The 142,646-nt window shown below is 44.8% G+C and overlaps 7 protein-coding genes and 1 pseudogene across 16 annotated transcripts; 6 read left to right on the forward strand and 2 right to left on the reverse strand.

The window, feature by feature from the left end:
* Positions 1-30,331: 30,331 nt before the first annotated feature.
* Positions 30,332-36,767, reverse strand: LOC123046744 (uncharacterized). The gene is made up of 4 exons (XM_044470168.1): positions 36,631-36,767; positions 31,870-33,802; positions 31,072-31,762; positions 30,332-30,963 (listed from the first exon to the last, which is right to left on the reverse strand). Exons 2-4 carry the CDS (start codon positions 33,786-33,788, stop codon positions 30,337-30,339), a joined length of 3,237 nt encoding a protein of 1,078 aa, XP_044326103.1. The 5' UTR covers positions 33,789-33,802; positions 36,631-36,767; the 3' UTR covers positions 30,332-30,336.
* Positions 35,599-38,821, forward strand: LOC123046745 (uncharacterized). Of its 2 annotated transcripts, none has more exons than XM_044470170.1 (6): positions 35,599-35,815; positions 36,654-36,809; positions 36,900-37,556; positions 37,635-38,079; positions 38,219-38,300; positions 38,436-38,821. In XM_044470170.1, the coding sequence occupies exons 2-6, from the start codon at positions 36,680-36,682 to the stop codon at positions 38,646-38,648; spliced, it is 1,527 nt and encodes a 508-aa protein (XP_044326105.1). In that variant the 5' UTR covers positions 35,599-35,815; positions 36,654-36,679; the 3' UTR covers positions 38,649-38,821. The 2 variants fall into 2 exon arrangements, with proteins under 2 accessions (XP_044326105.1, XP_044326104.1); XM_044470169.1 differs by having other exon boundaries at positions 35,600-35,815; positions 36,650-36,809.
* Positions 38,822-53,902: 15,081 nt separating this feature from the next.
* LOC123046746 (serine/threonine-protein phosphatase 6 regulatory subunit 3) lies at positions 53,903-63,259 on the forward strand. The gene is made up of 20 exons (XM_044470171.1): positions 53,903-54,212; positions 55,088-55,243; positions 55,328-55,431; positions 55,901-55,987; positions 56,072-56,147; positions 56,252-56,326; positions 56,450-56,503; positions 56,932-56,991; positions 57,158-57,274; positions 57,975-58,069; positions 58,199-58,401; positions 59,238-59,335; positions 59,554-59,657; positions 59,725-59,890; positions 59,989-60,111; positions 60,331-60,413; positions 61,160-61,301; positions 61,677-61,706; positions 61,897-61,967; positions 62,066-63,259. Exons 2-20 carry the CDS (start codon positions 55,205-55,207, stop codon positions 62,688-62,690), a joined length of 2,352 nt encoding a protein of 783 aa, XP_044326106.1. The 5' UTR covers positions 53,903-54,212; positions 55,088-55,204; the 3' UTR covers positions 62,691-63,259.
* Positions 63,260-63,413: 154 nt separating this feature from the next.
* On the reverse strand, positions 63,414-64,301 carry LOC123046747 (protein NOI4). The gene is made up of 3 exons (XM_044470172.1): positions 64,130-64,301; positions 63,784-64,035; positions 63,414-63,701 (listed from the first exon to the last, which is right to left on the reverse strand). The coding sequence occupies exons 1-3, from the start codon at positions 64,151-64,153 to the stop codon at positions 63,663-63,665; spliced, it is 315 nt and encodes a 104-aa protein (XP_044326107.1). The 5' UTR covers positions 64,154-64,301; the 3' UTR covers positions 63,414-63,662.
* A 3,447-nt stretch (positions 64,302-67,748) lies between these two features.
* LOC123046749 (nucleolin 2) lies at positions 67,749-73,574 on the forward strand. 2 transcript variants are annotated; one of them, XM_044470174.1, is made up of 20 exons: positions 67,750-67,946; positions 68,696-68,796; positions 68,882-69,051; positions 69,255-69,452; positions 69,561-69,731; positions 70,395-70,481; positions 70,587-70,682; positions 70,820-70,897; positions 70,984-71,076; positions 71,206-71,289; positions 71,368-71,427; positions 71,525-71,593; positions 71,665-71,808; positions 71,895-71,986; positions 72,063-72,180; positions 72,292-72,380; positions 72,464-72,548; positions 72,655-72,746; positions 72,857-73,206; positions 73,306-73,574. In XM_044470174.1, exons 2-20 carry the CDS (start codon positions 68,715-68,717, stop codon positions 73,332-73,334), a joined length of 2,187 nt encoding a protein of 728 aa, XP_044326109.1. In that variant the 5' UTR covers positions 67,750-67,946; positions 68,696-68,714; the 3' UTR covers positions 73,335-73,574. The 2 variants fall into 2 exon arrangements, with proteins under 2 accessions (XP_044326108.1, XP_044326109.1); XM_044470173.1 differs by having other exon boundaries at positions 67,749-67,946; positions 71,206-71,427.
* A 2,294-nt stretch (positions 73,575-75,868) lies between these two features.
* Positions 75,869-83,052, forward strand: LOC123046748 (disease resistance protein RGA2-like; annotated as a pseudogene).
* Positions 83,053-86,188: 3,136 nt separating this feature from the next.
* On the forward strand, positions 86,189-96,030 carry LOC123046750 (disease resistance protein RGA2). Of its 3 annotated transcripts, none has more exons than XM_044470176.1 (6): positions 86,189-87,447; positions 87,702-90,297; positions 90,376-92,362; positions 92,444-92,712; positions 92,874-92,972; positions 95,341-96,030. In XM_044470176.1, exons 1-3 carry the CDS (start codon positions 86,967-86,969, stop codon positions 92,339-92,341), a joined length of 5,043 nt encoding a protein of 1,680 aa, XP_044326111.1. In that variant the 5' UTR covers positions 86,189-86,966; the 3' UTR covers positions 92,342-92,362; positions 92,444-92,712; positions 92,874-92,972; positions 95,341-96,030. The 3 variants fall into 3 exon arrangements, with proteins under 3 accessions (XP_044326111.1, XP_044326112.1, XP_044326110.1); XM_044470177.1 differs by lacking the exon at positions 92,874-92,972 and having other exon boundaries at positions 86,189-87,292; positions 87,394-87,447; XM_044470175.1 differs by lacking the exon at positions 92,874-92,972.
* A 3,238-nt stretch (positions 96,031-99,268) lies between these two features.
* On the forward strand, positions 99,269-109,112 carry LOC123046751 (disease resistance protein RGA2). 6 transcript variants are annotated; one of them, XM_044470183.1, is made up of 9 exons: positions 99,269-99,661; positions 100,678-101,036; positions 101,299-103,843; positions 103,924-105,964; positions 106,046-106,293; positions 106,827-106,990; positions 107,415-107,526; positions 107,780-107,931; positions 108,353-109,112. In XM_044470183.1, the coding sequence occupies exons 1-4, from the start codon at positions 99,600-99,602 to the stop codon at positions 105,941-105,943; spliced, it is 4,986 nt and encodes a 1,661-aa protein (XP_044326118.1). In that variant the 5' UTR covers positions 99,269-99,599; the 3' UTR covers positions 105,944-105,964; positions 106,046-106,293; positions 106,827-106,990; positions 107,415-107,526; positions 107,780-107,931; positions 108,353-109,112. The 6 variants fall into 6 exon arrangements, with proteins under 6 accessions (XP_044326118.1, XP_044326116.1, XP_044326115.1 ...); XM_044470181.1 differs by having other exon boundaries at positions 107,415-107,458; XM_044470180.1 differs by having other exon boundaries at positions 107,415-107,931.
* The last annotated feature ends 33,534 nt before the right edge of the window (positions 109,113-142,646 follow it).

The raw sequence follows: 142,646 nt of genomic DNA on the forward strand, positions 1-142,646 counted from the left end.
TATTGACCGAGAATAGTTCTAGGTCATGTCTACATAGTTCTCGAACCCGTAGGGTCCGCACGCTTAATGTTACGATGACAGTTTTATTATGAGTTTATAAGTTTTGATGTACCGAAGTTTGTTCGGAGTCCCGGATGTGATCACGGACATGACAAGGAGTCTCGAAATGGTCAAGACATAAAGATTGATATATTGGAAGCCTATGTTTGGACATCGGAAGTGTTCCGGGTGAAATCGGCATTTTACCGGAGTACCGGGGGGTTACCGGAACCCTCCCGGGGGTTATTTGGCCTTCATGGGCCCTAAGGGAGAAGAGGAGAGGAGGCAAGAGGTGGGTTGCACCCCCTCCCCTCCCTAGTCTGAATAGGACAAGGAGAGGGGGGCGCCGCCCCCCCCTTTCCTTCCCCTCTTCCTCCTCCTTCCCCCTTCTCCTACTCCAACTAGGAAAGAAGGGAGTCCTACTCCCGGTGGGAGTAGGACTCCCCCTTGGCGCGCCCTCCTTGGCCGGCCGCCCCGTCCCCCTTGGCTCCTTTATATACGGGGGCAGGGGGCACCCTAGAACACACAAGTTGATCTACGGATCGTTCCTTAGCCGTGTGCGGTGCCCCCCTCCACCATATTCCACCTTGGTCATATCGTCGCGGAGTTTAGGCAAAGCCCTGCGCCGGTAGAACATCATCATCGTCACCACGCCGTCGTGCTGACGGAACTCATCCCCGAAGCTTTGCTGGATCGGAGCCCGGGGATCGTCATCGAGCTGAACGTGTGCTGAACTCGGAGGTGCTGTACGTTCGGTACTCGGATCGGTCGGATCGTGAAGACGTACGACTACATCAACCGCGTTGTCATAACGCTTTCGCTTACGGTCTACGAGGGTACGTGGACAACACTCTCCCCTCTCGTTGCTATGTCATCACCATGATCTTGCGTGTGCGTAGGAATTTTTTTGAAATTACTACGTTCCCCAACAATGTGTTCGATATTTTGGTGATATGTATGTTGTCATTCTCTTAGTGGTGTCATGTGAACGTCGACTACATGACACTTAACCATATTTGGGCCTAAGGGAATGCATTGTGGAGTAGTTATTAGATGGTGGGTTGCGAGAGTGACAAAGCTTAAACCCCAGTTTATGCGCTATTCTGTAAGGGACCGATTGGATCCAAAAGGTTAATGCTATGGTTAGAATTTATTCTTTATACTTGTCTCGTAGTTGCGGATGCTTGCGATAGGGTTAATCATAAGTAGGAGGTTTGTTCAATTAAGAACAACACCTAAGCACCGGTCCACCCACATATCAAATTATCAAAGTAGTGAACACGAATTAAGCCAACATGATGAAAGTGACTAGATGAAATTCCCGTGTACCCTCAAGAACACTTTGCTTATCATAAGAGACCATTTTGGCCTGTCCTTTTCCTCAAAAGGATTGGGATACCTTGCTGCACTTTTGTTACTACTATCGTTACTTGCCCGTTACAAATTATCTTGCTATCAAACTACTTCGCTACTTACAATTTTAGCACTTGCAGACATTACCTTGCTGAAAACCACCTGTCATTTCCTTCTACTCCTCGTTGGGTTCGACACTCTTACTTATCGAAAAGGCTACAATTGACCCCATATACTTGTGGGTCATCAAGGCTATTTTCTGGTGCCGTTGCCGGGGAGTGAAGCGCTCTTGGTAAGTGGAAATAGGTAAGGAAACATTATTACTACGTGCTGAAATTTATAGTCGCTTGCTACTATGGAAAACAATCCTTTGAGGGGTTTGTTCGGGGTATGTTCACCTCAACCGGAACCACAATTAGTTGCCCTCAACCTACTGCACCTACTGAAATTATTGAATATGAAATTCCTTCGGGTATGTTAGAACAATTGCTAGCTAATCCTTATGCAGGAGATGGAACCGAACATCCTGATATGCACTTGATATATGTGGATTGTTTAAGCTTGCAGGTTTGCCCATAGATGAAGCTAAGAAGAAGGTTTTCCCTTTATCTTTGAAGGGAAAAGCATTGACATGGTATGGGCTATGCGATGATATTGGATCTTGGATCAGGAATCGGTTGAAATTGGAATTTCATCAAAAAAGTTATCCTATGCATCTAGTTCATCGTGATCGGAATTATTATATATAATTTTTGGCCTCGTGAAGGATAAAGTATCGCTCTAGCTTGGGGGAGGCTTAAGTCAATGTTATATTCATGCCCCAATCATGAGCTCTCAAGAGAAATTATTATTCAGAATTTTTATGCTGGGCTTTCTCGTAATGATCAATCCATGCTCGATACTTGTTGTACTGGTTATCTTATGAAGACGACTATTGAATTTTGGTGGGATCTTTTAGAAATAATTAAACACAACTCTGAAGATTGGGAACTCGAAGAAGGTAAAGAGTCAGGTATTGAACCTAAGTTTGATTGTGTTAAATCTTTTATGAATACCGATGCTTTTCAAAAGTTTAGCACTAAATATGGACTTGACTCTGAGATAGTAGCTTCCTTTTGCGAATCTTTTGCTACTCATGTTGATCTCCCTAAGGAGAAGTGGTTTAAGTATCACCCACCTATTAAAGAAGAAGTTAAAGAACTGGTAAAAGATAAAGAAGAAACTATCATTAACAATATTGATCCAGTTATTCCTACTGCTTATATTGAAAAACCACCTTTCCCTGTTAGGATGAAGGAACATGCTAAAGCTTCAACTGTGGTTAACAAAAGTTATGTTAGAACACCCAAACCATCTGAACAAATCAGGGTTGAACCTAGTGTTGCTATTGTTAAATATCTCTTGGTCGATAATATTGATGGGCATGTTATTTACTTCTGTGATGAAGCTTCTAGAATTGCCAAACCTGAAGGAAAAGATAAACATAGACCAATTGTTGGCATGCCTGTTGTCTCAGTTAAGATAGGAGGTCATTGTTATCATGGGTTATGTAACCTAGGTGCTAGTGTGAGTGCTATTCCTTTTTCCTTATATAAAGAAATTAAGGATGAAATAGCACCTGCTGAAATAGAAGGCATAGATGTCACTATTAAACTTGCTAATAGAGATACTATATCACCAATTGAGATTCTTAGAGATGTTGAAATCTTGTGTGGGAAAATAAAATACCTTACTGATTTTCTTGTTCTTAGCTCCCCACAAGGTGACTTTTGCCCCATTATTTTTGGTAGACCTTTCTTGAACACCGTCAATGCTAAAATAGATTGTGAGAAACAAACTGTCGGTGTTAGCTTTGGTGATGAATCTCATGAATTTAATTTTTCCAAGTTTAGTAGACAACCTCATATGAAAGATTTGCCTAGTAAGGATGAAATTATTGGTCTTACTTCTATTGTTGTGCCTCCTACTGATCCTTTGGAACAATATTTGCTAGACCATGAAAATGATTTGCATATGTGTGAAAGAAATGAAATAGATAGAATCTTTTTCGAACAACAACCTCTGCTTAAACACAATTTGCCTACTGAAACTCTAGGAGGTCCTCCTCCACGTAAAGGTGATCATGTGTTTGAATTAAAACAATTCCTAGACACTTTGAAATATGCTTATCTTGATGAGAAAAAGATATATCTTGTTATTATTAGTGCTAACCTTTCAGAACATGAAGAAGAAAGATTATTGAAAGTTCTAAGGAAGTACAGAGCTGCTATTGGATATACTCTTGATGATCTTAAGGGCATTAGTCCCACTCTATGTCAGCACAAGATTAATATGGAACCTGATGCTAAACCATTGTTGATCACCAACGTCGGTTGAATCCGAAGATGAAAGAAGTGGTAAGAACGGAAATATTGAAACTTCTGGAAGCAGGTATAATCTATCCTATAGCTAATAGTAGATGGGTAAGTCATGTTCATTGTGTCCCTAAGAAGGTAGGTAGTGTTGTTGTTCCTAATGATAAGAATGAGCTCATTCCACAAAGAATTGTCACAGGCTATAGGATGGTATTTGATTATAGAAAATTAAACAAAGCAACTAGAAAAGATCATTACCCTGTGCCTTTTATTGATCAAATGTTAGAAAGATTATCTGAGCACACACATTTTTGCTTCCTTGATGGATATTGTGGTTTTTCACAAATACCTGTTCTACAACCTGATCAAGAAAAGACCACTTTTACTTGTCCTTTTGGAACTTTTGCCTATAGACGTATGCCTTTTGGTCTATGTAATGCACCTGCTACCTTTCAAAGATGTATGACTGCTATATTCTCTGATTTTTGTGAAAAGATTGTTGAGGTTTTCATGGATGAATTTTCCGTTTATGGGAAGTCTTTTGATGATCATTTAAGCAATCTTGATCGAGTTTTGCAGAGATGTGAACAAACAAATCTTCTCTTGAATTGGGAGAAGTGCCACTTTATGGTTAATGAAGGTATTGTTTTGGGCCATAAATTTTTTGAAAGAGGCATTGAGGTGGACAAAGCCAAGGTTGCTGCAATTGAAAAAATGCCACGTGCTAAAGATATCAAAGGTATTCATAGTTTCCTTGGTCATGTTGGTTTCTATAGGAGGTTTATCAAAGACTTTTCTAAAATTTCTAGGCCTCTTACGAATCTTTTGCAAAAGGATATTCCCTTTGTGTTTGATGATGATTGTTTGGAAGCCTTTGAAACACTAAAGAAAGCCTTAATTACTTCACCTGTTGTTCAACCACCTGATTGGAACTTGCCTTTTGAGATTATTGTGATGCTAGTGATTATGTTGTTGGTGTTGTCCTAGGATAAAGAGTTGATAAGAAACTGAATGTTATTCATTATGCTAGTAAAACTCTAGACAGTGCGCAACGAAATTATGCTACTACTAAAAAATTATTCTTAGCGGTGGTGTTTGCTTGTGATAAATTCAAATATTACATCGTTGATTCTAAAGTAATTGTTCACACCGATCATGCTGCTATAAAATATCTTATGGAAAAGAAAGATGCTAAACCTAGACTCATTAGGTTGGTTCTTCTGCTACAAGAATTTGATTTGCATATCACTGATAGGAAAGGAGCAGAGAACCCCGTATCTGATAACTTGTCTAGGCTTGAAAATATTCTTGATGACCCACAACCTATTAATAATAGCTTTCCTGGTGAACAACTAGCTGCAATAAATGTTTCTAATAGTACACCTTGGTATGCTGACTATGCTAATTATATTGTTGCTAAATACATACCACCTAGTTTTGGGATGACCCACATCTATGATTTAAGACATTACTTTCGGGATGACCCACATCTTTATAAAGAAGGAGTAGATGGTATTATTAGACGTTGTGTACCTGAGCATGAACAGGAATAAATCCTACAGAAATGTCACTCTGAAGCTTATGGAGGAGATCACGTGGGAGACAGAACCGCTCATAAGGTATTGCAATCTGGTTTTTATTGGCCTACTCTCTTCAAAGATGCCCGTAAGTTTGTCTCGTCTTGTGATGAATGCCAAAGTATAGGTAATATCGGTAAGCGTCAAGAAATGCCAGTGAATTATTCACTTGTTGTTGAACCATTTGATGTTTGGGGGTTTGATTTCATGGGACCTTTTCCTTCCTCTAATGGGTATACACATATTTTGGTTGCTGTTGATTATGTTACTAAGTGGGTAGAAGCTATTCCAACCAGTAGTGTTGATCACAACACCTCTATTAAAATGCTTAAGGAAGTTATTTTCCCAAGGTTTGGAGTCCCTAGATATTTAATGACTGATGGTGGTTCACACTTTATTCATGGTGCTTTCCGTAAAATGCTTGCCAAGTATGATGTTAACCATAGAATTGCATCACCTTATCATCCTCAGTCTAGTGGTCAAGTTGAACTTAGCAATATAGAAATAAAACTAATCTTACAAAAGACTATCAATAGGTCCCAGAAGAATTGGTCTAAGAAATTAGATGATGCACTTTGGGCTTATAGAACAGCTTATAAAAATCCTATGGGTGTGTCTCAATATAAAATGGTTTATGGAAAAGCTTGTCACTTGCCTCTTGAGTTAGAACATAAAGCTTATTGGGCCATTAAAGAACTCAATTATGATTTCAAACTTGCTGGTGAAAAGAGGTTATTTGATATTAGCTCATTAGATGAATGGAGAACCCAGGCTTATGAAAATGCAAAGTTATTCAAAGAAAAAGTTAAAAGATGGCATGACAAAAGAATCCCAAAGCGTACGTTCAAAGTTGGAGAATATGTTCTTTTGTACAACTCTTGTTTCAAATTGTTTGCAGGAAAACTCCTCTCCGAATGGGAAGGACCTTATGTCATCGAGGAGGTCTATCGATCCGGAGGTATCAAAATAAATAATGCTGAAGGTACTAACACGAAGGTTCTCAATGGGCAACGAATAAAACACTATATCTTACGTACACCCATTAATGTTGAAAGCAATATTATCCAAACTTTGACACTAGAAGAACACATAAAGGAAACCTTCCGAAACACTCCAGAATCATGAAAAAAGGGAGGTACATGATACGGTAAGTAAACGAACTCCGAAAAATCCGCATTTTTTTGCCAGTTTTGGAATATTTAAAAAAAGGAAAAATAAGAAACTTTCAGGAAAGTGACCCTGGTGGGCACGATACACCAGGGCGCGCCTGGCATGCCAGGCGTGCCCAGGTGGGTTGTGCCTACCTCGGGTACTTTTTGGACTCCGTTTTTCTTCCGTTCTGCTTGTTCCCCAAGATAAAAAATCTTTATATACCTCCCGAACCTATTGACCTCTGTATCGCAGAGAAATCTCCTGTTTTCTTTTCTTGCTGTCTTCTGTCAGATATGTTGAGCCAGGCATCATATCTTCTTCTCCCTCTGATCATATGGAAGAGGATGCTTGGTTGATGAAGATCGAGCTGAAGAGAGAAGACCCCGTTGGAGCAGCTAAGGAGGACAAGAGCAAGGAGGCCATCGGAGATCAAGTGTCGATGGTCTAGCAAGCCTTGCCCACCGATGAGGAAGAGGAAGATATCCTTAAACCCTACTATGCTCATCTTACCCCCACTGAGACTGCAGCCTTTAGGATCATTGAAACGGTTCCTATACAATATAAGTATCTGACTCGTGAAAATATTCTGCATCTGGAGCACATCACCTCCCTTCGGAGCGTCATCCAAAGATTGGAGAGTCTCTTGGTCCTTAAGGACCGGATCACTTCTACTTCATCACCACCACTGCCTTCTTCTTCACCACCAAAAGAGCACTCCCCTTGTCTTTCTGTAAGTGCATCTAGTGCCACCCCTAGATGGTTTTGGAGTATTGACGACAAACGTGGTTCAGCGACTAATGTGTTCGTGAGAATTGCAGGATAACATAGGTAGTAATCTCTCATTGATTTGGTTTACCTACCAGAGATGACCCCTAAAAATGTGTGAAGACATTGAAGACAATGGTGGTTTGTGAAGACATTCTCGACGAAGATTATGACATCTGAAGATATTCACTTGAAGACTATGGAGTGCGAAGACATAGCTGTTTCGTAGTTTCCTTTATTCTTTATTGAGTCATAGGAACCACCGTACTGTTAAGTGGGGTCCAAGTGAACAAAGTTAGAGTGACTGAAGTGATGCTCAACCAAATCATATGTCTTCGAGCGAAGACAATGAGAGCAAACCTTCTCTAGAGCTGGATGAGTCATCTTTGCTTGTAACCCAAGCCAAGCTGCCGCGTGTATTTGAAATCTGACCGTTGGACACGTGTCAGTTCCTTAGTGACCCAGGGTCATTTCAGACATATCACGTCAGGTTGCCTCCTGGATATAAATAGCCCACCCCCTACACCATAAATTGGTGGCTGCTCAGAGTTAGTGCACGACTTTTGTCATTTGAGAGCAACCCACCTCCGAAGCATTTGAGAAAGAGATCCTTGCGAGTACTAAGCCCAAAACACCCAGAGCCAAAGAGTGTTAGGCATCACTGAAGTCTTTCTGTCCGAGTGATCTGAAGACTTGTTACACTTGAGCACTGTGAATCCTCCAGCCGGTTAGGCATCACGTTCTGAGCATCCAAGAGTTATTGTGGATTGCCGATGAACAAAGTCTATGAAGGTTTGGAAGTCTACCTCGAAGACTTACCAGAGTGATTGGGCGAGGATTAGCTGTCCTTAGCCCAAGGGGAATAAGGTGAAGACACGGTCTTCTGATTTTAGTCTCAGCCTCCCTAACCAGACGTACAGTTGTCACATCAACTGGAACTGGTCTACCAAATCCTTGTCTTCGCCAAGCAACTGGTTCTATCCCTTACTCTCATTGCTTTACAGTTTGTCTTCCTGAAGTCATTGCTGGCCTGCCTGATTCATTTGACTTCATTGTGTGAACACTTATATCTGTTTGGCTTCATCCCATCTTCCATTCTGATCCTGTCTACCTAGTTGTAGTTAGTCTTCGTGCTTTCACTGTATTGTATGCTTGACTAATGCTTGCCTAGTGTAATCTTCATTCCGCTACTTACTATATAGGTTTAGTTTACTTGTTTGTCTTCAAAGCCGCCGTGTTTTGAAGACTTTCATAAAAATCTCCTATTCACCCCCCCCCCTAGTCGATAACTAGCACTTTCAATTGGTATGAGAGCAAGGTACTCCCTTGTTCTGTGTAATTCAGTTTAACCACCTGGAGTTTTAGCTATGTCGACTACAGGGATAATCAAGGTCTCCGCTACATGCCTCGTCTTTGATGGCACTGACTACCCCTACTGGAAGAACAAGATGCGCATGCATCTTGAAGCCATTGATGTTGATCTCTCGTATGTTGTCAAGACTGGCGTTCCCAAAGTCGGTGAAGGTGTCACCACTGTTGATGTCAAGAGATTTGCACAATTGACTCAACTGCCAAAGAACATCATCTGTGGTCATCTGACCAAAGGGAAGTATGGCCGTGTGAGTGCACTGGAAACTGCGAAGCTGGTCTGGGACTAGCTGTCCAAGGTCAACGAAGGCATCTCAACTCAGAGAGACTCAAGAATCGATGTTTTTCGCAATCTTTTCAACCGCTTCAAGAGAAATGACAATGAGAATGTCCAACTCACGTTCGATCGCTTGACTGATATCACCAATGAGCTTCGTGATCTTGGTGCCACTGAGATCACCAAGCATGAGATCGTGAAGAAGCTTCTGAGATCACTTGACAGCTCATTTGACACCTTAGCCCTGATGATACAAGAACATCCTGACTTCAAGGATCTCGATCTATCTGATATACTTGAGAGGCTCAACACACATGAGTTCCAGCTATCTGAGAAGTGTGATATCTATGGTCCCAACTATGGCCGAACCCGTGCCCTGAAGGCAAAAGTTGTTTCCTCATCTGAAGAAGAATCTAACTGTAGCTCTGGTGATCCTAAAGAGCTTGGCAAAGAGCTTTCAATGCTTGTGAGGAAGTTCCAGAAGTTCTCCAAGAAGAATCGGTTCAGCAAGTCTTCAAGATATAGCTCAAAGAACGACGAGGCGTCATCATGTGACTACAAGAAGAGAACTTGCCACAAATGCAAGAAGACACGCCACTACATCTCTGAGTGTCCTTAGTGGGATAAGGAATCGAAGAAGAAGAATAAGAGCAAGAAATATGATTCTAATGACAAGACGAAGAAGAAATCATCAAAATCTTCTTCAAAGTCTTCATCAAAATCTTCATCTCGCAAGAAGACCTCATCAAGCAAGGCTCGAGCATTTATTGGCAACGAGATGGATTCAGAGGAGTCTGCTTCTGAGGAGGCGGAGGTGGAGTCTCAGGAGGAGTCTGATTCAGGAGTGGCAAGCGTGGCTCTGGCATCAGCGTTCGTCGCCAAGTCAATCTTCAACACTGAAGACAACGGTCACAACGTTGAAGCCAAAGCTGATGATGATGATGATGACGACTCTGCTCCAACCTACTGCTTCATGGCACGTGGTGCCAAGGTAACTTCACGCGATGCCTATTTCCAAACCTCTAGTGAAGATGACTCTGAATGTGAATCCAAACCTAGCTATAAGACACTTGCTGAAATTGCAACTGAGCAACAAAATGCAATGGAACATATTCAAAAGCTGCTAGAGAAAAGCGATGACATGTTGGACGCGGAAATGAATTGAACTCAGTCCTTAATTGAAGATATTAAAAGTATTCACGTTAAGTATGAAGAACTTGAAAGTCATCATGAAACTCTCTCAGCCTCTCATGAGAAGCTTTACTACGATTATCTTCAAAGGAAGCAGGATCTTGAGAAACTGAGAGTGTCTCATGAAGATCTTCAAAAGGAGAACGATTCACTACTCGCCCAACAGATCAATTCCGCTCAGGTAGAATTTGTTCCACCATGCTTAAAGTGTCTTGAGCGTGATAATGTTGTCTCTATTGCTGGATGTTCTACTGCTTCTGATGTTGCAATATCTTCAACTACTGATGTGGTAACTAACCCCTCTATTGAGGATGCCACTACTATTGCTGATGAGAATGCTAGTTGAAGACATTGCTTGAGACTGGCATGTACAAAAGCCTAAAAGTCCATCAAACCTTGTGTGATGTCCTCAAGAAACAGATTATGAACTGAAACCCTAGGAAAGAGGGTGTTGGGTTCGAGAGGAAAGTGAACGTTGATGGTTCATATTGGACGCCTAAGCAGTACCCCAAAACCACCTGGGTTGCTGCTAAGGATCCGTCATTGGACCCATCCACTTTATCTGGCTTCACTTGTGCTAACCCAATTGTCATTGATGAATCTTTTGATGCTAATTATAAACTGTTTAAGAATCAGAATGGTGAAGTGTTTGCCAGGTACATTGGTACTAACTGCAGGAACGGGTCACCCCAGAAGATCTGGGTGCCCAAAAGCTGTCTTGAGAAGCTTCCCGTGAATGTCATCATGACACCACCTGGGAATAAGACAAACCCTAGACCTAAGGCGTCATATGGCCGAAAGGCTTCATACAGACAGAGGACCACTCATGGTCACCCTCCCGCCAATGTTTTGCAGGAGAACCGTTATGAGACTCGTGAATATGAACGTGTTTCCTCTAACCGCTATGTTCACAAAACTAAGAACTTTTCTGCATATTGATATGAGTACTATTCTCCTCCTGCGAAGCTATTTGCTAGGGCTTCCAAGCCAAAGTTCTCAGATGCTACACTTAGACTCATTGCTTCTAAGCCACCCCTGAAGATGTGGGTGGTTAAGAAGAATTAACTTCTCTTGCCGGGAAAGGTCTCCAGCCAGAAAGCAAAATCTTCTGACGACAATGCTGGAGACCTAAAACATCTTGTGGGACGCAAGATAAAATGCTCCAATGGTCCTATCATGTATTTCGTCCCAGGTGTAGGACCTTGAAGTATGTCTAGAGGGGGGGTGATTAGACTACTTGACCAATTAAAACTTAACCTTTTCCCAATTTTAGAGTTTGGCAGATTTTAGCTATCTTTGGACAAGTCAAGCAATCTTCACACAATTCAAGCAAGCATGCAAAGAGTATATGAGCAGCGGAAATTAAAGCATGCAACTTGCAAGAATGTAAAGGAAAGGGTTTGGAGGATTCAAACACAAGTGGAGACACAGATGTTTTTGTCGTGGTTCCGATAGGTGGTGCTATCATACATCCACGTTGATGGAGACTTCAACCCACGAAGGGTAACGGTTACGCGAGTCCACGGAGGGCTCCACCCACGAAGGGTCCACGAAGAAGCAACCTTGTCTATCCCACCATGGTTGTCGCCCACGAAGGACTTGCCTCACTAGCGGTAGATCTTCACGAAGTAGGCGATCTCCTTGCCCTTACAAACTCCTTGGTTCAACTCCACAATCTTGTCGGAGGCTCCCAAGTGACACCTAGCCAATCTAGGAGACACCACTCTCCAAGAAGTAACAAATGGTGCGTTGATGATGAACTCCTTGCTCTTATGCTTCAAATGATAGTCTCCCCAACACTCAACTCCCTCTCATGGGATTTGGATCTGGTGGAAAGAAGATTTGAGTGGAAAGCAACTTGGGGAAGGCTAGAGATCAAGATTCATATGGTAGGAATGGAATATCTTGGCCTCAACACATGAGTAGGTGGTTCTCTCTCAGAAATGGTAAGTTGGAAGTGTAGGTTTGTTTTGATAGCTCTCTCCACGAATGAAGAGGAGGTGGAGGGGTATATATAGCCTCCACACAAAATCTAACCGTTACACACAATTTACCAAACTCGGTCGGACCGATTTAGTAAACCTAGTGACCGTTAGGATTTTCGGTGGGACCGACATGCAACTCGGTAGGACCGATATGGTTAGGGTTAGGGCATAACGTAATCTCGGCGAGACCGATTACACAAACTCGGTGAGACCGATTTTGGTAATAAGCATTCCAAAGAGTTGGTCAGGTAAACTCGGTGGGACCGATTCGCTCATTTCGGAGAGACCGAAATATTACGGAAGGGAAATAGGGAGTTTACATTGCAATCTCGGTGGGACCGATCGCTCACTTCGATTAGACCGAAACGTTACGAAGGGAAACAGAGAGATTACAATCCCATCTCAGTGAGACCGAGATCCCTATCGGTGAGACCGATTTGCCTAGGGTTTGTGGTAGTGGCTATGACATTTGAACTCGGTGGCGCCGGATAGAAAGAATCGGTGGGACCGATTTTGACTTTGGGTTTAGGTCATATGTGGATGTGAGAAAGTAGTTGAGGGTTTTTGCAGCATATCACTAAGCACTTTGAAGCAAGAGGCTCATTAAGCAACACCTCATCCCTCCTTGATAGTATTGGCTTTTCCTATAGACTCAATGTGATCTTGGATCACTAAAATGTAAAATGAAGAGTCTTGAGCTTTTGAGCTTGAGCCAATCCTTTGTCCTTGATATTTTGAGGGATCCACTTTCATCATCCATGTCATGCCATTCATTGAGCTTTCCTGAAATATTTGTCTTGGAATAGCATTACCTCAATGAGCTATATGTTGTTATGAATTACCAAAACCACCTAGGGATAGTTGCACTTTCACCAGGGTTCCTTGACGAGCATCCTATCATGCCTAACCAGAATTTAAACTTTGATAAAATGCTTGTTCGCTACATGTTTCTGCTTCACAACACCCTTGGTGAAGCCTATCCCGCTAATTGCACTGTAGGGTACAACTCCGAAAGCCACTAAATGGATCATGGATAGCGGCTGCACCAACCACATGACTGGTGATCAAAGTCTTCTTATGGATTCAACCCTACGTCCATCTACTAAGAGCCACATCACATTCACTGACACTGGTAAAAGCAAGGTACTGGGTCTTGGTAGAGTTGCTATCTCAAAGGATCAGCACATGGATAAAGTGATGCTTGTTGAATCCCTTGGATACAACTTAATGTTTGTGTCAATGCTCTGTGGTCTGAACATGATTGTGATATTTGGAAAATATCGTTGTCTTGTGCTAATGGAATCTGACAAATCTCTAGTCTTCCAAGGCTATTGAAGAGGTGATCTGTATATGGTAGATTTCTCAGCAGGACCACGGCTTGTCGTATGTCTTCTAGCAAAGGTTTTAGAATGCTGGCTATGGCATCGACGGCTAGGACATGCGGGCATGAGGAAACTGTACACTCTCGCGAAGAAGAAGCACATCATTGGCATAGAGGGCATCAAGTTCAAGAAGGATCATCTGTGTGGTGCATGTGAAGCTGGAAAGATGACGAGAGCCAAGCATCCCTTGAAGACAATCATGACTACCTCACGCCCCTTCGAGCTGCTTCACATGGACCTATTTGGACCTACTCACTACTCTATGCTTACTACTACTACACATCTCTATGGCTTCGTTATTGTTGATGATTACTCGAGATACACCTGGGTGCACATAATTCTCTATAAGACTAAAGTGTGGGATGTCTTCAGATGCTTCGCAAATCAGGCCATGACGAATTATGGCATCAAGATCAAGCACATCCGGAGTGACAATGGCACTGAGTTCAAGAACGTTGGCCCCGACACTTATCTTGATACTTTGGGCATCACACATGAGTTCTCTGCTCCTTACACACCTCAGCAGAATGGTGTCGTGGAGCGCAAGAACAGGACGCTCATTGAGATGGCACGGACGATGCTCGATGAATACAAGACTCCAAGAAAATTCTGGCCCGAAGCCATTGATACTGCATGCCAAATCATCAACAGAGTATATCTTCACAAGTTCTTCAAGAAGACATCTTATGAACTTCTGACTAATAAGAAGCGAAACATCAATTACTTCAAAGTCTTTGGTGCTAGGTGCTAGATCAAGGATCCACATCACACATCTAAATTTGCACCGAAAGCGCATGAAGGTTTTATGCTTGGTTACAGAAAGGACTCTCACAACCACAGAGTCTTCAACCTCTTTCAATACAAAGTGGTTGAAACTATAGATGTGCGGTTCGATGAAACTAATGGCTCGCAAAGAGAGCACCTGCCAAATGTGCTAGATGAAGCTACACGAGGTGAAGCTATCAAGCTGATGGGTACTGGAGAAGTCATACCCACCGAGGAATAGGCTGAGGATGAGATCATCATTTCTACACCTAATCAACATGAAGACAATGCTCAGTCTGAAGCCAATGCTGAAGATGAAGACAATAGTCAGTCTGATCAAAATCTTCGTCCAACTCATCCTCGAGTCGCAAATGAAGTCCAGATTGAGAAGATCATTGATAACATCAATGCTCCTGGTCCTCTCACTCGATCAAGAGCTACACAACTAGCAAACTTCTGCGTCCACTTTGCTTTTGTCTCTATATTTGAACCCAAGAAAGTCGAAGAAGCCTTCATGGAACCTGAATGGATTCAAGCTATGCAAGAAGAGCTTCAACAGTTTGAGCTGAATAATGTCTGGGAGTTTATCAAACGCCCTGATCCTCGCAAGCACAACATCATTTGTACGAAATGGATCTATCGCAACAAGCAAGATGAACTTGGACAAGTTGTCAGAAACAAGGATCGCCTCGTAGCTCAAGGTTATACACAAGTGGAAGGAATCGACTTTGATGAAACCTTTGCTCCCGTGTCTAGGCTTGAAGCCATTCGCATACTGCTGGCCTATGCTAACCATCACAACATTCTTCTATACCAAATGGATGTGAAGAGTGCCTTTCTCAATGACAAAATCGAAGAAGAAGTGTATGTCGCTCAACCGCCTGGTTTTGAAGACCCTAAGCATCTTGATATGGTGTACAAGCTCAACAAGGCGTTGTATGGCTTCAAACAAGCACCTCGCGCTTGGTATGACACACTCAAAGAATTCCTGAAGAGCAAAGGCTTCAAACCTGGTTCTCTAGATCCCACTCTCTTCACGAAGACATATGATGGTGAACTGTTTGTGTGTCAAATATATGTGGATGACATTATCTTCGGTTGCATGGATAAGATATACAGTGCTGAGTTTGGATACATGATGCAAGAGCAATATCAGATGTCTGTGATGGGGGAGCTAAAATTCTTCCCTGGTCTTCAAATCCGTCAACAGCGCAATGGCATCTTCATATCGCAAGAAAAAACCTCAAAGATTGCCTGAAAAAGTTTGGAATGCAAGACTACAAAGGCTACACGACACCAATGCCAACCAAAAGTCATCTTGGCCCTGACGACAATGGTAAAGAGTTTGATCAAAAGGTATACCGCTCCATGATTGGTTCTTTGCCATACTTATGTGCATCTAGGCCTGATACTATGCTTAGCATTTGCATGTTGATGACTTAGATGTGCAACACATGAAGTAACGTATTTCTTCAATCAATGAAGACTTACCCTCTAAGCATGAATACATTAATGTGGAATTTGACTTCAGAGCGCCACGATAATTGTGCGTCGTGTCTGGGTCTAATACTTCCTACGAATTCCTATAGCGTCATATTGAATCTCCTGAAGCCAACTCTTGTTTGACAAGCAGATGGAAGCCTTTCACTGTTTTGAAGCCTATCTGTCTGAACATTATGGCTTCTGAGAAGTCTGCACGGAAAGGTGGCAGGCAACACCGAGGCAATACAGCACTGGACCTTCCCACAGATCTGTATGAGCTCTACAAGTCTGACCCTGAAGAGAGCTATACACAGCACAAGAACAGGATCTAGTGGATCCGAAGATATTGGGCAGAGCAATGGTTTAATTAAAACTTCGTGACACCTGAGTATGCTGAGAAGAATGCCATCAAGCGCCCATGGGGCAATTGTCTTTACAGAAATTTGGTACTGAAGACAAAGGTTGAAGCTATTGCTCAGGAGTTCTATCCTTGCATGGTCGACCATAGCCTGAGAATGCTGACCCATCATCACTTTTATGGTGTCGTGACAACAACCTCTTCAAGCGCAACCTCCAGTTCGCAAAGGATTCAGCTATCAAGAACAAGAAGGAGTTTGGCCTCGACTTCAACCCTGGCCCATCTGCTCCTAAATTAGATGGTACTCGTGAAGCCAATGAGAACAGAATTGGCCCCTTCACCAACTTCGATGGGCTTCTGTCCCACATTGCTGCCCAGAGGGCCGCAGTGGGGCAATCTGCTGAAGATGCTCCCTCACCAACGAAGCAAAAGAAAAAGGCAAAAGCTTCAAAGCCCTCTGCTGCTGCTCCAAAAGCTTCACCGAAGAAGCCTCTGAAAACTGCACCTCCTGAATCCAGTGTGCAATTTGAAGATCAGTCTCGTGTGTCCAAGAGGACCAAGAAGCCATTGCCCAAAAAGGTCTTTGGGCAACCCCTCACTCATGCTACCGTTCTGTGCAATGAGGAAGACACCATTGATCTGTCAAGTGATGAAGATCTTGGTGATGAAGTGCTAGAGATGCTGATCAAGAGCAAGCAAGAGGCGGAGATCTTCAGTGATCTGCCCCTCTTTGATGTTGACATATTGAACAACTTCATCGATGAATGGTTTGACGACCAAAGCATCAGTATTGATAGCCTGCAGCTGCCAGTGGGCATAAGCGTCACATTTCACGGAGCCATTGCTAATGAATTGGCCTTAGCTCAGAAAATTGTCGAGCTCAAAAACAAGATTGATTATGAGAAGGCGCATTTCAAGAAGCATATGCACAAGCTTAGCGTGGCTGGCGTGCAAATTTTCAAGAAGATGTTGCATGATCTCAAGGCTGAATTTCACAAGAAGCATGAAGAAGCCAAAGGTTGAAGAGAGCGCATGAAGACTTATGCACAGAAATGTGTGCAAGCACACACTGAAGCTAAAAAGAGTAAGGCCCTTGGGTGTCCTGGCATCGACCCCAGAATGGCTGCCAAGAAATGCAAGAAGCTGCAGAAGCCAATCCTAATGCTCCAAGGCATGGACAAGCAAGCATTGTCTTCCCTGCTAGCATGACTGGCTCGAAGCCAAAAGTCCCCTTTGTTGCTTCTAAACTCAAGAAGACAAGGCTAGTTGAAGCCGAAGCCAGGAAGAGGAAGCACAAAGATACATCTGATGATGTTGCCTCCAAGAAAAAGCTGAAGACAAAGGACTCTAAGTCTTCAAGAAAAGAGTGTGCTGCTGCCCAAGAGCCCCTCATTGTCGAACCCATTTCTGTTGCTCTACCTGCCTCTGAAAATTGCAAGCGCCACCTCGTAGTTCATGAGCCTGCTCCCACAGAGGCTCCTGAAAATGAACAAGTTCTAGTTGCTGACCCCAACGCAGCTGAAGACATTGGTCATGAAGACAATGTGCATGATGATGAAGTCCTTCCTCAGCTCGAGCCCTAGTTGGTATCATCGCCTGCTCCAGCGAGCAGTGAACTCATTAGCATTGGTCGTCCACTGACGCCAATTGCTCAAGATAACTCATGGCTTGAGCGCCAACAAGAAGACACCCCAGTACAAGATGAAACACCCTGTACTCCACCTGCTCAAGTCACCTCTTCGGTGCTTAATGATGACAACTACATGGAGACCACTCCATCTCCAAAGGCGTCGCTAGTGTTTCGCAGGCTTCACAAAGGCCTCACGCCACCAGTCTCCATGTCGAGCATTCTAGAAGAAGAAGTGCAACAATCTAGCTCAGTGGCACGTCAAGTGTTCCCTGATGCCAATCCCTCTGCGACTGCTCACGAGTCTGAAGCTAAAGCTGCTAAAGACATTCCGGTTGCATCAGTCAAAGAAGAAAGAGAAGAATAAAGAGAAGCCACACCCCTGCTAATGATCAAGTCATTCTTGAAGAGAATGTGATCGTGCCCGATCCTCCAGTTGTTGAACAGATGGAGGTTGAAAACACCGACGCTGCCACCAACAACGCTACTGAAGCCAATGACCTTGTCATGGCTGAAGACAATGTGGAGCCTGAAGGAAATGTGAATGTTGAAGCCACTGTGACGCCAATCACGTCAGATGGCGATGTTCCTCCACCACAGCCTCATACCATAGAAAGGGCATTCAATCGTGAAGGTCAGCTTGTCACTGTCAGATGGCTAATTATGGTTCCACCTATTGCTCTAGGGCCCCAGTATGATTATCATGTGGAGCAGAGGCCTCAAGTTCAGAAGCCAAAGCCACGTCTGCCAAGGCTTCCAAGTGTTGTCATTACACAAGGCTCATTCAGCGTGCTCAGCTTCACAGAGCACAATACTTTCTTCGACAGCTCCAAGAACCCCTACACAAATCCCAAGATCACCTCTGACTGATTTTGGAGCCATCAACAATGAAACTATTACTCTTGCATCCTGTACAACCAAGACCGGATCTTTCCGCACAAACGTCTGGATTGCGATGTTATGGCTAGGCTGCCATGTCTTGAAGAGGCCCATGACTGCTTTCGGGATGTTGGTCTTTTGGCTTTTGTGACTGATAAGGAACACTGGAATGAAGAGCTTCTGCAGCAGTTTTATGCCACTCTACACATTCGAGGATACAATAGGGATCCGAAGAGTTGGATCCTTGAGTGGATGACAGGTGATGTACATCACGAAGCCAAAGCTCGGGATATCATCGAGCTTACTTCCCTTCCCACTCGAGGTGAGTTATACGAACCTGGTTGTCAGCTTCATCAGAATGAGCTGCAGAGCATCTTTCAAAATCCAGAGCCAAATATGAACCAAATGCTTAGTATGATGAAGCCATTGTCGCACAATGCTGAATACCCAAAGGAGTTCTTTGTTAAGGACCTTGAGTATTTGCCGCTTACAGTGTACCATATTTTGAGGCGTACTCTCTGGCCCATTAAAGTAAATTCCTCTGAAGCCAAACTTGAAGGCGCCATGAAGACCTGGTATTCTATATCATCAATGGCATCAGATTCAACACTTGGGATTTCTTCATCAGACAACTTGCTGCTTCTGGGATTGATCTATTTGGTTTGAAATTCTATGCTCCATGGGTGATGTGCTTGATTCGTTCAACAATTGACTATCAGCCTTCAGCGCGCAACCATATTGTCTTTCTACCTGAAGTTGATATGTCTATTGAAGCCATCTACCCCGAGCCTGCCAAGAAGCCCATCCACCTTCAGAATGCTCGGCAACCTGCGCATACCGCACCGTCCCAATACTGAAGCCACTGCAAGCACCATAGCTCAAAAGCCTCAGAAGCGTCCTCGTGTTCTCAATGACCGTGAGCTTCTGGTGGCTTTACATCAAAAGCAGGACAGGCATCATGACTGGCTGAAGCGTCAGATGCAAAGTATATTGGTGGATGTCAATCGAATTTGCAACTTAGCCACCAAGAACTCATTTGTTGCCCATGAAGCCTGTCGGCGGTCCTGGAAGAGCCTCACCTTGCTCTATGATGAAGATGATTTTCGCGAGGATGGCTTCACCGAGAACTTCAAGTTTGACTCCCGGCCTCCTCAAAATGAAAGTTGGTGTCGCACACCCTCCATTGAAGATTCGAGTGCTCGTCTTCGGCTGCAACTGTTGTTGCGAGAGTCGTCGATGAAGAAGATGAGGCCACTTCCACAACATTAGCTTCACTACATCACGATGCTGCGCCAGGCCCATCTGCACCACCAAACTCCAATGTCAACCCTGCTCCATCCTCTACTCCAGCTGGGAACGAGTAGATACTCTATGTCTTCAAACCTTTTTGGTCATTACTGACAAAAGGGGGAGAAGCATATGAGTTGATAGTCTTCAAGCAGGTCCATATGGGTGGTTGCTTTATTTTTGCTAAGTTCTTACAACTCTCGTTTTGAAACTTTTGGCTTTTGAGTTGTAACACTTAAACCTGATGGTCATCTGCTACTCTTGCTGCCACTTTGTGATGCGATGATAAATTCTGCATGAAGTCATTTTGCAGACGTCCATTTTCCATTATGCATATCATTATCTTCATTACCTTCATATATGAATGATGAGTTGTCTTCACACTTTGAAGATGGCCTCCACAAAGCAAAACCTGACATGTGCATTTGCATTCAAAAGCAAACTACTTATATGCACATCTTCAGGGGGAGCCTCTTTTTATGTATGAAGACAATGCTCACAAAACTGAACTTTCACATACTTTTATCCCCCTTGAAAACTTCACCCAGTTTGTCATCAATCACAAAAAGGGGGGAGATTGTAAGTGCATCTAGTGCTACCCCAGTTGGTTTTGGAGTATTGACGACAAACGTGGTTGAGGGGCTAATGTGTTTGTGAGAATTGCAGGATAAGACAAGTAGTAGTCCCTCATTGATTCGGTTTACCTACCAGAGATGACCACCAAAACCGTGTGAAGACATTGAAGACAATGGTGGTTCGTGAAGACATTCTCGACAAAGATTATGACATGTGAAGATATTCACTTGAAAACTATGGAGTGCGAAGACATAGTTGTTTCGTAGTTTCCTTTCTTATTTATTGAGTCATAGGAACCACTGTACTATTAAGTGGGGGTCCAAGTGAACAAAGTCAGAGTGACTGAAGTGATGCTCAACCAAATCTTATGTCTTCAAGGGAAGACAGTGAGAGCAAACCTTATTCAGAGCTGGATGAGTCAGCTTTGCTTGTAGCCCAAGCCAAGCTGTCGTGTGTGTTTGAAATCTGACCGTTGGACACATGTCGGTTCCTTAGTGACCCAGGGTCATTTTGGACATATCAGGTCAAGTTGCCTCCTGGCTATAAATAGCCCACCCCGTACACCATAAATTGGTGGTTGCTCAAAGTTAGTACACGGCTTTTGTAGTTTGAGAGCAACTCACCTCTGAAGCATTTGAGAGAGAGATCCTCGCGAGGACTAAGCCCAAAACACCTAGAGCCAAAGAGTGTTAGGCATCATTGAAGTCTTTCTGTCCGAGTGATCTGAAGACTTGTTACACTTGAGGACTGTGAATCCTCCAGCCGGTTAGGCGTCGCGTTCTGAGCATCCAAGAGTCATTGTGGATTGCCGGTGAATGAAGTCCGTGAAGGTTTGGAAGTCTACCTTGAAGACTTACCAGAGTGATTCGGCGAGTGAAAGCGCATTAAGTCGACTAGAGGGGGGGTGAATAGGCGATTTTTACAAATTCGTCATTGAGGAATTTCAGGGTGAGGAAATTCCTAAGTCACGAACAACTAGCAGCGGAATAAGTACTCAAGTATAAGCATAACAAAGCAATAGCATAGTCATCATGATGAAATGAAAGACAGACAAAGAGTACAGAAAGCGTAAACACGGGATAAGCAGGCTGAAGACTATGTGACTGAAGAAATAGGATTGAGGAAATAGAGAAAGTCTTTAGTCAAAGTCTTCAAACAGTAATGATCAGGTTCATCAACACATGAATGAGGAAATGAAAGGGTTGAGGAAATAGAACCAGTAGGCTTGGTGAAGACAATGATTTGGTAGACCAGTTCCAACTGTTGTGACAGTTGTACGTCTGGTTGGAGCGGCTGAGTATTTAAACTCGAGGACACACAATCCCGGGCACACAGTCCTCACTATATTCTCCTTGAGCTAAGATCACACAGACCTCGCCCAACACTTGTGGCAAGTCTTCATAGGTGATTTCCAAACCTTCACAGACTTGGTCACTCGGCAATCCACAATTCCTCTTGGATGCTCAGACCATGACGCTTAACCGTCTGGAGGATACACAGTCCTCGAAGGTAACAAGCGTCGGTTCCACACAGGAACAATCTCTTCAGTGATGCTCAATCACTTTGGGTTTGTAGGTGTTTGGGTTTGGGATTTGGGTTTTCATCACTTGATGATTTTTGTTCAAAGTCCTCGGAGGATGGGATGCTCTCAAATGACAAGTGTCAGTTTCTCTGGGAGCAGCCAACCAGCTAGTGGTTGTAGGGGCGGCTATTTATAGCCTAGCAGCCTGACATGATAATACATAAATGCCCTTCAATGATATGACTGTTAGGTGGTAGGATATTTTGGACAGCTGGCGCGTAGCACATCAACGGTCGGATTTGAGGTTCGAATTCCTCAGGGCTATCATGTTCCTCACTGTGTAGGCAATCTGCACTGGCGAATCCCTAACTCCTCAGTCAGAACAAATTCCTCAGAGACCAGAAGAACTTCTTCTCTGTCACTGAAGAAATTGACTGAACTGATATGAGATTTCCAATGGCTTCACTCGAAAGGATTGGGTAGGTGTAGGATTTTGAGATGAGCATCACTTAGAAATCAGTTTCCTTAGTATTATCTCGACCCCCTTTAACAGTACGGTGTTTCCTATGACTCAAGAAAGAGAAAATGAAACTACGAAAACAAAAGTCTTCACGCTTCATAATCCTCGCATGAATATCCAAGTCTTCAAAGTCACACAATTTCATCACTTTCAAAGTCTTCAGCTGAAGACATTCATTTTTAGGGGTCGACTTTCACTGTAAACATCAAACTCCTCATCGACTTATAGAGCATGTGTACACTCACAAACATATTAGTCCCTTAACCTATAAGTCTTCAATACACCAAAATCACTAAGGAGCACTAGATGCACTTACAGCGAGGACTGTGTATCCTTAGCTCAAGGGGAATAAGGTGAAGACATGGTCTTCCGAGTTCAATCTCAGCCTCCCTAACCAGACGTACAGTTGTCACGGCAACTGGAACTGGTCTACCAAATCCTTGTCTTCATCAAATAAGACCTTGGGTGTCCACACTCTTCGTGACAAAGCAACAAGACTAGATTGTATTTGGTCATCTAGAGGTTGTTGGTACCTTAATGCCATCTTCAATGGAGCTACCATATGGCTTCTAATACCGTCGTTCATCATCCCTTCATGACGGCTTAATCATAACTCGGTGTAATGTCTTCAACCATTGTAGCCTCTTTGGTTCATGTAGATGTTTTCTTGATTCCGCATGTTGCAAAAAATCACATTGGCGTTGTGTTGTTTGAGGTCCCTTATGGTCTATATTCTCATACTATCTTTGACACGATGGACCGACATCACTAATGTAAAAGGCACCATGCCTAAGATGATGTCGCTGAATAATGTTTCATCAAATGCTACGATGTCATCGATGACTCATAATCCCTAGTAAGGTGCAAATGTATGTAAGGTTGTTGTTGGCAACATTACATGTGAAAGCTTGCCAAAATGTACACTCATCCTCAAATTATATTTCAGAAATCACATCCTACAAATATGAAGACAGTGAGGATCAACTTAGTTTATGTTATGATTAGAAGCATCATCGTTTATGGAAGATAGCTATTTGTGAAGTGCCCACTCTCGCTAGGGACTGTAAAGATTATTCACATATTGCTATCTTTGACACGAATGTTGTCGCCCTTAATGGCAAGGATATGGATGCAGAGTTTTAGAGAACATTAGTTTCTATATGTGAATCCATACTACAACTCAATTCCCTTCAATGATCTTTTGTTCGATGTCATCGAGGTTGTCATCGTTTAAGCATGGGATAGTGAGCACTATTGGAATTTTTAGCACAACATTAGAACAGTTTCATTTTTCACATGTATCTGTTTTATGAACACTCCATAAACAATGGCAATAGGAATTCACATGAGGAACTCTTCTTTGATAACAACAACACATGAGGAACTCTTCTTTGACAACAGCAGCAGCAGTAGCAGCACCAACATTGTCACATGTGCTTCTTTGATAACAACAACACATGAGGAACTCTTCTTTGGCAACAACAGCAGCACCACCACCACCAACAACAACAATACTACAAGGTCAATCGTCAATGGCTTCAAAGTTGTCACATGTGGGTTTTTGAACGACAAGGGTGTCAACCATACTACAAACAAAGTCAATCGTCGATGGCTTCAAAGTTGTCACATGTGGGTTTTTGAAGGATGATATAGCGACAAGTGTATACATTAGCAAGCTCCTGGCTGCCTTTGTTGCCAACCATAACGACTCAATCTCCTTTTGTGTCTGCCTAAAACTTATTAGTCAACAACATCATCTTGGATAAGGTGCCCTTGACATCACTGAAGTCGATCCACCAAGCATGATGAAAATGAAAAATGGAAGAAATATAAAATAATCCATCAACACTATGATTAATTGAATCAATTTTTTAAGTGAAGTTGCCAGTGGTGTTGATGGCAAGCAGAGTTGTAATTGCCCGAGGGTTGTATCGTGGTCCCTTCATCAAATAAGACATTTGGTGTCCACACTCTTCACGAGAAAGCAACAATGCTAGATTGTCTTTGGTGATCATGGAAGTTGTAGGCACCCCCAATGCCATCTTCAATGGAGCTACTATATGGCTTATGATACCATCCTTCATTATCCCTTCACGAAGGCTTACTGATGACTCATAATCCCTAGTAAGGTGCAAATTGATTTTAAGTTGTTGTTGGCAATATGACATGTGGAAGCTTGTCAAAGTGTACACTCATCCTCATATTATCTTTCAAAAATCACATCCTACAAATTTGCAGCCACTGCGGATCAACTTATTTTTTTTATGATTGGAAGCCTCGTTGTTTCAAGAAGATAGCTATTTGTGAAGTACTCACACTCGCTAGGAATTATAATGATTATTCTCGTATTAATATCTTTGAGACGATTGTCATCGTCCTTAATGGCAAGGACATGGATGGAGAGTTTGAAAGAAACTAGTTTCTATATGTGAATCCGTACTACAACTCAATTCCCCACAATGATCTTTTGTTCAATGTCATCGAGGTTGACATCATTTAAGCATGGGATAATGAGCATTGTTGGAATTTTGACCACCACATTAGAATAGTTTCACTTTTCGCATGTACTTTCTCCATACAAGTGCATTAGGCATCTTACGAAAATCAAATAATCCCAAAAAGCTAAGGCGTGATGCATTAACTCCCCACTTCATTCTCTGTTTCTTGCAACGAAAAGAGTAATCATCCAATAAGGGGTGTGGGTCATGTATGCCATCAATGACTTGAGACTATCTAGCACCGCATGCAATGATCAGTTCTCTGCGTGTAATGGTACTAATTAGCACATCTTGGTTGCGGTGCACAACCTAAATTGCCCAATGCACCGGTATGGATGGAGTATCTATTTTATGAACGCTCCATAAACAATGTCATCATCGGTGACACTGGAAAAATTAGCCCAGTCCAGTTAGAGATTCTCTAAGCGCTTCAACTAATTTTTTTTCTGCATGGATTTTACTGCTTGACAAATCTATATACATAAGAACATATAGGTTTTAAATATGATCCCCCGCAAAAAAAATATGATGAAAGTGTAACTTGCCTTATTCGTAGCAATGATTCTATAATTCATCATACAACTTTGGCTCACACTCGGCACAATCTAACATAAAAAAATAACAAATAAATACTAGCTCAAATGAAATGCAAATGAATGTGCAAATGTGTAAGATCGTGCAATAACAGCACAATATCACTGTATTATGCAATAGCATAAACAACAGAACTTGGAAACTTGCCCACATAACATGACGCTCAGGTTGGGACATGCCCACATAACATGATGCACTAACAGTTCAGGATTTGACCACTGGTATAGTTAAAGATTATAAGGTGGACCTTTGGATCCACGAAAGTGGGGACCTATATCGAATTGGGGTTAACTTAAAAGTCCTCCAGCATTCTAGGGTTCCTATCGCTACGCCAACATGAGACAATCCCACTAGTAATTAAGAAGACGTGATAATAAATGCAAAACTAGCTGGGATAAATAAGTACGTACGCTCAATCATCGGCGTGTTTGACCAGTCAAACCTACCAAAGATGGACGGTACAGTATTGTTAATCAAATCGGACAGCTCCGTAAGCACTCGTAGTACTGATGCTGGCTGGCCACCAAGTTGGACCACAAAATTTGCAAGGCCACCAGCACAGATGATGAACCATTAAAGTGCCAAAATCAGTCCCACGACTGCAGCACATGGTGCAAACACCAATTCAATCATCCAGTACACTGGTAGTACGTGATCCGTAGCATGACTCGCTCGCCTCATAGACGTCCATAATTCGCTCGTACTACTACACGGTGAATCCAAACACATGAGGCCAGCTTGGGCATCCGGTGGCTCAGGATCAGATGGTGAGAGCGTGCAGCAGCCAGCAGGCTGAGGCAGCACAGCACTGGCCATTATAACCAACTACACGTACTCTACGTAGTACGAGATGCGTGCAGCGCAGAGAAAACTCCGGTCAACTTTGGCCAACGGCAAGCAGAGTAGAAGACAAAAGTATATTCATGCGTGACGACATGGAGGCCTGCATTGTGATCACGGCGAGCGGGGGGCCTGGGTCTGGGGCCGCGGGCGAGGAGAGTGAGCGCATGATGACATGGGGCTGGACGGTGAAAAGGGCCGAGAGATCGGGGTAAATAAACGAGGTAATAGCACTGCAGGTCCCTGAACTTGCATGTCAGGTGATGGTTTGGTCCTTAAAGTTGCAAAAGTGGATTATTTGGTCTCTGAACTTGTCATGGATGTGCAAGTTTAGTCCACAGCCAATCAGAACTCGCCAAGTGGATGCCAAGTGGCCTGGCTGGTCAGCGCTGTGAGTTTTTCACTTAGCCCCCTCCCTTTCTGACGAATCAACCCGCACTACTACACAATGTGGCACATGTGTTGGTATATTCCTTGGCATATTCTCCCTCTGCTCCCCCTCCACTCGGCAGCTCCCCCTCCACTCGTCTGCTCCCTCGTTTGCTCCCTCTGCTCCCTCGTTTGCTTCCTCTGCTCGCCGCCGTCCAGCTCGCCGGCGACGCCAGCTCGCCGTCATGGTTTCTTGGAGTGAAGGATCCAGCTCCTCGTCGGACGGCTACTCTGTCACAAGTGAGGTTAGTTCGTCACTACCACTACTCCTCTGGCAGTTTAGGGGCAGTTAGGGTTTAGTGCAAGATTTGGGAATTTTGCTGACTAGAATGTGTTGTAGGCTCCTGCTCCTGCTACCATTTTCTGCTCTGAGTGGAGAGCCCTTGCTCCAGATTTTGCAGCTCGATGTGAACACAGTTGTGTGTGTGAGAAGTTGGTGTCCCTTTGAATCAGTTGATAGTGGAAGGAGGTATCTTGCTTGTGCACAAAAGGTTAGTTAGATCTACAATTAAATCCAAACTGTTGGAATGTTTCATCTTACTGTCATTTGTTACAGAGTTTGTCACAACATTTTGTTTTTGAACTTAACTTGATTTTTCAGTTAACAGCATGTTGTTTTTAAATTTAACTGAATTTAAATGAACTAACTGAACTTAAATGAACTAACCAAACCTAACTGAACTTAACTAAACTTAACTAAACTTAACTGAACTTATCTGAACCTAACTGAACTTAACTGAATCAAATGAACTTAACTGAACTTATCTGAACCTAACTGAACTTAACTGAACCAAATGAACTTAACTGAACTTAACTGAACCTAACTGCACATAACTGAATTTAACTGAACCCCAAGCTTCTTTCATTTATCTAAATTTGTTTTCTTTCTTATTTGTAGGAAATTCCTAAATGCAACTTTGTGGAGTGGATTGACCCTGAATGGCCTGCCACTCTGAAGATGAGTTTAGCTAGGGTTTGGGGCATGTATGAAGATGAGAACAAGCTAAGGCTCAGGGAAAATGTAGTCAATGCTGAAGAAAATTTCAGGGTTGTGAAAGAGAACGAAAAGATGGAAAAAGATCTAAGGTTTTTTAAACTAGATTTTGCTAAGATGGTGGCTGACAAGGAGCAGGCAATTACTGAGTTGGGCAATGCAAGACTTGCTCTTTCTGACCTAGAGCAAGAGCTTGAGAAGAAGAAGCTGGCTGATAAATCTAGCACTAGCATACATCAGGTTTTGACGGCTAAGGCAGAGAAAGAGAGGGATGAGATGAAGCAACAGATGGACAAGATAAAAGGAGAGATGGACAAGATGAAAGAAGAGATGGACAAAGTGGTGTCACAGAGGGATGAGCTGAAGAAGGAGAAGAAGAAATTAGAGTACATGATTGGTGATTTGTTCAGGCACAAGGAGGAGAACAAGAGCAAGATAAGGAGGGTGAAGGAGATCTTAGAGGAATTTGATTAATTCATTGTTGTTGTAATGTTGCTGCCTTAAGTTGGAGTTATCAATTAGTTATACTGAAATTATTGGAGTAATGCCAGTATTATGTAATGCACTTTATTTTTATGACTACTTTTAGTTAACTCAAATTTGTATGACTCATTTTAGTGCTACTAGTTATCTGAATGTCTCTAGTTTAGTGCAATTTTTAGAGTGTCAGTTAACTACTTATGTAAATCTGTATGACTGTTTTTAGTGTTAGTACTTATCTGAATCTTTAGTGTACTGAATTTAAATGAGCCATTTTCAGTTAACAACAAAAAATTCAGTGTTAGTACTTATCTGAATCTTCAGTGTACTGAATTTATGTAGAGTAGTGCACAGCAACAGCAGCATGGCAAGCACATTTGCAGCAGCAGCAGCAGCAGCATTGCAACCAAGTGAAATGCATGGCCTACAGAACTATTGCATGATGGAGGATAGCACTGGCATTGTAACATAGCATAATCTATAACAGCATCAGAATGGCATAATTGCATAGTACCACATTTCAGCAACAATTGCAGCAAAGAACATTGTAACATAGATAGCATAATTATATAGATAGCATTGCAGCAAAGTAGTTCAACCAGATGTGCCTAACTACTGCATTGCAGCAAAGTTCAACCAGATAACAACAGCAGCCACATTACAATTAACTTATGTGCTCTGCTTATATAGAGCACACCTAACATAAACTAACCAAAATATCACTAACTTATATGCTGAAATTATGCTAGTCAGCATACCTAACTACTGCATCATCTTCAGTTCATCATCTTCAGTTCACCATCTTCAGTTCTTCATTTGCTTCAGGCGCTCCGAGCGGCGCACTTCCCCTGCAAGTGGCCTCTTCTTCGTCTTCTCCGGCTGTTGTGCTGCTGCCGCCACCTTCTCCTCTTCTGCTTCAGCCACCACCTCCTGCTTGACGATGTCAGGCACATCTGGGAGCACCTCCACGTCAATCGGGAGATCTCTGTCGCCCTCCCTGGCGTTGTGGACTGGCGCGAGCATCTGGATCTCGTTCTCCTCCTCTTCTTCGTCGTCCGACAGGACAACGACCGACACCTCATCGTCGTCAGACGAATCATACGATTTAGAGGAGTCTGAATCCCCTCTGTACCCCGAGTCATTGTCCGAGTTCACCTTGCAGTACTCCGAGTCAGACGACAGAGAGACGTCGTCGTCGTTGATGTGGACGAGGGGCGCCGGTGCAGGCAGTGCCACAACCACGTCGGTCACGCGCTGCATCCTCGACCACACGCAGTTCGGATCCGGCTGCGGCTCACGCGTGGTGGCGGACCTGTACATCCACCATCGCGAGCGCTGCCGCGGATCCTCGGACCGCGTCTCCGCCATTGCGAAACGGAAGATGTTGGCCGGAGGGGTACCTGGGCCGTCGACGAGAGCGCGCATCCTCTCTTCGTCGGTCATCGCGTCGATGAGGGCGCGCGCATGGTACCTAAGCATGTCGATGCTTGGGAACCACCGGCCTATCTCCTGGAGCTCCGCGCGTGCGACCTGGTCGTCGCCTGCCAGATCGTCGACCATCCTCTGCCATGCAGGGTGGTTGTCCATGGCGTCGGCGACGGCGTCGAGATGGCCGGAGAGGGTTTCTTGTGGTGGAGTGGGAGGTGGGGAGCGTAGAGCCCGAGGCGTCGTGAAACGCAAGTGGTGAGTGGGGGCGGTGCGCGGTGGGTGGTGGCCTCTTAATAGGAGTGGAAGAGGGAACGACACCGCTCTGATAAGCAGTAGTACTAGCAAGATCACTATAACAAGCAGCGCAATGAGTATCTAGCAAGATCACTAGTACTAGCGCACTGGCAGGGAGCTCAACTTATCGAACAAAGGGTCCAGGGTTCGATACCCAGGACAAACATCTTTTTGGAATTTTTTTTAATTAACAACAGCAGTATTCACTACAGAACATATCAGTATTCACTTAACAACAGAAGTATTCAGTCCAAAACATTTTTTAAGCTTTTTTTACTTAAAATAGGCAAAATTCAGTTATCAATAGCAGTTTTCTTCAGTTATAAGCCATTGTTTGCTCCTCCTCTCTCTGCAAATGCCAGTGATCCTCCTCTCCCTACAAATGCCAGTGATCCTGCTCTCCCTGCAAATGGCAGTGATCCTCCTCTCCCTGCAAATGGCAGTGATCCTGTCCAGGCATCTGGATTTGCAATTGCTGCTTCTCCTATCCCTTCAGATGGAACTTCTCCTCTCCCTGCATTTGCATTTGCTGCTCTTCCTCTACCTGCATTTGCATTTGCTCCTCTTCCTCTACCTGCATTTGCATTTGCTCCTCTTCCTCTACCTGCAACTGAATTTGACCCTCTTCCTCTACCTGCAACTGAATTTGACCCTCTGCCTGCTTCTGGATTTCTTTGTCTTTTTCTTCCTCTTCCCCTACCAGATCCTTCTCCTCTGTCAGCTATTGTGGTTGCCCTTGTCTGTCTACCTATGTTCATTTCTGTAGTGATCCTTGGCTGAGGTATTGCAGCACCAGCAGCAGCAACAAATGCAGATTGCTCAGGCAGTGGCCCATGAACCCTCTGAGGAGCTCTTATTGCAAGCTCTCTCTGAGTCATGTTGTAGACCATACTGAATGGTGTGCCAATTGGATCCAGTAAAGGATCTGGCTGGTTAGGGAAGATGTTCTGCACAAATTCAGCAAAATTCAGTAAAATGCAGTGAAATGTAGTGCAATTCAGTAAAATTCAGTAAAATGCAGTGAAATGCAGTGAAATGTAGTAAAATGCATGCACCTGAAGAAATGTTGGGTCATCATAGTTCTCATCAACCTCCTCTACCCCTTCTGCAATGAGAGCCTCCTGCCATCTGTAATGCCCCTTTCTGTTGTGATCAGCCCTCCCACAAATAGAGTAGTGCATTGTAGCACCTTTTTTGTTCAAAACCCTAACACCATTCTTGATCTTCTCCTCTGGTGTCTTTTTCCTGTTTTTCTTGGGTCTACCCAACTGTTTGGTGAACACTGGTGGATACACCTTATAGCCATTCTGTTTCTCCCACTCCTTAGGGTCTGCAAGAGGGACAAGAGTGTATCCATAAGCTTTCAGATATGTCTGAACAGTATAGCACTCATGGACCAGTGTCTCTGGGTCAATTCTCTCCTCCCTGCAACATGCTATGGAATGGCCACATGGTACTCCAGATAACTGCCATCTCCTGCAATCACAAGTGTACAAGCAGAGGTCCACAGTGTAGCTATTGTTACCAGACTGAACTCTGAAGATTTGCTGACCAGCTTCTGTTACATGGCAGTTAGCAGCAAACTCTGTGTTCTTATCTAACTTCTTCTTGATCTTGGGACATATTCTCTGGCCTGCCCACTTTTCAATAGCTTCTCTTTGTTTGCTAACAATCCTGTTCATCATCTTATAGAAAATGTACTCAAGCATGCTGAGCACTGGCATCTCTCTGCCCTCAAGGATGTAGCTGCATACAGATAGAAAGAAAACATGTTAGTATGATATGATAATTAGCAGTACAGATGGGTTATATGTTAAAATCAAAACAATTTGGCAAAATGACCACCAAAGTACCTATTAAAAACCTCAGAGTTATTGTTGAGCAGGATGTCACATTTGGGGAATTCACTGAAAAATGCTTTGCACCAAGTTTTCCACTCTAGTCTTTCAGTCCAGTGGAAAGCAGCTGAACTGTGGTCATCCATTTTCTGACAGTTTTCTCTCCACTTCACTTTGTTTGGAGATCTTGCAATTGCCCACAAGTCTTGCTTCAGTACCTCTCCTTTGTGCTTCTCATTGAAATTCTGGTAAATATGTCTGACACAAAACCTGTGTTCTGAATCTGGCCAAACTTTGTGCACTGCATTTATTAAACCTTTCTGTTTGTCACTCATGATTGTGAAAGGAGCAGTGTTAGTGATGTTGAGATCATCTCTGAGAGTGGTCAGAAACCACTCCCATGAACCTGTGCACTCAACTTCCACCCATCCCATTGCAATTGGGAATATGCAGTCATTGGGATCAATACCAACAGCACTAAGTATCACTCCTTTGAACCTTGTTTTCATGTGACAACCATCAATGAAAATGATTGGCCTGCAGCCCTTTAGCCATCCTCTCTTACATGCATCATATGACCAGTACAATGTTTTCAAACATTTCCTGCCCAATGGAAATTTTGTATCTTTCACCACTGAAGTTGTGAGCAGAAATGTAGACCCAGCGTTTTTGGTCCTCAATTCTTGTCCATAGTCCCAAAGCCTACTGAATTGCTCTTCCTCATCACCATGAATCTCATTAAGTGCTTGCTTTCTAGCCCTAGCAGGCTTCCATCTGTTAGGAGTAACATTGAATTCCTTAGTAATTTTCCTTGAAAATGTTCCAAGTGACATCTTCTGGTCATCTCTGAATTCATCCAAGAAAAACTGGCAAAGAAACTTGGCTGTCAAGTCCTTCAACTTCCACTTTTTCTGACAGACATGCTCTCCAAAGTAGGCCTTGATGACAAATCCTCCAGTCATGTTGTCCTTGCTAGCTTTAAGCAGCCATGGGCAACCTCTCTGACAGACAACCTCTAATCTCATCTTATCATTCTTGACCTTCTTGATTTGCACTCTGTTCCTTATGGAATAAGCAGTAAGGGCTTTCCTTAGCTCAACCACATCAGCAAATACCATCCCTAATTTAAATATAGGGGATTTCATGTCCACCCTGGAATTGAAAGCTTTGAACTTGTATTTCAGTTGTTCTTGCTCTTCAAAAGAGAGGTTTAGATCTTCATCCTCAAGTACATAGTCTGGCTCCACCTCTTCCTCAACTTGCTCAGCTTCTTCATCAACATCAAAATCAATATTGTCTTCATATAAATCATCATCTCCATCATCTATGTCATAATCACTATCACTGAACTCTGAATCTGAGAGCACTGCATCCTCTGCACCATCAGTTAGCAAAGTCTCTGTTTCTGTTCCATTAGCAACCAAGTTGTCTGCTTCTATGTTATCTGCTGCCACCTCTGAAATGGGCTCTTCAACATTTACTGAAATGAGGCTGTGAGAAGATGCTGCACTGGCTGCAACAACACTTGACCTCTGCATGGCTGCAACAACAGAACTGTGAACTGTTGGCATTGTCAATACCAAATCTTCCCTGCAATTACTGATGAAATCTGCATGGTCAACCATTAGTGCAAGCACCTTATGCTGACTACTAGCTCTAATCATGTGTTGCACATCCTCATCACCTCTAATTCTCAACATACCATCTGAAATCATTTTGTCAGGCATGCACCAATAAATTATGTGCTCAGCCACAGGATATCCCAACCATAGCAAGTGCTCTTCAATAGCTGAATATGAGAATGTGCCAGCATCAACATAGTCAATCACCTCCATAGAAGGATTATAGTACTCCATGTTATTTCTTGGTCCACAGAAAAGCCCACCATGCTCAAGTTCCAGTGTAAAGAAAGGGGTGTCCACAATCTGTCCCATTGCTGAATCACAAACTGCAGCAAGAAAGTGCATTATGTAAGCCAAAGCATATCACATCTCAAACAGTAATATCTTCAAGACTAAATTCAGTTAACTGACTAAATTCAGTTAGCTGACTACATTCAGATAATTGATCTAGCAAGATAAAACAACAAAAAGGCATTCAAATGATGTAGTGGCACTACTAAATTGCTGAGCAACTACTAAACAGCAGCACTACAACTACAAATTTCATGTTTTTAAAAGTACAAACAATGCGCCCTCTGTTCAATGTCAACCCTAAAACTAGAACAGATTTCGCACCAATGTGCTCTGCTGGTCAATGTTAACTGGTCAAAATGATACGTTGTGCCCGAAAGAACATGAAACACAAGAACCCTAGCTTCTCGGCGAAATCCTAAATTTCAACGCCTAAACCCTAGCCTGAAATCAACGACCACCTCAATAACCAGCTTCGCAGCGCCGGAAGCTGTATAGACACAGAAATCCACCGTAAATACCCGCAACGCTATCCAAAGGGGGTGATCCGCCGGTGCTGCGGACGACACACGATCAAACCAGAGGAGGAGGGAGGAACAGAGCAGAGAGGGGAGGAGGACGCACCATAGTCGGGAGGAAAGACGCCGTGTGGACGAACTTGATGCGCGGTCGGAGGAGGGACGACACCGCCGGTGTACTCCGGCGACGACGCCGCCATGGTTGCTGACGTCAGCCAGCACGGGCGCACGCGGTCGGCACGAGCAAGACAGCAACCGAGCGAAGCCAAGTGGATGAATGATTGGGGTGGGGAGGGGGACAAAATAAATTCAGGTGTTTTTTGCTTAGATGGACGACGAGTACTGCGGGTTGATTCGTCAGAAAGGGAGGGGGCTAAGTGAAAAACTCACGGCGCTGACCAGCCAGGCCACTTGGCATCCACTTGGCGAGTTCTGATTGGCTATGGACTAAACTTGCACATCCATGACAAGTTCAGGGACCAAATAATCCACTTTTGCAACTTTAAGGACCAAACCATCATCCGACATGCAAGTTCAGGACCTGCAGTGCTATTACCTCTAAATAAACAGAGCTTGTAGTCACTGACACGAGGGATGGGGCGGCCTGCGTCGTGTGATTCATCAGAGGTGGGGTGGGGTTGTGCCTCTGCCTGCTCGGTGGATGGATGGGATAGGGCTCCCGTCCAGTCCAGTCCAGTCCAGGCCAGTCCGGCATCGGGACCTCTGTTTGACCACCACCATCACCATCGTTGCTGCTGAGATTATGCTAGAGGAGGAATAATAAAAGTTTGGGGCTTTGGAGTTTGGAGCGTTAAAAGCGCACGCATCTCGAGAAATGCTAGATTTTTCACAAGATTATGCTCGCCATTTGTTAGTACTAACCCGTGTCAGTGAGAGATAATAAGACGGTAATTTTCCTACCCCGTGTCCGTGCCAGTGAGAGATGCTACTAGTACAAATCAGATAACTTTGTGTAATGGGAGAGGGATTATGTTAACCCGGGCAAAGCTGAGCGTGCAAAAGAGGATGGACACTTTACGTTAGATATAGAGAGTAAAAGGCCGTCTTAAAGGTTGTTGGTAATGGTAACAAGTACAGCAAACGGCGCTCTGTTTGTGCCAGGATGGGTTTCTACGGTGGTCGTAGCAGTGATAGCAGCCAGCTCTGTGCTTTCACTGCGTTGATGAGACCTTTCGTTGAAGTGGAAACATACATAATTTTTGCCACGGCCAGAGAAACTGAGCTGTGGACAGGACTCCTGCCCAGTAGGCGTAATAAGTAAATAAAAAGAACTAAAAAAGGGCAAGACATCAGATCTCTGCTTACAGTAGCCTAGTCCCCACTGCGTAGCGTAGTGTGTTCTGTTCTCTTCTCCCATCACGCCCATCTCCTCCCCACCCCATTCTTCCTCCAGCACTCTCAGCAGCCGCCGCCCAAGCTGAGAGGGAGAGGGCCACACAGAAGCACGCATCCGGCCAGCAGACCAGCACGGAGCGAGCAATGGAGTATGAGAGGATTCACAAGCCCCAGGTACGGGCTCAGCTCCATCCAGGCCAGCGCAGCGCCTCGCTTGATCCCACCTAGCTAATTAGTGCCTACCCTCTCCATACCGATTGTATGCTTCAGTTACATTTTTTGCTGTGGTTTTCTGGAAATATCTCGTCTTCTGGATATAGATGCGTTTTTTCTGCTCCTCATTTCCATGTCTACCGTGTTTTGTTGCGTTTTTATACTAGTAGCTTCCCTTTTCTTATCGGAAGATCAAAGCCAGTCTACCTTTTTTAGCAATGATATGATAAGATTAAAGATAGTCTTCGCAGACAAACGTCGGAGGTGAGCAATTTGGGAATAATTTGTGCCTTTTTTTCAAGAATCCAGGAGTTGGTTGGCGGTTTGTTTATAGACTGTAGATTCGTTCAGCTATCACTTATTCGGTAAATCAGTTCTGTCAGTCAGAGGGAAGCTAAATAGTTGAAGTAAACGTACTGCTAAATCTGCAGAAAAACTGTTGCTTCTATATAGGTAGTGGAAATCTAGAAAGAACGCCCATTCTGAAGAATTTGGCGTCGGCGCTATTTTTAGTACTACATGCTAGAGTGATGATGATTTCGCTACCCCGGTGTCCCAGTCAGGAAATAGAAGTGTCAAATGGTCACTCTACTGGCTGTCACTGTCACAAAAAGTCTAAAAATCTTGCATCACACTAGTACTTCTAATTTCCTAACAGATTTATAAAGTTCTAAGATACCAACAAATCTTCTATACCAAGTACTAGAATACAGTAGAAGTTACCAACTTGAATTAAGACATATTATGCTGTAGTGCTTCCATAGATAAAGACTGACCTCTTCGGTGTTCATGTAGGCAGGCGCCCTCTCTCCCACAAAGCTGAGGATGAAGCTCCTGGGAGCCCACAATCGCGTGAGGGTCATCAGCAGCAGCTCGTCACGAACATCGCCCTCAAAGAACGCCGAACCGTCGCAAGCGCAGAACAGATTATTAGTATGCGATGTTCTTGATGAAGGTAAATACATGATGCTAGCCTATTTATGTTTAACTTACTTTTTCCCTGATCAAGGAAATCACATCTATAGCCATCTCGCTCTGCTTGCAGTTTCAGACAGCTCCGGTGCCGCTAAATGCCCTTCAGCAGTCAGCAACACCGAAGTTGTAGACAAGGATCCAGCAGTAGATAGCTACAAGGTTCAGAACATGTCCAAGGGTTCAGTTCACCAACCGGCGCCGAGCAACTCAAGCATGATACATCCAGTGCGAACTGTCGAGGAGGACAGCAATGAATGCGACAGTGGTCTTGACAATGCCAGTACCAGCAGCTTTGAGTTCCATGGAGGCGAGAAGACGGCGGCGCAGAACCCAACGGCTGGGTACTTCTCAAGACAGGCTTCCTCCAAGTGGAACGACGCCGAGAAATGGATTGTGAACAAGCAGACTGTTCAGCAGAATACCACCAAGGGTGCATCGCAGAACCAGAGTGCACACCAGGTGAGTTCCGCTGCGCCCAGGGGCGGTGGCGTTGTGCCCAAACACCACGGCGCATTTGCTCGCCCCATTCAGAACATGAAGAGATTCAATCCGGCTTCGTCGGCCTCTCGGAGCATATTAGAGAGGCTGTCTTTCGCTTCACATCAGCCGAAGTTGGTCAGGCATGCTGATGTCTGTGCAGATCAAGGTTCTAGCGCCAACTCAGACTATCAGAAGGGTCAAGCTGAAACCAATTCAATTGCAATTAAGACCTGCAATGATACTGAAGGTAGCTTTCTCATTGTTACTTTACAGTTCAATTTTCTGCCTTCGATTTCTGTCAACTGATATGAACTATTCCACACAGCTATTTCTACAGTTCAGGCGGTGTCTGTGAGAGATGTGGGCACAGAAATGACCCCAATACCAAGTCAAGATCCATCAAGAACCGGAACACCACTTGGGTCTGTGACACCGACCCGGAGCCCTAACTGTTCGATACCGTCAACTCCTGTAGGTGGACGATCGACAGCATCAATAGGAGAAGACAACGCAGATGATGGTCCTTATTTCAACCGAAAAGGATCTACCAATGAAATGTCAGAGGATGAAATCAGGCTCAAGGCAAGGAAAGAAATCGCTGCCCTAGGTGTACAGCTAGGAAAGATGAACATTGCTTCGTGGGCTAGTAAAGAGGAGCTAGAATTAGTCTCTGCGACACCGAGCATTGCTGATCTGGAGCGGATGAAGCAGGAATATGCTACTCGTGCTGCAGCATTCGAGGACGCTGAAAATTCTAAACACACAGCACGGTATTCTTCCATCAGATGACTATCTGGTACCCTTCGTTGTTTGTTCTGCTAGTGAGCTATAAAAGGAGATAGAAACAGAATTAAATTTTGTAAATAGTGGTTTTCTTCTTGTTGTCTGAAATGGTATTGCATTGCTTAGATTCAAGAAGGAAGAGCTGAAGATCGAAGCATGGGAGAGCCGTCAAAGAACAAAAGTTGAATCTGAAATGAAGAGACTAGAGGTGCATTTCCACTGTATTTCACTATCATCTGCATGCCAGCTGCTTTTGTTTGCACCAACACATACTTTGAATGCATATCATACTTCTCAAGTACTGTAGCTTGTAGCCTAGTAATGACAAATTGTTCTATGGCAGGAACGCGCGGAGAAAATGAGAAGCGAGGCCATGGCGAGGATGGCCGAAAGGCTGGAGCTGGCACGCCGCGTGGCCGAGGAGAAGCGGGCATCAGCCAACGCCAAGATGAACAAGCAAGCAGCAAGGGCAGTTCAGAAGGCCGATCTGATTCGCCAGACAGGACGGATTCCAGGGTCACGTATCCTATGCTGCGGCTGCTTCTGTGAACCCTAGCGTATTATATGTTCAACGACTAGGTTGTTAAATATGATCGTGGGGAATCTAATTTCCTCGTTCTATAGTCAGCATTCCTTGGTTTTTTAGTATGCAAAAGGGAATGTCTGGTCTAGGTGATTCAGGTGTACACACATTCTTCATTGTCATATAAATAATTTGCTCGGTGTGAAGTGTGCCAAGTTCTTGTTTTCTGAAGAAAAAAAACCAAGATGTTCGTTCGTCAGTGGACTCTTTGATTTGATCACTGGAATCAACGAGCCATTTTTTGGCTGGCCATGTGAACAAAAACCATTTCCAAGACTGATGGATTCACTTGCCTTTCTTTCTTGTCGTGACGAACCAAATTACAGGTCAAATTCATGTTTCTGGGATCTTACATAAAGTGGCCCAGCTGCTGCTCTCGTTGGCTGTTCATCTGTCTTGGTTCTGTGCTGCAGCTCACGGGTCTCTTTAGACCGAAGTGTTCACGGGTCTTTGAGAGCAGTGCGTCAGTGCGACGCATGACGCAGTGAACAGTAAAGCCAACAGCGAACCCCGGCTGTGAAATCATCAGAGAGATAATAGCTCATAGCTATGGAATAGAAGGGGCCAACGGGCAGGAGCTGATACAAGGTTGGAGGAAAGTACTTCCATCAGTTGGTAAAAACCTGCAAACTATGGACTCGCTACGGTGTCAGCGAGGCTTCCAGAGTGTAGACAGTAGACGTACCTTCAGTCAGTCCGCCCGGTAGTCAGTGCTCGGTGGATCTACAGTTGACATTTCATACTCCATGCTGGACCAAAATCATTGTTTTGACCTTTTAGTCAAAAAAAAGGAATGCGAGGGTGTACAATAGGACGGAACAACAAAGGAGGCCAAGGGAGGTGGCCACGATGATTGTTGCAGAACTGGCAGAATGGAAGCAAGCGGCCGGCGGAGTTGGAGGATTACAACGTTTCGTGCGTGAGAGAGTAGCCTATAGTGTACTTTGTAGGTGTGGGAGTTGGAGTCTGTAGCTCGCCCGATTGTGCGCAATTGGGCGACACTTCTTGTAAATACTCTTTCTACCTTCTATAAAGATATGGTACGCCATTGGCGTACTCTCGAAAAAAAACCTTTTAATCAAAATTTAGGCAATTTGATCCCGCTTTAAAATTTTAACACAATCTGGCCTTCGGCGGCTAGGACGTGCTCAAAGCCCGGTCGCCACCCCGGACCATTCTTTCTCCTCGAGAATGAACAGAGAGGTTCGGCTCTTTCTCCCAACTCAAATCCTCCCTAAATCTCCGAGGTTTTGGTGTGTCTGGCCTTCCCTATGTTGGTAGTGGTAATCTCCCCTGATTCCTCCAATCTTTTCCCTTTAAATTCTCAAATTTTGCATGCATTATTTAGCACTAGGTGAAACCTAGTTTCTTGTTGAATTCGTGTGATTGCATAGTTCCTTTAGAGCATCTACAGCCATACTTCTCAAATTGACCGGGCGGGCGCGGGGACCACCAACCGGACAGGAAAGAGAAGCAAAAAGTAGCAAAAAATTGACCCAACCGGCCCCCTCAAAGCCTCCTTAAATGTCCAGGTTGTCCGGCATCCCTCATATTCATCTCATATATGGGATGAATATGAGGAGTGACCGAACATGCCCGGTCAGTGGTCCTACGTCCGCCACATGCATGTGACCGGACATATAAGGAAAAATTGAGGGACATGGCTGCGTGAACGAAAAAATAGGGAGTCAAAACGGACACGCCCGGGCACTGACCGAGCGCGTCCGCGAGCATTTAAGGGGCCAAATTTGTTCAGTCCGGTTGTAGATGCTCTTAGGTGGTAATGATTGACTTGGATTAGATGTAGATTTTTTTGGTGTTGGACCTAACATAGTAATAATTTTTTGTATGAGTTACAAATTGTTTTGACTTATGTGTATATTATTTTGTAATGACAAGTTCAGGCCATGTAGAAGTATAAGATTAACTTGTTCATTTTGTTCATGTATGTATATTTAATGTTTGTCTCGTGATTTGTATCAAATAGTTGATGACAATGTCAATTGTGTCATGTAGGATGGTCATTGATCCGGCCAATGGCCGTTGGTATCTTGAACTTGACAATGCTTACAACAAGGATTGAGGGCGGTATATTGAGAATGGACAGGTAATAAGCAAAATCTTCTTCATGTCACTTTATAGTTTGCAATTCAAAGGTAGTGGTCACAATTTGTGCAATCTTGACGGACGCTACCAACCTTGTGCATGAGGGGCCACACAAAAGCCACCGAGATGCCATACAACGAACGATACGTGTCATACTTCGAGAAAGCAGGCTTACTACCCTTTGTCCTCATGTTCAAGCGTGCCCCAACAAAGATCAACCATGTTCCCTCATTGCCCTACTGGACCATTGAAGGACCACACAGTTTTCACCACCGTTGTGGCCGAATGACGGTCACCCTGGAGGACTTCGCCATGATCACCGCCCTTCCAATCAACGGTGAGCCTCACACCCAAAATATGGACAACCAGGGTGGCGTGCGAGGGTTACAACTCTCATTGGTTCTTGCTCCCCCTCTATTGCCGCAAATGGAAATAAGGGTGTCCTGCTCAAGTGGCTACTTGCTAACAAAGGGGGATGCCTGCGAGGGGTTGATAAGGGGACAGAACAGCAATACACGCGGGCATGTCTGTGGTATCTCTTATCGCAGGTCGTCTTTTCAGACTGCTTAAGGGACATCACCACGTGGATATGCTGAGATGCTAAGTACAACTTGGGTCTAATGGTCTTGACTTTCGGACCCTTGGCCCGTCTAGACTTTTGGACTCCTAGTTGTACTTAGCGTCCCAAACTCTTAGAAAGTTGAGATACATTCACAAGGTAATTAATGTCCCTTGAGCAGCCTGTAAAGACGACATGCGATAAAAGATACCACATATATGCCCACACATATTGTTGCAGTCTCCTCGTCGACCCCTAGTGGACATCCCTTTGTCTTAGCAAGTAGCAATTTGAAGAGGACATAGGATGTCCTATTATCCTTTCCATCTGCAACAATAGAGGGGAGCAAGCACCGATGAAATCAGTAACCTCGCACGCCACCCACGGGTCTCTTTAGACTTAAGTGTTCACGGGTCTCTAAGAGTAGTGTGTCAGTACAACGCATGATGCAGTGAACAGTAAATCATAGAGGACATAGATGGCTCCTATGGAATAGAAGGACCAACAGGCAACAGCTGATGAATACGAGGTTCGGGGAAGGTACGTTCATCAGTTTGTAAAAAAGTTGTAAATTATGGACACGCTTCGGTGTGAGCGAGGCTTCTAGAGTGTAGACGTACCTTCAGACAGTCCTTCAACTACTGCCCAAATCAGCCCGATGGTCAGTAGTCGGTGGATCTACGGTTGACATTTCATATTGTGCTCCGCCCTAGGCCAAAATCACTGTTTTGACCTTCTGATCAAAGTTTAGCATGATTTAACCTCATTTTAGAAGTTCAAAAATATCTTATCCTTTTTGGTGATCCTAAGGGGTAATTGGCCGGGGAGGAGGGGTGGACCCATCCACCAAACCAAACCCATCCTGTCTCCTCTAGATCTCTCTCTACCACGTCAAATCCTCACTAAATCTCCGGGTTTTTTCATGGATCCGGCTTTCCAAGGCAATCTCCCGTGATTCCTTTATTTTATTTTTTCATTTGAACCCTCATATTTTGTCTAGTTCTATAGGTGATTGCCTAGATTTTTTGGTGACCATGATTGACCTTGTGTGGTGAATCCTCTACATCCATTGACTTAGATTTGAGATAGATTTTTTTATATGATGGACCTGACATAGGAATGGTTTTCTGTATGGGTTGCAAATACATATGTGTGTATCATTTTGTAATAATAAAGTTGAGGCCATGTAGAAATATAACATTGACCTGTTCATTTTGCTTGTACTCCCTCCGGTCCTTTTTACCTTGTGCAGAACTTTTTTCAGTTTTCCCCGCATTAGCCTACGCATTAGCATTTCTTGGCCGCTTTTTCCCGTTTTACCCCTAATTATTCGTTGTGCATGCAACTGCTCGTGCGCTTGAGAGAGAGAGGCACTGCATCATACGGCCAATCAACTTACATGCGAGGAGTCCGCATGGGAGCTTACGTATAGACTAAGATCCAATGACTTGATAGAGGCGAGTCACCAGTGAACAGTACGGTAACTTGCCCCCCTCTCTATTCTGTCCAATCTAGAACCGCGGACAGATCCGCGTGAACAGTACCCGATCCAGAGTGACCTCATCTACAAGGCTCGTCCACAGTACCTGGACTACAGTAATGTGCCTACAGTACAATACTTAATCATGGTCGCCCATCCTTCATCCAATGGCTGGTTGGCTGCCACTTACGACGGGACTGGCTAGAGGGACTGGCGAGAGGCCAGTCACTGGATCTCTGTCCGTTACCGATGCATGCGTCCCGGTTTGCATGTGGGGACCGAGCGTGGGAGGTGACACAGTTGCATGCAGCCAGTAAGCGTGCACACATCAAGTAAAGTTGCTTCCAATCAATGTATGCAGCAATTAAGAGGTTGTAGCTGTACCTTTTCCGTGCGACATAGGGGTAGACTAGTCCAAAACCGCTCACAAAGTTTACTCCTTGTATGGGAGTCAAGAGTTATACGGAGAGTAAAAAGGACCGGAGGGAGTAATAATGTATGTATGTATGTTTAATGTCCGCCCCATGATTTTATGCCAGATAGTTGATGACAATGTTGATTATGTCATGTAGGATGGCATTGGTCCGACCAATGGGCATTGGTATCAAGCTTAACAATGTTTACGACAAGGGGTCTCGTGGGCCGTATATCCAAAATGGACAAGTAATAAGCAAAATCTTATTCATGTTTACTTTATTGTTTGTAATTCAAAGGTAGTGACCACAATTTGTGCAGTTTTGACAGATGGTACCAACTTTACGCATGAGGGGCCATACAAAAGCCACCAAGATGCCATACAACGAATACAACTGGTCGTAATTCAATAGAGTGGGCCTACTACCCTTCATCCTCCGGTTCAAGCGTGCCCAACCGAGTATCGACCATGTTGGCCTCACTACCCTGCTAGACCGCTGGAGTCCCAAGACACACAGTTCCAACCTTCCTTGTGGCGAGATGACAATCATCCTGGAGGACTTCGCCATGATGGCAGCACTTCCCGATCAAAGATGAGTCTCTCCCTGAAAATGTGGGCAATTGATAATGTTGTGCAAGTGTTACTACTCTCATCGGTGCTTGCTCCCCCTCTATTATCGTAGATGGAAAGAAGTACGATAAGACATCTGGCGTCTCGTTCAAGTTCCTACTGGCTAACAAAGGGGTGGTCCCACCAGGACATCCCATCTGTTAGCCAGTATCCACCATTTGAACGGGACACTGAATGTCCTATTTTCCTTCTTTCCATTTGCAACAGTAGAGGTGAGGCAAGCATCGATGAGAGCAATAATTACTGCACGCCACCCTCGATTGTGAGACTCAATGTTGATCGGAAGGGTGATGATCATGGCGAAGTCTTGCAAGGTGAACGTCATCTCGCAACAAGTGAGGTGGAAACTATGTGTCTCTGGCCTCCAACGATTCAGCAGTGCAGTGAGGCAACATGGTTAATATTTGACAAGGCACGCTTGAACTGAAGGACAAAGGTAGTAGGCCTGCTCTCTCGAAGTATGGCTGCCATCTTAGTGGCTTTTGTGTGACCCCTCGTGCGAAAAGTTGGTACCATCCATTAAAATTGCACAAATTGTGGTTAGTACCTTTGAATTGCAAACAATTTTGCTTAATACATGTCCATTCTCGATATACTGCCCATAATGCCTCTTGTCGTAAGCATTGTTAAGCTCACGATAACAACACCCATCGGTCGAATTAGTGGCCATCCTACATCGACATTGTCATCAACTATTTGATAAAAATCACGAGACAAACATTAAACATACATACATGGCAACATTCATACTTGCAAATAGAATGAACAAGGCAATCTCATATTTCTACATGGCCTCAACTTTGTCATTAGAAAACAATATACACATACCAACACAATTTCCCATGTTAGCCCCCCCCCCCCAATATATACCAAATCCAAGTCAATGTATATAGGATTTATCCGCACAAAGCAAATCATTACCACCTAAATGAAACTAGGTAATCACATAGAACTAGGGATTCAACAAAAACTAGGGTTTCACCTAGTGCTAAATTATTCATGCATAATAAGAGGATTCGGATGAAAAAAATGGGTGGAATTGGAAGAGATTACCTACACCAATGTAGGGGTGGACAGATCCACGCAAACCCAGAGATTTAGGATTTGAAACAACAACACACGCTTATTTGACTTTTTTCCTCTACCAAAAGAAATCAGAGTACATTATGAATGTCAAGAGATCAAGCTAGATGTACTTGTGTAAGTCCTCTAGAACGAGCGATAGAAGAGAATGTTTTTTTTCGGTGCATACAAAGTTGGTCCTAAGTGGGATATTGATCCAAATTGTGACAGATTGGAGGAATCAAACCTAAAACTTGAGCAGTTGCACTGGAAAGGCTTACAGGAAAGTATTGTTATTTTCGTAGTTGTTGAAACATCTAAACCACCAAGAAAAATGAATAAATGAACATGCAAAAATTAGGATGTGATTGGGAGTAATTTAAACTCTAGAATAAATTGGCTCTTGCGTTTGTTTTTGCTTTAAGGACCATAGTCATTCATAGTTTGTTATTTGAGCACGTTTGTACGTCACATGACCCTCGGTTTGTTTATTTGTTTGGTACATTAAAATCTAAATTCGTTTCAGGCCCATCGACCTTCCTCGACCTCAAACCATCATGTCGTTTCTGGGTCATCGACCCGAACCGGCGAGGGTTATGTTCCTCGACATATTGTATTGTTTCGGAGCCATCAAACCAGATTGGTGTTGATGAAGTACCTATCCAATCCAACGTCATTGCGCGAAAGTTGTTGAGGTGACATCCCGCATATCAATCTGTTCCAAAGAAGTGCACCCCCCTATTGTTCTCTAATTTCTGCCACCCAGTGCCGTTCCTATTTTCTACTCCATTCAATCTGAATTTAAAATTGCGACACCTCTTATGGATCAAATCGACTGACACGTGAACTTTACACTCATGATTTTGGACGACTGCCCAAGTTGAGGTACGTGTCCCAGAACACAAATTGGGGTCGTAAAAAAAAGTCAGACACCACACTATTCTTTACACCTAGCCTAATAGCCGCAGCACACTGGACTCTCTTACACTGTCACACACTATACTAGATACCACTACAAATCTTCAGTGTTAACAAGTCTAGAACTACAAGACTCCGATCGAAGCTCGGCCAAGGCCCCAATCATGTTTGCAGATAATAACCGAAGCACATGCAAATTTCACGTACCGAGACAGGGAAAGCGGCCGCCGGGGCTCCATCGGCAGAGTACGATCGCGCCATGTGCACGAGACTAGACTAAAGCACCATCGCTTTTGTTTTGGCAGACAGCCGGATACTGCTCACCATGTGCCACCGGCTAGGTCACATGCCGTCCTCGCGATTCCGGAGCCGGTGCGTGTCGCCGTCGTTCCGATCGATCGAATGTCGGGCGAGCGAATCAGGGGCCGATCCAAATCGGAAACCTAGCCAAAAAATAACGATGATCGCGGCAAGCAACGTCAAATGCAAATCGGATCGGGTCACATCCACGCGAACGCGCCCGGGGATCGACGGGGCGGCGAGCTGGATCGCGTGGGTTACCTTGATTTCTGAGAGGATGGGTGGAGAATTCGGCGACAGTTTGGCGGAGATGTCTGGGATTATCTGGGGTTGCGGGACGGCGATCGCTGGAGAGCCGCAAGCCCGCGATGATGAGAGGTGGAATGGAATGGAATGGAAGGGCTGGCTATTCGTCTCAAATCACCGGTTGGTCTTTATATATGGGCTTCTGATGGGCTTTCCGTGATATAGGGAGCCCGTTTTTGACAGTAAGAGATTCCTCCGGGGATATTCAAGAAGATAGCGTATTTTTGTCTGAAAAAAGATAGAGTGTTTTTTATCCCACTGGTCATATTAACATTTTTTGCCCTAATGTGCACACACGACGTGAAAGGAAAATGCATGCAACATATTAAAAAAAAGGCATCCAACAACAAAAGAAAAATTGCAACATAAAAGCAACCATTCGTATCAAACATTCAAAATCATTGCAGTAGAACGTGGGTTTCTATCTAATAATAAACTATATATGCGAATGCGGTTTGTCGAAACAACATCCACAATATCATAAAATCCTAAAGTCACTAACCTTAGATCATCAACATAGAGACACCAAATTCGATGACTCTGGCTTGACGAGCACATATCCACCTTGCTTGAACCCTATCCAAGCCATATTAGGCAACCTTGGATCCATTCCATGTAGACCCAACATCTTCCTTCGAGCCCAGAAGCGTGACCTCACAATCCACCACAAGTTATCCATGGTACTTGGGAGGAGGAGCCATTCATAAAAGAGACACATAAAAGAGACACATGGGGAGGGGAAGAAGCTCGTAAGGGCATGCGATTTAGAGCCGTGTGGGGGATGGGCCCAGGGAGAGACGCGTACATACAAATAAGTAAAACCCTTTTTTTCTCATATGAGAGTGGTCGGATTTTTCTCTCGGTTGGTTCAGTAGGATCAACACCATCTTTTGAGGGTGTGGTGCGTAATGTACTACAACTAGATGATACCCGTTGCTGCGAGAACCGTTTGCAATACATTTTAATGTGATTTGATTGTGTGGGATGTAAAAATTTAGAACAACAACATATGAACCAACTTAAAAATACATATGACTTATTATATTTGATTATGTATAGTTGTAAAATATTTATTGAATATAATTATAATAGTAGAATGAATAATAGTTTCCCATGCATGATTACATGTGGTGGTGCATCTTTTCAAATGCATGGTTGCATGTTGAGGTGAACCTTATCCAATCCATAATTGTATGGCGATGTGGCATGCTTGCATGTTGAGATAAATAAGTTAGTGGACAGACTCCTAGTTTACTAGTCAAGAATATTGAGTAACATTTTCCGAGCAAACAAAATCACAAAGGATTCTAGGCAACCAGTTCGGAGCATTTGATCCGCATGCGCTATATCATTGGAGGTAGGGATACTTGTGGCAATTGTTCTTTGCCCTACTATAGCCCATTGAGAGGTGGAAAAAAAGAGGCAAATAAGCTCCCTCATCTCACCATAGGCCAGACATTAGGTTCCCTCCCCATCCACCAACAGGAGGGGTGTGGGAGCCATGGATCTACGATTCTTAGGTTCCCTCCCCATCCACCAACAGGAGGGGTGTGGGAGCCATGGATCTATGATTCTTAGGTTCTCTCCCCATCCACCAACAGGAGGGGTGTGGGAGCCATGGATCTACGATTCCGTCGTGTAAACAATAGTTTTAGGGTTTTGATCGATAACACTATGTGGCAGAGTCCAACAACTGCTTGACTACATGTGTGGGAAGGACTTTGTTGCTTCAGCAGCAGCATAATTTCATATGTGGCAATCATGGACACGCCGTTGTTGCATGGAGGTCTGAGAAGGAAGAGGATTTCAATGAAGTCTGATATGCAACTGGTGTTTTTTTGGTAATACTATATCTCTTATTAACACATAGCTTTCATTCTCCTGCAAAAAAATTAACAAAAAAGAGCATATTGTCCAAAGTTTTTTTGGACGATCCCACAAAGCTACACCCTCCGTTCCATATTAGTTGTCGCTGAAATGGATGTATCTAGCACGTGCTAGATACATCCGTTTGAGCGACAACTAATATGGAACGGAGGGAGTATATAGCAGGTTCCACCACTAGCGATTAGCTAGTTCATAAAAGAACTTGAATACAATCGCAATAAAGTGCACATACTTTTTATAATAGTATTACTACGCTTAGGTTTTAAACCTAATATTATATTCGAGTTTAATGCAACTCTTAGTTTAACATGACGAACTCTGATGGAACGAAACCAACAATGCATTTTGAAACCATACATGAAAGGTGTATGGACACCTGAATCAGTGGAATTTTACACGTCTACTAGGGGTGCAGACGTCACACTTGGCATAGAGCAATCAAGTGATAACTACTTTGTTTAAACAACAGGGCAGGATGACCGAGACATGGACCAAATTAGGAACTTCAACATCTGGTATACATGGACTACTCTTGTCCATAAACATATATCGACTTTGACACGGGCAAAGGACCGTTTGAATTAACAAGAGCGTACATCTGTTACCCTTACACAGCCCCCCCCCCCCCCCAACCCTTGTTCTGTTTGAACTAAAAAAACTTTGATTCTCTTTTTGTGTTTCATGTACAGCCTTTGTTTTTTCACCGAAATGTAGCCATACAATTTGGTAATCTCTACTCCTAATGGACGAATTGGTTGAATAGTCCCCCCCACTTTCAACCGGTTTATTTTCAACCGGTTTTTCTTCGTCCCACCTCCCACCAGCCCCTCCCACCGGTTTTTCTCTTTTCTCGTCTGACCGGCAATACCCAACGTATTTATGGTAATCAATCATAATTAATCCACGTATAGTAATAAATCAATCCAGGTATGGTAAGGTCATAACTCAGGAAATTTTGAATATGGCAATTATATGGTAATAAATTTAAATTACTCCAAAGGCTATCAATCCAGATATGGTAAGGCCATAACTCGGGAAATATCGAATATGGTAATAAATTTAAATTACCACTAGGTATGGTAAGGCTATCCACGTATAGTAATAAATCATATAGTAATAAATCATAATTAATCCACGTATAGTAATAAATCAATCCAGGTATGGTAAGGTGATAACTCAGGAAATTTTGAATATGGTAATAAATTTAAATTACCCCAAAGGCTATCAATCCAGGTATGATAAGGCCATAAATAGGGAAATATCGAATATGGTAATAAATTTAAATTACCCCAAAGGCTATCAATCCAGGTATGATAAGGCCATAACTCGGAAAATATCGAATATGGTAATAAATTTAAATTACCACTAGGTATGGTAAGGGTATCCACGTATAGTAATAAATCATATAGTAATAAATTATAATTAATCCACGTATAGTAATAAATCAATCCAGGTATGGTAAGGTCATAACTCAGGAAATTTTGAATATGGTAATAAATTTAAATTATCCCAAAGGCTATCAATCCAGGTATGGTAAGGCCATAACTCGGGAAATATCGAATATGGTAATAAATCAGCGATTCGTCCGCATTACTAGCTCATCCGATAAATCAGCGATCGAGTAATTAAACTGTGCAGTAATTAGTTTCGTATATGGAAGGAACCGCCGGAGTATTCCATAGATTAGCCACAGGATTTTGGCAATCTCGCTGTGGCATCTCGGATTTCGGAAATCACGCGCCCGCAGACGCCGCCGTGCCCCCCCCCCTGCAACCACCGCCGGAGTCGGAGGCGAACGCGATCGCAATCGCGACGTGTATATATATACAAGGACGTACTATGTGCACAAGGCCCTGCAAGCAAACCCCAGTGCTCCTGATCACCATGCGTTTCTTCCAGGTTGTCATGGCGTGGATGTTCCCGTGCGCCGTGTGGGCGGCGATGGCGCCGGCCGTGGCGACGGCAGCGACCACGGACGGCGCTTCGAGCGTTGAGCAGGGCAGCTCCTCGTCGCCGGCGTTCGGCCCTGGCGACGCTAAGGTGGCCTCCGACCCGGGCTCCTCCCCGGCGTCGAGGTCGTCCACCTCCTCCTTCTTGCTCGGCGCCCGAAGCAGCTCGTCGAACAGCGCGCGCTCATCGATGAGGGAGGGCGGTGACACGGCCGCACGGAAGGTCCACGCGCTAAGGCGGTGCTCCTGATCACCATGCATTTCTTCCAGGTCGTCATGGCGTGGATGTTCCCGTGCGTCGTGTGGGCGGCGATGGCGCCGGCCGTGGCGACGACAGCGACCACGGACGGCGCTTCGAGCGTTGAGCAGGGCAGCTCCTCGTCGCCGGCGTTCGCCCCTGGCGACGCTAAGGTGGCCTCCGACTCGGGCTCCTCCCCGGCGTCGAGGTCGTCCCCCTCCTCCTCCTTGCTCGGCGCCCGAAGCAGCTCGTCGAACAACGCGCGCTCACCGGTGAGGGAGGGCGGTGACACGGCCGCACGGAAGGGCCACACGCTAAGGCGGTGCCTGCGCAGGTTTGCCAGAAATCTGCAGCGCGCCGGTGCTGCGGACGAGCGGCCAGACGGGCGCGGGAGACGGAAGGGCCGGGCGACGAAGCCGGACGGGAGGGTCGCCGCTGGCGAGGACGGCACCGCCCGGGTGAGGGAGGAGGCCGTCGCGAGCGCGATCGCCTACTGCAAGGAGTCGAGCCGGCAGCGCTGCAGGCCGCCGTTGGCTCCCTCGCCCAGCTTGGACGGCTGGCTCCTCGTTCGTCCGGAGGAGGAGATCGGCACCAGCGCCACGAGCGCCGTCTCGCCCTGCGAATGCGAGGCGCAGAACACCTCGAGCGCCGCCGCCCCCCACCACGGCCACGCAGCCTGCGACGGTACATGTTGTCAACCGATCCGTCGGTCGATCTGCTCTGCTGCACCCGTGCACGTCTAAACCGTCGTTGATCTCCTTCGTGCAGCAGAATGCGGCGGCGGCAGGCCGTCGACGGTGGAAACTCGGCGAGGTCCAGCCGGGGAGATGGAAAAGGGTGACGCTGTCGACGGGCTTGACGGGGACGTCCTTAGGATAATGAGTTACTTCGCCGCCAAATATGTGCGCGCGGTGCGCCATTGAAGAATAGCTCGGGGTCCGTCTCACATGAGGCGAAGCAAACAGTTTTCGTAATCTAGAGGACCTTGTCTTACGTACCTTCGATCTTGTATGATCTGTCCATATCAGTGTGTGAGTAGTAGTAATATGATTGTAGTAAGATCTGTCCATATCAATTGTCGATCTTATTCTTATATGATATGATGGCTTGCAGCGTTCCTAAGATCTAACGAGAATCTCCTGGAGTTAACGACACAATCGTTCGATTGTTTCTGAATCAGACTGCAATTTTGAAGCTTAATTGGCAAAGGAGTTAAGATATAGACAATCCTATTTATTCGAACTAGCTTTGCTGAATCAAAGAAAAGAGACAACTTGGATTCAATCAAAAGAAATTAGAAGATTTTAGTACTGGCATGTATTCACCTCAATCAAAAGAAACTAGGTCACCACTATATGCTCTGTTTGTACTCTACACATGAGGAATATATTCACCTTTAACTTCTTTTTTTGCGGAAATAAGACTTTCATTCATCAACCACAGTCATTACACTCCAGATTTAACATAGAGCGTGAATTCCATCCGGTGCATGCCCATGCACGTTGAATTATCAAATGAGTATAAAGTTGGTCTTTTTTTTAACTACTACACTCTAGATTCTCGAGCATGGAGATAGGCGAGTTGTAGACCAAGAGCTGGTACAGATATAGGCGAGTTGTAGACAAGAGCTGGTGGGCAGCAAGAAACGCATGCACACCAAAGAACAAATCTGAGTCACATGCCTACTTCTATTGGTTTCTACAAAGAGCGGCTAGCTTAGATCTTAGACCAGTCGGTCACTGTCGAGGTCGCCAAGGTGATCTTACAGCACCGCCGTGGGGATTTCTCATATGATTTTATGTAGGCAAGTCGCAAGCGGTGGTGGTGATTGGCTGGGTGGTGTCGCTGCCTTGGGAAGAGATGAAGTGATGGTAAAAGTAAGCAGGATCCGATGATTCTTCCGTGGGGATAGCCAAAGTCAAGATGTCAACTACAGACTCGTCGCAGACTTGCAGTGAACCTGGATGCGACGAGCCTGATTTGTGGATCGATGGCGGGTCTTGACTTTGTTAGGCTGGGATTGGATGGTTGCGGAGGGTGGTGTGCTTGGTTGGGTTCCCATGGAAGAATGTGGCCTCCTCGTGGATCTGGTCATGCCCATCCTAGAGAACATTGTGTCCCTAGCTCCCTCGACGAGCAAGGACAGTGCAAGCGGCAACAGGGGGTAGGGGTAGATGTGGGGAGGGATGTCGGCGGCTGCTCGAGGTCATCATGATGAAACCCTTGACGTCCCATCTTTATCAATGGAAGTGGAAGAGCACGAAGTCGAGATTGGATAGGAGTTTGAGTTCTTTTTGGCACCGATCGGTTCCCCACTTTAGAGATGTATTTTTTTGCGTGCGAGCAAACAGTGGGTTGATTCTAAAAGGGATAGGCACTTTTCAACAGAAGTGCATGACGGACCAAAAATATGACCTCATTTTATTCATTTGATAGATATCGTATTATTCGTTGTTGTTCGTTCGGTGAAATTTCCTAATATTTGATTGTTGTGTTTCTAATTAGAGCACCCCATAATCACCCAATATGAGGGGATGACAAATGAAAGATACTGATTATAAATTTTGAAGAGCCCGTGGCAACGCACGGGCGTTATACTAGTTTCCGTACCAAATCCAGGGGGTGTACACACAACCGCCAACACCACCCGTTCCCCACCGACGGGCGTTCCCTGATACACGAACACTCAAACACGACGGTACAAAACGCACGTGTAACCGCCAGCTGGCCCTTAAAACACTCGTGGCCCCCGCGCGACAGCGTCTGGAGAAAGAAATTATCGTCAGTTGCAGCTGTGCAGGTACGCCAGACGGGTGACTGTAGCGCCGCGGGGATCCTCCTCCCCCCGAATCGAATCTCCATGCCGCCAGTGCGAGCCGGCGACGGCCACGGACACGTGGGCCGCCACAGTCGCGGGGACCCACCGCCAGTGGGTGACGAGGACTACAGCCTTTTTGCTCTGGCCGGACGCCCGCGCCGGTACGAGCTCTCCGCCCACTCCCAGCCCCACTCGCCACGTCATGGCTCTCCAAAACGCACCCAGCTCACCCATCCCAATCTCACCGGCACGTGGGTCCCGCAAAGCGCATGGGCCCGCAAGGCAGAGACCGCCTAGCGTTTTAAAGGACCGAGGTACGTGCGGCAACGAGTGACTGTAACGCACCCTCCCCGATCGCGCAAAACCTCCGGCGGCACCGAAGAGTCTAGAAACCAGTCACTAGCAAGTGGGACCTGTGGAGCGCGGGGCCCGTGCGCAGGGAGACGGCCGCATATACCCGCGCACCTGGGCGGAGACTCCCCAGCCCAGCGCCCCATGCCGCATCGAGACAGACGAAGCCCAGCAAGCAGCGGCAATAGCTGAGTAGATTATTCTCCCCAAAGTCTCTCTCGCGATCGAACCCTCGCCCTCGCCCTCTCCCCACCGTCTCCTCTGCCTCTCCACACCCACACACCCCGTCTCCTCCCCCCCCCCCCCCCCGCTCCTCATCCCGCCGCTGGCGAATTCGATCGAGGGTTTCCCCGCCCCAGGCGCCCCCGGATCCAGCTCCACGGCGCCAGCTCTCCAGAAGGGCCCCAGATCGCGTGAGAGGCTTACTCGCTGCTCTTGGCTGCCCCCTTCCCTCAGCCGCCGCCGCCGCCACGACGACCACCAGCTGGACCTCTCCGCTGCGCCTCCGCTGGCGTCCGGTGAGAAACTCCGCTCCTCCCTCCGGCTACGCGAGCTCCAGGCCGCCGCTGGCTTCTGTAGTATGTGCCCGCCCAGTTCGCGTAGCGTCGCGCCGGGCGGTGCTCGTGATGTGTTTGGCCGCGGGCTTCGATTCGATGCGTCGGAGATGGGGGATGACAGCGGGTTTGGTTTGCGCAACTGGAAGCTAGTTGGGGGATGACAGCGGTTTGCGTTTGTGCGCCTACTTTATTGCGTGTCCGAGTTGAGTGGGTGGGGGCGGCTGTGGCGTTGTTGTGTGTGTGTGTCAGTCATCCGCTTTAGCGGTTTCGCTTTCGGGGATTGGTGCTTGCGGTGCTGGAGGCTCGTAGGATTCCTTTGCCTTTTTTAAGCGGTTCGGCTTTGGAGTTCGGAGATGCGGAGCGGGGAGTTTGGGGGGGGGGGCATGGTATCTGTTTCGGCCGAGTTGATGCGCTTTTGTGCTTCGCTTACCAAGTTGATGCGATCAGTTCCAGGTTCCGTGGTTTGTTGCCTTCGCCCTTTCTGCTTCGAGGAGTAGCCATGGTGCGTTGGCTGTGGCTCTAGGTGCAGTTGTGTGAGGATTTGGAGTCTGGGCATTTGGGGAATGCATTTTGCTGTGACTTGGGTGTTTGTGAGTAGGAGGACCTGGTATCTGTGGTTGTGCTTGCAGGGGGTCTGTTTGGCCTCTTCCGTCCATGTTCTAAATTTAGGTTTTCTCCGTTTAGTATCTATCGAAATATCTTGAGGTATAAATACCAAAATACAAACAATGGGTCGATCGTAGTGTGTGAAGGATATGCATGTTTACTACCAAAGCTTACATCAATTGAAGTATTGAACCTATTACTCTGTCTCATCTCACAATCAACTATTTCAGGGTCTATTCTGAACTGGACATGAATCAGCTTACAAAGTGGACATCTGAGCATTAAATCTGCTTCGTTTGTGAGACTGTGAGGGAGCTGGATTCCGACATAATTTGTTATTGTACAAGATGTTTTGGCATGTACCTGGACTCTCTGCCGCATCACCGGTGAGTGCTTGCACTTTTGGTTATATCTTGTGCAGGGAACAATTTGGATTTTTAATTTAATGGACATTTTTCTAATTCTTTCAGGTGGATACTATTTTAGACAAGGAAAATTTTAAGTTGGAAGACCTTCTTGACGAGGATGAAATAATCCAGGAGTGCAAAGCACTGAACACCCGCCTAATTAATTTGTACGTTTTCTCTAACACTGTTTCTTTGTGTTGTTTTTCTGTTTCTCCGAGCTGTATTTTAACATTTATATTTTATTTGAATCTCTTCATTTGCTGATATTGTTTTAACTTTGCTTATGCATGATTATCTATATATAGGCACTTAGTATGATTGCTATGCATGTTTCTGTGCTCAAATCCTAATATTTGTGTTAAATTTGGCCTAAAGTTACTACTTGAGCTTTGACTTGAAGTCGACTGCTTATATGATTATCTCTAAATCTTATTTAGTCAACCAAATGGAGTTTCACCCTTTTAACTCACTGTTCACTGTTCTGTTACCTGGACTGGTCAACGTTTATGCTCCAGAAGATGAAAAGCCATGTATCTTTAGCAGGAAATAATGTTAATATGTATTTAGGATACTATAATTATGAGAGCACTGTACGATTATTTACAATAAACTATCTGTTCATTCTGGATGTTGTAGTTTGCGAGACAAAGTTCAAGTCGAGTTACTGCTCCGCTACATTGTGGAGGAGACACCTGAAGATGCTGAAAAGAAGAGGATATTTAGGTATAGCTGGGCCAATTTATAACGCCATTTCATCCTTTGTCCTAACTTGAAGTTCGCTCACTATGATTAGTGCCTGGTTTGCAGATTTCCTTTTATAGCTTGTGAAATATTCATATGTGAAGTGGATGTCATCTTGAAGACATTAGTGGAGGATGAAGATGTATGTCTTGCATTTAGCTTTCTATTCGTCCTGATGCAATAATGTTCTCTTAGCATGGTGTAATTCCTTTCTTCTGCAACTGATTAGTTGTGCTATCTGTGCAGCTTATGAATTTACTTTTCTCCTTCCTGAAACCTGACCATCCTCATGGGACTTTATTGGCTGGCTACTTTGGCAAGGTATTTATATGCAATCATTGACTAGACTACTGGGCAATTTTGGTCTCTCTCTCACTGATTAAATGGCAGTGCCCTCATTTTTATCCTGACATTTTAAGTGGACATCACTGTACTGCTTTGCAGGTTGTTATTTGCTTGATGATGCGGAAGACACTCCCACTTATGAATTATGTGAAGGTTTGTATAGTGTCATCTCTTCTTTTGTTCGTCTGTAATTTATCACCCATGTCAGCCATTTGTGTACCTTAATTATGTCAAATATTGGTTGTTGTATGTTTAGCATACAATTGAATCACGTGGGAGTTTATGCTGATGCTGCAGCAGCTTCTCTAGAGTAGCCAGCTTATACCAGAATCAGTGACTTAGCATGTAGTAATAGAACCAAACACTAGTCGATTACTGGAAACGGTAAGTATATTTGTACGCCCATCTTAGTTTTACAACTGTTTGAGGCTTAAACATCTGTAAAGCCATTTCTGGCATCTCCTTTTTACGTGTGTATTTTATTTATATTTGTGGAGGAGTATCCATATCATTTGTTTTCTCTTTATGTGCATTTCATTCTAGCATTTAAATTTTTGTGTGCTGTTGTTTGTCTCCTGCAGAGCCATCCTGAAATAGTTAGTCAACTTGTTGATCTTATTGGGATTACTTCTATCATGGAGGTTAGTTTACTACAATCATATTTGCCCCATCTATCAGTGGTTCCGACGCTGAAAAAGCATCCCCCTGGGCCTACATGCCAGTGATACACTCAGTATACTTTGTGTTTTGAGTAAGATTAATTAAACCCTCCCAGAAAATTTGATAGTTTGTTGGTCCGTATTGCAGGTGTTGATTCGCTTAATTGGCGCTGATGAAACTATGTATTCAAGTTATGCGGATTCAATGCAATGGTTAGATGACATACAAGTCCTTGAGATGATTGTTGACAAGTTCAGCTCATCCGTAAGAACTAAAGATTACTTTTAGCGTCCAACCATGTCAATTGTTCACCTGTACTGTTTATTGGATTTTCAAACTATTTCAAAATTGTCCCTGCTGATGTTTGTCTGCACCATGCTACTCCTTAAGAAATGATGTGCCCTGAAAGGCTAGCCTTTTGGATTTAAATTGATTTCCAAAGTGCCATTGTTCTCCAAAAGTGCCATTTGTGAGTTAGCTGAAAATTGAATAATCTTTTCTAGCAGAGACTTGCTCAAAATTCTACATATCACTAACATATGTTATGTATATCTGATGCCTAAAGATTGATTTGACTTGGGTTTATCTATGCTTATCCATTACTTTGGCTTGGCTACAGCTCTCCAGTCTGAACTTTAATGACTTTAACTCTTCTTTTGAAATAAATAATCACCTTCAGATGTTAGCATATTCTGTCCAGCTTCTGGTTTACATCTGCACGATAGTTGTTGTATAGTTCTTGCTCTGCACCCATAACAATGTAAGATGTTGAACTAGTGGGCTATGCCCATGTATGTTTCACCATTCTATAGCTACACCATGTCAAACTTGAAGGTTATATGTTTTCACAAGTTATGTATGAATAGCGGTCATTCTCCACTGTTGAAATTTCTCTCATTGTTTCTGGGGGATTTGCAGTTCATGCTTTTATTCTCAACGTGACTCCTTTTAATTTCCATTGCAGGATTCTGCTGAGGTTCATGCAAATGCTGCTGAAATCCTATGTGCAGTGACTAGATATGCCCCTCCAGCACTTGCTACAAAAATTTCCAGTCCTAGGTGCTTAATATTTGTGCTCTCTTACATTGTAATACTAAACATGCTATCTTGTCTTTGGATTTTTGTAGTTTCATTTTGGTATTGAACACACCTCTCTGTATTCTTTTCTCTTTTTACTTCGCATTGCAGTTTTGTGGGGAGATTGTTTCATCATGCTTTTGAAGATTCAAGACCTAAATCAGTGCTGGTCCACTCACTGTCAGTGTGCATATCTTTGTTAGATCCTAAGAGACTTGTATCTGCGTCCTACCAAGCTTTCCGTAGTCAGTTAAGTCATGGAACATTGGTCACTGCAAGTCCAGAAACAGTTAACGGCATGCTGGATAGCCTTGGTTAGTGGTTGCTTTAGCTATCAAGTTTGTATATCTTTTCACATGGAGAGACACTAGCTACAGTGCTTAAATGTTCATGATCTGCTGCTAGTTTTATATTATGTATCTTTTATAATCCATGTATCTTTCATAATCCATACTGAAATACAAATAACACATGATACACATAATGAAGGACTAGTATAATGTCAAAGAATAAAATTGAAGGACTAGTAATTCAGCATGTGCAATGCATGTTTCACAAATATCAAGAACAAGGACAATCTAAGTATCCACCAAACTACAATGTCTTTGTTAGTCATTGACCTGGGCAATTTATTGAGAGAAAAAATGATTAAAGGATTAATATCTTTTCACGTGAAGATTAACTCACAGCCCTCATTATGAGATAATTTGCAAAGGCCAAATTTAATTCATGAGCTATTAGATGTGATTGTATTGTATGGTTGAGATCATTTGGATTCTACCGAAGTTGTACCTTTTATAGTAGCAAAGATTTATATTATATATCTCTTTAGAGAACATGTTCTATATACATCTCAGAAATAACATGAATACTTTGTTAGTTATCTTTTAGTTTTAAATCCCACACAATTATTTGTGTCCATTCTTTCTACACTTGGTTCTGTTAAGTACTAAATATGAAATGTGGTCACTGCCTATATTTATTACTCCTTCCGATCCAAAATAAGTGTCGCAGTTTTGACCTAAGATTAGTTCAACCTTAGTTCAAAAGTGTGACACTTATTATGGATCGGAGGGAGTAGTTGTTAAAAAACTAATGTTCAAAGAATAATATCCTTAAAAGTTTCGAAATTCCTGTCCATCACTTTCAGGTGATTTGTTGAAGCTGCTTGATGTTTCATCAGCTGAAAATATTCTGCCGACAACATATGGCAGCTTACAACCTCCTCTTGGAAAGCATCGCTTGAAGGTATGTGGTGCCTAATTTGTTTAGATGTACTGCTTTGAACTAGTCATGAAAACATCATGAGTGCAATCCAGGAAAGCACTAGCGTTCCTTTGTCTAATGGTCTTTGTAGACATTTGAGCTATTATTAGTCATATGACTACTTGTATGTTTCTTTACTCCGCAAGGTAATTGCTATGCTTTCCATGTAATTATTGATGGTGGTTGTTTTCTCTTTTCAGATCGTTGAGTTCATCTCTGTCCTACTGTCTATTGGTAGTGAAGTTGCTGAAATGCGTTTGATCGACCTAGGAGCAATCAAGCGTGTTATAGATCTATTTTTTGAGTAAGTTACACACTGCAATCTGCTTCACATAATCTTGTTAAAGAGCTGACAAAGAATTCACCGTCAGGTACCCTTTCAACAATTTTTTGCACCATCATGTGGAGAACATCATCGTTTCCTGTTTAGAGAGTAAACAGGATCATCTGATTGCGCATGTTCTTGATGAATGTGAACTTGTTACGAGAATTTTAGAAGCTGAGAAGAACTCTGCTCTGTCAATAGATTTAACTAAGGTACAAAATAGTATGTCACTATTGATTTCTTACTCTGAATCGGGTGATGGTTCTATTACTTTTCCTGCTGAAATATTCATTTCTTACTCTCCTTGCAGCGTACCCTATCTTCGGAGGGAAGAACTCCACCAAGGGTTGGATTTGTTGGTCATATTACACGCATAGCCAGCAAGCTCATTCAGCTGGCCAACAGCAACAGCACAATACAGTCACATTTGCAGGTTTAAATTTAATTGTGGATTGAAATCTTGCTACTATTTCCCTGGCTAGTTATTTAATGGATCCCTTGTGTGATGGGCACTATAGTAGACATGCAATAACATCTTGCCAAATCTTGCCAAAATTTCTTTGTTTATTTACCTTGTCGCTATTATATGGCCTGCACTGAGCTTTGGTTGAGCCCATTACATTGAACTTTGTTACACTTAATTGGATTGCAGCAAAATTCTGGTTGGACTGAGTGGCATGCTAGCATCCTAACAAAGCGTAACGCGGTAGAAAATGTTTACCAATGGGCTTGTGGGTAAGTATCACCTGACTTCTGTTTTATCTAACCATCTTCTGTAGCTCTGTATTTGCACATCATTTTTTAAATTGAATCGTACGTTCTGTGTTGAGTTGTTTTTTCATGTCGCTTCCATATGGAACATAATGCTGTGCTTTGTTAAATGAAAATGATACACATCAGTGCTGCTCTGGTCTCCAAAGTGTATTATGCATATTTATTGACTTGTCAGTCACTCACTTTTGTCAGATGAACATTTATCAGTAATGTTCTGTTTCTGCACAATTAGGCTGTCTGAATTGTTGATGTTGGTTGCAAACAGTTGTCATCATTTTTTGCTCCATAGCTACTGCCTACTGCCCAGTTGTTCTGCTTTTTTATTTAGATGGACATATGACTATTCTTTATGATCAAATTACACATCGAATCTTGTGTGAATGACACCGCTTCAAAAAAACTTCCGCTATGACACAATTGCATGAAAGAAAAATAGCGTCATGTTTCACTTTCTCTTCTAATAATAATCAGTTGAAGGTGACCGAGTTTTCCTCAAATAGAGGAACCACTATTCCGGTAACCCATGCCTTGCATGCCCATATGACCTTAAAAACTTCAAAAAGGGCAAGACTATATGCATGCATTTCATCTATGTTTTTCTGGTGTGTTATTCCAATGTCCAGACTTCATGTATGTGCTTAACTTGCTTTGTTAAATGTCCTGCATTCTATGGGGAAAGTCATCTGCTGAAGTATTTCTTTGGCTAGCCGACCTACGTCAATGCAGGATCGAGGTAGGGACAGTGACGACGAAGACTTCCGAGATAGGGACTATGATGTGGCTGCACTTGCTAGCAATCTGAGCCAGGCATTCAAATATGGTATTTACCCTAGTGAAGATGTTGACGAGGTCAGTATTTTCTTCTTAAATACCACTAGTTCTGTCAAGGTATAGCTAATCACTTAGTATAGAACAGTCGTATTTGATCCTTTGATTTGTCATGTAGTTTTTCAGATCTTTCATACTCATCTAATTTGTATAATGGGTCAGTTTTTGTGAGTACTTCTTTAGATAATAGAATAGTATATATGCAGACTTATTGCTGTTTAATAATGTTTGGACCAGTGTTTGTTCCAAATTCTAACATTTCCTACAACATATAAACTATAAAGCTAAAATTATGTATTAGATCTTCAGCGTACAGTGATATTCTATCGATTATGAGTTTACACAGTACATGCTATGTTCAGATTCATTTTAACTCTTTTGTGGGTATGTATGCAGGCTCAAGCATCACAAGAGCGGGATGATGAGGTATGCTACCCTTTGCTTGCTTAAGTTCATGCACCATTATATACAGTATCTGATAACATGACAATATCGCCTTTTGCTTGCTTAAGTTCATGCACTATTATATACTAGTATCTGATAGCATGACAATATTTATATTTCCTGGTACATGTAATGTGATTGTCTTTGTTTTGGTTGTTACTATCTGCTGTAGGATGTGTATTTTGATGATGAAGCTGCTGAAGTAGTTATTAACTCTCTTCGTCTTGGTGACGATCCTGATAGGTATTTTCTTGTCCATGCAAATTGGCTATATCTTTTCACAAGTACATTCCATTTGGTGTCGGCAAAATGAACTGGCTGATGAAAAATATGCTTTGCAGTGGCTCCCTGTTTACAAATTCCAACTGGTTCGCGTTTGATGAGGATAAAGCACTGAACGATGGCCCAGAAGCTTCCCTTTCAGCAAATTTGGAGTCGCCTTCACCAACTGTGGATGATGACGATATGGATGAAGTCATTCTTGGTGACCCTATAGATGACACAAAAGGCTCGGATTCACTTTTAGCAACCTCAGACAGGGACTTAAATGAAGGGTCTGGTCAAACAGTACTGTCAAATGGCCCTGTTGATAAATTGGAAAATGACATCAGACCATCAACTCCTGATGTAAAAGAGAGTCCAGCTGAGTGTGTTGAATGGACGGAGGAAGATGCTGAACCTGGCGAGGTATCAGAGAATACTGCTGTTCCAAGTAGAGAGGTTGGAAGTGAGAAGGTGATGGATGCCACTGATGGCGTTATGCCCGGTGCAGGACAAGTAGGAGAAGAAATAGGAAGTGAGAATTTGGTTGAATCCTCGGCTCCTGATACCACACTAGAAAAGACATTACCACATTCGCCGGCTGTCAATTCAACTGGCCATTCTGAACCAGCTGATGGAAGCGCTAATGTGGAATCTCCCCTGGGTGAACAGAAGCAGGAAAAGGAGGAAAGTCAGGAGAAATAGTGGATCCGGGGGTAGCCGTATATCACAGTTTTGTTCACCATGGTGCTCGTTGCCGGGATGGCTTGTGATCTCATGGAGGTGCAGTGCAGGTGCTTGGGGAACTGGCGAGACCATTCTTGTCTAAATAGCTCAGGGGCTGATGTATTGATATTCTGCTGTACAATTTGCATTAGATTGCCCCGCCTTGCGCCCAAGATGCAAAAGTGGTCGCTTGAATTGAGCACGGTCTAGTTGAGCTGCTCGAGCTTGTCTTGCCTCAGAATTTTTTGGAGGTCTGTTGTTATGGTGTCACTGTACTCGGTCTGTTGGCGGCATATGGTGCAGCATGTTGATAAAGTAGACATCTCTTTCTTTCTGCAATCACGGTGCCGGGTTGTACTGTGTCGCGTCCGGTAAATAACTGATTATTGGTGATATCCGGTTCTGATACTTGTTCATTATTCCTCTAGGTGGTGCTATTATTAGTAGTACTAAAATTTTGACTGGAATTCAGACAGCAGATTATTATTCTCGTATGCACAATATGTAATACTATGGATACCATTTTTGTTTTTCCAAGTGCTTTTTTACTCGCTGTGTCCGTTCAAGCTATTGATTTTTTTAATAATTGTTTTCAAATCAAATGTCTGCCAGGCCATATGAATCCAACTTGTGATTGTGGTGATGAAGCGAACAGTTCGTGTTTATGGCATGATTAGCATGAACATTTGCAAAACAATAGGGTAACAAGTCACAGGTCGTCTTACTTCGCTAGTCACTCCCCCCCTTTTATCCGACACAAATTATTCATACAGATCAACGGGAGACATCACTCATTGATGATGTCCTGCAAGTCAAATGCGGCGACCGAGCAGGGACAAAACAGCACCGATCGCCAAGATTTCCACCGTCGCATCCCGTCGAGCACGTGCTTCTGGTCGTGGCGCGGCGAAGTATCGGATCACTCACCAACGACGGCAAGCAGCTACGGCATCAGAATCGGCAGCTGGTGCAGGAGAACCAACTCTTCTTCTGCGGACAAAAGTTGGTGGCGTCAATGCACGCGATAAACCAAAGCACGCCCCTTGCGCGCGCAGAGAACGCACGCACGTACCTTGGACCGTTTGGGTGTCGCCACCCTGGCGTACGGGTAGCCGTTGCCGGTTTTGATGGTGCCGTAGCGGCCGTCGGCGTTCCTGAATGCCGGCGGGATGCCCGGCCTCCCGGGGCCGGCGGTCGTCTTCTTGTCGTCGCGGGCTCTCTGGAATATGACGGTGAAGCCGTCGGCCGTCGCCGGGTTCTTCACGTCCCACTCCCCGAACTTGGGCAGCGACCGGCCCTTGTTCTGCGCGTAGTGTCCGGATTTCTTGCCCACACACACGACAGGGAACCAACCACATCAGCCACAGATCAATTGTATGTACCGCCCGAACCTGAGATACAGTATAATGTGCACGCACCGTGGGGTTGTTCGCCATGGCCATCGAGCTAGCTCGCGCGAGTAGGAAGGATTCAGACGACCGCCCGACTGGCCGCCGGGCACGAGGCGAAGGAGATCGAAGGCGAGGAGGAAGCCGCGACCACCAGGAGAGACTCGGAGGTGGAAATGGACGGGAGGGTGGTGATCGAGGTGGAGGGGAGGCCCCTCGTTTTATACTGCAGCAGGGGAACCTCGTCCGTTCCTTTCCCGCGCAAAATAGGCTGGCGGCGTCTCCCTCGGAACCGGGCTTCGGGACTGTCCTCACCGGCCGTCCAGGAGCGCCGTGCAAATTGACGATGCGCTGCAAACTGCATGTGATAGATTTTTTTTCCACCTCTAATAATGGACGCGACGAGGCAGGCCTCTTTTCATTGGGGAAATTGACGATTTGCCCCTTTTAACCAGTTTACACTATTTTTTTTCATAAATAATTTGGATTGCTTGCCACACGTGTCACGTGGTAACCAGTTTACACTATTTTTCATATAATACAGCTGAACCGATTACCAAAATACCCATTGAATAAAAGCTGTCCAAATTGGTTGAACTGAATCGATTCTCGATTCACAAGAACTAGCTTTGTCCGTTCCTTGTACTTCTCCGTTCATCCCCAACCCCGGCGGCTCGCTGTCCTGCTCCTCTGCCCTCGCTTGTTGGACGCCCGACCTGTCATGTTGTGCTCACTCTCTCCGTGATGTGCAGTGATGGCTACGGCCCTCTCTTGAGTTGTGTTGCTGCTGGATCGTCGCCGGGTGCCATAGTCACAGCATGCCATAGCCGTTGATGTTGTTGCAGACGCGAGCGATGCGTCGGGCGTCGTTGTCCTCAATACAACAAGTAGACTCCGGCTCTGGTAGTATTATCCTTCTCCACCCATGATTTTCCGGAGACCAAGTGCTCAAGCGGCCAGGAACACCGTTTTCAGTCTTTTTTCATGTTTTGTTAGGGTTTGTGTCCTGCTCAGGAAGGTGAGACGCCGGCTGCTCTCTGAAGATGTAATAAAGGTCTCCCAGCCTAGCCCCGTTCCGGCGGTGCATCTAGCATCGTTGGTGGGCGTGTGGAGGTGTGTCTCCGGCGGATCTATCTTTGGTAGATTTGCTCATATCTCGTCGTTGTTCGTCTACATTCGTGTGTCTTCGGGTTGAATCCTTCCAACCTATGTTATTCTTCATCGGCGGCGGTTGCTATTCTGGTGCGCTGGTCCTATGGGGCCTTAGCACGACGACTTTCCGACTGTCTACTACAACAAGTTGTGCCCGACTCCGGCGATGGAGGGGTGATGACGGCGGCGCGCCTTTGGCTCGCTTCAGTGCTTGTAGTCGTCGCTAGCTGGTCTACGGATCTGCATGTAATTTTTATTTCTGGTGTTCGTTGTACTGTTATGATTGAAGATGAATAAATTGAAAGTTTTTTCGTAGAAAAGAGAAAAGAAAAAAAAAGAACACAAAGCTTGCTTTGAAGGCCAAGAAACGTGATTGTGCGCTCGTCTAGGGAACGATATAAGGTTGAAGAAAGTGTTGAGGAAGAAGTCGACACATCATGCATGGTAAATGACTTTGAAGAAGACTTGGCCTTCTTGGTCAAAAAGTATCCGGGCACCATGGCAAGCGAGGGGAATAATATCAAGGGAAGATCCTTTGTGAGAAGAAAGTGCTACAATTATGATAGCCCAATACACTTTGTTCATGACTGTTCCTGACTGCTACTCCCTTATACGTTCTCCAAACTTGAAATACTACGGCACAAAAATTGGAAATCCAAACTAGAGACACCACAAGAACACACAGATGGCGAATCCCACCGCGAGTAGTTGGTTCAAGTGGAGCTGTAAATGTTGTCCATGATCACTATCAACATGGACTTGTCCTTTTTTTTCTTTTCAAAAAAGCTTAGGGTTCCTCTGCCTCCCGCCGGTTTGCCTTATCTCTGGTGGCCCTAGGTCCATGGAGGCACGATGGATCGTGGCCCTTGCCGCCAGGAGGGATATTGCACCGTTTTTAGGCATTTTTGTGGGTTCGCTTATGTCTTATGTCCTATTCAGGAAGACCAGATGGTGGTAGCTCTCTAAAGATGGACTAAAGTTCTCTTTGCCTAGCCCCCAATCATGTAATGCATCTAGCATTGTTTGAGGGCATGTGAAGGTGGGTATCCGACGGATCTTGCGAGATTTGATCGATGCTAGTCTTAGGTGGATCTGTTTGGATCCAGTCTTTATTCGTCTTCGTTCGTGTGTCTACATGTTGGATCCTTTTGATCTCTGTACTTCTCTTTGTTGGCGATAGTTGTTGTTATGGCGCGCTGATCATGTGGGGCCTTAGCACGATGCTTTCCCGACCATCTACTAAAACAAGTTTGTCACGATCATTTCCCGACAGTCTACCAAAACAAGTTTTGTCCCGGCTCCGGTGAGGGAAGGTGATGACGGAGGCACACATTCGGCCAGCTCCTTTTTTTTGAATTAAAACGAAATTTTATTCATTAGCAATAACCAATACATCGTTTGTGAGAAACATTACAATTTCAGTAATAGGCTCCTCAAACCAATCCGAAGTCGGAAAAAACCTAGCTAATCTAGCAAGTTCATGTGCTACTTTATTTGCCTCTCTATTACAATGTTCGAATTTAGCCATGATAAATCACAAGCATAGTGATAGCAGTCATCGAAGATTGCCGCCGCTGCTCCCGCTGACTGTCCTCCGTCCTGCATGGTCTCAATCACCTCCAGATTGCCAGAGTTGATGATTAGGCGATTACATCCTGCCCTTTGCGCTAAATTTAGGCCAAATTTGAGAGCTAAGGCCTTTGCCATGAGAACATCAGCGCAGTAGTCTATCTTTCCATTCCCTCCTGCAATAAACCTATCTTTGTCGTCTCTCAATACTGCCCCCATCGTACCCTCCAACAAGTCATGGTCAAAAGAGGCATCAACATTGAGTTTCACAAAGCCCCTATTCGGCTAGCTCCTTTGCTTGTACTCCCTCCGTTCCGAATTACTCGTCGCTGAAATGGATGTATCTATAACTAAAATACATCCATACGTGCGACAAGTAATTTGGAACGGAGGGAGTAGTTGTCAGTAGGTGGTCTGGGACATGGATGCAATTTTTGTTATTTCTATCATTCTGTGTTCTTTGTAGTGCCATGACATGATTAGTATATCAAAAGTTTCCTCGCAAATTTTTTGTTCTTTTCCCCCCTTGAGCTATTGTATTAATGTGCTTCGCAAAAAAACCATTTTGATTTTTTTAGAATACAAAAAAACTATTTTGAATTTGACGGACCCTTTTTTTTAGAACAATGTGATGGACTTTGATTTTTTCCTTTTTGAGTTTTTTTTTGAGAACATTTTGATGCTAGACGGAAACGTTGGGCCGGCGGATGTGATGGATTTTGATGCTAGACGGAAACGTTAGGCCGGCGCTGCACAAGGCCCACGCACGCGGTGCCCAGCAAGCTCGCACGGATCAAGGCCCACAGGCGGAGGAAAAAAAACCCTAGGCACGTTTACGGACACACCCCAACAATTCACTATTTCCAATATCACACCCCAAGCCGAGCATTCGCGCGGGCCAAGAAAAACACGAAAGCAGGCGAGGGGAAAGAAACGCAAAAATCGCATATCTGGCGGCCGGAGGGCGTGGCCCTCAATCAATCGGGAGACCCGGTGCGGTGCCTCGCCCTTCCTATAAACACCGAGCCGCCGCCGTCTGCCTCGCCCAAACCCTCCCCAAAACCCTAGCTGATTCGGGGAACTAGGGTTCCTCCCCGCCTCCACCGCCGCCGCCAAGTTCCCGCCGGTGAGTCGCCCCTCTCCCCCCCGTCGACCCGTTTACTTATCTGTTCCGTGCTCCTCCTCGTCGATCGTGCCCGCGCTGATCGGTGAACTTCGGGCGCTCGTGATTCGGCGACCTGAATTCCGAGGAGCGGCCGCTCCTCGGGCAGCGTCGTGGCGTGGTCGAGTTCGCAGCTGCGTCGCCCGTAGCTGGTAGGGCTGATTTTGTGTTCGCTGCGAGGTTGGTCGGTTCGAATCGTTTGTACCTGTAGGACGCTCTCCGATTTTTTGGTTTTAATCCTCTACGAGACAAAATCCTTTGCGATTGTCGAGCAGGCAGCGTCGTGGCGTGGTCGAGTTCGCAGCTGCGTCGCCCGTAGCTGGTAGGGCTGATTTTGTGTTCGCTGCGAGGTTGGTCGGTTCGAATCGTTTGTACCTGTAGGACGCTCTCCGATTTTTTGGTTTTAATCCTCTACGAGACAAAATCCTTTGCGATTGTCGAGCAGGTAGGATTCAGCCCGAGATATGCCCTGATTATGCTTAGCCATAGATTTTATTTTTGTAATACACGTTGGTAGTCCTGTGCTGCTTCGTTATGCTGTTCCGTGTTTATGTGTACTTGCTGGTATTAACGGGCTACCCATGATTCGATGTAAACTTACCCTGAGAAATTGTGTAGCTTGCGTAGATGAATTGTTTTCCCATACCAGGGTAGATGAATTGTGCATTGTTTGTGTTTGTTGCTCTTAAGTTGACGCCCATCTCCTTGTGCAGAGCTCAGAAAATACATACTATGGGTAAGTCGAGCAAGAAGTCTGCTGTTGCGGTTGCACCTGCCGCTGGGCTGGTCCCAGATGGAAAATCTGGAAAGAAAGGTTTATATTTGATTAACCATATGTCTCCTTGTTTTTATGTAGTAATATCATTCTGTGGCGTAACTCTTTTGATCTCAATTTGCAGGCAAGAGGAATGCGGAAGATGACATCGAGAAGGCTGCCAGTGCCAAGAAGCAGAAAACTGCACCTGAGAAGGCCGTGCCTGTGAAGAATGATCTTAAAGTCAAGAAGGTTCCTCCAAAGAAGGTTGAGAGCAGCAGTTCTGATGAGGATTCTTCAGAATCCGAGGACGAGGTGCTTCACCTGTTCTTCTCTTTGCCTTTTTTGTTAAATAGTAACATGCATTGTGTATTTGAAGTTTATTATTTTAAACATGATACTGCATAGAATTATTCTGCATGAAGATAATTTGCATTCATTGCTTGTGTCATTGTTGTCACCTAGGTGTATATTTTCACTACTCTCTGAAATCAATTTTCTAAATAAATCTTCCCCAGGTGATGGTTCAACCAAAGAAGGCTGCACCGTCTGCTAAACAGGAGTCCAGCTCTGATAGCAGCGATGAGAGCAGTTCTGATGACGAACCTACAAAAAAGCCTGCTACTGCTTCAAAGAAACCTGCTGCACTTGCTAGCAATGGTTCAAAGAAAGTCAAGTCTGACAGCAGCAGCTCTGACAGCAGCTCCGATGAGGATGTGAGTGTTTTAGTGAGATGTTCTTAATTATTCTTTCTCCTTTTCTATCTACTAATCTGTATGTGATTTCCTCTTAATTTTCACTTATTTCTGTATCATCTTTCCCAGGTGATGGTCCCACCCAAGAAGGCTGCACAATCTGCTAAACAGGAGTCCAGCTCTGATGGTAGTGACGAGAGCAGCTCCGATGATGAACCTGCAAAGAAACCTGCTGCCGCTTCAAAGAAACCTGCTGCAAAGACTGAAGATTCAGATAGCAGCAGCTCTGATGAGGATGAAGTGAGTATTTTGTTTCCATGACATCTTCATAATTATTCTTTCCCTTCTATTGCCTAATATGAGTTGTTACATAGTCCTCAAATTTTCTTTCTTGTCTCATTGTATGTTAAACTTCAAGCTTATGCTATTAGCTAGATATGTTCGTTGTTTTATTTCCCTTTTTGGACCTCTTGCTGATGCAATATGAAAATAGGTTCCGTTTTTGCTCCAGATTTTTAATTTGTATGTTTTTCCACAACAACACATCTTAGTTGAGACCTTGAACTGCTAAATTTCTTCTGAGCTGTGTCTTGTGTGCTGAAGGAAAAATGTATGTTGAGTTTATTTTGTATTGAAGTAATGAATATGGTGCATGACTATTGTATATCTAAATCAATAAATTTGTGAATGCTTACAAAAGGTATTGTAATGATTATTGGCATATAATGAATGAACTTGAGCTGATTTTATTTTCCAAAAATACTAACATAACACATGGGTACACTCAATTCTGAACTCAACCACTAGCACTGTTATATGAATAATCAATCAGACAGTGAGTACTCTATGTGCTTGGTCTCATACTTCCCATTGTTGCTATCATGGTTATTTTGCGGAGTATGCACAAAGTGCCAGTCTTCACCAGCAATATTTTGTTAGTCCTGAGTGTAACAATGTATGCAGGATATGCTTCCCGCTAAAGCACCAGCAACAGCCAAGAAGATTGAAGAATCCAGTGAAAGTTCTGATTCCGAAAGCTCTGACTCTGAGGTAGTCATTTAACTACTGATTTTGAAGTGGAAGCTTCATCTTTAAATAGCACTTTTAAATATTATTTTGCCTGATTTCACCATGTTTCACTTAATTGGTTTTCAGAAGCCAGCTACTGAAGTGAAGAATTCTGCGGTTGCCACTGCACAAAAGAAAAACCAGGACGGCTCTGACAGTGATTCTGATGAATCATCAGATGAGGTAAGATCATATTTCTAGCAATATATCTCTATGTGAGATAATTGAGTACAAAAGCATAAAACGTATTCTTGCACTTGCCATTCCCCTTGTCGTTTAATTCTCAGATTTGTTGGTCCTAACTGGATAAACATTTTCAGGATATGGTCACTAAAAAACCAGTAGCCAAGAAAGTGGTAGAATCCAGTGAAAGTTCTGATTCTGACTCTGAGGAGGAGGTAATCAGCCTACTAGTTATATGAAAACTAAGGCTTCATCATTCTTTCTTCGTAATGTGATACTAACATTTTCAATATATTTCCAGGATACCACTGCTAAACCAGTTCAATCTTCCAAGGCTGTTGCTGTTAAGAAGGGCAAAGAATCTAGTGATAGCTCAGATTCAGATTCTGAAGAAGTAAGTTCTCTGTTGTACTTGTTTACTGTTGGTAACTTCTCTTGTGATATTTGTCTTTCACATTGTTTTGCTGCAAGCAAAATCTTCTGTCTGTGCCATCTTTCTAATGCAGTTACTTTCTGTGTCCAGGATACCACCGCTAAAACAGTTTCTGTAAAGAAAGAAGAATCTAGTGGCAGCTCAGATAGTGACTCGGATTCAGATTCTGATGAAGTAAGTGTTCTGTTACTTGCTTACTCCTGGTCACTTTTTTGTTGTGCAGTGTTTAAAATTCCTTCCAATGTTTTGCAGCCAGCAAAATCTACTATTCCTGCGAAGAGGCCTCTGACAACAGAGAAAAAGAGTGAACATGTATGCATAATTTTTAAAATTTTATTTTCTTGAAAGCATTGTCTTCTGTGATATTTGTTGTACATTAAATGATCTTGTTGTAATTCAATATTTGCAGTCCAAGGATGATTCTGATGATAGTTCTGATGAGAGTGATGAGGAAGAGCCTCCACAAAAGAAGCCTAAGGTGCTTATTTTTGGTGTTTGCTTTTCCGTCTGAACATTTTGATCCATATTGCATTTCTTACTCTATTTCAGGATTCATCTTCTGGTGCTGCCAAGCCAGTCTCTAAGGCTGCCAAGAAAGAAAGCAGTGATGATGATGACAGTTCTGAAGAGAGCTCTGACAGTGATGAGGAAAAGAGTAAATCGGTGTCGGTGGCAAAATCCAAGCAGAACGAAGTATGGTTGGAGTATATTTATGCTGTTCTAATTTTTCCTCTTATGTTTGATGGATGCTTGACTTCAGCCAACTTTGTTTGTTGCAGCCAAAAACTCCTGCCAGCAGTGGTCAAGCTACTACTGGGTCAAAGACCCTTTTTGTTGGGAATCTGTCATACAATGTGGAGACTGAACAAGTGTAAGTTTGTGAGATGTGCTATTATTGCATCTTTTCTGAAAGATGTTCTTAACTTCATTTGTTCCACATCCTGTAGGAAGCAATTTTTTGGGGAGACTGGTGAGGTTATGGATATTCGTTTTGCTACCGCTGATGATGGGAGCTTCAAGGGTTTTGCACATGTTGAATTTGCTACAACTGAAGCTGCTCAAAAGGTACTTCACTATGTTTCTTTGTGATCCATGTAGTCTCATCAGCTGATCTGTGAAGTAAGCTTTTAATTGCCATCTAATTCTATTTGGTTATCCATGTTCCGACCCTGTTAGGCATACGAATTAAATGGAGGAGATTTGGCGGGGAGGCCTGTCAGGCTTGATTTTGCTCGTGAGCGAGGCGCGATCACTCCTGGCAGCGGGTGATTTTCTATCTCACTGATAATCTTCCTAGAAATTGCCTGGGCACGCTAACCATTGATGCGCCTTAATTTTCTGTTTTCAGGAGGGATAATAGTTCTTTCAAGAAGCCTGGTCAAAGCAGTACTGCCTTTGTTAGAGGGTTTGATTCATCTCTTGGGGAGGATGAGGTAATTCAAAGAGTTAAATGTGTCTTTTTGTGGTAAAAATCTGATTGATTTGATCGAGTGAAAAGTTTTGAGTCTTGTGTTATATCTCAATGTTTACTGTCACCAGATCCGAAGCTCGCTTCAAGATCATTTTAGCTCATGTGGAGATATTAGAAGAGTTTCAATCCCAAAGGATTATGATACTGGCGCAAGCAAAGGGTAAGTTCTTTGCCCAAAGCGCTCTGGCATATAGAATGCATCTGCTCCTAGGTCAACCCGTATCCTCGTTTCTTGTAACTGACTCTTGGCTGCTTGGTTTGGTCCTGCAGGATAGCGTACATAGAATTTGATGACATCAGTTCTTTGCCCAAAGCGCTCGAGCTGAACAGGTCTAACATTGGAGAAGGCTTGAGCTTGTTTGTTGATGAAGCCAAGCCTAGGGCAGATAACAGAGATGGCGCTGATAGTGGTAACAGGAGCGCAGGAAGATTTAATGGGGGCGGGGGCCGCAGAGGAAGATTTGACGGGGGTGGGGGCCGCAGAGGTGGAAGGTTTGACGGGGGCTCAGGCCGCAGAGGTGGTGGAAGATTTGGCCGGGGTGACAGAGGCGGCCGGAGTGACAGGGGCCGTGGTCGGGGTGGTGCACCCCCCAGGCTGAGTGCTGGCACACCTAGTGCAGGTAACGTCCCGCCTACATGAACACCAGTCTGCTCTAGTTTCATTTGCTTTCTGGCAGAGAAGTACTGGTGTTGACATTTGTTTGTTGTTTCTTTGGCAGGGAAGAAGATAACTTTCGGTGATGACTGAGCTCGGTGACTCCGCTTGAAATCGCGCAGAAACTCCAACCCACCCCTAGTGAAATGTCGAACATTTCGTTTTTGCCTGGAGACTCATACTTCTGTTTTTTAATATTATCTTATTATTATTATCATTGTGGACCGTGGTGGTTATCTGCCAGACTATGTCGTCTGTTTGGGAGATTTATACTCGTGATGAATTTTGGTCATATATATATTACCTCCTGGCTTGCCTTGTTTGACCTTTTAATATGCATATTTCATTTGTTTGCTTGTGGTAACCAACTTAGCTTAGACAGTAGTGACAAGCACTTAAAAATGTCTTATATTTGTTTACACAGGGGCTAAGATTTAACCAGGGAGAACCCATCCCTGTCATTTTGCAGCTAATGCAACGGGAAAATCACTGTAGATTCTGCAATGTGTTCTATCTTTTGTGTAAAGATAGGCTGGGCCATGAGCTGTTGCAGCATCGCCCATGTTGTTGTGAAGCCTTTGCAATTTCTCATGTTGCTTCAGCTGGCAACAGCAACATCAATGGCCACGCTGCTCAGTCTCATACTCTCAACAGCCCGCCTCGCAGCAAAACGTTGGCCATGTTGGACTCCTCCATTTTGCGGCCAGTTGGGTGCTGCGAAACGTAGGCTTGTGACGGGGGTGCGGTGGCTGCTGCAAAACATGGGGTGGCTGCTGCAAAACATGGGGTTGTAGCGCGGATTGTAGCAACGAGACGATGGTGATGCGGCCTTGCAGCCTGGTGGTCGGAGGACGGAGTGCCTGTGAGGAAATGTGGCCTGCCTACATGCTGCGATCAGCACTGCTATACACACGATTTATGGACGACGCTGAAATTACACCATACGATGCATGGCAGCAGCACTGGTGCATCGTTGTATATGATTGTCGGCTGTATGTCGTGCGGCTGTATGTCGTGCGTGCAGTTTCGGTCGCCGAATTTCCCATGGGATCAGCCGCGCACCGCAGGTAAGCCATTTAGGACAGAAAGAAGAAAATGAACCAAATGCCAACAAAAACTGTTTTTCCCCATGAAAACGTTCTTGTGCACATGTAAAACAAAAATCAGATTTTCTAAATATTTCCTAGTTGTTTTCTGAAAGACCAAATTCTCATGTATTCCCTCCGTTCGGAATTATTTGTCTCGGAAATGGATGTATCTAGAACTAAAATACAACTAGATACATCCATTTTTACGACAAGTAATTCCGAACGGAGGGAGTAGATTGTAGAGGCGCGCTGTTTTGTAAACGGCCGCTACCGGAGACCAGTTCATCACGGCCTCGCCGCCACTCTCTTCCCCTTCCCCCTCGACCTCGAGCAGACGCCTATAGCGCGCATTCCCGCGCCGCTGGTAGAATCCACCACCCGACCACATCGCGCCACTCATGGGCGAGCCCGTCTTCCGCGGCCTGCCCGCCTCCCGGCCACGGCCGCGGATGTCCAGCGCGTTCGCGCCCTTGACGTGTTCGACGAAATGCCCTGCCGGAGAATCTACGCGGGGTCCTCGCCCGGGTGGTGGTCCTAGCAAGCGCAGCCATCAACGTCGGTCATCTCCATCCCAGCGTCCCGTCGGGTGGTGGAGGACTGATGTCGTGGGCTCATCCTGCCCACGGAGCTCCCCTGGCGGCTCACCCTCGCTGGTCCGCAGCACGCAGGTAAGAAAGGTCCCTGGTGATTTTGTACTACCATATGTTTGCTTCCTTGGCCAGATTACGCGCTCCTGCACACCAAGTGAATGTGTTGTTTGTTAACTGAACATACAAAGTGGCTTCAGAATAAATAAAATGGTTTTCTGATATGCTTCCCTGGCTTCAGAATTTGGAAACATACCCTACACAAGATAGCCGTTTGGGGTCTCTAGGGACACCGCGTTCGAGGAATCGACCCGTGCAATCGTGCCCTCGGCTCCGTCTTAGATAGCTGCTCGCACTCTACATACCAAAATCTTGTTGACAGGCACAAGGTTGTGTAGAAACCATCAAGATCGAGCTGTCTCATTAATTTGTCGATGGGTGCAAGGTTGTATAAACCATCGGCATCAAGCATCTCATTAATTTGTCGCTCGGTACAAGGTTGCGCATACTTATCAGGAGCCATCAACGTCAAAGTGTCTAATGAGGATTCAATTTAAGCTTAGCGATAGCGTGACTCCTTGTGATGTTTTGTCCCCTACTGCTTGTACCATTTGTTCAGTATGCATATGCGTCCACAGATTTCAGGCTGCTATAGGACCACTGCTTATCCTTTATTCTTTTCTCTAGGCTCAGCTTCCACGAAAATACTCTATAATTGTCATGTAACACCATAAGCTCGTCTTTTCCACATGGCCGACAGCTATGTCATGTTTACCAGTAAAGAGGAGTCTATTTCACAGTTACACAATATTGTGCGACTGTGGAGCCAAGACTTGATCAATGACTTCCACAGTTCCACGGCCGTGCGGACCCCACCTCGAGCTTGCCATGAGGGGCCTGTGTGTCAGTTGAAGGGATGCTAGTGTTACCTGGTAAAGTTAGCTGTTTTTTGGTGCATTGTTAGACTCTTCTCATTTGCTGAATTGCTGCCTGCCTTTTGGTTCACTAAAACTCTCCTTTCCTCTGAGACCATCTGTTTGGTTTCTCCGCTGTGCAAGGCCTACCTTTGCTCCTGCCATTGCTGTGCTGCCATAGGTGTGCCGGGAAAGATGTCGGGGCTGCTTGGCACGGTGGTTGATGCAGCAATAGGATGGCTGGTGCAAAGCATCCTTGACAGTTTCTTTACTGAACGTATGGAAGCCTGGACTCGTGAAATCGGGCTTGCTGAAGATGTGGAGAAGCTCAAGTTTCAGATGAGGTATGTGCAGATGGTTCTTGCTGCTGCCAAGGGAAGGAGTATTGACAATATGCCTCTGGCCCAGTCACTGGATGATCTCAGAGGGCTGATTTATGACTCAGAGGACGTGATGGACGAGCTTGACTACTACCGACTCGAGCAACAGATCACAGAAGGTGCTTCATATTTCTTTACTGTTTCATTTTTATTGCTTTCAGTTTCTTTTATGTAGGCGTAATATGTAACCAAGAGTAGCTGAATATCGTAGGCACCACCTCTCAGATTATCTCTTGCTTAATTGTGGTCTTTTTGAATTTAGCTTTTGTTAAATTTTGGAACTTTTATTAATTATTAGCACTTGCATGATAATATTTGCTTTTGCTTAAGTGGCCTTCGTTTGCTTGTCGCCAAATAACTGAGAGTTTTCTTATGCAGGGAAAGGTTGTAGTGCTCCTACTGGTACTAATCTTGAAGGAAGCTATGTGTCTTCATCCACTCTATCTTCTGTTGTTAAATTAGTATGCAGCGCCACAAGCCAAATAACTGACTGGATCTCACATGGCAGAAAAAGGAAACGTGAAGAAGAGGGGCCTGCTCATTGTAACATGCTGCCTCTTGAGATTAAAGATAGCATTTCTAAGAGGATCAATGTAATAGTGACTCTTCTATGCAGTAATGGAAATTCTGTAAAGGGGGTTCTTCAGCTTGAGAACTTGCGCACCATGGCAACATCAAGTAAGAGTCAGAATATTGCCAGGGATCATTGCATGACAACTTCTGTTCCGATTGAGTCTAAGGTGTACGGAAGAGATGCAGAGAGAGACAAGATAATAGATCTGTTGATAAAGGGGGGATCTAGTGATCTGAATGTTCTGCCAGTGGTTGGCAGTGGTGGTATTGGGTAGACGACGCTTGTTAGATATGCATACCATGCTAAAAGAATTAAAGATCATTTTGATTTGCTAATATGGGTCTGTGTATCCACTAACTTCGATGTAGTGGGGCTAACACTTCAGATCCTAGATCATGTATGTGAAGATAGACCATATGAAAAAAAAAGCAGTTTGAATAAATTGCAGGAGATACTTCAAGAAAATATTAGAAACAGAAGATTTCTGCTTGTAATGGATGATATGTGGGAAGAGAAGGACAGGAGTGGATGGATTAAACTCTTGGCTCCATTGAAAAGTAATAAAGTAAAAGGTTGCATGGTACTAGCAACAACCAGAACAAAATCAGTGGCAAAAATGATAGGAACTATGGATGAAATCACATTGAGTGGTCTGGATGAGAAGGAGTTTTGGCTGTTTTTCAAGGCATGTGCATTTCGCAATGACAACCGCGAGCACCATCCTGGTTTGCAATCTATTGGGAAACAAATTGCTAAAGCACTAAAAGGCTTCCCACTAGCTGCACAAAGTGTTGGTGCACTTCTGAGCACAGATGTTAGCTATGAGCATTGGACGACAGTTCGGGACAAATGGAAATCTCTTCAAGGATATGATGATGATATTTTACCCATCTTGAAGCTCAGTTATGATTATCTACCAGTCTACCTTCAGCGGTGTTTCTCATACTGCTCTTTGTATCCAGAGGACTACGGATTTGATGGGAAAGAATTGGTCCATGCCTGGATATCACAGAATTTTGTGCAGTGCAAAGATCCTACCATAAGATTGGAGGAAACAGGGCATGAATATTTGGAAAAATTAGTGGATTTGGGCTTCTTCCAAAAGGATGGCTCACACTATGTTATGCATGACCTAATGCATGTATTGGCAGGGATGGTTTCGTCAAATGAGTGTGCTACTATAGATGGATTGAAATCCGGGGCAATTCGAGCAAGTGTTCGGCATTTGTCGATCATAATTACTGATTATGATAAAGATGAACATGTCAGCAATTCTAGTGAGAAGTTTGACAAAATACTTCAGAAGGTGTCTTGGCACAAATTGAGGACATTGATGGTGTTTGGGCGAAGGACCATACATTTATTAGGTTCATTACATACTTTATGCAAGGAGGCAAAATGTTTACGGTTACTAAGAATTCATGTGCCAGGTGGCGACATCAGTTATATAAACAGTTTATTGAATCCATGCCATCTTCGCTATATAATGGCATATGGAGTCTACCAAAAACCTGCGTTTTGTCAAGTTCTGACAAGGTGCTATCACCTTCAAGTATTGAATGTGGGCATTTTTACAGGCGATCGTGATGTACCTACTGATATGAATAATCTTGTTAATCTGCGCCATCTTATTGCTCATGATAAAGTGCACCATGTGATATATTGCGTCGGCAAAATGACCTCTCTTCAGGAACTAAAATTCAAGGTTCAAAATGTTGGCAGTTTTGAGATAGGACAACTTCAGTCCATGAATGAGCTTGTATCACTTGGAGCTTCTCAACTTGAAAATGTGAAGACTAAAGAAGAGGCGAGGGTGGCCATGCTGACACACAAAGAGTATCTAGAAACATTGTCCTTGTCATGGGAGAATAGTAGCATGAGCCTTCAACCTGAGGCTGCAAAGGATGTGCTTGATGGTCTTCAACCACATCAGAACCTCAAAACTCTAGAAATAACTGGATATGGTGGTGCTACCTCCCCAACCTGGCTTTCTAGTGCGTTTTCAGTTACCTCACTGCAGATACTACATCTAGAGGAGTGCAAGGAATGGCAAATTCTACCAACTCATGGAATGCGTTCCCTTAGGAAGCTGACATTGATCAGGATGTTGAATTTAATGGAACTCTCAGTTCCTTCCTTGGTAGAGTTGATCTTGATTGGCATGCCAAAATTAGAAAAATGTACCGGTTCTTATGGAATGGAATTGACTTCCCATTTAAGGGTTTTGACGATCAAGAACTGCCCTCAACTGAATGAGCTCACTCTTTTCCAGAGTTACTCTTCTTTCGACGCTGAGCAGAAATCATGGTTTCCGTCTCTCAGCAAACTCTCCATCGGGCAGTGTCCTCGTATATTGAAGTAATTTTCTTCTCTCTGTTTTTTTCCTGTTCAATACATTTGTAAATTGTTGGACACTTACTTTGACAAATGATGTTGCAGCAACTGGCAAATCCTCCCACTAAGTGAAATGAGGGCGCTCAGTGAGTTGGAGCTGATGGACCTGCATGTTGGCAGAGTTTCAGTTCCTTCTCTGGAGAAGTTGGTGTTGACTAAAATGCCAAACCTGGAATTTTGCAGCAGTCTAACGACCCAAGGAGATCAAATGGGATGGCCATCTAGTCTGCGTAGAATTACCATCCATGATTGCCCTTGTTTGATAGTGCCACACCCTCTTCCGCCTTCTGCTTTGATTTCCGAGATGTCCATCAGGGGAGTTCCGGGACTTGCACAAATGAGTATAAACCATAGATGGTTCACTATTGAATCTAATGAGTTGAGTGTGCTAGATGACAGTATCCTGGCATTCAGTAACCTTGGGGGCATAAGATTGTTTCAAATAAGAAGGTGTCCAAATCTGATCTCTCTTTCAAGTGAATCTTTCAGCCAGCTCATCGCTTTAGAGACTTTATGTATACACGACTGCCCTAATCTGACTATGTCAAACATTATGCCAGAGATTGTCCAGGAAAACAGCACGTCTGCAAGCAGCCTTGTCCTCCCGTCTCTCAAATCTGTCAACATTAGCAGATGTGGCGTAACTGGGAGGTGGCTATCTCAACTGCTTTCACATTCACAGTCCCTTGAGAAGTTGCTATTAGGGGGGTGTCCTCAGATAAAGTTTTTATCAATCAGTCAACCTACAGAAACGGAAGGAACCAGCAGTTTGGCTTCTGCAGTGATGACCTCAGCCCAAGATCAGGATGAACATGAATTGAAACTGCCATATAATCTCCTATGTTCTCTCAAGGTGCTATGGATTCAGCAAAGCCTGGATCTGAAGTTCTTTGGGGGTAATAGACACTCTACAAGATTCACCTCTCTTACAGAGCTTTTCCTTTATGGTTGCCCCAAGCTTGTCTCATCGTTGGTGGGTGAAACGAAAGATGACGGTACCATTGATGTTGAATTACTCCCACCATCACTTGAAAACCTTTTTATCAGTTCTTTCCCAGAAAACCTGCAGTCCTTCGCTCCTCAAGGCCTTCTCTACCTAAAAAAGTTAAGTCTATTTGGTGGCCCGTGTTTGAAGTCTGTACAACTGCATTCCTGTACGGCTTTACAGGAGCTGCGAATCGGGGGGTGTGTCCAGCTGGCTGTACTGGAGGGCTTGCAGTTCCTCACCTCCCTCCGAAGCTTGGATATTGAGATGAGCCCGGAGCTGTCTTCTGCATGGGATCTCAAACTGCAGGAGCAAGAACAGGGTGGGAATCAAATTCAGCTATTTCCTCTGTCACTTGATAAACTTGAGATCACAGCTGTCACGGACAGGGTCCAATCCCGTCTTCTGTCCTGCCTTCCCGCCATGACCAAATTAGCAGTACAGAGAAGTCCAGAACTGACGTCTCTACAGTTGGCATGCTGCACGGCAGTGAAAGAGTTGGAAATTGGAGACTGCGACTTGCTTGCGTCGATCGAGGGCCTCCAGTTCTGTAGAAACCTGACATCCTTGAAAGTATTTAACTCCCCCGGCCTACCTTCCTGTTTTCAACTTTTGTCCGACCAGCAAGGTGTCTGTGAAGTATGGTCTGGATTGAAAACTCTTGTGGCTAGTGACGCATCTATCCTGTCCAGGCCGTTCTGCAAACAGCTGACTTCCCTAAGACGTCTACAGTTTGGCTCTGCGTATAGTGCAAGCTTGGTGAACCTAACAGACGAACAAGAGAGAGCTTTACAGCTTCTAACCTCACTCCAAGAACTTCAATTCCTGAGATGCCCGAATCTCTTATCACTTCCTGCAAGCCTATATAGCCTGACCTCCCTCAGAACATTATCTATCGTACATTGTAGGAGCATCACAAGGTTGCCAGACATGGGCTTTGCACCTTCGCTCAGTCACCTTGAGGTAGCCTATTGCAGTGAGGAGCTAGGTATGGAGTGCAGAATTGCAGCAACTGAAAAAGCTAAGAGTCACAATTGATTATGTGGATGTGAATTAATTCAACAATATCTACTTCTGAGGTACACATTCGGAACATTTTTCCTACAGAGTTAGTCTACATGCTCACCCTCTTCTTGCTAAATGTAATTCATCTCTATCCAGGCTGCAGCCACCCGAGATGTTGTACACATTTCTGCACTCACCGTCACCAGCACATTTTGTGCAAGTGCCATTCACCCCTTTGGCTTTCCACAAGCTACTTTAGTTGCATGTGGGATGGATGCAGAAACCATGGTTGCAATAGGCTAGTCTTTTTGTTTATCAGGGGCATTGTGACCAGTTGCTCATCGCCATGAGCTTCCGCTATAGCAAGCCTTACCATGGTATGCTTCTTTGTACTTCTATTTTTATCCTGATTAGCTTTGTTAGTGGACCAGTGCTGTAGACATGCAAAACTTGGCATATTAATCCTTCTTGGTTACTTTTTGATTAACAGATGTACACATTTGAGTATGTTTTTCTGCTACCTAATTACGCATCCCATCTTGTCCAATACTGTTAATCACCCTTCTGATCAGCACATGTCGATGCTGTTAGCTAGGCTCTTCTGCATGGTTTGATACAAAAAATGTTGTTAACTAGAAACATCATTGTGCACTCTCAGACAATTTATTATTGTATAATTTCTTCTGTTAAGCATTAAATTGGCTCGTACTTCCTATTCGTAGTTGACTTTCAGCATGAGGCATGATTTAAAATTGTAGGAGAAACATAAAGTTTATTAGTTACCACCATCTGTCTCATGATGCAATTTCGCTGTGAAAAAAGGATGATACTTAGCAATAGGTTTGTTGCTGAAGTGTTGTTATTTTGCTCTAGGTTTGCTGTTCAGCAATATACATCACGGCATTGGAATCTGCGGTCAACCAGGACTACCTGTTGAGTGATGAGTACACATTAACTTGACGATTCCATGGCTCAACCATTGCAGGTACATTCTGTTTATTGTTTGATTGTCGTCAGGCCTTCATCGCTAGGCACCTTGTCTGATTCATCTGTTGCACCTTATCTGACATTCATGTATATTTGCCTGCTTTTATATGGTGGGCATTTGTTTCAGATTTTGGCCAAGTAATATCATAGTATCCAAAGAAAGTGAAGTCCAAAAAATAAGTTTGCTCGTAAAAAAGAAAAAAAAAACTATGCCTCTGTAGCCAACTGTATAAAATTTTATGTTATGAATATGAAATCACTCCAGGGCCCCTGTTAGCATCTTCATCATCCTATAAGCAGAATGAATTAGGAGCTTGTTTGATAGCTACTCACCTTTGCTAGTCTGGAGCCTGCAACATGCATATCTATTCTAAGTAGGCCTGAATTTACTGATGAATAACTTTGATGGTGTCAGGTGTGTATTGGCAGTTGGGCCATGCCCATGAAAAACTGAAGAAGGTACAGCAAATCAGTCGGCGACAATCTCTACTACGATGACTCGAGGTCGAAGTCAGCCGAGGGGGCAGCAGTGGAAGCAACTCGTATGGAATATGTGACTTTTATATATGAACCTGCCGGGAACTAAACGAGTCGCACCACCAACATACCGCCTCGTTTCGCTTCCTCCATCGTCTGCTCATCTCACGACCTCCTCTACCGCGCGCCTTCTCGCTTCTCAGCAGCGCAGTGGATAGTTAAAATAATGTTTCAAAAAGTTAGCGCAGTGGGTGACACTCAACCCGTGTTATCCATCAAGGTTGGGTCATCACTAAGGAGGTGTTTGTTTCAGTGAGTTTTGGCCGTTATCCCTTTACGCCGTAAAGGGGAAACGTTACTTGCGTTTGTTTAATGGACACCGAAAACACATCCCTCCGTAAACGGGTCCAGCCCAGTTATCGCTCGATACCGCCCACCCCCCACCGGTAATTGCGGTACCGTTCCATCCTCTCCTCGCACGATCCCTTCTTCCTCCCCTCCCGGCTCCCGAGCAAACTCCTCCGCACACGACCCCCTCCTCCTCCCCCTCGAGTGCACTCCTACCCGTCATGCCGCCCTCCCCCCTCCTCGTTCGCTGCCGCCTTCACTCCGCCGAGATCGGAGTAGCCAGCGGTGTTTGTGATCGGAAAGTGCTGGCGGCGCTTGACATCGGAGGCTGCCGGCAGCGCACATGCTTGGGGATGGCCGGCGGCGCACAAGACCCGAGCATCCGGCGGGCACAAGACCCGAGCGTCCGGCTGCGCTTGATCTCGGGGCTGTCGGCGGCGCTTGATTTCGCGGATGACCGGCGATGCACAAGATCCGAACGGCCGATGGCGCTTGATCTCGAGGGCGGCCGGCGGCGGTTGATTACGGGGACGGTTAGCGGCGTTTGAGATCCTGGTTGGCTGGGGTCAAGCAAGAGCAAGCCATCTACGGGGAGCATGGCGGCCGGCGAGCAACAGGGCCGAGCAAGAAGAGCAGAGCGATGGTAATCAATTCCTTTACCTGAACGTGAACCAAACAAACTTGCAAAAAACTGATTACACCTCCTTAAACGCCGTGATCTGATTACGTTAACGTTGCCTTTACCATTTCTGTAGCCAAACACCTCCTAAATTTGAAGTTGCTGGGAGATGCTCTCATCGAGCTCGGCAAAGAGAGCTTTCTGGCCGCCCATTTAGTTCGAGGCACCTGTGTTCATATACTAGGCCTCGTAGAAAGCTTTGTATAAGATGATAGAAAAAGAAGCCACCCTGTTTGTATTCTACTGTATAACGAGGCAACAAATACGAGTATTTCCAAAGCTGAAGTGCTACCATTTGTGGAACAGAGGGAGACCACACCCTGATTAAAGATGGAAAGTAGAAATACAGTAGAATGGTGACACCACTCAGTAAGAGTTGAATTTCTACTTTGCTATGTGAGCATTCTGTGTCGAGTTGCCATTCTCAGCATTGCATCTGATTGGGCACTGTGTGAGGGTATGGCTTGCAAGTCACAAGTGCAGGTGATCTGCTCCCATAACCTGTGCCTTATAGAGATAAAACTTCTACTCCCTCCGTTCCTAAATAATAGTCCTTCTAGAGATTTCAACAAGTGACTACATACGAAGCAAAATGAATGAACCTACATTCTAAACTATGTCTATATACATCTATATGTGGTTGCCCATTTGGAATCTCTAAAAAGACAATTATTTAGGAACGGAGGGAGTATATATGATCCATGCACACTTGGTCATCGACAGAGCCAAGTCTAACACCGAATCTTCGAAAAGATTGTTGTTTGCAGAACATGATAAGATCAAGACAAGAACATCATTTTTCTTTTGGCGAAATAGTACAAGGACATCAACCTAATTAGTACTCATCGTAATTAAGTTACCTAAGATAATTTCTGTAATTTAAACTGACAAGGTTTTATGCTCTCAACCGAGAATCTCCACCCTCTTCCTAATACCGAAAACCTACTTTTTCCCAAGAGCATCTCTAGCAAATCCGGTAAAGCTGCTTCCCACAAAATACGTTTACGAGCGGCCTGTAAAAAAAATAACGATGTCGCGAGGCCTCTGGCGGAACAAATCCCATAAACTCGTCCTGCAAATATTTTGCGGGACGAGTTTACTGGATCTAACCCGCGCCGGAGGCCTCATGGTACTGCAATTTTTCTGTAGCAAAATTCTAGATTTTCATCGACATGAACCGAATAGCATCATAATATAAATTAACATATGAGTATAAATGGTCCGAAAAGCAATTCACAATACAACAACCGTCTTCGTTACAACAAATTTTCAAATTCAAATAATTATTACAACACCAAATTGTTCAAATCACACACAAATACATATGTATAAAATGGGAATCTATCCCCCATAGAGTAGCCAGTGATGTTCAATAAGATCATCCCGGAGTTGGTAGTGTGAGGCACTGATCTCGATCTTCCGGTAGGTGGCAAGAAATGCAGTGATCTCATCTGCTTCCCTGACAGGCTTCACCCCCCCGATCCCCCAGCCTACCTCGTCCCATCCGCCGACCTCCACCCCCCGCGGCCGGCGGACGCCGCCTTTCCCTCAACCTCCCCCCACCATCGTTGTTGGTTGCCGCCCCCGGCCATCCCTCTGAGCCCTACCGAACCAATGGAGAACTCCGGCGATCCCCTACACCCCCACCCCTAAGATACATAATTGGGTCGTTACTTCACCCTAAGATAAATGGTGGGGTGAGTTCTTCTCCGGTGAGGTCCGGCCAAGAGGGAAGGAAGAAGAAGGAGGAAGGAGGAAGGAAAAAAGTGACTGCCGCGAGAAGAAATTTCAAGCACTTGAGAAATAGCAAATCTGTTAAAATGAATGCAAATGGCAGAAAGGTGTGACAGAGGCTGAATAAGAAACACATTGAACTACTACTGCACTTTCTTTTTAACATCAGTACAGAAGCAAGCGCTCATACATACGCGCATACACTCCCCCCTATGAACGCATACACGCACAGCCTACTCCTATGAGGACCTCCGAGAGACTGAGCTGGCATATCATCTTGAGATTTACGAAGTCACCATAGGCACCTCGTCGTCGATGGGAATGTGTCCTCCCACTGAAAGCGCATCGCCGAAAATCCTGAAATAAATCTGGAAATTATGCGAGCACTAGGACTTAAAGGCTAGTGGGCTGGGGATACCACTGTCCATCTAATCATCCAACACAGGTTGGTTCAGAAAATAACAAATCCGTTAAAACTATTATGGGACGGAGGGAGTAGAGCTTTAAAATCGATCACGCGTAAGTTGGCAATACTACACCGGATATGCAACTACTCCCTTCGTTTCAAAATATTTGAACTTTTTAAAAAAATATTTGAACTTCTAGGTTTGTCCTAAGTCAAACTTCTTTTAAGTTTGACCGAATTTGTAGAAAAATATACAGGTATGTACAACGACAACACCAAATTAGCTTCATCCTAGTAGGATATATTTTCAAACCATGTATATTTTTTGGATTAACACAATGTACTTCAGGCGTGCTGCTCCGGCCAGAAACTCCAGCCCATGTTCAGTCACGACGGCCTCGGCCCTCGGCGCCGCTGCCTTCTCGCCCTCAGAGTCAGATGGATACTCCTCCCTTCGCGCGCTTCCCCGCCGTTCCACCCGCCCGCCATCGCGCCACTCATGCCGCAAGCGCGCGCGGTGAGCCCACCTACCCCGGCGTGCGGAAGAACGCGCGTCTCACCGCATCCCGCCCACGTTGGCGCCGCGCGGCCGTTCGGTGCGTCTGCGCCCTTGATGTGTTCGGGGAAATGCCACGCCGGAGAACCTGCGCCGGGTCTATGCAGGATCCACGCGCGGGTGCCCTTGCCGCAGGCATCAACGTCGGCACTCGGCAGTCTCCACCCGAGCATCTTCTCAAATGATTGACTGGCTCATCGCGCCCACGGGGCTCCCCTGGCCCTGACGACCCATGCTCATTTCAGCTCCGAGCTGGTCGACCCACAGGTAAGGTAAAAAATGCCGCTGGTGATTTGGCATCACATGTTGCCTCCCTGGCGAAATTCAACAACTGAATGTGTCGTCTGGTTAATTATTGTTTCCTACTACGTTGGGAATTTGGAAAAGTATCCTACACAGCATAGCACTTTGTACATTCCTTGGAATAGACGCCTCTGCTTTGTCTTAGATTGGAGGAATTTTTGTTTTCCCCTCCGACTACTGTGGGAGATTTTACATAGTTTCAGCGGCTCTACATATGCCAAAATGTGTCGATAGATACAAGGTTGTACATACGTATCAGAAATAATCAAGCATCTCAAGGAGGATCTAGTTTAAGCCTGGCGATATAAATGATGCTTTGTGATGTTTTGTCCTGTACTGCTTGTACCATTTATTCAATAAAGTATGCGTCGTACTATGTCTTAGGTGGTTTGGTGGTCCAATGCATATTCAAGCCTGATAGGTCCAATGCATATTCCTGCTTTTGCTCTTGCCGTTGTTGTGATGCCTTAGGTGTGCCGGGAGAGATGTCAGGGTTGCTTGGCACGGTTGTTGACGCAGCAATAGGATGGCTGGTGGAAAGCATCCTTGGGAGCTTCTTCACTGGACAGATGGAAGCATGGACTCATGAAATCGGGCTTGCTGAAGATGTGGAGAAGCTCAAATTTGAGATGAGGTACGTGGAGATGGTTCTTGCTGCTGCCAGGGGAAGGAGGATTGACAACATGCCTCTGGCACAGTCACTGGCTGATCTCAAAGAACTGCTTTATGACTCAGAGGACGTGATGGACGAGCTCGACTATTACCGACTCCAGCAACGGATCAAAAAAGGTGATTCACTCGCCTCTCTTCTTCCATTTTTATTGCTTTCAGTTTCTTTATATAGGCGTAATATGTAACCAAGAGCAGCTGAATATCGTAGTCACCACCCCTCAGATTATCTCTTGCTTATTTTTGATTTTTTTTAACGATTCAACTTTTTTTGAAACTTTTATTAATTATTAGTACTTGCACGATGATATTTGCTTTTACTTAAGTGGCTTTCGTTTGCTTGTCCCCAAATAACTGAGTGTTCTCTTATGCAGGGAAAGGCTGTACTGCTCCTACTGGTACTAATCCTGATGGAAGCTATGTGTCCTCATCCACTCTATCTTCTGTTGTTAAATTAGTACTCAGCGCCACAAGCCAAATAACTGATTGGATCTCACGCGGTAGAAAAAGGAAACGTGAAGAGGAAGGGCCAGCTCATTGCAACATACTGCCTTTTGTGATTAAAGATAACATTTCTAAGAGGATCAATGTAATAGTGAATCTTCTACACAGTAATGGCAATTCTGTGCAGGGGGCTCTTCAGCTTGAGATCTTGCGCCCCATGGCAGCATCAAGTAAGAGTCAGAATATTACCAGAAATGCTCACATGACAACTTCTCATTCAATTGAACATCAGGTGTACGGGAGGGATGCAGAAAGAGATGAGATAATAGATCTATTGATAAAGGGGGGATCTGGTGATCTGAATGTTTTACCAGTGGTTGGCATTGGTGGTATTGGGAAGACGACGCTTGCTAGATATGTATACCATGATGAAAGAATTACAAATCATTTCGATTTGAAAATGTGGATTTGTGTATCCACAAACTTCAGTGAAAGGAGACTGACAATTGAGATCTTAGAGCATGTCTGTAAAGATAGACAAGAGTACGAAAATGTAAGCAATTTCAATGTACTACAGGAGATCCTTTTGAAGTACATCAGAAAGAAAATATTTCTGCTCGTATTGGATGACATGTGGGAAGACAAGGACAAGATTGGATGGATTAAACTCTTGGCTCCATTAAAAGGTAATCAAGTAAGTGGTTGCATGATACTAGCAACAACTAGAATGAAATCAGTTGCAGAAATGATACAAACGATGGATGAAGTCAGAATGAGTGGCCTCAATGAAAAGGAATTTTGGCTGTTATTCAAGGCATGTGCATTTGGTAATGAGAACTATGAGGGTGATCCTTATTTGCAGTCTATTGGCAAACAGATTGCTAAAGCACTAAAGGGCTGCCCACTTGCTGCACAAAGTGTTGGTGCACTTTTGAACACAAGTGTTAGTCATAAGCATTGGAGGACAGTTCGGTTCAAATGGAGATCTCTTCAAGACGATGCCAATGATATTTTACCCGTCTTGAAGCTCAGTTATGATTATCTACCAGTCCACCTTCAACACTGTTTCTCATATTGCTCTTTATTTCCAGAGGACAAACAATTTGATGGGAAAGAATTGGTCCATGCTTGGATATCACAGAATTTTGTGCGGTGTGAAGACACTACCATGAAATTGGAGGAAACAGGGCAGCGATATTTGGATAGATTAGTTGATTTGTGCTTCTTCCAAAAGGTTGGCTCAAAGTATGTTATGCATGATCTAATGCATGAATTGGCAGGGAAAGTTTCATCAAATGAGTGTGCAACTGTACATGGATTGAAACATGAGGAAATTCGATCAAGTGTTCGCCATTTGTCAATCATAACTACTGCTTTTGATAAAGATAAACCTGGCAGTTTTCCTATTGAGAAGTTTGATCAAATACTTCAGAAGGTTGGACCTTCGCAAAAATTGAGGACTTTGATGTTGTTTGGGCGAAGCAGCATAAATTTATTAGGGTCCTTACATACTTTATGCAAAAAGGCAAAATGTTTGCGGATCCTAAGAATTTATGTGACAGAGGCTGACGTTAGCTCTATACAGAGTCTGTTAAATCCATACCATCTTCGTTATCTTGAATATATTCATGTTGACCTTACAGACAGATTGTTATATAGAGTCTACAACAACACTGTCACTGTGTTTCCTCAAGCATCGACAAGATTTTATCACCTTCAAGTATTGAATTTGGGTATTTCAGGCAATTTTGCTGTGCCTAATGATATTTATAATCTTGTTAATTTGCGCCATCTTATTTCTCATGAGAAAGTGCATCAGGCAATAGCTTGTGTTGGCAACATGACCTCTCTTCAGGAACTAAATTTCAAGGTTCAAAATGTCAGTAATTTTGAGATAAGAGAACTTCAGTCTCTGAATGAGCTTGTGCTACTTGAAATTTCTCAACTTGAAAACGTGAGGACTAAAGAAGAGGCCAGTGGGGCCAGGCTGTTAGACAAAGAGTATCTAGAAACTTTGTCCTTGTCATGGCAGGATAACAGCACGAATCTTCAACCAGACGTAGCAAAGGATGTGCTTGAAGGTCTTCAACCACATCAGGATCTCAAAACTCTAGAAATAACTGGATACGGTGGTGCTACCTCCCCAACCTGGCTTTCTAATACTTCCTTAGTTACCTTGCTGCAGATACTTCATCTAGAGAAGTGCAGGGAATGGCAAATGCTTCCAACTCCTGAAATGCTTCCTTTCCTTAGGAAGCTGACATTGATCAGAATGTTGAATTTAACGGAAATCTCAGTTTCTTCCTTGGAAGAGTTGATCTTGATTGATATGCCAAAACTGAAAAAATGTATCGGTTCTTATGGAATGGAATTGACATCCCGTCTAAGGGTTTTGATGATCAAGAACTGTCCTCAATTGAATGAGTGCACTCTTTTCCAGAGTTACTCTTCTTTCAACGCTGAGCAGAAATCATGGTTTCCATCTCTTAGGAAACTCTCCATCGGGCAGTGTCCTCATATATTAAAGTACTTTCCTTGTCGCAAATTTTTCCTGTTCAATACATTTGCAAATTGTTGGAACTTATTTTATAAATGATGTTGCAGCAACTGGCCAATCCTTCCACTAAGAGAAATGGAGGTGCTCAAGGAGTTGGAGTTGATGGACCTACATGTTGTCAGAGTGTCAGTTCCTTCTCTGGAGAAGTTGGTGTTGACTAAAATGACAAGCCTGGAATTTTGCAGCAGTCTAACGTCCCAAGGAGATCAAATGGGATTGCCGTCTAGTCTGCGTAGACTTACCATCCATGATTGCCCTTGTTTGATAGTGTCACACCCTCTTCTGCCTTCTGCTTTGATTTCCGAGTTATCCATCAGGGGATTTCAGGGACTTGCAAAAATGAGTATAGACCATAGATGGTTCACTATCGAAGATAATGAGTCGAGTGTGCTAGATGATAGTATCCTGGCATTCAGTAACCTTGGGGGCATAACATTGTTTCAAATAAGAAACTGTCCAAATCTGGTCTCTCTTTCAAGTGAAGCTTTCAGCCACCTCATCGCTTTACAGGTGTTAGTTATAGACGACTGCCCTAATCTGACTATGTCAAACATTATGCCAGAGGTTGTCCTCTCATCTCTCAAACGTGTCCACATTGACAGATGTGGCGTAACTGGGAGGTGGCTATCTCAACTTCTTTCACATTCACTGTCCCTTGAGGACTTAAAATTAAGGGACTGCCCGCATATAAAGTTTCTATCAATTAGTCAGCCTACAGAAACGGAAGGAACCAGCAGTTTGGCTTCAGCAGTGATGACCTCGGCCCAAGATGAGCATGAATTGAAACTTCCATATAATATCCTATGTTCTCTCAAGATGCTATGGATTCAGCAAAGCTTAGATCTGAAGTTCTTTGGGGGTAATAGAGATTCTACAAGATTCACCTCTCTTAGGGAGCTAGTCCTTGATGATTGCCCCAAGCTGGTCTCATCGTTGGTTGGTGAAACGAAAGATGATGGTACCATGGAAGTTGGATTACTCCCTCCATCACTTGAAGACCTTACTATCACTCCTCTCCCAAGAAACTTGCAGTCCTTCACTCCTCAAGGCCTTCTCCACCTCAAAAAGCTAAGTTTATCAGATAGCCCATGTTTGAAGTCTGTAGAGCTGCATTCTTGTACGGCTCTACAGGAGCTGCAAATCTGGCGTTGTGGTAAGCTGGCTGTACTGGAGGGCTTGCAGTTCCTGACCTCCATTCGAAGCTTGGATATCTGGTTGAATCCCGAGCTGTCTTGTGCATGGGAGCTCAAACTGCAGGAGCAAGAACAAGGTGGCAATCAAATTCAGCTGCTTCCTCCGTCACTTGATAAACTTGAGATTTGTGATCTCACAGATAGGGTCCAGTCCCGTCTCCTGACCTGCCTCCCCGCCATCACCAAATTAGCAATACGGTATAGCCCAAAATTGACGTCTCTACAGCTGGGATGCTGCACGGCACTGAAAGAGTTGGAAATTGGATACGCCAACTTGCTTGTTTCGATCGAGGGCCTCCAGTTCTGTAGAAACCTGACATCCTTGAAAGTATTTAATTCCTCTGGCCTAGCTTCCTGTTTGGAGCTTGTGTCGCATCAGCAAGGGGCCTCTGAGATCTGGTCTAGACTGGAAACTCTTCAGATGGATGACGCATCTGTCCTTTCCATGCCCTTATGCAAACAGCTCACATCTCTAACACACCTGGAGTTTCGTTCTCGGAGTGTTGAACAGAGAGAGAGCTTGGTGAACCTAACAGGGGAACAAGAGAGAGGGTTACAACTTCTAACCTCCCTCCAAGAACTTCGGTTTCAGGGTTTCCCGAATCTCTTGTCACTTCCTGAAAACCTTCACAGCCTTACCTCCCTTGAGAGGTTATCTATATATCATTGTCAGAGCATCACAAGGCTGCCAGACATGGGCCTCCCACCATCGCTCAGGCACCTTGAGTTATTTTATTGCAGTGAGGAGCTAGGCATGCACAGCAGAATTGTAACAACGGAGAAGCTAAAGGTCAGGATTGATCATCAGTATGCGAATTAATCACCAGTGTTTACTTCTAAGGTACACTTTCGAAGCATTTTGCCTAGAGAATCAGTTTACATGCTCACCCTCTTCTTGCTAAAGTAATTCATCTGTCTGCAGACTGCAGCCACCCGAGGTGTTGACATGTTGTACATATTTCTGCGCTCCTGTCACCATCATATTTTGTGCAAGTTTCATTCACCCATTTGGCTTTCCACAAGCTACTCTAGCTGCATGATGGATGGACCAAGGAAACCATGTTGAAAGTGGCAACTATTTTTGTTTATCAGGGTCATTATGACCTTTCGCTTATTCTTGTGCCTTCTAGTTGCTGGCTGGCTGTGAGCTATGCCATATCAACTGGCCGTGAGTGCAAGCCTTACCATGGGGTATGTTTACTTTTCTTTCTTACTTCTGTTTTTATCCTGATTAGCTTTTTCAGTGGCTCCATGATGTAGTACTCGGTGATATTATATCTTCTCAGTTACTTTCTGATTAACTGATGAAAAGGTGTTTTCTCCTATTTGATTACGCATCACATCTTGTCCAGTTCCGTTAGTTCACCCCGTCCTTATTCTGATCAGCACATATCAACCAATGCTGTTTTTTTTGCGGGGGATATCAATAAATGCTGTTAACTAGAAACATGGTAATGCACTGCTTTGCTCTCAGACAGTTTATTATTCTGTCACTTCCTCTGTTAATCATTGAATTGGCTGGTATTTTCTATTTGTACTTGACTGTTCAGCATATGAGATATTATTTCAAAAAATATAGGAGAAACATAAAAGTCACTAGTTACTACCATCTGTCTCATGATGCAGTTTCACTGTGAAAAAAAGGATGGCAGTGAGTACTAGGTTTGTTGCTGAAGTATACTTGTTATTTTGCTCTAGGTTTGTTATTTAGTGAAACCACACAGCAGATCATTGGAACCAACCTCACATAGTATGCTTGATGTTATCATGTTACATCATGGCATTTGGAATCTGTGGCCAACCAGTACTACACATTAATTTACTACTCCCTCCGTTCGAAATTACTTGTCACATAAATGGATGTATCTACAACGAAAATACATCTAGACACATTCATTTCTTGGACGAGTAATTCCGAACGGAGGGAGTAGTTGCCTGGCTCTACTATTTCGAGTACATTCGATTGATTATCATCACCTTTATTAACACGTGAGGCACCTTATCTTACATTCATTTATCTGCCTGCTTTTATATGGTGGACGTTTGTTTCAGCTTCGGCCAAGTTATATTGTAGTAAAAAAAAGAAAGTGAAGTTCAAAAGGAAGTTTTGAGAGGGCAAATGCGAATGAGAGAGGGGACAAGCCCCCTCCCCTCCCTCCCGCGACGCTCCCGCGAGTGCCGGGGGGGAAACCCTAGCGCCGCCTCCAGCTCCCCCCCTCCTCCTTCTCCTTCCCCTCGCCGCCGCCTCGACGTACTGGCGGGCAAAGCCTGGCCAGTGCTGGCGGCGGCGGTGCACTTTCCTTCCCCTGCTCGGCCCGGCGGGCGCGGGTCTCCTGGTCGGGCGGCGGCGCAACGTTGGCTCGGGGCGTGGCGGCGCGGCGGCAGCAGTCGGCGGCGGAGACGCGGGCTGTGGGCGGCGGCGTGAAGGGGCTGTAGCAGCGGTGGTGCGCGGTGGGCTCCGGCGGCGACGGACGGCCAGATCTGGGCCCAGGCGGCGCGGTCCGAGGGAGGCGTGGGCTGCGGGCGTCCGCTTCTTCCATGGCCGGGGCTGGTGGTGGTGGAGGCGCAACAGCGGTGGCTGGTGGGCGTGCTGGTCGGGATCCAGGCGTCCCGCCGGCTGGACAACGGCGGCAGCGCAGATGGGCTCCCCGGTGAGTTTTCTTGGTGGTCAGTGGCGGTCCTTGGGGGTCCTCCTCGCCGGTGGCCGGGTCTGCGACGGTGGCTTTGCGCTGTTCTGTGACGGCTGCTGAGATGGGGCAGCACGGGGGTGTGTCCGGTGGGGAGGTTGGCTGGAGGGATGGGCGGCGCCGACGTGCTCGGGTCACCCGTCACTGGCACAGGGGTGTGCCGGTCCGGATGCGTCCGTTCCCTCACCTCCCCCTTTCCCCAGCCTCGTGCAGGCTGTCGCAACTCCGGCGATGCTCAAGGCGGGTCGTCTGCCGCGGGACATCGGTCGGGGGTGTCCCTCTGGTACAAAGCTGCCCTCTTTGGATGGTCTTGGGGGTGCCTGGATGTTGGGCGGCGGCCCTTGTGGAGGGAGGCGTGGTGTTCGAGGGCGGAACCTGCGTCTCAGGTGCGGGCGGGTAGCCATGGCTTCGTGGGGGGCTTGGCTGCGGGTGGTGGGCGGAGCGGGGGTGTCGGAGGGGTGTGATCGCCGGGGTCCATCACTTGCCCAGTCATCGTACTGGCCGGCGGCGGCGGCGTCCACGGACGTCGTATCCTTCTTGAAGGCTCCGTCGCGGTGCTCCCACTCCTCCGTGTGGTTCCGGGTGAAAACTTGATCTTCGGATCACACGGTGGCGGCTATCCGTGGTCGTACCCTTCTGGGAGGCACCGTCCTGGAGTCCTTGCTCCGTCATTGTCCGTCTCACCCCTCCTCGGTGGCTCCAAGTAGTTCTTCTTCGTTTATATCTAGTTTGCTTGGTTGTCGTCCGAGTGGTGTGTTGGTGCCCGGCACCTTTGTATCTTGCCTTGGGTGTGTGCTGTGTATCGTGGTGGGTGTGTTTGTATCGGTTCGCTCGGATGCTTGTGATGATGTTTGCTTTATAATATAAAGCGGGGGGCAACCCTTTTTCGGTAAAGGAAGTTTGCTTGTAAAAATGAAAAGGAAAAACATGCCACTATAGCGAACAGTATAAAATTGGATGTTATGAATATGACATTACTCCAGGGCTCCTCTTAACATCTTCATCATCCTATAAGCAGAATGAATTAGAAGCTTATTTTGATTAATTATTTACGTTTTTTAGTGTGGACCCTGCAATGCACATCTGATCTAAGCAGGATGAATTTACTGATGAACAGTTTTGTTGGTTTCAGGTGTACGTTGGCACTTGGGCCATGTCCATGACAAACTGAAGAATGTACAGCAATTCCGTCGGTGATGATCTCCTACAAGCACTGGAGCCCAAAGTCAAGGCGCTCATCTCATGACCTCCTCTACTGCCTTCTTGCTTCTCAGCAGTGCATTCGGTGAGTTTGGGTGACACTCAACCCGTGTTATCGACCAAGGTTGGGTTGTCACTGAATTTGAAGTTGCTGGAGATGTTCTCGCCGAGCTCGGCGAAGAGGGTCTTCGCGCCGCTCATGTAGTTTGAGGCACCCGTGTTGAGATACTAGGCCTCGTAGAAACCATTGGCTAAGATGATAGGAAAAGAAGCCGCCCTGTTTGTATTCTACTGTATAACGAGGCAACAAACATTTCCAAAGCTGAAGTGCTACCATTTGTGCAACAAACATTTCCAAAGCTGAAGACCACACCCTAATTAAAGATGGAAAGTAGAAATACAGTCGAATCACGACGACACTCAGTAATAGTTGAATTTGTACTTTGCTATGCGACCTTCTGTGCCGACATTCCATTCTCAGCATTGCGTCTGATTGGGCATTGCTTGAGGGTATGGCTTGCAAGTCGCAAGTGCAGGTGATCTGCTCCCATAACCTGTGCCTTGTAGAGATAAAACTTCTATATGTGCTTTTTGGTATATTATCTCCATGCACACTTGGTCATCGACAGAGCTAAGTCTAACCACCGAATCTTCGAAAAGATTGTTGTTTGCAGAACATGATAAGATCAAGACAAGGACATCATTTTGTTGTTGTTGCGAAATAGTACAAGGAATCAACCTAACTAGTACTCACATTATCTTACCCTTCATTGTATCTAATAATGTGTCGTTGATAGTTGATACTATAAAACTCATATGATAGACCGTCACCTGAGACAATTCAACAAAACCGATTACATGATGTGAGAAAGTACAATTGTGGTTTTTCTTCTTGAAAGCCTACTATGGTAATTAAGTTACCGAAGATATTTTTTGTAATTTAAACCGACAAGGTTTTATGCCCTCAACCAAGAACCTCCACCCTCTTCCTAGGACCGAAAACCTACTTTTCCCCTTAGATGTCCTCATCGTCGTCCATCATTGGTGCCATATTGGTAGCCACATCGGTGTTGTGGCGGCTGGTGGTAGGAAAGCACCACCACCTCTTTAGCAAAACGACTTCATTGACGGCATTGAACGACACTTAGAGAAACATCACGCGGGAACACATCTACCCAAATGACCTAATTGGCGTTGTGTTGTTTGCGAGGCTAGGCAACATCTAAGACCTCTGCCAGGTCTGGCGACGGGTCAACGACCCCACAATGTTAGTGGTGGGAATGAAGGAAGTCATGAATGTATTTTGAGGTTATGGACTGAAGCATGGGTTATTACAGCATGGCTCAGCCAACAGTTGCATGGCCATTCTAGCGCTCCGCAATGTCACCTTTCCAAATCTAAAAATCAATCTTAGACAATGTTCAGAAAATTGATAGTCAACTATCCTAGATGGTTGCACGATGCAACCATCTAGGATATAACTTTAACAACACATGCATTATGTATGTGGAAGAGCCAAGGAAGGGGGACAACGAGAGCGTCGGTTGCCAATTTCCTAGAGTAATGTGTGGTACAAAACTGGGATAAGGTGTGCCTATATGGGTTCCGGAGTTGAACACAATCCTCATGTGATGATCATGAGGAAAATATTATCCCCAAGCTATTATCACTTATCTATTCATTTTAGAACTTGCCTATTCTATCTAACTATATATACAGAAGACGACGAAATCCATAGAGATGACCTGATATGGAAATGGATAGCCAAAGATTTTATCACACATACAAATCTGGAGAGTGGCTTATTTGAGGTTGGGCGTGGTTACTTTAGTGAGTTGGTAAATAGTGGCATGATCCAGCCTTGCATAGATTTTAAAGGTGTTGTGACACGTTTTTGTTTGCATGATATGGTGCTTGGCCTCATCTGTTCATTATCAAGTGAAGAAAACTTCGTTACAATATTGAATCATACTCAGGGTTATTGCATATCTTGACCAAGCAATATTCACAGACGATCTATTAGAATATAAGTGAAGATCATCAAAGAAAGTCACTTGCTTCCATGAGTAAATCACAAATGAGGTCCCTTACTACCTTTCCACCTGCTATTAATCAAATGTTTGCACTATCGAGCTTTGATGTTTTATGTGTATTGGATCTAAATGGATGCCATCTGGGAGAAAATAACAACCTAAACTGAAGAATGCTGGGGATTTATGTCACTTGAGGTACGTAGGTCTTGCCGGTACAAATATCCATCAACTCCAAACGGAAATAGGAAAGTTGCTATTTTTGTAGGAGTTGGATGTAAGATACAATTCTGACCTGAAAGAATTACCATCCACTGTTTGCAAGCTGAAAAGATTGATGTGTTACGTCTTGATGGTTATCACATGAGCCTTCTGAATGGGCCGGGGAATTTGATATCCTTGGAAGTGTTGAAGAAGGTCTGTGCCACACTAACCATTGTGAAAGAGTTGCGCAAGCTATCAATGCTAAGGGAGCTCAAAATTAAGTTCGAGCATAATGCAAAAGCCTAGAGTACGGGGAAGCTTTTATTGAATCTTTTCGTGGTCTGAAGTTACCAAAGTGTAATTATTCGTGGGTGTTTTCTATCCATGGATCTCTTGGGGAAAAGCTGGTTGCCACCACAACGACTTCGTACATTTGAGCTCATCAGGTGCAGAGAATTCTCTCGGGTACCTGAGTGGATAAAGAGGGGCCCGTTGCATCTCTTAGACAACTGGCCATCAGTTAGACCTATCCGACTTGGCCATCGGTTTCGTGAAACTGGGAGAGGAGGATCTATCCGATCCAACATCCTGAATTTTAATTCTGCGATCCAACTCCCAAAACAAGCTGAAGCGGTGATGAAGGGTCAACACAAAACATTCCGCATTAAGGGTTCTTTGTAATTTTTGAAAAGTTTCACATGGTACTCACCTGCATTGTTGAGTGTGTGTGTTTTCACATTGTCCTGGGGAGGCTAATAGGGCAGTCCATATGTTAGCTCAATTTAGTACGGGGAACCAAATGTGACAGGAATCCTCAGATTTTATTCGTGTTGCTCTAGCAGACGATGTAACTTTTATTTCAGATCAATAAGAACCACACAATGGCTTTCGTAAAAAAAAGTGTATAACAAGAATGCAAGTGACTAAGAGGTGTGCATAAGAAACAAATTCAACTCCTACAACATGATGACTTGTTATTCAGTTCTGATCGAGTGGTTCAAAATCGATCACGCGTAGCTTGGCAATACCACAAGCTGAGGGAAGGAAGGAAGTGAAGGTCGGGAATGATGCACGCTGGGTAGCGCCACCTGGGGATATGGTTAAGGTCAATGTGGATGGAGCCTACACACTGGGTGGAGATCATGCAGGGTGGGGCGTTGCTGTTCGCAATAGTCAGGGGCACCTACTGCATGCTGGCGCGGGGCGAGACAACACCATTTCTGATGCCTTTGGGGCTGAACTAAATTCAATGGAGTATGCTGTAGCCACTGCAGCTGATCTTGGTATGCTGCGTGTAATGTTTGAAACAGACTCCCAACTGTTGGTGGAAGCCCTTGATTCTGCTCGAGCTGACTCGTCGCCGTATGCACCCATCATCAAGGAGCTGAAACTTCAAATGAAGATGTGGTTCTCACGAAGTAAAGTCAAAGTGTGTCGCCAAGAAGCTAACTCTGTAGCTCATGACTAGCAAAAAATGGATATGGGTGTTTAAATTCTGATAGTATGTACTGGGAGTCTGATGTACCGCCCATTGTAGCCGGTTGTGTTATGGGTGACTTACCCAAGCACACGTAAGCAATAAAGCTATGCTTTACATCAAAAAAAAAAAATTCGGAGCCACGTCCATGTTCAGTCACGCCGGTCGCGGCACCCCTGCCTTCTCACCCTCAAAGGGATACTCCTGCCTTTCGCGCGCTTCCGCGCCGCTCCACCCACCCCGTCCGCCGTAGCGCCACTCATGGCGCAAGCGCGCGGTGAGCCCATCTATCGCGGCGCGCAGAAGAGCGGCCGCCTCTGCGTGCGTCACGCGCCTGGCAAAGCCACGCGGCCGTCCAGTGCGCGTTTGCGCCCTTGACGTGTTCGAGGGAATGCCTGGCCGGCGAATCTGGCCAGGGTGCGCGCGGGCGGCCCTCGCGCAGGCAGCAACGCCTCTCTCGTTTCGTCGAGTGCTGGACTGATGTTATGGGCCCTGGCGCCTCACGCTCGGCTCAGCTCAAGTCCGAGCCGGTCGGCAAACAGGTAAAAACTCTGGTGATTTTGTATCACATCTTGCTTCCCTCCCTGGCCAGATTACCCTTTGTCTACGGACCAAGTGAATGTGTTGTCTGGTTACGGTCCTGCTACCTTTGGAATTTTCAAATACATATCCTGAGAATACATAGTGTAACCTACTCTATATGCCAAAATTTGCCGCTAGCAACAAGGTTGTTTGTACATACCTAACGGAGACCAAAGCATCTCAATTATGATCAGTGCCAACACATGCCCCTTCGTGATGTTTTGTCCCGCACTGCTTGTACCATTTCTTCGGTATGCGTCCAAAGATTCCAGGCTGCTATAGGCCCAATACCTATTCTTATTTCTGTTCTCTGGGCTCAGTTACCAGGAAAGTGCTCCGTAGTTGGTATCTTACATCATGAGATAGTATTTGTATACAAGGCTGACAGCTATGTTATGTTTCATTAGTAAAGAGGTTCGTCCAGCCAAATACACCTTTAATTAGTGCAACTACAGGGCCAAGACTTGACTCACAGCTACCGCTGTGCAGGCCCTGCTTCGAGCTGACATGAGGGGCATGTGCGTCAATTAAAGGGATTCCAGCGTTAGTTGGAAAGTTCGCTGTTTTTGGTGCATAGTTTCACTCATACCTTATTTGCGGCCTGCCATGTTTTTTGGTGAAGTTAGCTCTAGGCTCATTTTCCACGAAAGTGCTCTGTAGCTGGCAGCAATGTTCTGTTTCATTAGTAAAGACTAAAGAGGAGTGTATTGCACAGTCATACAAGTATACAACCAAATACACCGTTAGTTAATGCAACTGTGGTGCCAAGACTTGACACATGTGCTTCCTTAGTTCCATATCTATGGAGACAATATCATCCTAGTTGTTACTCTGTAAAGCTAGCTGGTTTTGGTGCATAGTTTGACTCACTCATTTGCTGCCGGCCTTGCTTTCTGTCTTCCCAGTTCCTTCCTTTTGACGCATTATTGCCCTTCATTCCTCTGAGTCCATCTGTTTGGTTTCTCCTCTGTGCAAGACCTGCTTTTGCTCTTGCCTTTACTGAGCTACCTTACGTGTGCCGGCCGGGGGAGATGTCGGGGTTGCTTGGCACAGTTGTTGATGCAGCAATAGGATGGCTGGTGCAAAGCATCTTTGACAGCTTCTTTACTGGACGTATGGAAGCCTGGACTCATGAAATCGGGCTTGCTGAAGATGTGGAGAAGCTCAAACTTCAGATGAGGTACGTGCAGATGGTTCTTGCTGCTGCCGAGGGAAGGAGGATTGAAAATATGCATCTGGCCCAGTCACTGGATGATCTCAGAGGGCTGCTTTATGACTCAGAGGATGTGATGGACGAGCTCGACTACTACCGACTCGAGCAACAGATCACTGAAGGTGCTTCGTTTGTCTCTACTATTCCATTTTTGTTACTTTCAGTTTCTTTTATAACGGTGTAATATGTAACCAAGAGCAGCTAAATATCGTAGGCACCACCCCTCAGATTATCTTTTGCTTAATTGTGATTTTTTTGAATGATTCAGCTTTGTTAAAATTTTGTACTTTTTATTAATTATTAGTACTTACACGATAATATTTGCTTTTGCTGAAGTGGCTTTCGTTTGCTTGTCCCCAAATAACGGAGAGTTTTCTTATGCAGGGAAAGTTTGTAGTGCTTCTACTGGTACTAAGCCGGAGGGAAATTATGTGTTCTCATCCACTCTATCTTCTGTTGTTAAATTAGTACACAACGCCACAAGCCAAATAACTGATTGGATCTCACCCGGCAGAAAAAGGAAACGTGAAGAGGAGGAGCCAGCTCATTGTAACACGCTGCCTTTTGAGATAAAAGATAGCATTTCTAAGAGGATCAGAGTTATAGTGAATCTTCTACACAGTAATGGCAATTCTGTGCAGGGGGTTCTTCAGCTTGAGATCTTGCGCCCCATTGCAACATCAAGCAAGAGTCAGAATATTGCCAGGAATGCTCGCATGACAACTTCTTTTCCAATTGAACCTAGGGTGTACGGGAGGGATGCAGAGAGAGACAATATAATAGACCTGCTGAGAAATGGGAAATCTAGTGATCTGAATGTTTTGCCAGTGGTTGGCATTGGTGGAATTGGGAAGACGACGCTTGCTAGATATGTATACCATGATAAAAGAATTAAAGGCCTTTTTGATTTGCAAATGTGGGTCTGTGTATCCACTAGCTTTGATGTAGCGGGGCTAACACTTGAGATCCTAGAGCATGTATGTGAAGACAGACCGTATGAGAAAAAAAGCAGCTTGAATAAATTACAGGAGATCCTTTCAGAGAATATTAGAAACAAAAGATTTCTGCTTGTATTGGACGATATGTGGGAAGACAAGGACAGGAGTGGATGGATTAAACTCTTGGCTCCATTGAAAAGTAACCAAGCAAATGGTTGCATGGTACTAGCAACAACTAGAACAAAATCAGTGGCAAAAATGATAGGAACTATGGATGAAATCACATTGACTGGTCTAGATGAAAAGGAGTTTTGGCTGTTCTTCAAGGCATGTGCATTTCGCAATGACAATCGTGAGCACCATCCTAGTTTTCAATCTATTGGGAAACAGATTGCAAAAGCACTAAAAGGCTGCCCACTAGCTGCACGTAGTGTTGGTGCACTTCTGAGTACAGATGTTAGCTATCAGCATTGGACAGCAGTTCAGGACAAATGGAAATCTCTTCAAGAATACGATGATGATATTTTACCCATCTTGAAGCTCAGTTATGAGTATCTACCAGTCCACCTTCAGCGCTGTTTCTCATATTGCTCTTTGTTTCCAGAGGACTACCAATTTAATGGGAAAGAATTGGTCCATGCTTGGATATCGCAAAATTTTGTGCAGCGCAAAGATCCTACCATAAGATTGGAAGAAACAGGGCACGCATATTTGGAAAGATTAGTGGATTTGGGCTTCTTCCAAAAGGATGGCTCACACTATATTATGCATGACCTAATGCACGTACTCGCTGGGACGGTTTCAGCAAATGAGTGTGCTACTATTGATGGATTGAAATCTGAATCAATTCAAGCAACTGTTCGGCATTTGTCTATCATAACTACTGATTTTGAGGAAGATGAACATGGCAACAATTCTAGTGAGAAGCTTGACAAAATACTTCAGAAGGTTAGTTCTTGGCACAAATTGAGGACCTTGATGTTGTTTGGGCAAAGCAGCATACATTTATTAGGGTCCTTGAGTACTTTATGCGAGAGGGCTAAATGTTTAAGGTTCCTAAGTGTGTCAGGTGCTGACATCGGCTCTACAAACAGCTTGTTAAATCTGTTCCATCTTCGTTATATAATGGCATACAGAGTCAACAACCCTGCGTTTCGTCAAGCTTTGACAAGTTGTTATCACCTTCAAGTACTGGATGTGGGCATTTCAGGCAATCTTGATGTACCTGCTGATATGAATAATCTTGTTAATCTACGCCATCTTATTGCTCATGAGAAAGTGCACCATGCAATAGACTCTGTCGGCAACATGACCTCTCTCCAGGAGTTAAAATTCAAGGTTCAAAATGTTGGCAGTTTTCAGATAGGACAACTTCAGTCCATGAATAAGCTTGTATTTCTTGCAATTTCTCAACTTGAAAATGCGAAGACTAAAGAAGAGGCGAGGGGGGCCAGGCTGATAGACAAAGGGTATCTAGACAAATTATCGTTATCATGGGAGAATAGTAGCATGAATCTTCAACCTGAGGCTGCAAAAGATGTGCTTGATGGTCTTCAACCACATCAGAACCTCAAACATCTAGAAATAACTGGATATGGTGGTGTTACCTCCCCAACCTGGCTTTCCAGTACTTTCTCAGTTACCTCACTGCAGATACTTCATCTAGAGAATTGCAGAGAATGGAAAATTCTTCGGTCTATTCAAATGCCTTCCCTTAGGAAGCTAACATTGATCGGGATGTTGAATATAATGGAAATCTCAGTTCCTTCTTTGGAAGAGTTGATCTTGATCGATATGCCAAAATTGGAAAAATGTATCGGTTCTTATGGAATGGAATTGACCTCCCATCTAAGGGTTTTGATGATCAAGAACTGCCCTCAACTGAATGAGTTCACTCTTTTCAGGAGTTACTCTTCTTTCGAAGCTGAGCAGAAGTCATGGTTTCCGTCTCTCAGTAAACTCTCCATCGGGCAGTGTCCTCATATAATGAAGTAATTTTTTTCTCTCTAATTTTTCTTGTTTAAGACATTTGCAAATTCTTGCACACTTACATTGATAAATGATGTTGCAGCAACTGGGAAATCCTTCCACTAAGAGAAATGGAGGCGCTAAAGGAGTTGGAGTTGATGGACCTGCATGTTGTCAGAGTGTCAGTTCCTTCTCTGGAGAAGTTGGTGTTGGCTAAAATGCCAAGCCTGGAATTTTGCAGCAGTCTAACTTCTCCACCTCTGCAATTTTTACCTTCACAAGGAGATCCAAAGGAGTGGACATCTGACCTCCGTAGACTCACCATCCACAAGTGCCCTCGTTTGATTGTGCTTCATCCTCTTCCGCCTTCTGCTCTAATTTCTGAGTTGTCCATCAGGGAGGTTTCTACACTTCCAACAATGAGGATCAACTGGAGACGTTTCACTATCGAATCTAATCAGTTGTGTGTTCTAGATGATAGTATCTTGGCATTTGATAATCTTAGGGGCATAGCATCATTGGAAATTAAAAATTGTCAAAATCTGGTCTCTCTTTCAAGGGAATTCAACCAGCTATTCGCTTTAGAGTATTTAAGTATACACGACTGCCCTATTTTTACCAAGTCAAACATCATGTCAGAGATTGACCAGGAAAACAGCACATCTGCATGCAGCCTTGTCCTCCCATCTCTCAAATCTGTCAACATTAAAACATGTGGAGTAACAGGGAGGTGGCTCACACAAATGGTTTCACATTCGCAGTCCCTTGAGAACTTGCAATTAAGGGACTGTCCACAGATAAAGTTTCTATCAATCGGTCAACCTAGAGAAACGGAAGGAACCAGCAGTTTGGCTTCTGCAGTGATGACTTCAGCCCAAGATGAACAGGAACTAAAACTGCCATATGATCTCGTATGTTCTCTCAAGAAATTATGGATTCAGGAAAGCTGGGATCTGGAGTTCTGTGGGGGTAAGAGGGACTTCGCAGGATTCACCTCTCTTACGGAGCTAGTCCTTCAAGGTTGCCCCAAGCTGGTCTCATTGTTGGTGGGTGAAACAAAAGATGATGGTGCCATGGAAGTTGGGTTACTCCCACCATCACTTGAAGACCTTACTATCACTTCTCTCCCAGAAAACTTGCATTCCTTCGCTCCTCAAGGCCTTCTCCACCTCAAAAAGTTAAGTCTACGTGATGGCCCATGTTTGAGGTCTGTACAGCTGCATTCCTGTACGGCCCTAAAGCAGCTGGAAATCACGGGGTGTGTCGGGCTGGCTGTACTGGAGGGCTTGCAGTTTCTCAGCTCCCTTCAAAGCTTGGCGATGGAGATGAATCCCGAGCTGTCTTGTGCATGGGTTCTCAAACTGCAGGAGCAAGAACAGTGTGGCAATCAAATTCAGTTGCTTCCTCCCTCACTTGAAGAACTTTATATCTGGAATCTCACAGATAGGGTCCAGTCCCATCTTCTGTCCTGCCTTTCTGCCATGGCCAGTTTAGCAATACAGAGAAGTCCAGAATTGACGTCTCTACAGCTGGGATGCTGCACGGCAGTGAAAGAGTTGGAAATTGGAGACTGCGATTCGCTTTTGTCGATCGAGGGCCTCCAGTTCTGTGTAAACCTGACATCCTTGAAAGTATTTAACTCCCCTGGCCTAGTTTCCTTGTTGGAGCTTGTGTCACAGCAGCAAGGGGCCTCTGAGATCTGGTCTGGACTGGAAACTCTTGAGATTGATGACGCATCTGTCCTTTCCATGCCCTTCTGCAAACAGCTCACATCTCTAACGCACCTAGAGTTCAGTTCTCGGGGTGGTAAACTGGGAGAGAGCTTGGTGAGCCTTACAGGGGAGCAAGAGAGAGCATTACAGCTTCTAACCTCCCTCCAAAAACTTCAATTCTCGTGGTACATAAATCTCTTGTCACTTCCTGCAAACCTTCATAGCCTAGCCTCCCTTGAGAGGTTATCTATCTATCGTTGCCAGCGCATCACAAGGCTGCCAGACATGGGCCTCCCAACTTCTCTCAGATCTCTTGAGTTATCCAATTGCAGTGAGGAGTTAGGTATGCACTGCAGAATTGTAGCAACGGAGAAGCTAAGGGTCATGATTGATCGTCAGTATGTGAATTAATCACAAGTGTTTACTTCTGAGGTACACCTTGGAGCATTTTGCCTACAGAATTTGTTTACATGCTCACCCTCTTCTTGCTAAAAGCCATTCATCTCTCTGCAGACTGCAGCCACCTGAGATGTTGCACATATTTCTGCACTTGCTGTCACCAGCATATTTGTGCAAGTGCCATATACCCATTTGGCTTTCCACGAGCTACCCCAGCTGCATGGTGGATGGATGCAGGAAACCATAGGTTGAAAGTGGCAAGTCCTTTATGTTTATCAGAGGCATTATGACCTTCAGCTCATTCTTGTCACTCTTCTAGTTGGTGGCTGACCGTGAGCTATGCTATAGCAAGCCTTACCACGGTATGTTCTTCCTTTTGTCTATTTTTAATTTTTATCCTGATGAGCTTTGTCAATGGCTCATTGCTGCAGTTGTTATTGATATTATTCCTTGATTACTTTCTGATTGAGTGATGAAAATATTCAAATCTGTTTTCTGCTATGTAACTATGCATCCCATCTTGTCCAGCACTGTTAATTATTGCCTGTGCCGTTTCTGATTAGTATCAATGCTGTTAATTACTGCATGGTTGGATAAAAAAATGCTGTTAACTGAAACATTGTAAAGCACTAATGTTCTATTCCACCCTTTCCTCTGTTAAGCATTAGATTGGCTTGTATTCCCTCCGTCCCATAATGTAAGATGATTTTTGACACAGGAGTATTATATATCTATTTTTAATCGACTGTTCAGCATGAGATATGATTTTAGAATGTAGGAGAAACATAAATTTACTAGTTACCACTACCATCTGTCTCATGATGTAGTTTCACTGTGAGGAAGGGATGGCGGTTAGTACTAGGTTTGTTGCTGAAGTATTGTTGTTTTGCTCTAGGTTCATTATTCAGTAAGGATCGCTGGAATGAACCTCACATAGGTGATAGGATGCTTATTGTCATCATGTTACATCACGGTGTCTGGAATCTGTGGTCAACCAGGACTACCTGATGAGTGATGACTACACATTAGTTTGATGGTTGCCTGGCTCTAGCGTTTCTGGTACATTCTGTTTATGGTTGATTATCATCACTCTCGTTAAATGCGAAGCACATTTTTTTGGAATTCCCGTTTTCTGATTCATCTACTGTACCTTACATTCATGTATTTGGCTGCTTTTATATGGTGGGCATTTGTTTCAGCTTTTGTCCAATTTATATTATAGTGACAAAAGAAGTGAAGTTCAAAAAAAAGTTTGCTGGTAAAAGTGAAAATAAAAAACTTTCCACAGTACCAAGCTGTATAAAATTGTGTGTTATGAATCTGACATCACCCCAGGACTCATGTTAGCATCTTCATCATCCTATAATCAGAATGAATTAGGAGTTTATTTGATTAATTTCCTTACTTTGTTTGTCTGGAGCCTGTAGCGCTCATCTAATCTAAGTAGGATGGATTTACTGATGCGTAACTTTGATGGCGTCAGGTGTGGACTGGAAGGTGGGCAATGCCCATGAAAAACTGAAGGAGGTACAGCAATCAGTTGGTGACGATCTCGTACATAGTTAGTTTAGATGCTCACTCTCTTCTTGCTAAATGTAATTCATCTCTCTGCAAACTGTAGCCACGTGAGATGTTATACATATTTCTGGGCTCCCTGTTGCCAGTACATTTGTTCAGCATGACAGTTAGTTTAGTTGACTGTTCAGCATAACATATGATTTCAAAATGTTAGGAGAAACATAAATCTATTAGTTACTGCACCATCTGTCTCATGATGCAGTTTCACTGTGAAAAGAGGATGGCAGTTAGCACTAGGTTTGTTGCTGAACCATTGCTATTTTGCTCTAGGTTTGTTATTCAGTATAAACCCCCGGCAGCAGATCGCTGGAACCAACCTCACATAGATGCTTAATGTTATCATGCTGCATCACTGCATTTGGAATCTGTGGTCAACCAGAACTGCCCATTGATTTGCTGGTTGCTTGGCTCTACCATTTCAGGTATGTTCTGTTTGTTGTTTGATTATCATCAACTTCATTAAACACGTGAGGCATCTTTTCTGATTCATCTGCCGTACCTTATCTTACAATTAATCATGTATTTGCTTGCTTTTACATTGTGGACATTTGTTTCAGCTTTCGGCCAAGTTATATTGCACAGTAGAAAAAATAAAGTGAAGTTGCAAAAGAAGTTTGCTTGTAGAAATGAAAAAAAAACTATGTCACTGCAGCGACAGTATAAAATTACATGCTATGAATCTGGCATTTCTCTAGGGCTCCCGTTAATATCTTCATCATCTTATAAGCAGAGCGAATTAGGAGCTTATTTGAATAATAATTTACCTTGTTATTCTGGAGCCTGCAACGCGCATCTATCCTAAGTAAGATGAATTTCACTGATGAATAACTTTGATGGTGTCAGGTGTGGATTGGCAGTTGGCCATGTCCACGAAAAACCAAGGAAGGTACAGCAATTCAGTTGGTGACGATCTCCATCTCATACGGAATATGGACATCTATATATGAAGTTATGAACCTGCCGGGAACTAAACGAGTCTCAGACAACCAACACAGCAACTCGTTTGGCTTCCTCAATCGTCTGCTCAGCTCATGACCTCCTCTACTGCCTTTTCTGGCTTCTCAGCAGCGCAGTGGGCGACACTCGACCCACGCTGTCGAACGAGTCGATAGGGGTGGATGTCCACGGTGGGGTCGTCACTGAATTTGATGTTGCTGGAGATGTTCTTGTCGAGCTCGAGGCACCTGTGTTGAGATACACTAGGCCTTGTAGAAAGCTTTGGATAAGAAGATGGGAAAAGAAGCCACCCTGTTTCTATAATGAGGCAACAAATATTTTGAAAGCTAAAATGCTACCATTTGTGGAACAGAGGGAGACCACGCCCTAATTAAAGATGGAAAGTAGAAATACAGTCGAATCACGACAACACTCAGTAATAGTTGAATTTGTACTTTGCTATGCGACCTTCTGTGCCGAGATTCCATTCTCAGCATTGCATCTGATTGGGCATTGCTGGAGGGTATGGCTAGCAAGTACTGTAGCAACTAGCAAGTGCAGGTGATCTGCTCCCATAACTTGTGCCTTAGATAGAACTTCTATGTATATTTTTGGTAGATTATCTCCATGCACACTTGGTCATGGACAGAGCTAAGTCTAAGAGCAACTCTAGCAGACCCCGCATCCCGCTGGCATGCAAAACGCGTTTGCAGTTTGCGGAAAACGGCTTTTGCGGGCCGGCAAGGACGGCTGCAGATGTAGACCCCCCAAACGGCCTGTATAAAAGTATATTCGCCGAATATGCTTTTATACGGGTCGGCTTGCGATGTCTGTTCTTGCACCGCTGCTTTCCGCATCTCATCAGCCCACAAAATATATCAAATCCAGCATAATACAACAAACGGAAGCAAACTAAATAATTATTCAAATTCAACACAATACAACAATCATCCACATTACAAATAATTATTCAAATCTTAAATAATGCAATACAAAACTTGTGATGAGTACAAATACAAATGAATACAAAAAGGAGTCACTGTCCAGTCCTTTGCCAATGGTGCTCAATGAGATCCTCCTGAAGTTGAAAATGTGTGTCTGCATTTTCAATCTCCTTGTATGTCTGAAGAAAAGCTCTAATGCGGTTAGGGTCTCTAGCTGGTTTGACATGGCTACCCACATTGTCGTAGAAGAATTCCAAGTTCATTCCTCTCTCATCTTCCAGAATTATATTGTGAAGGATAACACAACATATCATGATATTTTTCAATGTTTTCTTATCCCAAAAACGAGCAGGATCACGGACAATGGCAAACCTACATTGCAAAACACTGAATGCTCTTTCAATGTCTTTTTGGGCTGCCTCTTGCACCCTTGCAAATTCACACTGTTTTTTAGTTTTGGGTTCTTTGATGCTCTTGACAAATGTGCACCAAGGAGGGTATATACCATCTGCAAGATAGTACCCTTTTGTGTATTCATGCCCATTGGTAGTGTAGTTGCAAGCAGGAGCATCACCACTAGCAGGCCTAGCAAACAAATGAGACCCTTGCAACACATTAATATCATTGAGAGTGCCTGGCATACCAAAGAAGCAATGCCAAATCCATAAATCCTCGGATGCTACGGCCTCTAGCACAACTGTTGCATCACGGGACTTGCCACAATACATTCCTTGCCATGCCTTCGGGCAATTTTTCCATGTCCAATGCATACAATCAATGCTACCTAGCATGCCAGGCCAACCTCTCCTCTCATTAGATGCCATCAACTTCTTTGTGTCATCCTTGTTGGGTGCCCGAAGATACTCAGGACCAAAGACACGGACGATCACTTTTGCAAATCTACGCACAGACTCAATTGTAGTATCTTCATCAATGCGAAGGTACTCATCGGCATAGTCAGCCGGAACGCCATATGCAATCACCCGCATAGCTGCGGAGATTTTTTGATATGCACTAAATCCCTTTAAGCCCGCATCATTTCTTCTTTGAGTAAAATACCGGCAATTTGCCTCGCAAGCTTGAACAAGTTTCACAAAAAGAGATCGGCGCATTCGGTACCTTCTCCGGAAGAGGTGTGGTGGATATGTAGGATTCTCCGCGAAGTAGTCTTGCATCAACATCTCGTTCCCAAGATGACGATTCCGAGGAATGCAAAGACGACTGACGGTCGATCCTCGCCTTCTCTTCCGGTTCTCGTCTTCGTGCTCCTTCACGGCAAGTGCCATGACTAATGTCCGTTGCCGAAAGTTGGCAAGCATGGTCTCAACATCTGAGTCGTCCGAATCAGACGAATCGGTGAGCAAGAACTTCTCGCACGGGCTCAAATCCATCTACATGCACACTGGCGTGTCAAGGAACTATAGCGCTCGCTCGCAAATATCACAAAATACGCACTAACCGGTGGAGGATGCGGCGGGTGATCCTGGGGACGAGGGGCGGGCTCGGCGGTGGTCGATCCCCGACGGCTGCAGCGATGAAGGCGCTCTTCTCACCGGATCCGGGGGTGGTGCAACGTGGCGGCGCGGGAGGATGGTGGGCGGCCCCGCCGCGCGTTTCTACCCGCAGATTTGGCGGAATTGCCGGCGGCGGAGGGGCGGAAGCAAAGGCGGTCGGTGGCGGAAGGGGATGGGGAAAATGCGTGGGGCTGAAATGTCCCTCCCGCCAACTACTTCTCTGTGATGCAGGGCACCGCAGCCGCGACGGGGAAACCCGCGTATTCGCGGGTTGGGACCGAGATTTTGCCGCGCCCCCTAAAATTTTTTGCGGGCCAGGGCGGGATGCGGGGTCTGATCGTGCAAGTTTTCTGGCCCCGACCTGCATTTTGACGGTTATTTTCTGGGTCGGGGCGGGATGCGGGGTCTGCTAGAGTTGCTCTAACCACCGAATCTTAGAAAAATTGTTGTTTGCAGAACATGATGAGATCAAGCCAAGGAAATCATTTTTTTTGCAAAAAATAAGGACATCAACCTAACTAGTATTCACATTATCTTACCCTTTATTGTATATAGTGCATCCTTGGTACTACTCCCTCCGTCCGGAAATACTTGTCGAAGAAATGTATAAAAATGGATGTATCTAAAACTAAAATATGTCTAGATACATCCATTCCTCCGATAAGTTTTTCCGGACGAAGGGAGTATAAAACTCATATAATAGACCGTCATCCGAGACAGTTCAACAAAACCAAAACCGTTATCAGTAACATGATGCGAGACAGACACTGGTGGGGGTCTTTCTTGAAAGCCTCCTATGGTAATTAAGTTACCCAGCATGATGGTCACCTAGCCCCTAAAAATTAACATTGCCAGAGTGGGCGCACACGTACATCACCGAGCACCTGCTACTATATATCCACATCATCGCCGAGCGTCGTTGATGTAATCAATCTGAGGTATATCATTTTACTATTCCCTACAATTTCAAGTAAAACTTTATGCTATGAGGAAGAAGCAGTTTGATATGCCCAAGAAGAAATTCTAGAAGCAGCTGAGAAAGATTTTGGTTGATATGAATCAGTTCAGTGAAGAATTAAAGGGTTTAAAAAACTCACGGTGTTTAAAGATTTATGCAAATTTACTGTGCTCAGCACATCTACACAAATGGCCTAATTGACGTTGTGTTGTTTGTGAGGCTAGGCGACATCTAAGACCTCTGCCAGGTCTAGCGCCGGGTCAACCACCCCACAATGTTAGTGGTGGGAATGAAGGAAGTCATGGTGGAATGTATGTTGAGGTTATGGGTTGAGGCATGGGTTATTACGGCATGGCTCGGCCAACAGTTGCATGGCCTTTCTAGCGCTCCGCAATGTCGCCTTTTCAAATTTAAAAATCAATATTAGACACTGTTTAGAAACTTGATAGTCAACTATCCTAGATGGTTGCACGGAGCAACCCTCTATGATACAAATTTCACTATCTAGGATACAACTTGGGAAACGCTTCCTACCATACGGCTGATCGCTTCACTTTGTCAGATGGGACCTCATGTACGACGCTCTTTGCGGCCGATATGCGCGCACCGCACAGGAACAGCCCCCGACTGGGCCGGCCCATTTGTTGCGATAAAACAGTAAAAGAAGATCACCGGAAATTAACGAGCCGGTGTGCGTGATTTTGAACCCTGCACCTCAGGCTGGATGCCGCTTGTAGCGGACCAGCTGAGCTAATCATGTACGTTATCTACAATACAAACGAGTGCTATAAGAACTATCAGGCGCTACAAATCTACCCCCGCCCCCCCTCTCAAACACCGATCTCAAAACATTGGTTTGATTTTTTTTAAATGTGATTTCGTTCTGATTGTTCCTTTACTGTTTTTGCTTTTCCTTCCTTGTTTCAAATCGAAAATTTCAAAATTGTTAGTGTTTTGAAATAAATGTTCGTAATTTTAAAGACCTCAAAAACTGTTCACATTCTTCAAATTTGGGAAGATTTTTTGAAACCATGAAATTTAGAATCTTTCAATAATTTTTAAAAAATGGGAACATTTTTGAAATTTTGTAAACATGAACATTTTTGAAACTCCGAACTAAATTCAAAACCACGAACATTTTTTGGATCTATGAACAAAATTTGAATACGGGAACAATTTTTTAAATTCTGAACAAAATTTGAAAACCAGAACATTTTTTGAAACCCCCGAACAAAATTGAAAAACACGAACAATTTTTTAAAAAGTGAACATTTTTTGAATACGTGAATTTTTCTTGAAATCGGGAAGATTTTTTGAAACAACCGACCAAAAATTGAAAACACAAATAATTTTCTGAAACTCCGGAACAAAATTTGAAAACACGAACAAATTTTTGAAATAATGAACAAAGTTTGAACTTTTTGAATTTTGCACAGTTTTTGTGAAAAGCGAACATTTTTGAATTTTGAGAACATTTTTTGATGTGGAGAACAATTTCAAAAATCCCGAACAAATTTGGAAGCACGAACTTTTTTTGCACATGTGATCTTTTTTTTCTTTGAAATCTGGAACAATTTTTGTAATCTTTGAACATTTTTTGTTAATGCAGAATTTTTTTTCAAATTCTAGAACATGTTTTTAAAAATACTAACATTTGTTAGAAACAAACAAAATTTCAATAGTGTGAACATTTTCAATTTTGAACAGTTTTTGCGAAAAGCGAACATTTTTTGAATTTTGGGAACATTTTTTTGAAAAATCCTAACATTTTCTAAAAACGGGAAAAAATATTGAAAATTTTGAGTTTTTTTGTAAAACAGAGAACAAAAGAAAAAATACATAAAAACAGAAATAGAAAAAGCAAAGAAAAAGAAGTAAAGGAAAAAAGAAACAGAAAAAGAGAAAAGAAGAAGCATAAAAAAGGAAATAAAAAAACCGGTTCAAGAACCTTCTGAAAAGTTTCTAAAACCGAGCAGGAACTATCCAGAAGGTTCCCAAAACCGGAATATGATCACACGTAGAAAAAAGGTACTGGGCCGGCCCATGTACTGTCGAACCTGTGCGATAGGTCGACATTTTGCCGCATAATGCGGCAAATAGCGAAATCACTAGTTAAGGAGTACTCCTTGAGGAGATCACTCCAACTTCCCCAGGTTGCGATATGTGGCGCGCTGCATGTGCGCCATTTGTCGCAACCTGGGAGTTTTCCCTTTTTTCGTATATCCGTTTATTCAAAATATTTTATCTCTTAAACCGCGCGTTCGAATCTCGAACCGCTTTCGCCATTGGATTCCTCGCGTCGAGATTTTCAAAACTAGATCCCATGTTGATAGGTTTTGACGGACTTTTTTCACGTACAAACCGGACGAAAAAAGCCGACGAAAAAACCGAACCAGGAACATGGTTTTTTTCCCTTTCCGAAAGAGGCACGCCCGTGCCTCTGACGAAATCACAACCGTGCCTCTCGCGGAAGCAAAACCGTACCTCTCGCGAAAGAAAAAACACAGAAAACGCGTTTTTTCCCTTTCCGAAAGAGGCACGCCCGTGCCTCTTGCGAAAGCACAATCATGCCTCTCGCGAAAGAAAAAAAAAGAAAATGTGTTGTTTTTCCGTTTCCGAGGAGGTACGGCCGTGACTCTCGTGAAAGCACAACCGTGCCTCTCGTGGAAGCAAAACCGTACCTCTCGCGAAAGGAAAAAAAACAGAAACACGTTTTTTTCCGTTTCCAAGAGGCACGGGCGTGCCTCTCGCGAAAACACAACTGTGCCTCTCGCGAAAACAAAACTGTGATTCTCGCGAAAAATGCGTTTTTTTTGCGCAAAAAATTATTTTTTTTTGAATTTTTTTGGGTCGAAAAGCTAGGGAAGACCGGTGGAAAACCAAAACGTCAAAAAAAAACCCCGGAAAAAACCATTTAAAAAGCCAAAAACGCGTGCGGAAAAATAAAAAAAAAACAAAATTCGGAGGAAGCGCCCAGAGCGCAACACATGGTGAATGGCTAAGAGCGCGCCAAGTGGCGCTGATTGTTGCGAGGCTCCCGAAGGAGCGCTCGTAATTAGTTGCTCCCGACAAATAGGGTTTCACTACCACACTGAGCCCCTATGCCGACGGAGGATACATGACTTGTTCATACAAATCCCTCTAGAATTCCTTCACACAAGAGGATTGCATCACATATTCCTCTACTTAGCAGCAGCAGTAGTGAGCAGAGGAAGGAGGCGGAGGAGATGGAGGTGCTACCTGCCGAGGTGGGTCGTCGTGGTCGTGCTTGAGCTAGGCAGCCCCCGCCTCCTCGAGCAGGACAGGGCCGGCAGCTAGGTGCGCCCCTCGTCCTCCGCTTCCTCGAGTAGGAAGGACGGCGCCCACCTGCCGTTGTCGTCGTCCAGACCGCGCCAAGGTGACCTGCAACAAGTGAAGGAAAGGAGAAGGTGAGGTGGGGAGGGTGGATCCAGGCGAGGAAAGAGGGGAAGGACGTACCTGCGCCACGCCGGTAACGGATCCGTTGAGCTCTGGCCTCGCCGTCGCCGGATGTGGCTGATCCTGGCGATGTTAGGGGTGGCGGCCGAAACCCTAGCTAGCCACGGGGACGGTGGAGGGGAGGTGGAGCAGACCTAGGGGAGCTCGGGGGCGTGCTGCGCGCCGCCGGATCTCGCCGGAATTGGTCGGCGTGGGTGGTGGCGGCGGCGAGGGAGAGAGGCTCGTGGGTGAGAGGAGTCACGAGAGACAGAGAGGTTCGTGGGGAGAGAGCGAGGTAGGGGTTGGGTGGGCTTTTTTTTCCTTTTCTTTTTTTTCTCCTTTTCTCTAGATGGATGGATGGATGGTTGTGGGGTGGACAGCTAGATGGATAGATGGATGGATATGCGCCACGTCATCGATCCGTTGCATAAACGTTTCCACCAATAGAAACGAAGCTCATACAATTGTGTTTTCCCTTTTGTTGTTCTTCTAATGTTTTCTACCCTCTTGCACCGACTGTCGACGATCCGTGAGGGGAGAGGAAGGAGGTGAGGAGGAGATGGTCTGGTGAGGTGGGGAGGGAATGGATCGGGGTATGGTGCGTTCGATATGACGACTATGAGTCCGGACGGGGACCTAAGAACAGTCGCACGAAACATCTCTTCGGCTTTCCCCGTCACCGTCGACGATGACACGTGCGACGTCCCTCACCACCAAACAATGACACCAAAGGAGGGCATGCCGGATCCAGCCGTTAAAATCGAACAAAAGTCATACGATGCCGGAAATCCTCAGGACCTGGCACGGTGTCGTCATATGGACCTTGTAGGGTGTGATGAAAGTTTTAGCGCGTTTCGTAGAAGCTGACCGGAGGTCGCTTGTAAACTGCACCATCTCTGAGGTAGTATCCGGCTATCGAGAGAGAACGTGTCCAATTTGTGAAGGAAGTGCTTTGCCCGTTGCTCCGTTGACCTCGAAACTTCTCGTCCTCTCAAAGGGAGCAATTGCATGACACGTGTCAGTACATGGCATTTTTCAGGCCCACCTACAATATTTGAGACATTTACTGCATCCGTAGGGTTTCAATGCGGGAATTGCAGATCTGCATGGCGACCACATGAAATGATGTCCAGAAGTGGTTTGTCAAAACATATATTATGTCTTTTGCGGTATGTGTAGGCCTAGTGCAACCGAAGGAGGGGCATGCCCCACCACCGGGAGGCGAATGTACCTCGGTAGCATGCCAGATCCAGCCGTTAAAATCAACCAAAAATCATACGATGCCCGAAATCCTCGGGACCTGGCACGGTGTCATCATATGGCCCTTGTAGGGTGCAGTGAAAGTTTTAATGCATTTCGCCAAAGCCTGACCGGAGGTCGCTTGTAAACTGCACCATCTCCAAGGTAGTATCTGGTTATCGAGAGAGAACGTGTCCGGTTTTGTGAAGGAAGTGTATTGCCCGTTGCTCCGTTGGCTATTTCAACCCTCCATCACACTTGTATACATATATTAAGACACAATGCAAGTTTGGTGGCATTGCTACCCCCGAAGGCCCCTGGTCGGCCTTACCCTTGCTCCGTTAACCCGGAGATCTAGGCATTTGACTTTCACCGGACGACCTTTGACATGCCACCACACCTTAAGACATGTATGAGGACCCGACGCGATGCTCTGGTGGCATTGCTACCCCCCGAAGGCCCCGGCCGGCCTAACCTTGGACCAATTGACCCGAAGATCTACGCTGAGGGAGTCCTGGATTAGGGGGTGTCCGGATGGTCGGACTATAGCCTTTGGCCGGACTCCTGGACTATGAAGATACAAGATTGAAGACTTCGTCCCGTGTCCGGATGGGACTTTCCTTGGTGTGGAAGGAAGGTTGGCGATACGGATATGTAGATCTCCTACCATTGTAACCGACTCTGTGTAACCCTAACCCTCTTCGGTGCCTATATAAACCGGAGGGTTTTAGTCCGTAGGACACAACAATAATCATACCATATGCTAGCTTCTAGGGTTTAGCCTCTCTGATCTCGTGGTAGATCTACTCTTGTACTACCCATATCATCAATATTAATCAAGCAGGAGTAGGGTTTTATCTCCATCGAGAGGGCCCGAACCTGGGTAAAAACATCATGTCCCTTGTCTCCTGTTACCATCCGCCTAGATGCACAGTTCGGGACCCCCTACCCGAGATCCGCCGGTTTTGACACCGACATTGGTGCTCTCATTGAGAGTTCCTTTGTGTCATCATCTTTAAACCCTATGGCTCCTCTGATCATCAACAATGATGCGGTCCAGGCTGAGGCTTTTCTCCCCGGACAGATCTTCGTATTCGGCGGCTTTGCACTGCGGGCCAATTCGCTTGGCCATCTAGAGCAGATTGAAAGCTACGCCCCTGGCCATCAGGTCAGATTTGGAAGTTTGAACTATACGGCTGACGTCCGCGGAGACTTGATCTTCAATGGGTTCGAGCCGCAGCCAAGCGCGCCGCACTGTCACGATGGGCATGATCTAGCTCTGCCGCCGGACAGTGCCCTGGAGGCCGCACAAGTGTCCGCTCCGACCCTTAGCTCGGAGCTGACTGCGCCGATTGAGGACGGGTGGCTGGACACCGCCTCGGGGGCTGCTATCTCTACGGCGATTGAGCCGAACACCAACCCTGTCCTTTGCGAAGCTTGTGACTCCAAGGCGCCGGACTCCTCTCTGGACTCCGAACCTTCCGCGCCCCTGCCAATCGCCGATTGGGCACCGATCATGGAGTTCACCACCACGGACATCTTTCAGCACTCGCCCTTCGGCGACATCCTGAATTCACTAAAGTCTCTCTCTCTATCAAGAGAGCCCTGTCCGGACTATGGTCAGCAAGGTTGGGATGCAGATGACGAAGAAATTCGACTCCCACCCACCACCCACTTTTTAGCCACTGTCGAAAGTTTAAACGACGTGCTCAACTTCGACTCAGAAGACATCGACGGTATGGACGACGATGTAGGAGACAAACATGAACCAGTACCTATAGGGCACTGGACAGCCACCTCATCTCATGATGTATACATGACGGACACACCTAAAGGAAGCGACGACGAGGAACAACGGGACGCCACGAGGGATCATTCCCTCGAAAAGCAGTCAAAACGGCGACGTAAGCACCGCTCAAAGTCCCGCCTCGACAAAGACAACAGCCATACATACCCAGCCATAGAGCAGGGCGAACCGGTGGACGACGAACATGCTATCAAGCAACCGTCCGAACAAGACAACCTGGATAAACAATCCGTCCCCGGCGAAGATAACAGTCCGGACGATCTCACGCCGGACAAGTTGCTGGAGCAGAAGAACCTCCACAAAAGGCTCGTCGCCACTGCGCGTAGCCTGAAAAAGCAGAAGCAGAAGCTCAAAACAGCGGAAGATGCGCTCAGAATCAGATGAAGCAAAGTACTCAACACCGCAGACAAATACGGCGATAGTCGCCAAACAAAGAGCTATCCGAAGAGAAAACTACTGCCCGAATTTGACGAGGAGGCCGTAGAGCCCCCGCAATCAAAGAACAAGGAGACCACCCGGTCGGATAGACGACCCCATGGCAAACATAGAGCGGCAAACGGCGCCGAACACAAGCCGGCACGCGATCCGCACACGGACTCACATCAAAAAGATGGCCCAGTTAGATCTATCTACGGGCCAAGAAAGCAAGCTCTAGTAAGCAATGCAACACATCAAGTATCCGAATATTATGGTACACCTAAATATAGGGGTGCCGCACACCCCCTATGTTTCACCGATGAGGTTCTGGATTATGAATTTCCAGCGGGATTTAAACCCGTAAACATAGAGGCATACGACGGAACAACAGACCCTGGAGTCTGGATCGAGGATTACATCCTCCACATACACATGGCTAGAGGAGATGACCTCCATGCCATAAAATACTTACCCCTCAAGCTCAAAGGGCCAGCCCGGCATTGGCTCAAAAGCCTCCCTGAAAACACCATTGGAAGTTGGGAAGAGCTCGAGGACGCTTTTCGGGCAAATTTTCAAGGGACCTATGTCCGACCTCTGGATGCAGACGATTTAAGTCACATAACTCAACAACCCGGAGAGTTAGCCCGAAAATTCTGGAACAGATTCCTTACTAAAAAGAACCAAATAGTCGACTGTCCGGACGCCGAAGCCTTAGCAGCTTTCAAACACAACGTTCGAGACGAATGGCTCGCCAGACACCTCGGCCAAGAAAAGCCAAGAACAATGGCCGCATTAACAAGCCTCATGACCCGCTTTTGCGCGGGAGAGGATAGCTGGCTGGCAAGATGCAGTACCAGCGACCCAAGTACATCCGAAGTCAGGGATGGAAACGGGAAACTGCGACGCAGCAAGGACCAACGCCAGATAAAGGGAAATAGCCCGAAGAGCACGACAGTCAACGCCGGATTCAAAAGCTCACGACAGAATCATACAAAACTGCCCCTTAAGGATAACAGGGATGAGCTATCTAACTTAAACAAAATCTTGGACAAGACATGCCAAATCCACAATACTCCCGGGAAGCCTGCAAATCATACCCACAGAGATTGTTGGGTCTTCAAGCAGTCCGGCAAACTCAACGCCGAACACAAGGGGCTCGACACACCAAGCGAGGACGATGACGAACCCCACAAGCAGAGCACCGGAAAACAAAAGAATTTCCCACAAGAAGTCAAAACAGTAAACTCACTTTACGTGACAAAAGGGAAAACAGAATGGCGCCCATAGAGATACACACCATGCGGCCTATCCCAGAGGAGTCCCGCCACTGGTTATTAAAACCGATCACCTTCGACCATCAGGATTACTCTAGAAGTATCCGAAATGCAGGATGGTCTGCCCTGATATTAGGTCCGATAATCGACGGACTCCAATTTACACAAGTCCTAATGGACGGCGGCAGTGATCTAAACCTGCTATATCAGGACACAATCCGCAAAATGGGGATAGACCCAGCCAAAATTCGCCATAGCAACACTTCCTTTCAAGGGGTAATGCCAGGCCCATATGCCCATTATACGGGCTCTCTACTGCTAGAAGTTGTGTTTGGCTCACCCGACAACCTCCGCTGCGAAAAGTTAAACTTCCACCTCGCCCCATTTGCAAGTAGCTACCAAGCTCTACTGGGACGCGAAGCTTTCGCCCGCTTTAACGCAATACCGCATTATGCATCCCTTACACTAAAAATGCCCGATCCGCGAGGCATCATCTCCTTAAAGGGAAATACCGAGTGTTCCTCGAGCGCGGAAGATAGTGTGACTGCCTTGACAGCCACACACTAAACCGGCTTCACCAATTAAAGCACCTAAACAGGTCGTCCAGACCCCGGACACGGCTAGACGAGTTCGGTGTAAACATACAAGGGCTTACTAGCCGCATACCCCTGTGCAAGGGGCTCCGCGCATGTACAACAAGAGACAATAAAGCTCAATTTTATTCATTTTTTTGAATCATACCTTGTTTATTTAACATAACGTACACTTTCGCACAATCTTTTTCAACTAAGTTCCTCTCTTTTACAAATGAACACCGTGCTACACCCGTCCAGGATACGGCAGAACGGAGATACAGGCGCAGACGTGCAGTAGGGACCCGTGACAAGGATTATTTTCAGATTAAGACCCTGCGTAAACCTTTTTTACTGTCTCTTGTTGATACACATCCCCAGGTTTCTTGCTATAACCGAGGAGGAGGCTGGCATTTTGGCATGGGCCACGTCAGAATTTTGCGCGTACCTGGACACCAAGGGCTTATTACCAAGGGCGTTGTTCGGCCCGTTTTCATAAAGACCGAATACCTTAGGGAGTGTTCGGCGTCTCGAGTTAGGCCTTATATGCATCAGCTCTGAATCATGTCTTTGGTCAAATGTTGGGTTTGCCCGGCTCCTGTGTTTTGCTGCCTTACGTTCCGCTCTATCGGCTAAGGCGGCACCAGGAGAACTACTGCGATTGTGCCCCGGTTCGGCCAGGCGAGCACCTCAGTAGAGAAAGCCGAAAACTGACTGTCATGATATAGCGTGAGACTGGTCAACCACTCGATGACCCACCGGAATCTTTAGGATTCCTCCGCCTTGACGAAGGTCCGTTTCCCGGTCAGGCACTTACGCGCCCCGAATTCGGGTGAGCGCGGTGCCCCTAGGGGCTATATAGTAGCCCCACTGTCAAACTCCTATGGCTAAGTGAAAGTGATAAAGCATTATAGTCCGGTTGCCTAGTTTGCCGCGCTACCACCTCCTTTATAGGACCAAGACGTTGGATCAAGTGTGAAAATGCGCCTTTTGCAAACACCCCCGCATTATATGCGTGGGGGCTGAAGCCAAAGACTGCCATCTTTCAGGTTATATACATATATACATTAACGGCCGCACAGGAGGTATTTTAATTCTTGAAGGCACAAGTATAAAAAGCTTTTATATTTCATCGAAACATTGTTTCACAATAATACATGTTATTCGAACATAATATCCTTCGAGCACTGCGTCTCTATTAAACGAGCGCCCTGCAGAACTTCCTGAAAATAGTGCTCGACAGGTACTCGGCTTTCGTCCGAATCTTGGGATGCAACATCGGTGGCCTTCATCTCCGCCCAGTATGTCTTGACACGGGCAAGAGCCATCCGCGCACCCTCTATGCATGCCGACCTCCTCATTGCATTGATATGCGGCAGCGCACCAAGGAACTGCTGCACCAAGCCAAAATAACTCTTTGGCTCGGGCCTCTTCGGCCACAAAAGACTCACGACATCCTTCATGGCAAGTCCGGATAACCTATTCAGCTCCGCCCATTCGGCCAAATGGTCGGTTAATGGAAGTGGGCGCTCTGGGTTATGGAACTGCGACCAAAAAACCTTTTCCATTTCGTGATCCTTTTGATCTCGGAAGTGTTTGGCCGCGTCCGCGGCACTTGCCGCCAAGTCCAGATAAGCATCCTCCGCACTCCACAGCCGGTCCAACTGAGCATATTTAGGATCCATAAATTTCCTCTGCGGCAGAAAGGGCTTTCCAGCCGCAATATCTCCGGCCTGACGCAGCTCCTCCTTCATAGCTCTCATCGCAGAGCGAGCATCCTTGGCCTCGGTAGTGGCCTTCTTCAGGTCCTCTTGTACCGCTCGATCTTCTTTTTCAAGAAGCTTGCAGCGGTCGGCAGCATTCTTCAACTTCACGGCCATCTCGGCCATTTCATTCTTGCATCGGTAGTGAGCAGCCTGTTCGGCTTTTAGCTCTTCGGCCGCCTTCAAGGCAGCCGCATCACTCTTTCTGGCCTGCTCCTTAGCTCGGGCGAGCTCCGCCCGAAGGTTCTCCATGGCAGCGGCACCATCTGCATCAAGCATACACGTTGTAAGGCACGGGCATCAAGCTCCCTTACTAGGTGTCCGCGGAGAAATTGCATACCTTGTGACTCGTCAAGTCGCTTATTGACAAGCGCGATGTCAGCATCCGCCACGTCAAGTTGCCTCTTTAGTTTGGCAAATTCATCAGTCCGGCTAGCCACCGGACCCTTCGCCACCTACATAGGATGGGCGACATATTATACCTGGGATTATGATCCTCCGCGCGCTGTCGTTTTTTGACAACACACCGAGCCTCAGGGGCTACTATCTACACAGGGCGCATTTTATATGCGGAACTGTCAGAAGGTACATCATTTTGCGTACCTCAAAACCTGTCAGTAAACTTCTGACGGCTTCATGCAATCCGCTCTCAGCGGATGAAATCCTTTCAATCACCGTACCCATTAACGCATGGTGATCTTCTGTGATAGACGCTCGCCCCAGCAGATCCCTCAGCTCCTCCGACCGTACACCAGGTGGTGCCGGACTGGTCCGATGGCCTTTTTCGAAGGCCGGACGCGGAGGGCTTTGGGGGGACATATGACTGCCTTCCGGCCTTGCCGGACTCGGAGAAACCCTCCGCGACGACACCTCAGGGTCGCCCGCCTCGCAAGACGGTACGGCAGGGGGAGGCGTTTCGCTCTCTATCATCTCCGGTCGGATCCCCCGAAGATGAGCTCTGCTGAGAAGGGCTGAGATCCGAACTACAAGGTAAAATTTCGGTTATATTCATCAGAAATAAGACAGGGGTATCCTTTATTTTAACTCCACTTTTTTACTTACGGCTCGGTGGAGGGCTGAACCCCTTGGGGGCACAATGCGGCCGAGGCATCTCTCGGTGCACGACCCTCTGACGAAGATTTCTTCCCCCGCTTTGAGACCATGGTCTCCGGGTCTTCAGAGGCGTTCCTCTTCTTCCCTTGGATGGAGGGATTCTCGATCCCTCCTTTCCTGACAGCCTCCTTCGCGGAGGCGGTAGCTTCCTTGTTCCCCCCTTCACCTTCTTCTGAAGGCGCAACCTCTAGCATCCTGGTTAACACGGGATCCGGCGTGGTCTCAGGGAGGGGGGCCGGACACCTGATTAACTTTGCTTTCGCTATCCACTCCTGTTCAAGGGACAACTCTTTTGAGGGCAAATTCATGATAAATATGGGATAGCGTGTCCGGGTATAGGGCTACTTACTTGAGTATATGCGCGATTGCAGCTCAGACCTGCGTCCTCGGTCAAGTCCGGACACATCGCTTGTGATCCAAAGAAAAACTTATACATCTCCACGGGCGTTGCGCCCATAAAATGTTGGAGAGCTCATGGTCCCTCCGGGTTAAATTCCCACAGGCGGAGGGGGCGACGTTTGCAGGGCAGGATGCGACGAATCAGCATGACCTGCGCTACTACGACCAGAGTGATCTCTCTCTCTAGGAGGTCTTGAATGCGGCCTTGCAACAAGGGCACGTCCTTGGACGGCCCCCAGTCAAGTCCTCTATTGACCCATGACGCCAGCCGCGGTGGAGGACCCGAGCGAAAGGCAGGCGGCGCCACCCATTTGGTGCCCCTGGGAGCTGTGATATAAAACCATTCTTGTTGCCATAGGCTGAGCTCCTCTTGGAAAGAGCCCTAGGGCCACAATCTTCGGCTCCACTTTGAAGGTCTTGAGCCACAATCCGAAGAGAGGGGTAATGCGGAGGAAGGCTTCGCATACGACAATGAACGATGAGATGTGGAGGATGGACTCCGGATCCAAGTTGTGAAATTCCAACCCATAATAAAACATGAGCCCCCTCACGAAGGGGTCCGTTGGGAAGCCTAGCCCCCGAAGGAAGTGAGACGCGAACACCACGCTTTCACCAGGCTTGGGAGTGGGAATAACCTGCCCTTGGGCAGGCAACCTATGCGAAGTTTCGCCGGTTAGATACCTGGCGTCTCTTAGCTTTAGCATGTCTTCTTCCGTAACGGAGGAAGGCATCCACCGGCCTTGCAGGTCGGAGCTGGACATCATCGAAGGTCCGAAGCGCCTGAATCTAAAGCTTTGGGTGTTGGAACTCAAGGCGAGGGGCGGATTCGATTGAGATTAAAAGAAAGGAGTGGAGCCTTGGTCTCTTTATAAAGAGGTTGAATACCAAGAGCCTTCCCCGTGACCGTTCGGGACTCGCCTTCGATAGAGGAGACGTGCCAATGGGCACGACTGGGTTACCCATGCCCGTATTAATGAGAAATCCGGAATAAGGGGACACGATCTCTGCTTTGACGAGACGTGCCAAGGAAACCGCCTCGCTAAACGCGCTGAGGTGGGACAGTAAAAATGATTCGAATAAAGGCTTGGCCATGGTGTGATGTCACGCCACGAAATACGTCAGCAGATTGAATTTGTGTAAATATTATTCTCTCTATGGTGGTATGTGGAACTTATTTTGCAGAGCCGAACACTATCCTTGTGTTCAAAATCTTCTATGAAGTATTCGGAGGAGGAACCCGCCTTGCAATGCCGAAGACAATATGCGCGCCGGACTCGTCGTCATTGAAGCTTGGTTCAGGGGCTACTGCGGGAGCCCTGGATTATGGGATGTCCGGATGGCCGGACTATAGCCTTTGGCCGGACTCCTGGACTATGAAGATACAAGATTGAAGACTTCGTCCCGTGTTCGGATGGGACTTTCCTTGGCGTGGAAGGCAAGGTTGGCGATACGGATATGTAGATCTCCTACCATTGTAACCGACTCTGTGTAACCCTAACCCTCTTCGGTGCCTATATAAACCGGAGGGTTTTAGTCCGTAGGACACAACAACAATCATACCATAGGCTAGCTTCTAGGGTTTAGCCTCTCTGATCTCGTGGTAGATCTACTCTTGTACTACCCATATCATCAATATTAATCAAGCAGGAGTAGGGTTTTACCTCCATCGAGAGGGCCCGAACCTGGGTAAAAACATCGTGTCCCTTGTCTCCTGTTACCATCCGCCTAGACGCACAGTTCGGGACCCCCTACCCGAGATCCGCCGGTTTTGACACCGACATACGCCTTTGACTTTCACCATATGGGATTTGACCAATCAACGTTTTCACCTGGTTGTGATAGGTCAGCCCATAGGAACACTTAAGAACAAGGTTTGGGGCAAACCCACCATATAGATTCTCTCCGTGTCGACCCAACGTGGCCGTTTTCCACCTCCAAGTGTTGACGGCATCGCCGTCCATGAAGGGGTCACACTTTGGAGCCGGTTGCCGGGTGTTTGCGCCTGCCACCACAATCCTTGAAACAATCTGATGGATGTAGATATAAAATTTGTCTCGATTGGCCAAGGAACAAAAAATATACAAAAAATTCAAAACAAAAGGGTGTTTTCTATAAATTTGAAGCAAACGTGATTTAAGTTTGTTCAAATTTGAAACATAGTATAGCAACAGGATCCTTTCAATATTATGATAACAAAACCATATAAAATTTGTCAAAATCGATCCAAGTATCAATTACTTATGCTTTTAACAAAGTATATGCAAAAGTACACGAGGTCACATTTCTAACATACTCAAAAGCAAAAACAAACTGGATATTCATAAACTATGGAAAATTCTACCCTGTATAATTTGTGTATGTTTAAGTTTAGATAAGTTAGATTTAAATTATTCAAATTTTAACTTAAAAAGATAAAAAATAAAAAACAGATGATATCTATGCCTACGGCCATGCCGTAGGCATAGTTCTCGGGGCTACCAGGAGGCACCACGTGGCGGGGCTATGCCTACAGCCTTGCCGTAGGCATAGATGGAAAACTATGCCTACGGCTTTGCCGTCGACATAGCTCTGGCACGTGACAGCTCCTAGTAAAGAAAACAGATGATATTTATGCCGACGGCCGCCGTCGGCATAGATTTGACGGCGTCAGCCCGCCGTCTGTCCCCGGGCAACTAGGGACACCTCTATGCCGACGGCCTAACTATGCCTACAGCTGCCGTAGGCATAGATCGATGTATGCCGACGGCTTTACTATGCCTACGGCTGCCGTAGGCATAGATGGAGCGACGGCGACGGCTTTTCTATGCCTACGGTATTCGCCAGGCCGTCGGTATAGCTCCATCTATGCCTACGGCAGCCGTCGGCATAGATGAGGCCGTAGGCATATAAGGTTATTCTGGTAGTGTTTTCCTTGTCAGATTTTTTTTGAGGAATCTCGCAGACTTTATTCAATCAAAGAAATAGTCATAGTTACAGATGTTGGGTCATGAGGTGTGCCCAACCAAATATGACGCCCTATACCTAGCTTACAAGCATATTTAGCGAGATTATGAGCCTCGAAGTTGAAGTTCCGACGCTCATGAACAAAAGAGCAAGAGCTAAAATTATTACAATGACTCAGTATTTCATGCACAATGGATGCATTTGGGCCTCCGGTGCCCCTGTTGATGTCATTAACCACCTCCTGGGAATCCGAAGCCACATAGATGTTCCCTGCTCCAAGGTCGTCGGCGAGTGCTAGTGCCTCCCGACAAGCATATGTCTCCAGAAGAAGGGGATCCCGCGTGTGATGATAAACCACCGCCGATGATCCCAAGTAGACGCCGTCCTGGTCCCGGCATAGAACTGCTACTGCTCCTCCTCTGCTTCGCCTTGCCAGCGCCCCATCTACATTGATCTTTATGCTGCCAGCCGGCGGTCGAAGCCATCGCAATGGCCTTTCTTGGGCGAGTGATATAGGCGCTGGATGATACTCATGTGCGTCGATTCATGAATCATGATGCATGCAGGCTTGAGGGCCTCCTCCACGGCCCGTTCAAACAGCCCTTTAATCACACACCAGTGCCCACGTATCCCAAATTCCCCTAATTCCGTAACAATCCTTTCCTTCGCTGGTCTATCGAACACAGCGAGTCAGCGACCCACCGGTGCTTGTGTGCCGTCGTCCCTCCATCGAGCCCTCCCGTCGATCTGCACCACCAGCATGCTATGCTCCACCTTTACTCTGCATCTCAGCCCTGGTGCCTCATCCGCCCTGCCGCTGAGGAGAACTCCATGGCGGAGAGGAGAAGTAGACAATCCTGGAGGAGAACCAGCCGAAGGAGAGGCTGCTGTTGCAGCTCGTACTGTCTCACCTTCCCTTATCGGCATCAACAACTCCATGGTGCACGGTGCACGGTGCACGCCTGCCTCGCGTCCTGAACTATACCCTAGATTTATTTTCTTCCTGTTTCTTTTCAACTATGAACTGCAAATCTACAGAATGCAGCCAATTGTTGCTTTTATTTTGAATTGCATTGCTGACACCGGCTAAGAATGTACTGTACTCTACTCAATCTGATCTATCTTTATATCTTGTGTTTGCCCACTGATTTGTGTTTGACCTTACCAAAAGTCCTAGACAACAACTACTTTCGATAAAATTTCTTGTCTAGATCTGAAAAATGTGCTCTCACATATAGGTGGTAGCATTGGCAATTCTCAATTTTAAAATTGTGTGCTTCCGTTATTTACAAGCTGTATGTTGAGATTATGAATATGATGGTTCCAAATATCCATGCTTCATATATATGCATCATACTTGTGCTTCTTCCCTGCTTCTACTTTTTGGTATTCTTGTTTTATCTTGAGATAGCATGAATTTGATGCGTTCAAATATCCATGCTTCCTAAACATTATAGATGTGCTTCTTCAGTCTAGATAGCTTGTGTCAATACTCCACATTAGGCTTGCAAATTTAGTGTTCTAACTGAAAATAGCTCATTCTTATCCATGTTTATGATTATATTAACAACAGCCTATGTCCATATTATTGTCTAACATTGGGTATATCTTAATTTATTCACGAAGCACATCCTTATGCATCTTCATGTTAGCAAACAACTTTTTATGCTTCCGGCGTGTCTTATATGTTACCCCAGGATTTGTTCATCTAACCATTGTAAGTCGCTGCCACTTCTGTTGTACAAACATTTTGCTTCAGTCATTATCATATACTAGTGTGTGCTTCCTTCTTTCACTTAATGCTTCAATCGTACAGACTTTTTGCTGTACCAGGTTCTAGGTGTGCTTCTTTCTCTAATGTGTTGAGTGTGTACGGGCCGACATCAACCAGGCACTGCCCTAAGTTGCAGGCTGTATAGTGAACGATGTAGAGCTCATGTCATGCGTGGATTATGATCAAATTGTCAAGCGCCCGCCACTACACAGTTTACAATGAAGTGGAAAATAGTGTTGTATAGTCTTTAGTCTTGTTACAAAACAGAGCTATAAATTTTGGTTCATACTAGATTAATTTCTTTCACTGTTTGATGATTCTTGCTGTGCTTACGCGTGATTTCTTTGCGAAGCAAAGTTCCAATTGGACAGAAAAGATCATCTTCCTTTACACCAAACATTTGGGTCTGAAGCTCCTGAAAATATTCATAGGTCAAATGATTCTGTTGAACAATATGTTTTCGCCTCACTACAAAGTACAATGCTTCCATCGATCAAAAGGACTGTTTCCATGGCACAACAGCTATTTTTGCCAGCGCATAAAATCAATCAGAAAAAAAGTGTACTGGATGTTATTTGATGGGTATGCATCCATCGGTGAAAGAAATGCTTCCATGGCACAACCATGTTGCATCAGCTTAAAAATGCATCTTAGAAAAATATCCTTGTAGTAGATTTTAGTTGTTGAAAGTAATCATAATTAACCAGAATTACTTTCAGGATACTCCAGGATTCACGGAAGCAATTAAGAGTAGGGTCGCGCTAACTGCCACACGTGTGGCAGGAAGGGAGACGCACCACACGTCTCTAATGTAAACAGATTGCCACGTCATCACATGCATGCATGCAGGAATCTTTTTGGATTTTCAGTTTTTAAAATGTTTTATCTCTTAAACGAAAAATCCGATTGAAAATCCGTTTTCACCATTAAATCCCTCGCGATGAGATCTTCGAAACTAGATCCCATGCTGATATGTTTTGATGAAATTTTTTTTGGATTAAAAGTTGCCATGTCTATTGCATATGAATTGCCATGATGTTTACACTGAAGTTGCCATGATATGTTTCAGCTATTTTCTTCTACATTTAAAAGTAAATTTTGACATTTATAAAACGGGGAATTAAGAAACTAGACTTGCCATGAACCATAAACTAAAATTGCCATGATACATGCACGTAAAATTGTCATGGTTCATACAAAAAATAATTTTCATGGTCAAAGTACTGGAGTTGCCATCATCAAAATACTAAAATTGCCATGATCTACAAACTAAAATTGCCACATGCAACTTTAGTTTAAGCCCTATGGCAAGTGCAGTGTAAACATCGTGGCAACTTCTGGCAAAAAAAAATTCGTCGAAACATATCAACATGGGGTCTAGTTTTGAAGATCTCGTCGAGACGGATTTAATGATGAAAACGGATTTTTAGTTCGTTTTTTTATTTAGGAGATACAACATTTTTAAGCCGAAAACCAAAAAAAATTCTGCTGATGTCATCTATTCATACGTGGCAAAATGAGTGATGATGAAGGCGTGTGGGCGATGTGCAAACGCCCACACGTGTGGGCGTTAACATTTCCGTAAGAGTAACAATAATCTGAGGCTTCCATCAAGTCGGTGCATGCATCTGGTAGGTGCATCAATTTGGTAGCCTGCCGTGATTTAAGGAATAGTATAACAATCGCTAACCAGTCCACCTTTACTTCGCCATCGGACGCTCGAGGGAAAAGTAATCCAATGACCCAGGAGTGGTCTGATAGGAAGCTAGGGGTCGGTAGTCTGATGATCCCTAGTGGAAGAGCCAAGCAAGGGGGACAAGAAGTCAACAAGAGCATCGGTTGCCAATTTCCTAGAGTAATGTGTGGCGCGAAACTGTAAATCTATGTTAGGTTAGAGGTCCAGTTGAATGTATGGTGTGCATCCTCCGCACCACATATAATCGATATATAACTAGTTATGCTCTCGGTAGTACAAGTACATAATACCAATGCGATGTAAAAACATGTAGATGCCTCTGTCATAGTGTACATATTTTATGAGTAGCCGTCGCAGTTTCACCTGCTGGTTTATTGAAAAAGTCTTTAGCTCCATTATATATATAAAACAAACCACCAGAGCCATACAAGGTCACAAACAGGTCCATGACACACGCACGCGCACGCGCGCTCACACACACCAAGTACGATAAGGTTCTGCTGAGGGCACAACTCAACAAGCCCTATAAAAAGAAAAAGAAAAGAGGGACGAATGACGGAGGCCACGTGCCCAACAAGCACCGCCACCGCCACAACCGCCACAATACTCGCCCAAACTAATACGGCTCCGGGGGTGGAGGGGGAAGCGGAGGAGCCAACCGGAAGTCCAGCGCTCGAAGATCTGCGATGAAGATGTTGATGGTGTCCCGGTCCTGCGGGCGGCTAAGTGGCCGTCAAATCTGCAAGTAACCACATATTTTGAAAACCGCGCCAGTCGATCGACGAAGAGGCGTACACTGAATCACAAGTTTATTGCGGACTGCCAAAGGCGTCCAGATAAGGACCCCAATACCCAACCACCTAATGTGGCGGGAACATAGCGCGGAAGCCTGAAGTTCGATGAATAGGTTAGGGAAGTTGATGTTGCACCACTCTCCGCCGACCACCTCACGGAAGCAGGACCACAAGAACTGTGCGGACACACAGGTGAAGAAAATCTGGTTAGAGTCCTCCATAGTTGTACACAGTGGGCAGGTCCCGTCACCGGGGGGGGGGGGGCATTTACGAAAAAGGCTTTCACCCCGCTTTATAAAGAAAGCAAACCACCACAGCCACAGAGAACCACAAAGATCCACACACACACCCCCAAGTCGCACTAATAGTACATAAGGTGCAGCCGAGGGCACAACTCAACAAGCCCTAAAAAGGAAGAAGAAGAACAACAAAGGAGGTAACACCGCGGCCCCAAGGAGCGGGGGCTAGTCTGGCTCAGGTGGCGGCGAAGGGAGCGGCGGCGCCAAGCGTAGAGCCATCGCAGGGAAGCCGGCAATGATGATGTTGATGGCATCCCGGTCCTGGAGGCAGCTAAGTGGCTGCCAAAGCAGCAAGTAGGCACACATTTTAAACACTGCATCAGTAGCACGTCGAAGAGGGACACACTGGATCACAAGCTTATTTCGAACCGTCCAAAGAGTCCACGCAAGCACCCCAATGGTAAGCCACCTAATGTGGCGGCCCGAAAGGGGCAAGGCCTGGATCTCGGCGAAGAGGTCAGGGAATTTGGTGTTGCACCAATGGCCACCAATCACCTCCCGCAGGCAGCTCTAGAGAAACTGGGCGGAAACGCGCGAGAAGAAATATGATTCGAGTCTTCTTCAACCCCACACAAAGGGCAAGTCTCATCACCCGGGCCGTTACGTTTTAACACCTCCACACCGGAGGGGACGCGCCCGTGAATCCATTGCCATAAGAAGATTCTAATCTTCAGGGGAACCTGATCGACCAACTTTGTTCTAGAGGCGCCAGTCAGGGTGTGGCCGTGATGGCCCGGTATAGCGACTGCGTGGAGAATCTGGCCGAAGGCTCTAGGTGCCAGGATAAGGGGTCTTGTGGCGAGTGTTGGGGAACGTAGTAATTTCAAAAAAATTCCTACGCACACGCAAGATCATGGTGATGCATAGCAACGAGAGGGGAGAGTGTTGTCCACATACCCTCGTAGACCGAAAGCGGAAGCGTTAGAACAACGCGGTTGATGTAGTCGTACGTCTTCACGGCCCGACCGATCAAGCACCGAAACTACGGCACCTCCGAGTTCTAGCACACGTTCAGCTCGATGACGATCCCCGGACTCCGATCCAGCAGAATGTCGGGGAAGAGTTCCATCAGCACGACGGCGTGGTGACGATCTTGATGTTCTAATGTCGCAGGGCTTAGCCTATGCACCGCTACAATATTATCGAGGACTATGGTGGAGGGGGCACCGCACACGGCTAAGAGATCAAGACTATGGTCGAGGACTATGGTGGAAGGGAGAAGGAGAAGGAAGGAAGGGGGCGCCCCCCTCCCTAGTCCAATTCGGACTAGTCCATGGGGAGGGGTGCGGCCACCCTTTGGGGCCTTTCTCTCCTTTCCCGTATGGCCCATTAAGGCCCAATACGAATTCCCGTAACTCTCCGGTACTCTGAAAAATACCCGAATCACTCAGAACCTTTTCGATGTCCGAATATAGTCATCCAATATATTGATCTTTACGTCTCGACCATTTCGAGACTCCTCATCATGTCCCCGATATCATCCGGGACTCCGAACTCCTTCGGTACATCAAAACACATAAACTCATAATATAAGTGTCATCGAAACCTTAAGCGTGCGGACCCTACGGGTTCGAGAACTATGTAGACATGACCGAGACACGTTTCGGGTCAATAACCAATAACGGAACCTGGATGCTCATATTGGCTCCTACATATTCTACGAAGATCTTTATCGGTCAAACCACATAACAACATACGTTGTTCCCTTTGTCATCGATATGTTACTTGCCCGAGATTCGATCGTCGGTATCTCAATACCTAGTTCAATCTCGTTACCGGCAAGTCTCTTTACTCGTTACATAATGCATCATCCTGCAACTAACTCATTAGCCACATTGCTTGCAAGGCTTGATGTGCATTACCGAGAGGGCCCAGAGATGCCTCTCCGACAATCGAAGTGACAAATCCTAATCTTGAAATACGCCAACTCAACATGTACCTTCAGAGACACCTGTAGAGCTCCTTTATAATCACCCAGTTACGTTGTGATGTTTGGTAGCACACAAAATGTTCCTCCGGTAAACAGGAGTTGCATAATCTCATAGTTGTAGGAACATGTATAAGCCATGAAGAAAGCAATAACAACATACTAAACGATCAAGTGCTAAGCTAACGGAATGGGTCAAGTCAATCACATTATTCTCTAATGATGTGATCCCGTTAATCAAATGACAACTCATGTCTATGGCTAGGAAACACAACCATCTTTGATCAACAAGCTAGTCAAGTAGAGGCATACTAGTGACACTATGTTTGTCTATGTATTCACACATGTATTATGTTTCCGGTTAATACAATTCTAGCATGAATAATAAACATTTATCATGAAATAAGGAAATAAATAATAACTTTATTATTGCCTCTAGGGCATATTTCCTTCAGTCTCCCACTTGCACTAGAGTCAATAATCTAGTTCATATCGCCATGTTATTTAACACCAATATTCATATCTGTATATGATTAACACCCATAGTTCACATCGTCATGTGACCAACACCCAAAGGGTTTACTAGAGTCAATAATCTAGTTCACATCGCTATGTGATTAACACCCAAAGAGTAAAGGTGTGATCATGTTTTGCTCGTGAGAGAAGCTTAGTCAATGGGTCTGTCACATTCAGAGCCGTATGTATTTTGCAAATATTCTATGTCTACAATGCTCTGCACGGAGCTACTCTAGCTAATTGCTCCCACTTTCAATATGTATCCAGATTGAGACTTAGAGTCATCTGGATCGGTGTGAAAGCTTGCACCGATGTAACTCTTTACGACCGGCTCTTTTATCACCTCCATAATCAAGAAATATTTCCTTAGTCCTCACTAAGGATATTCTTGACAAATGTCTAGTGATCTACTCCTAGATCACTATTGTACTCCCTTGCCAAATTCAGAGCAAGGTATACAATAGGTCTGGTACATAGCATAGCATACTTTATAGAACCTATGACTGAGGCATAGGGAATGACTTTCATTCTCTTTTCTATTTTCTGTCGTGGTCGGGATTTGAGTCTTACTCAATTTCATACCTTTGCAACACAGGCAAGAACTCTTTCTTTGACTTTTCCATTTTGAACTATTTCAAAATCTTGACAAGGTATGTACTTATTGAAAAACTTATCAAGCGTCTTGATCTATCTGAATAGATCTTGATGCTCAATATGTAAGTAGCTTTACTGAGGTCTTTCTTTTAAAGAACTCCTTTCAAATACTCATTTATGCTTTCCAGAAAAATTCTACATCATTTCTGATCAACAATATGTTACTCACATATATTTATCAGAAAGGCGGTAGTGCTCCCACTCACTTTATTGTAAATACAGGCTTCACCGCAAGTCTGTATAAAACTATATGCTTTAATCAACTTATCAAAGCGTATATTCCAACTCTGAGATGCTTGCAGATGGATCCCTGGAGCTTGCACATTTTGTTAGCACCTTTAGGATTGACAAAACCTTTTGGTTGCATCATATACAACTCTTCTTTAAGAAAACCATTGACATCCATTTTCCAGATTTCATAAAATGTGGAAATTGCTAACATGATTCAGACAGACTTAAGCATCGCTACAGTTGAGAAAATCTCGTTGTAGTCAACACCTTGAACTTGTCGAAAAACCTTTTTGCGACAAGTCGAGCTTTGTAGATAGCAACACTACTATCAACGTCTGTCTTCCTCTTGAAGATCCATTTATTTTCTATGGCTTGCCGATCATCGGGCAAGTCCACCAAAGTCCACACTTTGTGTTGGGGAACATAGTAATTTCAAATATATTCCTACGCACACACAAGATCATGGTGATGCATAGCAACGAGAGGGGAGAGTGTGTCCACGTACCCTCGTAGACCGAAAGCGGAAGTGTTAGCACAACGCGGTTGATGTAGTCGTACGTCTTCACGGTCCGACCGATCAAGTACCAAAACTACGGCACCTCCGAGTTCTAGCACACGTTCAGCTTGATGACGTTCCCCGTACTCCGATCTAGCAGAATGTCGGGGAAGAGTTTTGTCAGCACGACGACGTGGTGACGATCTTGATGTTCTACCGTCGCAGGGCTTCGCCTAAGCACCGCTACAATATTATCGAGGAGAACTATGGTGGAGGGGGGCACCGCACACGGCTAAGTAATCAATGATCAATTGTTGTGTCTCCAAGGGGTGCCCCCCTCCCCGTATATAAAGGAGTGGAGGAGGGGGAGGGCCAACCCTCTCTCTATGGCGCGCCCTAGGGGAGTCCTACTCCCACCGGGAGTAGGATTCCCCCTTTCCTAGTGGAACTAGGAGCCCTTCCAAGTAGAAGGAGTAGGAGAGAAGGAAAGGGAAGGGAGAAGGAGAAGGAGAAGGAAGGAAGGGGGCGCCCCCCCTCCCTAGTCCAATTCGGACTAGTCCATGGGGAGGGGTGCGGCCACCCTTTGGGGCCTTTCTCTCCTTTCCCGTATGGCCCATTAAGGCCCAATATGAATTCCCGTAACTCTCCGGTACTCCGAAAAATACCCGAACCACTCGGAACCTTTATGATGTCCGAATATAGTCGTCCACTATATCGATCTTTACGTTTCGACCATTTCGAGACTCCTCGTCATGTCCCCGATCTCATCCGGGACTCCGAACTCCTTCGGTACATCAAAACTCATAAACTCATAATAAAATTGTCATCGAAACCTTAAGCGTGCGGACCCTACGGGTTGGAGAACTATGTAGACATGACCGAGACACGTTTCCGGTCAATAACCAATAGCGGAACCTGGATGCGCATATTAGCTCCTACATATTGTACGAAGATCTTTATCGGTCAAACCGCATAACAACATACGTTGTTCCCTTTGTCATCGGTATGTTACTTGCCCGAGATTCGATCGTCGGTATCCAATACCTATTTCAATCTCGTTACCGGCAAGTCTCTTTACTTGTTACGTAATGCATCATCTCGTAACTAACTTATTAGCTACATTGCTTGCAAGGCTTATAGTGATGTGCATTACCGAGAGGGCCCAGAGATACCTCTCCGATAATCGGAGTGACAAATCCTAATCTCGAAATACGCCAACTCAACAAGTACCTTCGGAGACACCTGTAGAGCTCCTTTATAATCACCCAGTTACATTGTGACGTTTGGTAGCACATAAAGTGTTCCTCCGGTAAACGGGAGTTGCATAATCTCATAGTCATAGGAAAATGTATAAGTCATGAAGAAAGCAATAACAACATACTAAACGATCAAGTGCTAAGCTAATGGAATGAGTCAAGTGAATCACATCATTCTCCTAACCATCTTTGATTCACGAGCTAGTCAAGTAGAGGCATACTAGGGACACTATGTTTGTCTATGTATTCACACATGTATTATGTTACCGGTTAATACAATTCTAGCATGAATAATAAACATTTATCATAAAATAAGGAAATAAATAATAACTTTATTATTGCCTCTAGGGAATATTTCCTTCAGTCTCCCATTTGCACTAGAGTCAATAATCTAGTTGACATCATCATGTGATTTAACATCAATATTCATATCTGTATATGATAAACACCCATAGTTCACATCGTCATGTGACCAACACCCAAAGGGTTTACTAGAGTCAAAAATCTAGTTCACATCACTATGTGATTAACACCCAAAGAGTACTAAGGTGTGATCATGTTTTGCTTGTGAGAGAAGTTTAGTCAACGGGTCTGCCACATTCAGATTCGTATGTATTTTGCAAATTTCTATGTCAACAATGCTCTTGCACGGAGATACTCTAGCTAATTGCTCCCACTTTCAATATGTATCTAGATTGGGACTTAGAGTCATCTGGATCAGTGTCAAAACTTGCATCGATGTAACCCTTTACGACGAACCTTTTTGTCACCTCCATAGTCGAGAAACATATCCTTATTCCACTAAGGATAATTTTGACCGTTGTGAAGTGATCTACAACTAGATCACTATTGTACTCCCTTGCCAAAATTAGTGTAAGGTATACAATAAATCTTGTACACAGCATGGCATATTTTATAGAACATATGGCTGAGGCATAGGGAATGACTTTCATTCTCTTTTCTATCTTCTGCTGTGGTCGGGCTTTGAGTCTTACTCAATTTCATACCTTGTAACACAGGCAAGAACTCTTTCTTTGGCTGTTCCATTTTTGAACTACTTCAAAATCTTATCAAGGTATGTACTCATTGTAAAATCTCATCAAGTGTCTTGATCTATCTCTATAGATCTTGATGCTCAATGTGTAAGCAGCTTCACCGAGGTCTTTCTTTGAAAAACTCTTATTCAAGTATCCTTTTACGCTATAAAAAATTTCTATATCATTTCCAATCAACAATATGTCATCTACATATAGTTTTAGAAATGTTACAGAGCTCCCACTCATTTTCTTGTAAATACAGGCTTCTGCAAAAGTCTGTATAAGACCATATACTTTGATCAACTCATCAAAGCGTATATTCCAACTCCGAGATGCTTGCACCAGTTCATAGATGGATCGCTGGAGCTTGCACATTTTGTTAGTACCTTTAGGATTGACAAAACCTTCTGGTTGCATCATATACAACTCTTCTTTTAGTAAATCCATTAAGGAATGCAGTTTTGTTTATCCATTTGCCAGATTTCATAAAATGCAGCAATTGCTAACATGATTCGGACAGACTTAAGCATAGATACGAGTGAGAAACTCTCATCGTAGTCAACACCTTGAACTTGTCGAAAACCTTTTGCGACAATTCTAGCTTTGTAGATAGTAACACTACTATCAGCGTCCGTCTTCCTCTTGAAGATCCATTTAATCTCAATGGCTTGCCGATCATTGGGCAAGTCAATCAAAGCCCATACTTTGTTCTCATACATGGATCTCATCTCAGATTTCATGGCCTCAAGCCATTTCATGGAATCTGGGCTCACCATCGCTTCTTCATAGTTCGTAGGTTCATCATGGTCTAGTAACATAACTTCCAGAACAGGATTACCGTACCACTCTGGTGTGGATCTTACCCTGGTTGACCTACGAGGTTCAGTAACAACTTGATCTGAAGTTTCATGATCATCATCATTAACTTCCTCACTAATTGGTGTAGTATTCACAAGAACAGATTTCTGTGATGAACTACTTTCCAATAAGGGAGCAGGTACAGTTACCTCATCAAGTTCTACTTTCCTCCCACTCACTTCTTTCGAGAGAAACTCCTTCTCTAGAAAGGATCCATTCTAAGCAACGAATATCTTGCCTTCGGATATGTGATAGAAGGTGTACCCAACTGTCTCCTTTGGGTATTCTATGAAGACACATTTCTCCGATTTGGATTTGAGCTTATCAGGATGAAACTTTTTCATATAAGCATCGCAACCCCAAACTTTAAGAAACGACAACTTTGGTTTCTTGCCAAACCACAGTTCATATGGTGTTGTCTCAAACGAATTTAGATGGTGCCCTTTTTTTACGTGAACGCAGCTGTCTCTAATGCATAACCTCAAAACTATAGTGGTAAACGGTAAGAAACATCATAGATTGCACTATATCCAATAAAGTACGGTTATGACGTTTGGACACACCATTATGCTGTGGTGTTCCAGGTGGCATGAGTTTGTGAAACTATTTCACATTGTTTTAATTGAAGACCAAACTCGTAACTCAAATATTCGTCTCCGTGATCGGATTGCAGAAACTTTATTTTCTTGTTACAATGATTTTCCACTTCACTCAGAAATTCTTTAAACTTTTCAAATATTTCAGACTTATGTTTCATCCAGTAGATATACTCATATCTGCTCAAATCATCTGTGAAGGTCAGAAAATAACGATACCCGCCACGAGCATCAACACTCATTGGACCGCATACATCGGTATGTATTATTTCCAACAAGTCAGTAGCTCGTCCATTGTTTCGGAGAATGGAGTTTTAGTCATCTTGCCCAAAAGGTACGGTTTGCAAGCATCAAATGATTCATAACCAAGTGATTCCGAAAATCCATCTTCAGAGTTTCTTCATGCGCTTTACACCGATATGACCCAAACGGCAGTGCCACAAATAAGTTGCACTATCATTATTAACTTTGCATCTTTTGGCATCAATAATATGAATATGTGTATCACTACGATCAAGATCCAACAAACTATTTTCATTGGGTGTATGACCATTGAAGGTTTTATTCATGTGAACAGAACAACAATTATTCTCTGACTTTAAATGAATAACCGTATTGCAATAAACATGATCAAATCATATTCATGCTCAACGCAAAGCCAAATAACATTTATTTAGGTTTAACACTAATCCCAAAAGTATAGGGAGTGTGTGTGATGATGATCATACCAATCTTGGAACCACTTCCAACACACATCGTCATTTCACCCTCAACTAGTCTCTGTTTATTCTGTAACTCCTGTTTCGAGTTACTAATCTTAGCAACCAAACAAGTATCAAATACTCAGGGCTACTATAAACACTAGTAAAGTACACATCAGTAACCTGTATATCAAATATACCCTTGTTCACTTTGCCATCCTACTTATCTACCAAATATTCATGCCATTTCCGCTTCTAGTGACCATTTCCTTTGCAGTATAAGCACTCAATTTCAGGCTTTGGTCTAGCTTTGGGCTTCTTCACGGGAGTGACAACTTGCTTGTCATTCTACTTGAAGTTCCCTTTCTTTCCCTTTACCCTTTTCTTGAAACTAGTGGTCTTGTCAATCATCAACACTTGATGCTCTTTTCTTGATTTCTACCTTTGTCGATTTCAACATTACGAAGAGCTCGGGAATCAATTTCGTCATCCCTTGCATACTATAGTTCATCACGAAGTTCTAGTAACTTGGTGATGGTGACTAGAGAACTCTGTCAATCACTATCTTATCTGGAAGATTAACTCCCACTTGATTCAAGCGATTGTAGTACCCAGATAATCTGAGCACATGCTCACTAGTTGAGCAATTCTCCTCCATCTTTTAGCTATAGAACTTGTTGGAGACTTCATATCTCTCAACTCGGTATTAACTTCAACTCCTGGAACATCTCATATGGCCCATGACGTTCAAAACGTCTTTGAAGTCCCGATTCTAAGCCGTTAAGCATGGTGCACTAAACTATCAAGTAGTCATCATATTGAGCTAGCCAAACGTTCATAACGTCTGCATTTGCTCTTGCAATAGGTCCGTCACCTAGAGGTGCATTAAGGACATAATTCTTCTGTGCAGCAATGAAAACAATCCTCAAATCACGGATCCAATCCGCATCATTGCTACTAACATCTTTCAACACAGTTTTCTCTAGGAATATATCAAAATAAACATATTAAAGCAACAACGCGAGCTATTGATCTACAACATAATTTGCAAAATACTACCAGGACTATGTTCATGATAAATTTAAGTTCAATTAATCATATTACTAAAGAAGTCCCACTTAGATAGACATCTCTCTAATCATCTAAGTGATCACGTGATCCTAATCAACTAAACCATAACCGATCATCATGTGAAATGGAGTAGTTTTCAATGGTGAACATCACTATGTTGATCATATCTACTATATGATTCACGCTCGACCTTTCGGTCTCAGTGTTCCAAGGCCATATCTGCATATGCTAGGCTCGTCAAGTCTAACCTGAGTATTCTGCGTGTGCAAAACTGGCTTCCACCCGTTGTAGATGGACGTAGAGCTTATCACACCTGATCATCACGTGGTGTCTGGGCACGACGAACTTTGGCAACGGTGCATACTCAGGGAGAACACTTTTATCTTGAAATTTAGTGAGAGATCATCTTATAATACTACCGTCAATCAAAACAAAATAAGATGTATAAAAGATAAACATCATATGCAATCAAAAATATGTGACATGATATGGCCATGATCATCTTGCGCCTTTGATCTCCATCTCCAAAGTACTGTCATGATCTCTATCGTCACCGGCATGACACCATGATCTCCATCATATTGATCTATATCAATGTGTCGTCACATGGTCGTCTCGCCAACTATTGCTCTTGCAACTATTGCTATCGCATAGCGATAAAGTAAAGCAAATATTTGGCGCTTGCATCTTATGCAATAAAGAGACAACCATAAGGCTTCTACCAGTTGCCGATAACTTCAACAAAACATGATCATCTCATACAACAACTTATATCTCATCACGTCTAGACCATATCACATCACAACATTTCCTGCAAAAACAAGTTAGACGTCCTCTACTTTGTTGTTGCAAGTTTTACGTGGCTGCTACGGGTTGAGCAAGAACAGTTCTTACCTACGCATCAAAACCACAACGATAGTTCGTCAAGTTAGTGTTGTTTTAACCTTCTCAAGGACTGGGCGTAGCCACACTCGGTTCAACTAAAGTTGGAGAAACCGACACACGCCAGCCACCTGTGTGCAAAGCACGTCGGTAGAACCAGTCTCGCGTAAGCGTACGCGTAATGTCGGTCCGGGCCGCTTCATCCAACAATACCACCGAACCAAAGTATGACATGCTGGTAAGCAGTATGACTTGCATCGCCCACAACTCACTTGTGTTCTACTCGTGCATATAACATCAACGCATAAAACCTGGCTCTGATACCACTGTTGGGGAACATAGTAATTTCAAAAATATTCCTACGCACACACAAGATCATGGTGATGCACAACAACGAGAGGGGAGAGTGTGTCCATGTACCCTCGTAGACCGAAAGCGGAAGCGTTAGCACAACGCGGTTGATGTAGTTGTACGTCTTCACGGCCCGACCGATCAACTACCGAAACTACGACACCTCCGAGTTCTAGCACACGTTCAGCTCGATGACGTTCCCGTACTCCGATCCAGCAGAATGTTGGGGAAGAGTTTTGTCAGCACGACGGCGTGGTGACAATCTTGATGTTCTACCGTCGCAGGGCTTCGCCTAAGCACTGCTATAATATTATCGAGGAGAACTATGGTGGAGGGAGGCACCGCACACGGCTAAGAGATCAATGATCAATTGTTGTGTCTCCAAGGGGTGCCCCCCTCCCCGTATATAAAGGAGTGGAGGAGGGGGAGGGCCGGCCCTATCTCTATAGCGCGCCCTAGGGGAGTCCTACTCCCACCGGGAGTAGGATTCCCCCTTTCCTAGTAGAACTAGGAACCCTTCCAAGTAGAAGGAGTAGGAGAGAAGGAAAGGGAAGGGAGAAGGAGAAGGAAGGAAGGGGACGCCCCCCCTCCCTAGTCCAATTCGGACTAGTCCATGGGGAGGGGTGCGGCCACCCTTTGGGGCCTTTCTCTCCTTTCCCGTAT

This window comes from Triticum aestivum, chromosome 2B (genome assembly GCF_018294505.1).
Source record: "Triticum aestivum cultivar Chinese Spring chromosome 2B, IWGSC CS RefSeq v2.1, whole genome shotgun sequence".
NCBI classification, from domain to species: domain Eukaryota; kingdom Viridiplantae; phylum Streptophyta; class Magnoliopsida; order Poales; family Poaceae; genus Triticum; species Triticum aestivum.

Coding starts and splice junctions, on each gene's coding strand:
- LOC123046744 (XM_044470168.1), bottom strand. CDS start 33,788: ATGGGACAGATTGTGGACACCCCTTTCTTTACACTGGAACTTGAGCAT. Junction 31,763..31,869: donor AACTCTGAGGTTTTTAATAG/GTACTTTGGTGG, acceptor ATCTGTATGCAG/CTACATCCTTGAGGGCAGAG. Junction 30,964..31,071: donor ATGACCCAACATTTCTTCAG/GTGCATGCATTT, acceptor GAATTTGTGCAG/AACATCTTCCCTAACCAGCC.
- LOC123046745 (XM_044470169.1), top strand. CDS start 35,786: ATGGAGTATGAGAGGATTCACAAGCCCCAG. Junction 36,810..36,899: donor ATGCGATGTTCTTGATGAAG/GTAAATACATGA, acceptor CTCTGCTTGCAG/TTTCAGACAGCTCCGGTGCC. Junction 38,080..38,218: donor AATTCTAAACACACAGCACG/GTATTCTTCCAT, acceptor TGCATTGCTTAG/ATTCAAGAAGGAAGAGCTGA.
- LOC123046746 (XM_044470171.1), top strand. CDS start 55,205: ATGTTTTGGCATGTACCTGGACTCTCTGCCGCATCACCG. Junction 59,658..59,724: donor GTTATAGATCTATTTTTTGA/GTAAGTTACACA, acceptor ATTCACCGTCAG/GTACCCTTTCAACAATTTTT. Junction 59,891..59,988: donor TGTCAATAGATTTAACTAAG/GTACAAAATAGT, acceptor CTCTCCTTGCAG/CGTACCCTATCTTCGGAGGG.
- LOC123046747 (XM_044470172.1), bottom strand. CDS start 64,153: ATGGCCATGGCGAACAACCCCACG. Junction 64,036..64,129: donor CCATGGCGAACAACCCCACG/GTGCGTGCACAT, acceptor TGTGTGGGCAAG/AAATCCGGACACTACGCGCA. Junction 63,702..63,783: donor CGACACCCAAACGGTCCAAG/GTACGTGCGTGC, acceptor TTTTGTCCGCAG/AAGAAGAGTTGGTTCTCCTG.
- LOC123046749 (XM_044470173.1), top strand. CDS start 68,715: ATGGGTAAGTCGAGCAAGAAGTCTGCTGTTGCGGTTGCACCTGCCGCT. Junction 68,797..68,881: donor TGGAAAATCTGGAAAGAAAG/GTTTATATTTGA, acceptor CTCAATTTGCAG/GCAAGAGGAATGCGGAAGAT. Junction 70,482..70,586: donor CCGAAAGCTCTGACTCTGAG/GTAGTCATTTAA, acceptor ATTGGTTTTCAG/AAGCCAGCTACTGAAGTGAA.
- LOC123046750 (XM_044470176.1), top strand. CDS start 86,967: ATGATGCTTTGTGATGTTTTGTCCTGTACTGCTTGTACCATTTATTCA. Junction 87,448..87,701: donor CCAGCAACGGATCAAAAAAG/GTGATTCACTCG, acceptor TCTCTTATGCAG/GGAAAGGCTGTACTGCTCCT. Junction 90,298..90,375: donor CAGTGTCCTCATATATTAAA/GTACTTTCCTTG, acceptor ATGATGTTGCAG/CAACTGGCCAATCCTTCCAC.
- LOC123046751 (XM_044470180.1), top strand. CDS start 99,600: ATGTTATGGGCCCTGGCGCCTCACGCTCGGCTCAGCTCAAGTCCGAGC. Junction 99,662..100,677: donor CCGAGCCGGTCGGCAAACAG/GTAAAAACTCTG, acceptor CCTCTGTGCAAG/ACCTGCTTTTGCTCTTGCCT. Junction 101,037..101,298: donor CGAGCAACAGATCACTGAAG/GTGCTTCGTTTG, acceptor TTTCTTATGCAG/GGAAAGTTTGTAGTGCTTCT.